This window comes from Cervus elaphus, chromosome 9 (assembly GCF_910594005.1).
Source record: "Cervus elaphus chromosome 9, mCerEla1.1, whole genome shotgun sequence".
NCBI lineage: Eukaryota > Metazoa > Chordata > Mammalia > Artiodactyla > Cervidae > Cervus > Cervus elaphus.
The window spans coordinates 63,815,609-63,959,787 of record NC_057823.1 but is presented as its reverse complement, the minus strand read 5'-3'; the positions used below and the strand labels follow the sequence as shown (position 1 = coordinate 63,959,787).

At 46.5% G+C, this 144,179-nt stretch overlaps 1 protein-coding gene across 1 annotated transcript; it reads left to right on the top strand.

The window, feature by feature from the left end:
- The first annotated feature begins 60,771 nt into the window (after positions 1-60,771).
- FAT2 (FAT atypical cadherin 2) lies at positions 60,772-143,429 on the top strand. Its single transcript, XM_043913348.1, has 24 exons — positions 60,772-60,931; positions 82,831-86,098; positions 87,515-87,829; positions 91,925-91,983; positions 93,477-93,788; positions 94,753-94,963; positions 96,535-96,674; positions 97,320-97,601; positions 98,665-98,875; positions 102,484-106,542; positions 108,084-108,280; positions 111,300-111,453; positions 113,949-114,182; positions 116,656-117,039; positions 119,397-119,611; positions 120,587-120,724; positions 121,319-121,462; positions 123,478-123,675; positions 127,875-128,685; positions 130,212-130,357; positions 135,716-136,157; positions 138,525-138,678; positions 139,724-140,181; positions 141,491-143,429. Exons 2-24 carry the CDS (start codon positions 82,852-82,854, stop codon positions 142,021-142,023), a joined length of 13,044 nt encoding a protein of 4,347 aa, XP_043769283.1. The 5' UTR covers positions 60,772-60,931; positions 82,831-82,851; the 3' UTR covers positions 142,024-143,429.
- The last annotated feature ends 750 nt before the right edge of the window (positions 143,430-144,179 follow it).

Here is a 144,179-nt window from a genome sequence, read left to right as displayed (position 1 = left end):
TCTTCTTGGGCTCTAAAATCACTGTGGATGGTGACATCAGCCATGAAATCAGAAGACGTTTGCTTCTTGGCAGGAAAACTATGACAAACCTGGACAGCGTGTTGAAAAGCAGAGACATTACTCTGCTGACAAACGTCCGTATAGTCAAGACTATGGTCTTCCCAGTGGTCATGTATGGTTGTGAGAGCTGGACTGTAAAGAAGACAGAGTGCCAAAAACCAGTCAATCTTAAGGAAAATCAACCCTGAATACTCTTGGAAGGACTGATGCTGAAGCTGAAACTCCTGTATTTTGGTTACCTGATGCGAACAGCTGACTCATTGGAAAAGTCCCTGATGCTGGGAAAGATGGAGGGCAGAAAGAGAAGACGGCATCAGAAGATGAGATGGCTGGATGGCATCACTGATGCAATGGACATGAACTTGGGCAAACTTTGGGAGATGGTGAGGAACAGAGAGGCCTGGCATGCTGCAGTCCGTGGGGTCACAAAGAGTTGCACATGACTGGGGGACTGAAAAACAGCTAGCCGTGTCTCCTAGCACATCCTAGTCAGTCACTCTACTAGTGCCATGATGGCCTCCTTTGTATTCCCGAAAGAGCCAAGGTCTGCCCTGCCTCAGGGCCTTTGCACTTGCTGTCCCAGTTGTTGAAACTACACTCTTTCCCCAGCTTTCCACATTAAAACACTTTTATTACTACCTTTTCACTAGTAACAAAAACATTGCCTCTTCACCACTATCAGAACTCAGTTCAAATGTCACGTCCTCAGAGAGACCTTTCAGGTCTACCCCCTCTTTCCTCTCTTACCCCTCTTTCTTCTCCTTCAGATATGCAGATGACACCACCTTAAAGGCAGAAAGCAAAGAGGAACCTAAGAGCCTCCTGATGAAGGTGACAGAGGAGAATGGAAAAGCTGGTTGAAAACTCAGCGTTCAAAAAACTAAGATCATAGCCTCCAGTCCCATCACTTCATGGCAAATAGATGAGGAAAAAATGGAAACAATGACAGACCTTATTTTCTTGGGCTCCAAATCACAGAGGATGTGACTGCAGCCATGAAATTAAAAGACGCTTGCTCCTTGGAAGAAAAGCTATGACAAACCTAGATAGCACTTTGAAAAGCAGAGACATCACTGCCGACAAAGGTCTGTATTGTCAAATCTATAGTTTTTCCAGTGGTCATGTGCAGAGTTGGACTATAAAGAAGGCTGAGAGCAGAAGAATGCTCTTTAACTGATGCTTTTTAACTGTGGTGCTAGAAAAGACTCTTAAGAGTCCCTTGGACTGCAAAGAGATCAAACCAGTCTATCCGAAAGGAAATAAACCCTGAATATTCATTGGAAGGACTGATGCTGAAGCTGAAGCTCCAATACCTTGGCCACCTGATGTGAACAGTGGACTCATTGGAAAAGACCCTGATGCTGGGAAAGATTGAGGGCAGGAGAAGGGGGCGACAGAGTATGAGATGGTTGGATGGCATCACTGATTCAGTGAACATGAGTTTGAGCAAACTCCAGGAGATAGAGAAGGACAGGGAAGTCTGGAGTGCTGCAGTTCATGGGATCGCAGAGTCGGACACAACTGAGCAACTGAACACCAACCTGACACTCCTCTCTGCAATGAAAATGTAAGGTCCATGAAAATAGGGACCTGATCTCTTTTTTCACTGCTGTGGCCCTCACCCTGAGCACATTTCTTGGAACATATTAATATTTCATTAATATTTGTTAAGAGAAAATAAGTTAATTAATGAGAGGTGGGACAAAGTCAGCATAGGAAAAGTCTTGGGACCAAGAAAAAGGGCAGGTGGATGTTGGGGTCTGACAGGGAAAAACTCCTTTGACATTGGCCTTGGCAAAGATTTTTTAGCTATGACACTAAAAGTGCAAGCAATCAAAACAAAAATAAAAATTGAGATTACATCAAACACGAAAGATTCCTCACAGCAAAAGAAAATATCAGCAAAATAAAAAGGCAACTACAGAGTGGGAGAACATGTTTACAAGCCGTCTATCTGATAAACAGTTAATATCTAAAATATACTAGGAACTCAAACAGCTCAGCAGCAAAAAAGCCAACAATCTAATTAAAATATGGGCAGACAACTTGAGTAGACATTCCCCCCAAAAGATATTCAAATGACCGACATGTACATGAAAAGATGCTCAACATCACTAATGATCAGGGAAATGCAAGTCAAAGCCACAACGAGATATCACCTCACATCTGCTAGAATGGCTGTCAACAAAATCACGAAGATGGTGAGTATTTGTGAGGGTGTAGGAAAAGGGAATCCTCATACCCTGTTGGTGGGAATGTGAAGTGGTACAGCCACTATGGAAAGCAGTATGCAGGTTCCTCAAAAAACTAAAAATTGAGCTACCATATGATCCAGCATTCCCTCTTCCAGGTATATATCTGAAGGAAATAAACTATTTTAAGGAGGTATCGCCACCTCTGTGCTCATGGCAGCATTATTAACAATAGTCAAGACATGGAAACAACTTAAATGTTCATGAATGCATGAATGGATAAAGAAAATGTACAAATTTTGGTTACCAAAGGGGGTTAGAGGAGGGAGAATTAGAATTAGGAGTATGAGATTAACAGATACAAACTACTATATATAAAAATAGAGAAGCAACTTGGATTTACTACATAGCACAGGGAACTATATTCATTATCTTATAATAATAACCTATAATGGAAAATAATCTGAAAAATATAACTGAATCGCTTTGCTGTACCTGGAACTAACACAAGTATAAGTCAACTATACTTCAACAAAGAGAAAAAAAATGTACACACACACAGGAATGTTATTCAGCCATAAAGGAAGGAAATCCTGCCCTTTGCAACAATATGGATGAACCCGGAGGGCATTAAGCTAAGTGAAATAAATCTGACAGAGATAAACACTGCGTGTTCTCACTTCTATCTGGAATCTAAAGAAGTTGGACGTACAGACAGTAGCCTGGTGACTGCCAGAGGCCAGGGAGGGGGGTGTGGGGAAAATGGGAAAATATTGGTCAAAGGGCACATACTGCCACCTTTAAAATGAATAAATTCTGGGGAGTAATCTACAATCTGGTGACTATAATCCACAAAAATGTGCTATAAACTTGAAAGTTGTTAACAGAGGTCTTAAATGCTATCATCACACACAAAAAAGAGGTAATTTCATGAGGGGATGGAGGTGTTAACTAGGGCTTCCCTGTTGACTCAGTGGTAAAGAATCTCCCTGCCAAGGTAGGAGACGCAGGTTTGATCCCTGAGTTGGGAAGATCCCCTGGAAAAGAAAATGGCAGCCCACTCTAGAATTCTTGCCTGGAAAATCCCATGGACGGAGGAGCCTGACTGGCTACAGTCCATAAGGTCACAAAGGAGTCAGACCTGGCTTAGTGACTAAATAACAACAACAACAGGTGTTGTGGTAAGCATTTTGCAACACACACATGCATCAAATCACATTTCACCTAATATCTCAAAGCTAGAAAAAATTAAACAAAACCTCTGCATTTCATATACAACTGCTAATTTAGTAATATTTAGTTTTCTATCTGTTAAAAGAAGCCTAAGATTTCTTAGGCTACATATTTGCCAAGGGATATAGAATCTGCCTGCAATGCAGGAGATGTGGGTTCAGTCTCTGCATCAGGAAGATACCCCAGAGAAGGGAATAGCTACCCATTCCAGTATTCTTGCCTGGAGAATTTCATGGATAGAAGAGCCTGGTAGGCTCCAGTCCACAGGGTCACAAAGAGTTAGACACAACTGAGCAATTAACACTGACATGGCTACAAATGCAGGTGGACATGAGTGGGCGGAAGTGATGGCATGGTTATATGAGATGGTGAACAACTCTTGATAAAGCTCTAGACAAAGCAAAGCGCGAGCATCCATTGATTTACAGGATAGCTGCAGTTCAGTGGATCCTAAAACAGTGCAAACCAGAACAACAGAGAAACAAAAAACTCGAGTGATTTGGTTAATGCTTGTAAAGGAGAATGAGATTCCAGGCTCAGATAATTATGAACGGGATTTCTTCATTGGCTCATTCAAAAGTCATGCAGGATGTAGGACAGTTCTTCACTCTGTAGCACTGTCTCCTGCATTGGAGGATGTCCAGGCTCTCTCAGCTCCGCCCGTTAAACACCACTGTCCCCAGAGCCCCAGACAATCCCACACATCTCCAAAAGACCGTCACGGAGTGTACAGCCACCCTTGAGAATCTCTCTCTTAGCACCTTCCTGAAGAAACCAGCAGGGGGAAACCTGACGCAAGAAATGAGAACTCCTAGGGGTGTGTGTGTGTGTGTGTGTGTGTGTGTGTGTGTGTGTGTGTGTGTGTGTGTGTGTGTGTGTGTGTGTGTGTGTGTGTGTGTGTGTGTGTGTGTGTGTGTGTGTGTGTGTGTGTGTGTGTGCGCGCGCGCCTGTGCATGCGCGTGCCCCAACTCCAGGGGGGGTTGCCCCCAGAAGGACACTGAGGGACCACCTGTTCTACCACACTTCTACCACACACACACACACACACACACACACACACACACACTGTGTTTTACAGATAGGGAAACTGAGTCTCGGGGAGGAAAAGGGATTTACCATTTGCTCCATATCTTAGGGAAACAACCAGCAAAGGAATTCAAGAAGCAGAAGCCCAAAGCTTTCATTGCTGTGCCCTGTGATGAAGTACCACAAACCTGATAAAAACCTGCCCAACATTAAACTCCAGACTTTGCAGAAGGGAATAAAATGAAATTAAAATGTCTTCTCTTCAGTTCCCATTTCATTTCCTAAACTGTTGATATTCTTTAGGTATCTTTCTGAAAATATGCTAATAATATATAAAAATACAGGTGTGTACATTTATTTTATTTCTAAAAATTTTGTTGGAGGCTAGTTGATTTACAATGTTGTGTTACTTTCTGCTGTATAGTAAAGTTATACATATACATATATCCACTCTTTTTTAGATTTTTTTCCCATATAGGTCATTATAGAGCACTGAGTTGAGTTTCCAGTGCTATACAACAGGTTCTTATTAATTATCCAACTAGGATAATAAGGAGCCATGAGGGAAGCCCGAGAATACTGGAGTGGGTAGCCTAATCCCTTCTCCAGTGGATGTTCCCAACCCAGGAATCAAACTGAAGTCTCTTACATTTCAGGCAGATTCTTTACCAGCTGAGGTACTAGGGACCTCTTATTAATTACCTATTTTATATTCAGTAGTGTGTATATGTCTATCCCAATCTCCCAGTTTATCCCTCCCCTGCTTCCCCCACTGGTAACCATAAGATTGTTTTCTATATCTGTGACTCTATTTCTGTTTTGTAAATAAGTTCATTTGTCTCATGTTTTTAGATTCCACATATAAATGATATCATGCACTATTTGTCCTTCTTGGTCTGACGTGCGTCATTTAAAAGTACATATGATTTTGTTACTATACCATACGATTTACGTGATTTATTTTTCATCACTAGTAATCTTCCCAGAGCGATGATGCGTATTTGCCTCCTTCTTCTTCCCAGTGTCTGTAAAGTATTCCATAAAACAAAGGTCCCACAGTTTAATCTGTGGGAACTGTGGTGCTGGAGAAGACTCCCAAGAGTCCCTTTAATAGCAAGGAGATCAAACCAGTCAATCTTAAGGAAAATCAACCCTGCATACTCTTGGAAGGAGTATGCTGATGCTGAAGCTGAAATTCCTGTATTTTGGTCATCTGATGCGAACAGCTGACTCATTGGAAAAGTCCCTGATGCTGGGAAAGATTGAGGGCAGAAGGAGAAGAGGATGTCAGAGGTTGAGATGGCTGGATGGCATCACCGATGCAATGGACATGAACTTGGGCAAACTTTGGGAGATGGTGAGGGACAGAGAGGCCTGGCATGCTGCAATCCAGGAGTTGCAAAGAGTCGGACACGAATAGGGGACTGACAACAACCACCACCACCATGCCCTGTGCTGTTTCTTGAGGTTTCTTGACAAGATGCATGCTACAGGGCACCTCATACATACAGCTCTGTGCACATGTGCAAGATTTCTGTAGGATGAATTCATAGAAGTGGAATTGCTGGGTCCAAGAACATATGTGTGTTTAAAACATTGACAGATGTTGCCAAAGTGTCCTCCAAAATGCATACATTCCAATTTCTCCTCTGGTATAGAAAGCCACCTCCCCTGCTAGCCAGCAAGGAGAAGCTCTCACCTTTGGGGTCTCGATCTTTTCATCCAAGGAATAAGGTTGGACTGGATGATACCTGGGTTCCCTTGCAGCCCTAACTTTCTAAATCTGTGATTTTTCTTTTTCCTCCAAGATGTCCAGCTTGGGGAGTGGCACTGAGCCTCGCCTTCAGCAGATCTCTGCTCTAATCCACTCCCCTCCTTTCCCCTCCCCTCCCATCCCTCCCTCCGAGTCCCAGGGGAGTGGAAAATGCAGTTCAGTTCAGTTCAGTCAGTCAGCCTAGTAAGCATCTCCCCACCCATCTGTCCATTTCCCCACCTGGTTTAACAACTTCTGCCTTCCCTCCCAGGGCTCCCATGCGGGTCTCTTGAGATAACATCTTACGAAGTCCTTTGCCAAAAGCATGCCTTTTTCTGCCCCTGGAAGGAATTATTTTCACTTGTTCTGAAGAAGAGTCTCTGCATGTACTTGTAACTCCTGCCAAGAAACCGGAGAGGCCCCAAATTCCTTAGCGCCTGGATCCCAGAATCGCTTAATCTGCCGGTTGCTCCCTTCCAAGGGGTGCTGAGATGATGGAGTTACAAGCTGCTTAAAGGCTTAGAGAGTGTCAGTTTGAAGGGAGGAGAGAGTGAGGGAGCGTCTGCCGCCACGCTCAACCTCTCAGATGAAAGGGAGAAGGGAGTGTTTATGGGGATCAGTGCAGACACCCTGGAGGGACCAGAGTTCCCCTTGAGCTTCTCAAAGATGACAGAGGATTGGCATCATCAAAGCCCCGAGGAAGATTTTCTACCCGAAAGTCATTTAGCTTCAGGATCCTCCGATGCTCGTGGGGATGGAGGAGGACAGACAGGGCTGTTTCACTTTGCACAACTCCAGGGGGCTCCGCTACGCTGATCACACCGTGAATGGTGCCCCGGAGAAGTTCACAGTGGTGCTAATGACAACAATACAGCAGCCAGCATGATGCTTTTTTTTTTTTTTTAAATGTTTATTTAGTTATTAATATTTGGCTGCACTGGGTCTTAGTTGCAGTATGTGGAATCTAGTTCCCTAACCAAGGATTGAACCTAGGCCCCCTGTATTGGGAGTGTGGAGTCTTAGCCATTGGACCATCAGGGAAGTCCCAGCATGACTCATTAATTTTGAAAGAACTCTAATGATTTTTTGTTATACTCAAAATGCGTAAGTCTCTCTGCACAATCCAACCCAATTTTCCTGTCCGATTTCATGTCTTGCTATCACCCTGGCTTCCTAAGTTCCAAATACACTTTCTGATCCCCAGTGCCTCAGATGCTTATTTAGGTCCTGCCTCAGGGCCTTTGCACAAGCTGCCTCTAGACCTTCCCAAGGTTGGCTACCTCTAAATGCTCATTTTGCTTTCAGACATGGGCTCTCTCTATTTAGTCCCACCTTACATTCAAAGTTCTCTTCACAAGGAATGATGCCCCTTCTCAAATCCACACTTCCTTTTCCCTACCATATTATTTCCAAACCCCTCACCTCATTCATGCTTGTATCTGTAGAGCTGAGACAATGACTGACACCTTACAGTTGCTCAAAGTTATTTGTTGAACTGTTGACCTAAAACAGACTGCTGGATATTTCTCCAGCAAAAATGAGTTTATTTGGGATCAGCAAAGAATTGCAATTTGGGATCTGTGACTGTGGCAAGCCACATGGAAGTCCCAGCATGGCAAGTGAAGGAGAACTCTTTTATAGAGGGAAAAGGAAGGTGGGAGGGCTGGAGTTAACAAAGAGTCCATGGCTTTTCACTGGCTGAGTCCTTGCCGGGAGTCTTTCTTCTTCCTGTTGGGCTCTGTTATCATTGCGTGGCATGAGAGCTCCTCCTTCAGGTCTCTCAAGTTTATTTAATTGAGGTTTCTAGTTATTAATTTTTTTTTACAGAACAAGCATTGCATTGAGTCCGGACGGTGAGAGCATCATGGAAGCTGTGAAGCCTTATGCTGTTGTTGTTGTTGTTTGGTCGCTCAGTCGCGTCCGACTCTTTTGTGACCCCATGGGTTGTAGCCCACCAGGCTCCTCTGTCCATGGGATTTCCCAGGCAAGAATACTAGAGTGGGTTGTTCATATCCTTCTCCAGGGGATCCTCCCAACCCAGGGACTGAACCTGAGTTTTCTGCACTGCAGGCAGATTCTTTACCACTGAGTCAATAGGGAAGTCTGTAAAGTGCCATGGCTTGGGGAAAACCATCCCGAGTAGCAGAAAAGCCACGTGTGTTAGAATTCCAGAAATTTTACTGTCTCCTACTTTCATGAGAAGTTCTTAAAAAGCAAAGAATTTTTTTTTGGGAGGGGGGTCAACATATCAGTTTCTCCCTCTCACTTACACAGGCTTGTAAATGGTGGGGCTGGGGGTAATCGTTCCATCCAACCCCTTTGCCGTAATGATGGGAAAGCTGAGGCTCTTTCAAAGAGGTAGAAGAGATCGATATTAATGGCTGAGCTGAGGCTAGGAGCTCAGGACCCCTTCTTGCTGGGCCAGCGTACCCTGGTGTCTGTTGCTTAGACAAAGAACAGAGCGGGGACTGTATTTGAGGGACAGCCTGATCTGCCATGAGAAACCTATCACAATGCCTGGGTATTGTGTCTCCTGAAGATTCCCATTAAAACAGAAACACTTCATCAAAATTTCATCCCTTCGAAGAGATTTGTTTCTGAGATAAGCCATATGAAACAGCAAAGAATGAGACCCTGAGGGAGGAGCAATTCCAAAGGTGGTAGTGTTGGTGTTTGTCATTAATATAAAGGGGAGCTGGGGGGTCTAGACTTGGGGGCAGGAGGGTGGAAAAGAGGTGTGGCACCCATGCCCACCTTTGCCAATCTCATTTTGTCTTATGCTGGCCTCAAACTTGAACCACAGAGAACTGTTCAAATGCCAACAAACAAACACAAAGCGTCAAACAAAGAGGTGCTTGTGTTGCGGATAACCAGTCCCACGGGTGGCTTGGGTGTAGTGGAGAGCAAGCTTGGGTTTGGGAACAGATGGCGTTTAGAAAGCTGAGGAGGGGAGAGGGTCACCCCCTGCTGCCCTGTGCCCACCCCCCCCACCCCGCCCAGCACCCTAGTGGTGACGGAACAAGACTGTTCCCTCCCAGTTCCCTCCCATCAGAGGCACCTCCTGGGGGCCTGAACCACACACTCGAAGCCCCTCTTCATTCCTGCCCTCCTGGAGGGTGGGGTGGGGAGGACGCAGGGGGCTGTCTGTGACTGCTTGGACAGCTGGACTGGGCAGAAAACAAGCAAGTTCAGCAAGACTTTGATATTCTAGCTAGAGAGCTCAGAACTGTCCACACCCTGCTCCCTGCAGTCAACAACTAGAAACACCTACAAGAAACCGAATGGAACAAATAATGTCACCAGTAGAAGTGGACCTGAGCATCCCCTGGTTGGTTCCATTCATCCTCGGCTGCTCCAGGGAGGGAAATGAAACCAGGACCTGCTGCCAGAGCTTAGTCTGAGGGCTAAGCGGCTCCTGAAACACATAAAGTTTTCCCTTCTCTCCCTATTCAAAGCCTATCTGTTGTTAAAGGCTCAGCTAAGGTCCTTTCCAGTCCATAGCAGCTCTCTTCCCTCTGAGCACCTGTAGCTGTTTTCTTCACCCGGCATTTTGCACAGGCAGCCCCGTGTTACCACTGCTTACCAATGCCTGACATCTCTCCACAGTTCTTCCTCAAGTTCCTCGCAGGCATGGAGCTGAACACACAGCACGAGACCCTGATAAAAAAATCCTGGAGCTGGACGGAACCTGAATCACCATGATTGTTCACTCTCCCCACCCCCATGTGACAGATGGAGAAACTGAGGCCCAGAGAGGGCAAGGGGCTTGCATGAATGAATACATGCCCTCCCAGCTGGGGAGGGCTGGGGTGTTCGCTGAACTAAGAAACAAGGATAAGGGTCATCCCTGTGGTGTGTCCCCACTGGCAGGCATGGAAGACAGCATTTCAACTGATGAATCTGAGATGTCCTTCAGCTTTAGCATAATTGCATTTTAAGAAATCAAATTCTACTTTAGCTCTCTGGGGCCTTTTTTTTCCCCCAAACTTTAAAATTGTTATTTTGTATTGGGATATAGCTGATTAACAATGTTGTGGTAGTTTCAGGTGAGCAGTGAAGGGATTTAGCCATACACACACATGTATCAGTTCTCCCCCAAGCCCCCTGGGGGGCTTTGTGATTAAAGAAATTATATAAGATACTGTTCCTTAAAAGTCAGTGATCAAGGACTTCCTGGTAGCCCAGTGGCTAAGACTCTGTGCTCCCAATGCAGGGGGCCCGGGTTCAATTCGTGGTCGGGAAACTAGATCCCACATGCTGCATCTAGAGATCCCACGTTCTACAACTAAGACCCAGAACAGACAAATAAATAAATGTTTTTTAAAAAGTCAGTGATCAGTCAAGATTTTCTAGTTGTGAGCAACGGAAACTGATGCCAGCGAATACAGCAGAACGGAAATTTACAAAAGGATGGGGGGATGCTTGCTGAACAGAAGGAAAACTGAGTCACCAGGATAGGAAAGGTTCCTATACCCCTGGTTCCCAGGGGGTTTGGGGAATTCTGGTAGGAGGAACCAGCAACAGTCACCACCACCAGAGACCATAGGTTTGATTAGTTTCGACATCTTGTCTTTGCTTCAAGATGGGTAGGCCAGATAGAAAGGTCCAGTTTGGGCCATGTACCCATCTCTTGACCCCAGTTAGGGTAGGCTACCTTGACGACAATACCAAGATCATACACAGGCAACTGGAAGTTCGGGGTCCGGTGCTACACCGGCTTACTACATTTTAGCATAATGCTTCAGAACAGGAGTCAGCAAACTGTAGGCCACTGCCTGTTTTTGTAAACAAAGCTTTACTGGCATACCACCATGTCTGAATGAGCTGTCTATGGCTGCCTCCCTGACACAACAGCAGCACTGAGTTGAGACAGAGATCATGTGGCCCGGAATCTAAAGTATTTACTATTTGTCTTTTCACAGCAAATGTCTTCTGACCCCTGGTTTAGAATCCTGGGCCACCACACCTTAAGGCGTGACTTGGAGCAAGCCCTTTACCCAGCAGCCTCAGTTTACTCATTTGCTAGTGATGGATTTGAGTTGTCCATTCCTTTGTGTGTCTTTCTAGCTGACCTAATTTAGCACAGTTGTTCTATAATTAAGCTGATACAAGTAGTTTTTAAAAAACAGTCTTTACTTCACACCCATTAGGGTAGCAATTACTGAAAACAAAACAAAACAGGAAATAAGAAGTGTTGGTGAGGATGCAGAGAAATTGGTACCCTTGTGCACTGTTTGTAGAAATGTAGAATAGTGCATACACTGTGGAAATCAATATTGTGGTTCTTCAAAAAATTAGAATTACCGTACAAGCCAGCAATTCCACTTCTGGGTATATACCCCAAAGAATTGAAAGCAAGGTCTTAAAGAGATATTTGTGTTACACTCATATTCATAGTAGCATTATTCATAACAGCCAAAAGATGGAAGCACCCAAAAGCCCATCTGTGGATGAATGGATGAAGGAAATGTATACACTGCAGTGGAATATTCAGCCTTAAAAAGGAAGAGGATTCTGACATACACTACAACATGCATAACCGTGAAGACATTACGCTAAATGAAACAGGCCAGCCACAAAAAGACAAATGCCTGTGATTCCATTTATACAAAGTACTTAGAGAAATTAAATTGAGAGATAAAATAGAACACCAGGGGCCTGGGGTCGGGGTGGACAAAGGGGAGCTGTTGGTTAGTGGGTATACAATGTCAGTTCTGCAAAATGACAAAGTTCTGGAGATTAACTGTACAATAACGTAAATTAGCACTACTGAACTGTACACTCAAATCATTGTAACACTGGTTAAAATGATAAATTTAATGTTTTTTTTCCTTTTTTGGTCACCCCATGCAGCATGTGGGATTGAACCTACACCCCCTGCATCTCTGCACTGGGAGCATGGAGCTCCCAATGGACCAACAGGGAAGTCCCACATTTAATGTTACTTTCGATGTCTGAAAAAGTCTCGAAAGCTCTTAGGTGAGCAAGTCATGGAAGCTCCCCGAGGGCAGGGATTTTGGTCTGTTCTGTGCACTGCTGTAACCCTCACTCCAGGACTGTGCCTGGCATGGAGCAGAGGTTGGGTACACATATTTAGAGAGAGAGGGAACCCCAGCCACTTTGCCATGGTGTTTTATTCACAACCTCTTTAAGTGTGAGGGTGATGTGGCAATTGCTGACTGAAGGTCAAGCCAAACCCCAGAGGGTCCCTGTGGGACTTGTCCTTCTACCTACTTCCTGCCACCAGCTGAACGGGTGAGGTTGGCACCAGGGCAAAGGCAGCAACTGAGCGTGGGCTGTGACAACCCAGAATCTACCCTGTGCCAGCCCTTGCTAGCATTCTCATGGGTAACTTAAATAAACAACTATGTCCCGGAGCGCCCTTCGTTAATTTGCTCTATCACACATAAATGTGTTAAACAGTATCTGAAGCCAGGATGAAACAAAACAAATAACTCAGTCCAAGAGGCACTGCTGCTGCTGCTGCGGCTAAGTTGCTTCAGTCGTGTCTGACTCTGAGCGACCCCATAGACGGCAGCCCGCCAGGCTCCCCCATCCCTGGGATTCTCCAGGCAAGAACACTGGAGTGGGTTGCCATTTCCTTCTGCAATGCGTGAAAGTGAAGTCGCTCAGTTGTGTCCGACTCTTTGCAGCCCCATGGACCGCAGCCTACGAAGCTCCTCCATCCATGGGATTTTCCAGGCAAGAGTACTGGAGTGGGGTGCCGTTGCCTTCTCCGCCCAGAGGCACAGTACACCTCATATCTGTCACAGTAACCCTGTTTTGGCTGTGTCAGGTTAAGGAGGCTTTCTCTTCTCTGAATCTGGAAGGGGGGAAGTTGTGACCTGCCTTTCTTCTTACACAATAGTGGGAGCTCCTCAAATGAAAGCATTTTAGAAAAAGTATAATTCTTATTATAACATCCATTATGGAAGCTTTAAAACATATATAAAAATATACAAGATGTCATAATGAGCCCCCAAAACTCATCCCTTGGCTTCAGCAATGATCAATTCACATTCAATTTTATTTCATCTCTATTCATATCCATTCACTCTATCTTTTCTTTAGTTTATGTAAGCTTCTTTTTAATTTATTTATTTGGCTGCAGCAGGTCTTTGTTGTAGCATGCAGGATCTCTAGTTGTAGCATGTGGGATCTAGTTCCCTGACCAGGTATTGAACGCAGACCCCCTGCATTGAGAGCATGGAGTCTTAGCCACTGGACCACCAGGGAAGTCCCAGTTTATATAAACTTTTATCAAAGCAAAATATACATCCAGAAATAGTGCACACATTATAAATGTATAACTCAATGAATGTTCACAAATTACACACATCCACGTAACCAATGCCTAGTTCAAGAAAAAGAACATCACCAGCTTGCCAGAAGACCTCCTGTGTTTCATGGAAAGACAAGGAAGTCTAGTCCAATGTCTTCATTTCGCAGAGGTGAAAACTAAGCCCCAACAGGGAAAATGGCCACCCCAGAGTGACAAGGTCCAAGGCGCTACTACAGCTTCATAATCTTGGAGGCACGATGCCTCTCACACAGAACCCATTGCTCTGGGCTGCAGGCAAAAGCACGTATGGAGCAGAACACATGGGGTACCTAATGCCCTCTGCCTAAGGATGCTGAAGTCAGGGCACGGTCCACACTTGCCCTTTGCAGGAATGATTTCTATATCCTGGCCGTTCCCAGGGTTTCACATGGACCTCTCCCTTGACCACATACTCCCAAGAAGCTTAACAAGGGACCTTCAAAGATCCAGTCATCATATGGTTTGCTTAGGAAAGAAAAATAAAAAGCTCATTAAACTTTATTTCAAAAAATTCCCTAAATTACTGGGTGGTTATTATTTTAAAAATTCTAAAAATAGAGAAACATAGCATGCCAACATAGAGCATTCCCTTGCCTGAACTGTAAATGGGACAGGAGTACAGGTAGCTACATGACCTATGGGCTTTATATGTGTGTGATTTTTTTAACAGTTAAAGGAGAGAGTTGCCTCTTTCCTTCCCTCTTCCTTGGCTTTCACTCAAAGTCACTGTATTGCTGCCAAAAGTTGGTTGAGGAGGAGAAGGGAAGGGGTAAAGTGGTTGCCCCTGGCTATGAACTATGAAAGCCCAGCTCCTCTTTCACTTCCAATGTGGTGCCTTTGTGTGTGTGATGGAAACGCAGATGCAGGGGATACAGGTTTGATCCCTGGGTTGGGAAGATCCCCTGGAGTAGGGAATGGCAAACCACTTTAGTATTCTTGCCTGGAAAATTCCATGGACAGAGGAGCCTGGCAGGCTACAGTCCATGGGGTCATAAAGAGTCAGACATGACTGAGCAACTGAGCACACACGCATGTCCATTCTTCTACATTGAGAAATATGGTCACAGCATAAAGTTAATTCATTTGTTTGTTCAACAGTTTATTCAGTGTCTAGAAAGTGACAGGCACGAGCTATTCCAGGTGGGCTGGACAAAACCAGAAGCTGTCACTTCCTCTTAGAGTTCACAGCATTGCTCCCCGGCATACACACACATTTATACAGATATGATTATTTACTGACATGGACACAGAGTGAGGGGTTGACACCTCAGGAGCACAGATCAGTGAACTTCTCCACATACAGAAGTTCCACCACTCACATACAGAACATGTCTGGAACCCCAGAAAGTTCCTTTCCCACTCACAGAGCCCTCTTTACTGAAGCCCATTCTGGGGTATATGGATTTTTCACAGGAGTGGGTTTTCTCCCTAGAACTAGACAGAACTTGAGCTTCTCAGTGGAGCCCCTCCTGGGCTGGGCCCCTCTTGCCCTTTGGGACAAGGCAGGCCAGTGGGCACCACTGAACATTGGGGGTGCATCTTCCAAGGACCTCTGGACACCTACCCTCCCTGGGCACGCTAAAGACAGAGGCTCAGGCGTCCCGTGATGACACCTGAGGAGAGGTCAAAGGTGAGGAGAGCCTTCCTGCTCCTCATGGCAGCATTTCCTGTTCTGTCTGGTCTGGGCAGGCCTCAGCAGAGGGGGCAGGGGAAAGGGGCCCAGAGCCAGGAGGTAGTAGGCGGGAAAGAAGGGATTAAAGGCCTGATTCATGTTGCCTGGGTGAAAGGGCAGGGCGCCTGGGCACAGGGGTAATGGATAAAAATAATTGCCAGTTTTGAAGTGGGGGTTGGGGGATGGTGGAGGACATTTGAATATGGACTGTATATTAAATAATGGCATTATAGCAAAGTTAAATTTGCCAATTTTGATCATTTTACTGTGGTTTTGAAAGGGAAATACTAGCACACTGAGGGATGCTGTATTTGACTTAATTTCAAATGGTTCAGATAAAAATCAGTATGAGGACTTCTCTGGTGGTCCAGTGGTTATGACTGTGCTTCTGAAACTTAGCAAAGATCAATAAAACTAAAAGCTGGTTCTTTGAGAAGATAAACAAAATTGACAAACCGTTAGCCAGACTCCTCAAGGAAAAAAGGTAGAAGACTCAAATCAATAAAATTAGAAATGATGAAGGAGAAGTTACAACACAGACAACAAGATAACACAGAAATACAGAGGATCATAAAAGACTACTAGGCATGACTATATGCCAATAAAATGGATAACCTGGAAGAAATGGACAAATTTTTAGAAAAGTATAACCTTGCAAAACTGAACCAGGAAGAAATAGAAAATATAAACAGATCAATCACAAACATGGAAATCGAATCTGTAATAAAAAATCTTTCAGCAAACAAAAGCCTAGGGCCAGATGTCTTAACAGGCAAATTCTACCAAAAGTTTAGAGAACAGCTAACAGTTATGACCTATTCTATTCAAACTCTTCCAGAAAATAGCAGAGGGAGGAAAATTCCCAAACTCATTCTATGATGACACCATCACCCTGATACCAAAACCAGACAAAGACGCCACCAAAAAAAAAAAAGGAAGAAAGAAAATTACAGATCAATATCACTGATGAACATAGGTCCAAAATCCTCGACAGAATTCTACCAAACAGAATCCAACAGCATATTAAAAAGATCACATATAATGATCAAGTGAGATTCATTCCAGGGATGCAAGGATTCTTCAATATATCTGAATCAATCAATGTGATACATCATATTAACAAACTGAAAGATAAAAACCATATGATCATCTCAATAGATACAGAGAAAGCTTTTGACAAAATTTGACACCCATCTATGATAAAAACTCTCCAGAAAGTAGGAATAGCAGGAATATATCTCAACATAATAAAGGCCATATACAACACCCAGGATTTCCCAGGTGGCACCAGTATTAAAGAACCTGCCTGCCAAAGCAGGAGACATAAGAGATTCGGATTGAATTCCTGGGTCAGGAAGATTCCCTGGAGGAGAGCATGGAAATGCACTTCAGTATTCTTGCCTGGAGAATCCCATGGACAGAGGAGCCTGATGGGCTATAGTTCACAGGGTCAAAAAGAGTTGGACATGACTAAAGTGACTTGGCACACACACAAATATAGCAAACACACAGCAAATATTTCAATGGTCAAAAACTGAAAGCATTTCCTCTAAATGCTTAAATGAATAAGACAAGGGTACCAACTCTTGCCACTATTATTCAGTATAGTGTTGGAAGTCCTAGCCACAGCAACCAGAGAAGAAAAAGAAATAAAGGCATCCAGGTTGGAAAAGAAATAAAACTCTCGCTGTTTGCAGATGACATGATTCTTTACAAAGAAAACCCTAAAGATGCCACCAGAAAATTACTACTAGTGCTAATCAATGAATATGAGGACAAGATGGTTGGATGGCATCACTGACTCAATGGACATGAGTTTGGGTAAACTTCAGGAATTGGAGATGGACAGGGAGGCCTGGCATGCTGCAGTCCATGGGGTTGCAGAGTCGGACACGACTGAGTAACTGAACTGAACTGAATCAATGAATATAGTAAAATCACAGGATACAAAATTAGTACACAGAAATTCCTTGCACTCCTATACACTAATAATGAAAAATCAGAAAGAGAAGCTAAAGGGACAAACCCATTCATCACTGCAACAAAAAGAATAAAATACTTAGGAATAAATTAACCTAAAGAGACAAAAGACCTGTAAGCAGAAAATAAGACACTAATGAAAGAAATTAAGGACTACACAAACAAATGAAGATATATACTATGTTCTTGGATTGGAGAATCAATATTGTGAAATTGACAAAGGAATCTATAGATTTAATGCAACCTCTGTCAAACTACCAATGATATTTTTCACAGAACTAGGACAAATAATTTCACAATTGTTATGGAAACACAACAGATCTTGAATAGCCAAAGCAATCTTGAGAAAGAAGAATGGAGCTGGAGGAATCAACCATTCTGACTTCAGACTATACTACAAAGCTACAGTCATCAAGACAGCATGGTACTGGCACAAGAATAGAAACATAGACCAATGGAACAAGACAGAAAGCCCAGAGCTAAATCCACACACTTATGGGTACCCAATCTTTGACAAAGGAGGCAAAAATATACAATGGAGAAAAGACAATCTCTTCAATAAGTGGTGCTGGGAAAATGGGACAGCTATGTCTGTATAAAAGAATGAAATGAGAACACTTCCTAACAGCATACACAAAAGTAAACTCAAAATGGATTAAAGACCTAAATGTAAGACTAGAAACTATAAAATTCGTAAAGGAAAACATAGGCAGAACACTCTTTGACATAAATCACAGCAAGATCCTCTATGACTCATCTCCTAGAGTAACGGAAATAAAAATAAACAAGTGGGACCTAACTAAACTTAAAAGCTTTTCACAAACTATAATCAAGGTAAGATAACCCTCAGAATGGAAGAAAATAACAGCAAACAAAACAACTGACAAAGGATTAATCTCCAAAATATACAAGCAGCTCATTCAGCTCAATACCAGAAAAACAAACAACCCAATCAAAAGATGAGCAGAAGACCTAAACAGACATTTCTCCAAAGAGGACATACAGATGGCTAATAAACACACGAAAAGATGCTGAACATCACTTATCATTCAGTTCAGTTCAGTCTCTCAGTCATGTCCGACTCTTTGCGACCCCATGAATCGCAGCACACCAGGTGTCCCTGTCCATCACCAACTCCCGGAGTCTACTCAAACTCATGTCCATCGAGTCCATGATGCCATCCAGCCATCTCATCCTCTGTCATCCCCTTCTCCTCCTGCCCTCAATCCCTCCCAGAATCAAGGTCTTTTCCAATAAGTCAACTCTTCACATGAGGTGGCCAAAGTATTGGAGTTTCAACTTCAGCATCAGTCCTTCCAATGAACACCCAGGACTGATCTCCTTTATGATGGACTGGTTGGATCTCCTTGCAGTCCAAGGGACTCTCAAGAGAATTGCAAATCAAGACTACAATGAGGTGACATACCACACTGGTCAGAATGGCCATCATCAAAAAGTCTACAAACAATAAATGCTGGAGAGGGTGTGGAGAAAAAGGAATTCTCTTGCTCTGTTGGTGGGAACAAGGATTGATACAGTCACTACGGAGAACAATATGGGGATTTCTTAAAAAACTAGAAATAGGACTTTCCTGGTGGTCCAGTGATTAAGAATCCACCTGCCAATGCAGGGGATAGGATTCAATCCCTGGTCCAGGAAGATCCCACATGCTTCAGGGCAACTAAGCCTGTGTGCCACAACTACTGAGCCCATGCCCCACAAGGAGAGGTCATAGCAATGAGACAGTAGCCGCCGCCCTCCACAACTAGAGAAAGCCCTCAGGCAGCAATGAGTGCAACCAAAAATAAAAATAAATAAACAATTTTTTAAAAACTAGGAATAAAACTACCATTTGACCCAGCAATCCCATTACTGGGCATATATCTTGAGGAAACCATAATTCAAAAAGACACATGTACTCCAGTGTTCATCACATCACTATTTACAATAGCTAGAATGTGGAAGCAACCTAGATATCCATCAACAGATGAATGGATAAAGAAGTTGTGGTACCTAAACACAATGGAACATTACTCAGCTATAAAAAAAGAATGCATTTGAGTCCGTTCTAATACGATGGATGAACCTAGAAGCTATTATACAGAGTGAAGTAAGTCAGAAAAAGAAAGACAAATACCATATATTAACACATATATATATGGAATCTAGAAAGATGGCACTGATGATCCTGTTTGTGGGGCCACGAAGGAGACGCAGACACAAAGGACAGATTTATGGTCACAGTGGAGGAGAGGGTGGGATGATATGAGAGAGCAGTATTGAAATATATACGTTACCATATGTAACATAAATAGCCAGTAGGAATTTGATGTATGATGCAGGGAACCCAGTCAGTGTTCTGTGATAACCTAGGGGGGTGGGATGGGGAGAGAGGTGGGAGGGAGGTTTAAGAGGGAGGAAACATGTGTATACCTATGGCTGAGTCATGTTGATGTATGGCAGAAGCCATCACAATATTATAAAGTCATTATCTCGCAATTAAAAATTAAAATAACTTAGTAAAAAAAAGACTTTGTGCTTCCACCACAGGGGGCATAGATTTGATCCCTGATCAGGGAATAAGATCCTGCAGGCTACAGGATGTTTAAAAAAAAAAAAAGATGGTGTGTGTGTGTGTGTGTGTGTGTGTGTGTGTGTGTTTGAGTTTGTGTATTTGTGGAAGAAGAGAATGGTAAAGAAACTGAGGCAAGATATAAACTAAAAAAAAAAAAAAAGATATAAAACAAAGGTGAATCTGGATAAAAGGTTTTCTGGAATGTTCCTGTACTATTCTTTCAACTTTCATCAAGTAAGTTTAAAATTATAACAAGATACAAAGTCATAGAGAATAATGGTATCTGAGACCTGACTGAATTCGCATATTTCCACTCTGAGGCCAGGGGACAATGTGGTCTTGGGCAGCTTCCTGTCCCTTTTCGGTCCTAAGGCTCTACTGTGTAGGGGTGAAACTGGACACCAGATGTCTTTGTGAGACAGATCAGCTCTGATTTTCTGGTAGCTTTAAGGCTCTGGGTTTGTGGAATCACAGGATTACTCAGGAGACCCACTGGGTGACTGATGGATGTTGGGTCCCTCTATTTTAACCTTCGCAAAGTGCCTGGGGCATGGAGTTTGCTTCCTGCTGGGGAGGCAGAGAGGCGAGGTGGTGATTTTGCAATGGTTGCCGTTCTCCAAAATTTAAAGGAACAGAAAACTTTTAAATATGGAAAACAGGGAAATGAAAAGCAAGTAGCCAGGCCTCTACAATCTCATTCACCTAATGTTGGAAGCTATTTGACAGGTATAGGCTGTCTGAACAGAAGGGAATCCCCACTTTCTGTACTACTGAGGAAATTGAGACTCAGAGATGGGGTGTGACTTACTCAACATTTCATAGATGCCCCCGAGTGGCAGGGTCAGGATTAGAAACTATGTGTTGTGAATTTCAGACTAACCCAATATTGGTGTTTATTTATATTTATTTGGTTTTGGCCTTAGTTCCCCAACTAGGGATTGAACCTGCACCCTTAGCAGTGAAAGAAAGCACAGCATCCTAACCACTGAATCACCAGGGAATTCCCCCAACATTGGTGTATAATATATGTCATTTTTTTCTAATTATGAAATAAATATAAAACAATTGACAATATGGAAATGACTGAGGAGCCATAGCTAATGGACTTGCTTGCTGGCTTTCCTACTCTAAGAATCTCCAGATTCCAGATGGGGCGTTCCTCTCTGCTTTTGGGCCCCACAGCTGGACCTTCCTTCATCCAGTAGCCTGGGCAGGGCAGGGCTGGACTCCGTTCCTCTGCGGGGTGTTAGTGGCTTCCAGCTGACAGTCGGTAAAACAACCAGGCCCCGAACCTTCCCTTATGGTTCCTTCTCATCTCCCCATGCAATGCTGGGCTGGAGCTAGCCCACTGACTGGGTGCTGTGTATGCCACTCACAGAGCCAGGCTTTGGGGGGTTCAGGAAGATAAGCCATCTGTGCAATGTTCTGCCTGAAACTTCACAGTTCATGCTTCATTGCTTTAACTTCAGCTTTGACCAAATTGCTTGGGTAGCCAGGTCTGCCTCCAGAGTTCATCAGAAGAGGGGGGGGGGTCATTCTGTTTGTGGGGAGAGGAGGTATCCTGCTCTTCTTTTTTCTCACTCCCAGAACCCTGTTTATGCACATCTCCAGTGGACCTCTGAGTTCTGTTCTGGAGTCATCCCCGGATGAGGCTCAGTGCGACCTTGATGGTCAAAGTGAGAATGTCTGAGGGCAGATCCTTTTGTTTTACAAAACAAAACAAAGATAGTGATGAACCTAATGTTTATCAAGCTGTTTTGATGGGCTAGGCACATGGGTTAGGTGCTTGAAAGGCACCACTTCTTTTAATCCTCATAAAGGTGCTATGAGGTATACAGTTTCTTTTCTCTGGTTTATTCTTGCGAAAAAAACTGGCTAGAGAGTTTCGATTACACATAACTGGAAAGAGTAGTAGAGATGAGCTCAGAGGTACAATTTCCAGGTCTGGCTCTGGGAGGAGGGGGTCACTGTTCCTTTTGGGCCTGGCTATCTTTCAGTCCCCGGACCATCTCTGTCACCACGCCTGGACTGGGCCAAGGCTCCACCCCTCCTCCATTCCCAGCGCCCCACACTCTGTGCCTGCTGCTGGCAGTGCTGTGAGGCTACCTGAGGCAGCTGAGAGGAGAGGCAGGGCCAGCGGGTTGCACAACTCCAGGGCCATTTCATTGTTTTCCATGTGAACGCTATTTCCTGGAGTTGTGCAACGCAGGGCCTGTGAGAAAGAAGCAGGGACCAGCCCAAGGCACATGGACTAGGAGAACCAGCGCTTGGACCCAGAGCCGAGGCCTTTCCCGGAGGTCAAGGCGGCACTGTGGGTGTGTTCAGGGGAGCAGGCAGGGTTAAGTCTTGTCTGGATGTCTGCCCTGGAGGCAGGCCTCGGAGGCTAGGTGTCCACTCCAGCCATTCCTTGGGGCGGTGGAGGCTTCCCTGCAGGCGGATCCACAGCCTCATCTACCTGGCCCCAGAGCACAGCTGAGAGGCAGAGGTGCCCCTATGCAGCCAGACTGGGAACCTGTCTCACTCCATCCCGGGCAGCTCTTCCAGAAGACCCGGCAGACAGCAGGAAGGAGTCAGGCCTCCTCCCAGAGCCCTGCCCTGGCCTGGTACCCATCCTTTCACTTACTGCCAGTGAGCACAGGGCATAGCAGGTCTCTTCTCTCTCACAAAACCTTCCAGGGTCTCCCACCGCTTGCAGGACGGAGGGGTTTAGACACTTCAGCCTGCTATAACAGGTCTCTACTTATCCAGCTGCAACTTAGGCCACAATTTCCTGTGTGCTCCATCAACCCCAGGCCACTTAAAACCATCACCAAGCACGCTGAACTCTCCTGTCTCCTGCCTTATCTCAGCTTGTCCTCTGCTCCCTAAACGACTTTCTCCTCTCTGATCTCTTATTCTTACCCTGCTGAAATCTTACCCAAGGCCAAACATTTGACTCAGGCCAAATGTTTCTTCTTTAAGAAGTGTTATCTTCACATCAGAATTAATATCTTCATACATCTTAGTGTTTATTACTACATGTGCCCCTTCGCACAGAGAGAAAAGTGACCCAGACACGGGGATGCCGGCAGCCACCCTCAGAGCCCTGATCCAGTCTCGAGGTGTAGGGGTGTGCTGAAGCTTCTCTCTCCAAACCTCCTTTGAGCCCCAAGTTTTTGAATGGCTGGGGAACTCTGCTGAGCTCCCTGGTCATCAGAAATCCTCATTTTTATGGCAGCAAGTGGTGGGGGTAGGGGGGAGATCTGGTGGGTAGAAGCCCTACCTAGGTCCCCAAAACTGACCACAGTGATGGATACGTCTGTGGGTACAGTTCTGCACTAGCTTGTTCCCTGGGGGAGGGAGTTGCACCAGAAGATAGGGAAGGGCCCTGTCCCATCCAATTCCTCACCCTGCAGCCATCCAGTGGCCCATTCCATTCTCAGAGCCCTTGTAATTTGCTCTCATTAACCAAGCTTTGTTCTAGGGGGCAGTGGTAGAGAACCCCAGGCGTCCACTGCAGGCCTGGTCATGTCCCCAACACCCTCCCCTTCCCACCCTGGGAGGGGAAACCTGGAGTGAAGGCCATACCTGGCTCCTTCCCACGCCACCCTCTCTGCAGGGAGTCAGGGACTCAGGAGAGCTGGCCCCACAGCAGGCGGAAGTGGGTAAGTCTGTTATCAGAAGAGGTGTCCGGGCAGAACATCAAAATCCCTGGGCTAGGGGCAGGGATTGAGATAGGCTCTAACTTGCTGTGTGACCTTGGGTAAGGCCTTTTCTGTCTCTGAGCCTTGCTGGTCTCTTCTGGGATATGAGGCATGCTCAGGCTCTGTACCTGAGTCAGTGTCAGGTCCAAGAATCTAGAAGTCAGGAGCCTTTTCCTTTGGTTCATCCATGCCCAGCCCCAGAGACGTTGTACTCCTAGCACCCGAATCTCAGCTGCTTGATGCCGAACCTGCTGCCATCTCCTCCCAGCCTCCATCCATCACCTTCCCTTTACATTCCACTCCCCAGACCTTGCAAGACAGTGTGACCCACCACCACAACACTGTGGGACCTCAGCTGAGCCTCTCAAGGCACTCAGATTCCCTGTGTGTGAGTGCAAATAACATCATTATCTGCTGCCTAGGGTGACTGTGAGCGTTCAAAGAGGTGATTCACACAAAGTGCTCTGCATGGTGCCAGGCACATGCTAAGTTCTCAATAACTAGAAATCATTCTTGCGATTATCGCTCTTAGTATTTTAGAAGCTAAGCTGAGCCAGGGCTCTGGTTAGACAACACCCTCTCTTAGCTTGACTTTCTATTTTAACATATTACCATTCTCTTTTCCTCTCTCCTTTTCCCCTCACATCTAATTATCTAGAGAAACTGTCCAAGTTGTCCTTTTCTTGTCAATGAAAAGACATAATTCCACTTCTTCTTTCCTTTAATAAGCATCCAAATATTTGTAGAACCCCTACCATATCCCAGGTGCTACAGTCATCAAAGCAAAAAAGACCAAGAAGGTCCCTGACCTCGGTGGGGAGGCAGTGAATAATCAAATACGTTCATATGTAACCATAACCTGGATGTGCTCTCTGGATGGCAGGCAGAGGCAGGAGAGAGCTCAGATATCTCACACTGAGGTCCTGTGTAGATGCGGTCTGGCCCATGAGGTAGGGTGCATTTCACAGCAGGACAAAATCAGATACTGCAGGGTCCCCATTCTAAGCACACTCACGTGCCTGTAAGTGTAGAGTGTGGGAGTGGAGGAGGGTGGTGCTCTGTAGACTGCAGCGGTGAACCTGATCTGCTAAGTGACTGTAATGAGTCACCAGGCCTGTCTCATTTGTTTAGCTTGTGTATGCAAGAAAACTGACTTCCTTTGGTCCCAGGAAGGGCTGGAGAGTCCTCTGACATGCGGGGATTATTTCCATGTGCCTTCATTTATTTGGTAGAGATTCCTTGAGTGCCTACTCCATGCTCTGTATGGGAGGAAGATGAACCAACGTGCTCTGCTCTCGAGAGGCTCATCATAACAAGTCAGGATTTATTGAGCTGCTCCTATGTTTCAGGCACGTTAGCCATTTTAAGCCATTTTATTGTCATAAGACTCTGATGACAAAAGTTATTACTGTCCCATATTTTTTTTTCCATTTATTTTTATTAGTTGGAGGCTAATTACTTTACAATATTGTAGTGGTTTTTGCCATACATTGACATGAATCAGCCATGGATTTACATGTGTTCCCCATCCTGATCCCCCCTCCTGCCTCCCTCTCTATCCCACGTCCCATATTTTATAAGCATGGAAATTGAGGCACAGAGAGGTTGATTGACTTGTCCAATGCTCCCAAGAATTGGTGGCAACCTCTCCACCAGCGATTCTCATGGAGGGGCCTAGGGAACTCTGAGGGTTCTAGAGACCTTTGCACATGGTCTGAAAGTTCAATATATATATATATATATATTTTATTACTAAGAATTTGCCTGCCTTTCTCTCATTTTCTCATGAGTGCACAGTGGAATTTTCCAGAAGTTACATGACTTACGGTATCACAGCAAGCAGCAGGAAGAACCCCAGTATCTTCTGCAGAGATTTGCAAGACTGTAGAATGATGCCACTCTCCTCCCTACTTTTTTTTTTTTCCTACTTTTTTATTTGGAAGATATTTTTCATAAGGATACTTTCTGTGAATATGCAATGAATTCACTGTTATTTTTAAAATAGTGAGTGTGAGTGAAATCACTTAGACGTGTTCGACTCTTTGTGACCCCATGGACTATACAGTCCATGGAATTCTCCAGGCCAGAATACTGGAGTGGGTAGCCTTTCCTTTCTCCAGGGGATCTTCCCAACCCAGGATTGAACCCAGGTCTCCTGCATTGCAGGTGGATTCTTTACCAGCTAAGTTACCCCATAAAGTTTTAGAATATTCTTCTCAGTTTGAATTTCTAATAAACTGAGAGGGTAAAGGGGCGCAGAGACCAAAAAAAGCTTGAGAACTGCTGTGTAAGGCTAAGCAGAAATGCTCCCCAAACACTGTAACTCGGGAATAACACTCCAGGAGAGGCCGACTGGAGGTGTGGACCTGGTGCTGTTGCCAATGTCATTAGCATTATTAAGAGACAGATCCCTGGATCACGCTCCATGGAGTGGCCCGTGTGGGAACCAGCTTCATCACAAATCAATGCTGTGATTCAGAGTGTCTGCCCATGTGACTTGCAACATGGGAGTTAGATTTAAATCCCTCTGTGTGTTTCTCTTCCTATAGCTTTCTCAGGACTATGGCTTGTCTCTTTTTTCTGGCTGCACTGGGCCTTCATTGCTGCACATAGGCTTTCTCTAGTTGCAGTGTGCGGGCTTCTCATTGTAGTGGCTTCTCTGGTGGAGGGTGGGCTCTAGAGCATGCTGGCTTCAGTAGTTACAGTGTGTGGGCTCCGAAATGAGGGCTCAGTAGTTGTGGCACACGGGCTTAGCTGTCCTGCAGCATGTGTGATCTTCCCGGACCAGGGATCGAACCTGTGTCCCCTGCACTGGCAGGCAGATTCTTAAGCACTGGACCACCAGGGAAGTCCTGGCTTGTTTCTCTTGGTCAGCCATCCCTCCAGGGTCTAAGTGACCTCCCTACTCTTTGTGATGCCCCCCGCCTGAGCCCTGCAAAATAAATTTTGTTTCCTACACAGCCTATATATTCTATACAAGATGCTCACCAACATTCCCACTGAATTTGGTGACCGTCCACCTGGTTACTTTCACTTGATATGGTGACAAATGAAAACTGAATAATAAAAATGCTGATAACAATAATATCAGGAATTCAGTAGACATTAAGGGCATGGAAACAAATGCCAAACCAAGGCAGATCTGAAGAAAATTCTGTGAAAACTTTCATGAAATCTGTGTCAGTGTCCCTGGCAGGGGAATCTGGTCTTCTGGAGGACAATCTTGATATTATCTTTTAGATTATTCTCTTCATCTGGAACTCTGTAGGAAGCTTCTTGGAAGAGCTCCAAAGGACATATATTTGAGAATTTCATTCCAGGAATAATAAGTTACGATCTGACACAAACATGAGTCTAACTTGCAGTGTTTCTATAAAAGTTTATTCAAAAGATGAGAGCTAAGTTTTTCAGCCACACTGGTTAAATTACTACACTGGAACAGAGTGTGTTAAGTCTCTCTATAGACACACAACAGAGCTTTCTATATCATGCCTGGCAACTTGGCTTCATTTGGTTCTGCTTTGAACTTTGTGACCCATTCAGAGGCTTGCCTGAGAGCCAATCTTAATTGGAAGCTCATGGTGGCATGGCGTCAAAAGGAATGCACTTCAGATCTGACCCGAAAAACAGCATAGACTGTAAGTTTTGGCTCCTGAATCAGGATAGTCCTGTGTGATCCTGGCTGAACTATTAAGACATTCTAGAGCTTCAGCTTCTCAGCTGTTGAATAGAAAAAAAGAAATCTACCCTTCTTAGCCTGACAGCTTTATTCTGGGGATCAAATGAGGTAAAATATTTTAAAAAACAGAAAGCACTTGTCTCTCTCCTGAAGGCTTTGCACATGCTGTTCTTCTTATCTAGAACCAGCTCCAACCCTGTCTGGTGGCTGGTCTGAAGCTATGGCTCTCTCTGCTCCAGCCACACTGATATGCCCTGTCCTGCCCGTCTGTCTCAGGACCTTCGTACCTGCCATGCCCTTTGCATGGAACACTCTTTCCTCAGGTACTACACAGCGGCCTCCCTGACTTCCTTTAGGTCTCTGCTTAAATGTCGCCTTATCAGAAAGACCCTTTCTGGGCACAATATACAAAGTAACCTCCCAATCCCAGGAGCCCTCCATGTTCTTCAGAGCCTGTGTGCAGTTTATCTGTTGATTATCTGACTAAAGGGCCTCCTTGGTGGCTCAGTGGTAAAGAACCTGCATGTCCAATGCAGGTTGGATCCCTGGGTCAGGAAGATGCCCTGGAGGAGGAAATGGCAACCAGGTCCAGTATTCTTGCTGGGACAGTCTCACAGACTGAGGAGACTGGTGGTCTACAAAATGTCAGTTCCATGGGAACAGGGGCTTTGCTTTGTTCTGCTATAATCCTAAAGATTAGAACCTAGCAACCATGCCCTCCTCCACCAAGAAGAAGAAGAAGAAGAAGAAAGTCAGGAGACAGCCATATTAGGAGAGGAGACAGGGTGGGCTGGGTGGAAGAGATTTCAGCTGGGCAGACCTACAGAACAAAGAGGAGGCCCATGTTCCTTCCTGCTCTGACTCCCACCTCTTGGCTTAGATCTATCAGAGCAAATCCTTAGTGTAATTATGGGCATTTGAATTGTTTACTCCTTGTTAACCACCCTCTTTGCTCACTTAATTGATTCAAAGCCTGTGGCATGAGTAACTAACTGTGCAGCCATTTGGCATGTGGTGAGAAGGTAGCGGCGGTGTAACTGCACAACGAGGGCTCGCTTGCAGTAACCAGGCTCTAGGTGCAATCCTCACACAGCAACAGAGCTAGACGGGGCCACAGCACCTCTGATGTCCCGGCAGCACACCCGGTGGGAATTGCTCAACCCCTGCATCTTCATGCCGGGCCTCTCCATGGGTGTCTGATTGGTCGCATGGATTCCATGCTCTCTGGGCATCCTACCCATGTGGGCAGAGTAATTCATACCCCTGATCCAGGAGGAGTAAAATCCAGGCTGGTCTGGCTTCTGCTTGCCTGGCCACCTCACCTCACATGTCTCTCCTCTTCACTCAACTCCTACTTGCTCTCCTGTAGTGGTTCTGCCTCAGGCCCTTTGCACTGGCTGTTTCCCCATATCCTCACATGGCTACCTCTTCTTTCCCGTGGATCAGCTTGCATGGATGATTGGATGGACTGCATTCCATCAGGGAAGTCCTAGTCTTGGTCTGAATCTCCACTTCCCCATCTGATAAATGGGTAGATGGATTCAAGATCTATGTTCCTCTGTAAAACATATGTCTGAGCACTATGTTAGTCATCGAATGAGGCCATAAAATTTTTTGGAGGCATTACAGGGCACTGGATCCTAGGGGCTAGGTAGATAGTGGTGAAAAAAGAAGATAGAAATCCTGCCCTAAAGGGCTATACGTGCTAGTGGGAGGAGATTGACAGACAATCCCTGTGATTCAGCTGGTAAAGAATCAGCCTCCAATATGGGAGACCTAGGTTCAATCCCTGGTATCCACTCCAGTATTCTGGCCCAGAGAATTCTGTGTCCATGGGGTGGCAGAGTTGGACATGACCAAACAATAAATATAGAAACAGATAAATAAGATAATGTCATTTACTATATAATTTCATTTACTAACAATTTAAGTAAGTGCTGTGATGATAAAAATAAATGAATGAGATGGAGAATGAGTGACAGCAGGCAGGTTTTGGTTAAAGCAGTCAAGGAGGGCCTCTTTGAGATAGTGACTTTTGAGTTGAGACCTAGACAATAGTGACCAATCATTCCAAGAAGAAGCAGTAATTGCAGGGACCCAAAGGAAGGAAAGAGGTGTCATCTTCTAGAAACAGAGAGGGAAGATGACCAGTGGGCAAGAGACAGAGAACGAAGGCTTTGTCTAGGGGCCATGGTACCTCTGTATGTTTCATGTTAGGGGCCATGAGATGTCCACAGAGGGTTTTAGGAGAACAGTGATTTACATCTTAGAGCAAATCATTCTGGCTGTTCCTCTGAGAACAGACTACAGTGAGAGAAGAGGGGAGGCAGGGGAGTAGCTATCCAGGGAATAAAAGGCAACGTCAGTATCTGGGTCAAAGGCAGAGAAGCTGGTCAAATTCGGGGCATGTTTTAGAGGTAGAGCTGGGAGCACTCACTGGTGGATTGGACGGGCTCGTGAGAGAGGGAGAGGCATGTGGGAAACAGTTGATACACGTCTGATGAATAATAAACATGGTTCTGTGATCCTTCCAGGAGGCTAGTTTGCCAAACAGCTCAGCATCGGGGCTGAGGCACATCTGCAATGATGACAGAGTGATCTTTGTATTTCCCATCTGTCATTGTCCCAGAGGGGGGCAACCATGTGGGTTTTGTTGCTTTACCCCTGATGCCTAGGACAATGCCAGGCCCAGAATGGCACTTATAATAGTTACAAATGGTCCCTGGAGCTTGTACCTCCCCAGGAACTTCACAGGGAGACTAAGCCAAGAAGGCATTTCTGGGCTCTCCAGCCACACAGAACTTCATGGTCCTACTGGTCCCTAGATGAACCAATCTTGGCAGGTGAGGCAACCCTGCCATGTCCTCACTGCCAAACCCAGATCACCCAGATCCTGCTTCTGGTCCCAGGCTCCCAATTCTGATGCAGTCTGCCTACTCTCCCAGCTCAAAAGCATGCCCATCGCTTAAAATTTACCAGTAGTCTGGACCGCCAACTCCTTCTTCCCCTGTGGGTCACACACACACTCACAGAGGCCTTTGAGAGACTCAGGAGTCTGCTTCATACTAAGGGTGGAATTTCAACTATATGGGGGAAATGTTAGGGGCTGGGGTTCTTTGGAGATGGGGTGGCCTGTATTAATCCATGCTTCTTTTGCCTGAGGAGCACCCCACTTTGTCTACCACTGGGGCTGGTACAGGAAAAAGAGATGCCTTTTTCTGAAGGTCCCCCCAAGCTACCTGTACATGGGGAGAGGGCTGCCCCAGAAACTTCCCAGGGAAGAAACTCCAACCCTACCTTTCTTGGCTCAGCCTGACTCTGCAGGCTTTGCCCTGTTCCAGGGCTAATAAGAAAGACTGCCCCAAGGCACTGGTGCTTTGTATTAAATTTTTAATAGCCACAGTGGGTTTGATCCTACACTCCTGGGAGAATTAGTCACTGCAGGTTCAAGTGAGGAATTTATGGACAGGCCTCAACAATCTGTTTCTAATTTGGGGATAGAAATTCTTTGATTCAAGAATCCCAGGAGGCAATATGGTATAGCCAAGAAGGCCTAGGTTCCTACTGTTCAACAAATTTTTTAAAATCTTTGTGTCTGGCGCTATGCTACTCCAAACTCCTGCTGTCACTCTGAAGCTGTGTGACCTTGGGCAAGTTCCTCCTCATCTCTGGGCCTTAGCCTCCTGACTTGAACATGATAGAGTGGGACTCCTTCCAACTCTAACGCCCTGCATCTGGGTCTGTGAAGGACAAATGACATCTCCAGCTGCAGCTGCTCCCTGGAAGGCCTCCCTTATGGAAAGTTAGCTTTGGAGGCAGAGCAACTGCTGGGCGCCCAAGCATGCCCTGCCCTGAAACCCTGCTTGCCCTCCTGCTGTTTGGAAAGGCACTGAAAGGGTTAAAGTTGGCTCAGTCAGGCAGAGAGAGACTCACTCAATCCCCTCCCTCTTCGGGTCCACTCCCCTTTTTGTTCTCTGGGATTTGCTCAGCTTGCTGAGGTTAGGTAAGCCTGCTTGCTGGGCTGGGAGCCCTGCCCCTCTGCCTCTCCGCTGTGAGAGCGCTGAACCGCTGATCTGTAGCAACTTGCCCTCGCTCTTCCCGCAGGCAAGAAATCTGAAGCTGTGGCAAGGGGTGGAGAAATCTTGGAACCTGAGACAGTGATTCTAGCTGCAGCCACAGTGGCTCTAGAGATTATGGAGTCCAACTAACTCCTGAGATGGGGAAACGGAGGCCCAGAGAGGGGACTTTTCTAGGTTCATCCAGAGAGTCAGTTCAGTTCAGTTGCTCAGTCGTGTCCAACTCTTTGCGACCCCATGGACTGCAGCACGCCAGGTCTCCCTGTCTATCACTCCCGGAGCTTACTCAGACTCATATCCATTAGATCGGTGATGCCATCCAGCTATCTCATCCTCTGTTATCCCTTTCTCCTCCTGCCTTCAATCTTTCCCAGCATTAGGGTCTTTTCAAATGAGTCAGTTCTTCATATCAGATGGCCAAAGTATTGGAGTTTCAGCTTCAGCATCAGTTCCTCCAGTGAATATTCAGGACTGATTTCCTTCAGGATAGACTGGTTTGATCTCCTTGCAGTCCAAGGGACTCTCAAGAGTCTTCTCCAACACCACGGTTCAAGAGCATCAATTCTTTGGTGCTCAGCTTTCTTTATAGTCCAACTCTCACATCCATACATGACTACTGGAAAAACCATACCTTTGACTAGATGGACCTTTGTCAGCAAAGTAATGTCTCTGCTTTTTAATATGCTGTCTAGGTTGGTCGTAACTTTTCTTCCAAGGAGCATAGACTCAAACGCAGGTTTTCAGATTCCCAGGCCAAAACTTTCCTCCTGGGCTGATTTCTGGAGTTTGGTGACAGTCTTTGGGGTTGAAGCTGTCATGAATAGGTCATGTTGGGGTGGGGGACATGCAGAAGGAAACCAAAGGAAGTATGATTTCAGATGTCTTGAAAGCAAGAAAAAGGGCCTCTGTTAATGCTTCTTCAAGTTGCCTTCTTCTTCTTCTTTTTCTTCTTCCCTTTTAAAATTTATTTGGCTGTGCCGGTCTTAGTAGTGGCATATGGGACCTTTAGTTGTAGCCTGTGAGCTTTTAAGGCATGAGGGATCTAGTTCCCTGACCAGGGATTGAACCCGGGCCTCCTGCATTGGGAGTGAGAAGTCTTAACTACTGGGTCACCAGGGAAGTCCTGGAGCTGCCTTCTTGACACCCATCCCTGCCCTTACCAAGAATCCCAAATATCTACCCCTCCAATCCTCAGATTGCAGTAGCCAGGTCTGTTTTTACTGAGAAGCCAGCTTGAATAGAGGTTCGTTTGTTTATGGCCCAGTTTTGTAAATAGACTGCTACCTCAAGCCCCAGCTTCTCTTTTTATTAGTTGTGTGATCCTGAGCATGTTGTTTCACTCTTCTGACCCTGATCTACCTGTCTGGAAAATGGTGGTGCTAATAGTCCTTTCTTCACAGCGCTGATGAGAGAAGAACAAGGGCTGGGCATAAAGTAAGTGGTGGAGAAATCACAGTGTTACCATCACTCCTCAGCTCCCTCTTCTTCCTCTTCAGTAGAATGGACCTATTTCTTCTGGTTCTGCCCTCTCCACAGGAATGTGAAACCCTAATAAGACAACAGAGATAAAGGAGTTTTATAAGAATGATACAAGGGTCTTTCCTGGTGGTCCAGCGGCTAAGACTCTTGCTCCCAATGCAGGGGGCCCAGGTTTGACCCCTGGTCAGAGAATTACATCCCATATGCCACAACTAAAAGATTTTTCATGCCGCAATGAAGACCCAGCACAACCAAATAAATATTTTTTTAAAAAAGAACGATATGGAACCACTGATCTCTCTTGGTTGTTCCACTGGCACGTTTGTTCCATGACTCTGTGCCTCTGGACAATCCCTGATTGACTAGTTGTCTGGTCAGCTCAGGATGTGGTGTAGGGGAAATACCAGGAATTCAGATGCAGTGGGATGCATTCTAACCACCCATGAGCTAAATGGCTCTCCTAGATGGTTATACTTATTGTAAAATGGGGCCAGAATCCTTGCTGTTCCAAATTCATAGGTCTATGGTAAAACTGCAAAGCACTATGCCTGCTTTGTATTCATCCCCCTTTCCTCTGGTTCCACATCTCATTTTCAGGATGGGGTCTAGTCCACCTAACCTTCAGTTTTAACCAGACCTTTGGGGGCAACTGACCAAACCTAACACTCCAGAGTTGGGGCTGAGAATTTGGCCTTGTCAATCAGAGCCCTGAATTCCCTGTGGTCACCATGACTGGTTTGAGGATGGGCCTGCGACCCAGTCACAGCCAACCAATTTTCATCTTGGAACTTTGACTTGTATCAACAGGGAGAAATGACTCATTCTCTTTTCTGCCAGACAAGATTGGGGCGGGGGGGAGGGAGGGGGGGAGAATGAGAGCTTGGAGCTCTCAGACGCTATCAGGTGAGGAGAACTCAACTGATTCTTAAGCAAATGCAAAGGAAAACAGACAAAAAGTGGAGAAGGGCAGTCTTTTGCCAATACTGTTTGTGCATTTGGCCCAGGCTTACCTAAAGTCAAGCTATTCCTGGACTTCTCAGGAATATGAGTCAATTAATTTCTTTTATTATTTGCCTTCTTTCTTCCCATTAATTTTTCTATCCATTTATTTATTTTTCCTTAAGCCAATCTAATTTTGGTTTCTGCCATTTGTAATCAAAGTTTCCCAATTGAGACTAAATAAAGAATGATGTTAGTTATTGGGATAAACAATGCTAGCTGCTGACCTGATATCTATTTTTCCCTCTTTATCACTAACAGAACCCTGGATGGAGGACAGAAATAAGGAGAAATGGCATAGTAAGGCCCAAGAGAGATGTGACATTTGGTCTAAGCTAATCATGACACCCATGTTTCATATTTTTCAGAATGCTTTGTACTGACAACAGTCATGTAACCCAGTTCTAGACCATGAAACAAGGAGAAATCTGGGAAAGCAAACACATGGGAAAACAGACATAGCCAGCATCATTCTGTCTCTCTCTTTCTGCCTTGAAAGAGGATGTAATGAATGGAATTGCAGCATCCACATTGTGGCCATGAAGCAGAGACCAAAAAAAGTTGCAGTGACACCAGTCCTAACATCATTGAGTCACTAAGGGCAACAGCTGTCTACATCTTTCTCATGTAATAAAGACAAACACCCATTTGTTTAGGATAACATTAATTGAACTTTCTGTTATTTGCAGCTCAAAGCATTCTTTAGAAATAAATCATCTTAGTCATGAAGAACTTGAGTAGCTACCTGGCAATATTACTGGCCCAAAATTCAGACAGGAATCCTAGTTAAGAATAAAACAAGGACTTCCCTGGTGGCACAGTGGATAAGAACCTGCCTCCAATGCAGGGGACATGGGTTCAATCCTTGGCCGGGGAAGATCCCACATGCTGCAGAGCGACTAAGCCCATGCATCACAACTACTGAGCCTGAGTGCCACAACTACTGAAGCTCGGGTGCCCTAGAGCCCACACGCTGCAACAAGAGAAGCCCTTGCTCCCTGCAACTGGAGAAAGCCTTCACAAAAGCAATGAAGACCAAAAATAATTTTTTTTTTAAAAAGAGTAAAACAAATAACACTTGTGGAGTAGCAGCTATTGAGAGGAAGGGTGTAAAGTGCCTTCATTGCATACAACTTTATGTTCAGTTGCCATAACCTTACAAAGCAGATACTATTACTCATCCTGTTTTATAGATCAGAGTGATCAAAAGATCTTTTTAGGTTCACATGGCTAATAAGTGCTGGAAAAAAGGCTTCTAAGTAGTCATGATAGTATGAATTCTACCATGTATTTTATTTATAGGAGAGACCCTTGGTTAGTAAATATATGTACTCATTGTCTACACAATGTAGATATGCAATTATCTAACAGATTCACTATTATAAATAGAGCAAACCTAAAATAAGTGATAGTTGACACTCTGCCAGTGAACAAGGAAAAAAATAGGAAAAAAAAAAAAAAAAAAGCCTGGCTCTTGCAGTGCAGGGGCAAATATCCTAACATACCTTCACAGCCCTTAAGGACATTCCTGCATTAACACTCAATTCAATCATTAATGTTTTATAATGGCCCTGAGTCATCAAACAAAGATGAAATCATGCTTAGCCTCTTGTTTGGGAAAGCAGGGAAGCAGTAATATATCTAGGGAAGGTTCCCACCTGAAATGCTTAACAGAAGGTTTTAGCACATTAATCAGCAATACCTTTCCCCTCACCCTTCCCCAGCTCACTCTGGAAAAATCAACTCACAGAAAGCTTCCACCCCCAGGGGCCCAGAGGCCAAGGTAGTAGAGGACTGCATTTTTCATCACCGTTTTCCTGAGATGTTCCCTTCCCAAGCCTATAAATGTCAACTAGCAGGTTTCTAGCAAAGGGGATCTTAATTATTATTCCTGGGGGATACCAATGGGCACTCAGAGCCAAGAACATAGCAACAGTGTGAAGACTTGAAGAGCAGGACTTCGTTGGGACCTCTGCTCATAGCCTGAGTTGAAATCAGGGGAAGTTGTACAAGTGGGAGAAGGATCAGAGAGAGGCAATTAAATCGATTCAATGTCAGGATGGACAGGAGTCACTGAGCAAAGGGCTTGAAGGCAAAAATGACACCATGGTGGACTTCCCTGGTGGTCCAGTGGTCAAGACTCTGCGTTTCCACTGCTGCACGGCCACACACACACACACATGCACGCACGCACCCCAAGAGAATCAAGCAACAAAACCACCACACCATGCCGAGACTAGATGTGGCCTCTGATGTCCGTAAATCCAACATGCTCTTTTAACAGGTAGGAAAACTGAGGCTCAGAGAGGGAAAGGGATTTACTCAAGGTCACAAAGCAAGGTAACAACAGAGCTCAGAGCTTTGTTTCCTGACTTTTGACCAGGGCAGAAGGGGACACTGGACAAAACTTTGAGGGTTGGAGAGGTTAGCTAACACTTGTGTCCTGAGCTATGAAAGAAATATACCTGGCTGAGGTTTCTCTCACATCCTGGGCCCCCTCTTTGGGACTTCTGGAGCTTCTCAGAGAGCAGGGCCAGGTGGGGGCCCCTCTGAGATATTAATTCAACAAATATATATTGAGTATCTATTATATTCTCACAACAATGACAAAAATAGGAAGCAGTGTCAGTACTCAAGAGGCTGTCAAACACAGTGGTTGAGACTACAGGTTCAGGAATCATAAGGCAGGAGCCAAGCTGGGGGTCTCTTCTTTGCTGCCCCAAGACAGGTTACAGAGGGAAAGACAGACAGGTAGACCCACACAACAGAGCCACACAGGCATAGGCAACGTGACTTACATATTCAAACACAGACGTAGACACTGAACACACAGACACACAACCACACAGATGGATGTATAGACAGGTGTGCCCAGAGACACACACAGCTGTCACATGCAGACAGATGCACACATGTACACACACACAGAGCCTTCTCATTTCCCCCATAAGCAAATTGCAGAATCGGCAACTCTGGAGATTGTAACTACATATTTTCCTGGAAAAACAGACTTCTTTAATGCTGCCTGACTCAAGACCAGGGCTGCCGATCCTACCCTTCCACCCCACCCCCCCTTGCTGCTACAGGTGTTTCCGAGTAGAGGCCAGAAACCAGGATGTGAGCCCCTCCTGCCTGATTCACTCCTCTTGGCCCCAGAACTTCCTCTTCCCTACTCAGAGCAGCTGCCCAGGACTCTCAGCTCCTCAGCCTCTACCCCTGACTCATTCTGCCTTAGCACAGTTCACAGGACTGTGGTTCACACAAGTCAGGGCACAAATGAGGTGGGGATGGGATGATTTGGGTGGGAGGTGGGGGTCATTATTAGGTAAGGGCCCAGGAGGAGGTAGGGGTGTGGGCTGTGTGTCTTGAAGGGAGTATAAGGAGTATGTACCAATATCTCCTGGTGGAGAGAGCTGGCTCGTGAGGGTAGAGGGGGGACCTAGTGGTAGCCCTGGGATTGTCTTCAGTTAGGATAGCCCTCATGCTGGAGCTATGGGGCCCCACCCTGCCCCATCCTGCCCCTCCCTTCCCCATCCTGCCCCTCCCCCAGCAGCATTCTCCCCTTGGGGCCAAGAGTCTATGGAATCAAGGGGACAGCTCACCCCAAGCCTATGACCTTCCCCATCGCTTCCTTCTGCATCAGACCTCTGCCAGTTGGCTTTCTCCAAGCACTGGCAGTGCATCCCGAGGGATGTCGAAGAGGGAGCAAGTTGGTGCTGTTTGCTGGGCAGGTGTTAGGACAGTGTGGGTGGAGTTTTGGTTGAGAGGTGTCAGCACCTTCCTTGTGGAAAAGGAACAGATAGAAAGGGAAGGCAGGTGGCCCAGAGCCACAGGGCCTGGCATTTGGACCTTTGCTTGTTGCCTCACACTATTAAGGGTGAACCTGAAATTGGTCACTCTTGGTTCAAGGAGGTCTCCCAGAAGGGGTACACCAGGTTGAATTTCTATTCTAAAGCAAGAAGCATGAAGCTGAATGTCAGAGAACCTGGGTTCTGGCCAAGTTCTGCCTAAGAGTTCTGCTGAATAGGATTATAGTCTCTGGGGTCAGCAACTCTGGGAGTTTCTAGCTGGGTGACCCCAGTCAAGATCCCCTCTATGAGCCTCAGTTTCCTCCTTCGTTGCATGAAACCAGTAATTGTCTCTACCTTGTGATGATTAATTAGCATGATCATCTGTGACTCTCATAAGTCCCCTGCTTTCTCTGAGTCTCAGTTCTCTTTCAGGAAAGAGGGAGGACTTGGTGAAGCTAAATTCAATGGTCTTTTTCAAAATTTTGTTTTATTTTTTATATCTTTTGGGCATGCCACACAGCACGTGGGATTTTAGTTCCCCGACTAGGGTTCGAATCTGCACCCCTTGCACTAAGAGTCTTAACCACTGGACCACCAGGGAAGTCCCTCAATGATCTTTGAAGTTCCTTCAGATGCTTAGTTCAGAATTAGGTCCCGGGGAGATGCCTCTCAGTGGCCTGAATGCCCCACCAACAGAGCGCAGCAAGCACACAGGACATTCTCCAGGCCCAGCTCTCTGCTCTAACTGGTGGTTTGAACCTACAGATCCTTGTCAGAGGGCTTGGGGAGGAAAATGGTTCTCAGAGAATCATACTTCCCACCCCAGGGCCTTTGCACATGCTCATCCCTTGCTGGGAACACTTGTCACCTTTCATCTCTTACCAGTTAACTTCCACTTAGGTTTCAAGTCTTAAATCAAATATCACGTTGTCAGAAAAGTTCAGACCCTCTTTTACAGGTCCTTCTTGTTCCTTGTATCTATTCCTACCTATAGTCATACATCTTTGTAGATGACATTGGATGTCACCTCCTCCAAGAGACCTTCCTTTCAATCCCATCAAGGTTCAGTGCCCTCCTGCTGTACTCCCAAAGCACCCTGCACTTTGCATTTCACCTTTCAGCTTGGAGTTCTTTGTATTTCATCTTTGAGGGGTGGATAAAATGATGGAGGCACCAGATCAAGACAGGCTCCCCTGCTGCATGGGTCCATGGTGCTTCTTACTCTCCTTTCACATAATGCACTCCACCTGTCCAACTTGTCATGACTTATTCAATGTCTGTCTTCCTCACCAGAGCAGGAACTTCCTGCAGCAGGAACCTACTTGCCTTCTGCACAGCTGTATCCCTAGCATATAGGACAGTGCGTAGCACATTGAAAGAATTATGAGCCTACATAGCAACCTTTTCCACTCTGTGTGCACACACACACACTTTTATTCTCCATGTCTATGACAGTGCCCGGCACAAGGTAAAATTCTCAATGAGCACTTGTTGAATGAATGAATATATGATTGATCTTTATAGGAGTTGAAGTTCTGGGAGGCCAGGGATCACACCTTCAGTGATGTTGTTTTCCATCTCCTTGTGAAAATGGGATCAAGCAAGATCCCTGGAGAAATGTCCCTGTTATAGGACCAGATCTCCTGGCTTCCACTCCACACAGGCACAGCAGGGCCTCCATGTCCTCACTTCTCAACTGTTTAAGATCTGCCCCATTCTCCCGTCCAGCCCCAGCCTTTCTTTCCAGTCTTAATTTCCACAATCTCCCGTCAACCTTAGGTCTCAGTCATGGCTTCCCAAGTGGTGCTAGTGTAAAGAACCCACCTACCAATGCAGGAGACATAAGATCCCTTGGAGAAGGAAAAGGCAACCCACTCCAATATTCTTGTCTGGAGTATCACATGGACAGAGGAGCCTGGTGGCTTACTGTTCAGAGGGTCGCAAAGAGTCAGACACAACTGAGACAACTTAGCATGCATGCATATGACTTACTATGTACAGCACAGGGCCCCTCCCAGAGTTTCCTGAAGCCCCCTAGTTTTCCCCATTGTCCCAGAGCTGCTATGGAGAGGCTCACAGAAGAAGACATGCACAAGTTCACTCGCATAGAGGAAGCTTCATCAAAAGAGTGATATTTGACCCTGGCCTTGAAGGGTAACTCTCTAGCCAGGCTGAGACTGTGAGGGGGTGGAGTAGAAAAGAGCAAAGAGAGGAAAGGCATTTCAGGCAGAGAGAATGGTCAGCAAAACACAAGGCAGAACCGGCTGAAATTCTTGGCAATGTGGCCACCCCACTAAGAACACTGGGGTCCAGTATTTTGGGGGTAGCAGAAGGATTGGCAGGGGCTGGAAGAAAATCTGAATCTGGTATCATTTTAGAGAAAATAAGTAGTACTATCATGAGCAATAGAGATACTAAAATGTGATCTTTCCTTTTATTTTTTTTTTGTGATCTTCCCTTTTAAAGAGATCGTTGTGTAACCGAGCGTGGGACCTTGCCTCTCTTGGTCCTCAGTTTCCTGACCTTCCAGATGAATGTTTTGGATGAGATGAACCTTCCATCTCTTTCCAGCTCTGAAGTCCTGTGATTGAAACTGAAGTCTTCTCTTGGCTTCTCATTCCTGTTCTGGGCCAGGACCGGTGACCAGATATGAGATCAGTCTTGCAGATTTCAAGACAAATGAGCTCTGTCTGTGCCGCTGGTGTCCACTTCCCGTGCCCGGGGTTTTGCTCTTATGCTGTGTGCGGCCGGCTTTCACCGCGCCCATGGTGTAAGCAGCTCCTCCCGGCCTTTACTCCTCTGAGCTCTTGGAGTGTTCTCGGAGCCTGGCCAGGGGGAAGGCAGCACAGCAGGTCAGGAAGGGTAGGTGGGCGAGAGGAATCCTACGGAGGGCTGGCAGGGCATTGCGGACCCCCTGACGGTTCCTGGCTCAGTAGTCAGGCTTCTTTTTTTCCTATACCCACATATTTTTTTTTTTTTTTTTGCAGCCAATGACTTTTGGAATGAGTCAGACCTGGCTTTGAAATACCTCCTTGCCACTTACTAACTGTAGGCATTTGGCCTAGTTTAGTTGTATGTTTACTAGTTATTTCATTTGACCGTTAGCTCAATTTGCTTGTTGAAGCATTCATGTATGCATTCTTCAATAAATGCTTATTTTTTTATTTAAAAATTTTTACTGGAGTATAATTGCTCTGTAATGTTGTGTTACATTATACACTAATGTTCTGCTGAGCAATGAACTGACTCAGCTATATGTATATGTATATATATATGTATCCCCCCACCTTGAGCCTCCCTCCCACTACCACCCCCATCCCACCTATCTAGGTCATCACAGAGCACCGATCTCAGCTCCCTGTGTGAAACAGCAGGTTCCCACTAGCTGTCTATGTGACACATGGTAGTATATACATGTCAAACTTAATCTTCCAATTCATCCCACCTCCCCTTCCCCACTGTGTCCACATGTCTGTTCCTGCATCTGTGTCTTTGTTACTGCCCTGAAACTAGGTTCATCTGTACTATTTTTCTAGGTTCCACATGTATGCATTAATATACAATATTTGTTTTTCTGACTTACTTCACTCTCTATGACAAACTCTAGTCCATCCACCTCTCTACAAATGACCCAATTGTATTGAATGCCTACTATGTCACACTCAATGCAAGGAATGCCATGGTCAACAAGCTGACTCTTACTGCCCTCATGACGTAGTACGACAGGAGTGTTCACCTGCATGTCCAACACAATGGCCACTAACCATTCATGACTGTAGAGCACTTGAAATCTGGTTAGACTAGGAAACTGAAGACTGAGGAAATGAATTTTTTTAATTTTATTTACTTTTTATTAACTTAAATTTAAAAGCACATATTTGGTTCACTTTTAAGTATGCTTGATATAACTCAGGAATGTGAAGCTATTTTTTCAAATGTAAACCTTACGAAATCTAAACACAGATCAAATCTTGCTTATGAAAATTTAGCATTTGAATCAAGATGTTCTGGACATGTATAAGAACACATTGGTTTTTAAAGTGTTAGTAAGAAAAAAAAAAGAATAGAAAAATATCTCACTAGTAAATGTTGATTTCAAGTTGGATAGAATACTATTTTTGAAATACTGAGTTAAATAAAATGGTACCAAAATGAATTTCACCTGCTTCTTTTAACTTCTTTTAATGTGACTCCTGGAAATTTTACATCACATGTGTGGATACACGGTATTTCTGTTGGATAGTGCTCTGTCAGCCAATTAAGCAATGCAACGTGAACTTAAAAGATTGTTCAGTCCAATTCAGTTGCCCAGTTGTGTCTGTCTCTTTGCAACCTCATGGACTGCAGATTGTGAGCATTAAATGAGGATTTATCTAAAGTGCTTAGTTCAGGATAAATACTCAGTCAATTTTAGCCAATTCTGAATGTCAGACATTGGGCTGTCCCCCACGTCACCCCTTTCCGTCATCTTGACATTGGTGCCTTCTTGGGGCCAAGACCTTGTTCCCCTGGTTGAGGGTGATGTTTTCCCCCAGGAGGCTCTTTGGCCTTTCCTGCAAATAGGGTCTTCCCCATCCCACCTCTCAGCCTTTCAGACACTCTAAGGTGTAGCTGCTACAACAAGGCTCCACTTGATGCCATCTCTGTTTTCTCCTCCGTAGGAGGGCACACTCTCTGCCCTACCTGAAAATCTGACCGATTCTCCGGAAATTTCTAAGTCACTTTTGGATTTCACAGGTTGATAAAATTTCTCAGAATTCTGTGGGCCCAATACAGGATTTCTTTTCTTTTCTCTCTCTCTCTTTGGCTAAATGAAGTCTTTAAAAATTACTGTCTTCTATCACCTTATTTCACAAAAGAAAGAACACTTCTTAAAAAATGGGACTTTTTTGGGTAGAATTTGGGAAATCCCATGGATAGAGGAGCCTGGTGGGCTAAAGTCCGTAGGGTCCCTAAGAGTCTGACATGACTGAGCATGCACACACATGCACATGACAAGCTAATTCTAGAATTTATATGGAAATGCCAGGAACACAGAAAAGCCAAAACGATCTTGAAAAAGAAGAGCAAAGTTGGAGAACTCATACTTCTCCATTTCAAAACCTAACTTCGAAGTCATAGTAATCAAGACAGTGTGGTACTGGCATAAGGATAGACATATGGGTCAATGGAAAAAAAATCAAAAGCTCAGAGACAAACCCTTACATTTATGGGCAACTGATCTTGATAAGGGCACCAAAACAACTCAACTTGGACATAATAGCCTTTTCAACAAACAGTTCTGTGATAACTAGATACACAAATGCAAAAGAATTAATTTGGACCCCTATATAGTATCATACACAAAACAGCTCAATATGGACCATAGACCTAAAGGGCTGTAAAATCAGAAAATATCAGTAAGAATCTCTGCAACTCTGGATTAGGCAATAATTTTCTAGATATAATACCTGAAGCATAAGCAATACAAGAAAAAAATTTATTAGCTGGAGATGAAAATTAAAACCTTGTGTGTTTTAAATGATGCCATCAAACAAGTGAAAGGACAACCTGCATAACTGGAAAAAATGCTTATACATTGTGTTTATAATAAGGGATTTTATCCAGAATATATAAAGTACTCTTATAAGTCAATAACATAAAGACAAATAATCTAATTCTAAAATGGGTAAAGGATTTGAATACCCAAAAAGATACACAAATGGTCAATAAGCACATAAAAAGATGCTTAACATTAGTCATTAGGGAAATTAGTCCCTTAGTCATTAGGGAAATGCAAATCAAAACCCCAGCACAATACAAATTTCACACCTACTAGGATGGCTGTAATCAAGAAGGCAAATAATAACAAGTGTTGGCAAGGATGTAGAGAAATTGGAAAGCTTATACATTGCTGGCGGGAATGTACAAAGTGGCCACTCTGGGAAACAGTTTGGCAGTTTTTCAAAATGCTAAGGATAGAGTTACCATATGACACAACCTTTCCACCCAGGAGAAATGAAAACATATGTCAAAAAAAAAAAAAAAACCCACCTCAAGCATATATGTTCATATAGGCATTATTGCTAACAGCTAAAAAAGTAGAAAAGTCCAGGTATCCATCAACGGATAAAAGGACAAACAAAGTGGGGTATACCTGTGCATGGAATCCTATTTAGCCACAGAAAGGAATGAAGTACATGCCACCACAGGAAGGAACCTTAAAACCATTATGCTCGGTGAAAAGAAGCAAGGAACAAAAGAACATATCTAGTATGATTTTATTTATTTGAAATGTCTGGATTAGGCAAATCTACAGAGGCCGAAAGTAGATTAGAGGTTAGCAGGGGCTGAAGGGGAGGGAAGGGGATTGGGGAGTGACCACTAATGGGTATGAAATTTGGGGGCAGGGATGATAAAAAAGTTCTAAAATTCTTCTAGGGTGAACATTGCCTAACTCTGTAATAAATCGAAAGACATTGACCTGTATACTTTAAATAGGTGAATTTTATGGCATGTAAATTGTATCTCAATAAGGCCAGAAACCATAAAAGTGGGCCCCAGGACAGACTGCATGTGGGTAAAGAGAGCAGAGCTCTGTGTCCTGAGGGCCTCTGAGTGTCTCAGCTCTGCCACTTCCCGGTTGTGGGATGGGACCTCAAACAAAAGAGTCGACCAGGCTAAGTCTCAGTTGTCTCAGCTCTCTGGGGGGTGGGGTGTGGAGGGTGCGGGGGTGGGGGTTGTGAGGATTAAACTAGAACATCTGTGTAAAGTGTCCAGAACATAGCCAGGGCTCAACAAGCAGCAGGCATTTTTGTTCTTACGTTTCCATCTCATTCAAGCACCGTCCTTTAAATGAAGTAAAGTGACTTTTGTGAAAATCAGTGAGATTGTTCCAGTAAGCCTGTCTGTCCTTCTTTTTCTCACTTTGTAAAAACCACACTGATGACAGCCTCCTTACCTGCCAGTATCACCCCTGCCAACAGGGTACCCCAGGCAGCAGGGTACCGCCCACCCACGCTGCACGCCTCTCTCTGAGAAGGAGACTGCCCGGACTGGAAGAGCTCTAGGGATCACTCACTCCAGTCCTTTCCAAACATATTTTAGAAGTGGGATCAGTCTTCACATGAAACTAAAATAATAATAACCATGATAGCAGCTAACAGTTATTGAACCTTTACCATAAGCCAGTTCCATCTAAAGCATCTCATGTGCGTTATCTCCTTCAATAACCCTTGAGGTCCTCAAGGCCTGTTAGTAAGCAGCAGAGTCCTCAGCTCAAGCCTGTTAGTTTAATACAAAACACCTGTGCTCTGAATCCTGGGACAGCTAAAAAGGGCCTGATCACAAGCATTTGTATCTTAGATCCTAGACAGGTTTCTTAACAGCTCAGAGGCTCAGTTTCCTCATCTCAAGATATATATGTGCTCATGATAAAATACTAAGCAGGGTTATTACACTAAGTGCTTTGTACACATTAGCACATGTAATCCACCCAACATCGTGGGAGGGCTCAGTGTTTATTTTCATTATTACTACACGTCACCTCCTCATGAAGAAACCCAGAGGGTGAAGTGGATTCAAAAAGAGCTATTCTGGTTGAAAAGAGCAGGGACACCACTTCTTTCTGTCTTATCTTCTGTTGCCCCTTCCCCCAAGGCAACCCTAAGAACCCCTCTTTAGGACTCTAGAGCTCCTTGAAGCATAGTTTCAAACTATGCTTCTCAGCACATCCTCACTCACTGCACAGATGAGAATACTGAGGCCCAGAGAGGGTAGGATACCTGTTCAAGGTCACACAGTCACTCAGGGGCAGAGATGGGACTCTAACCCTGGATTCCTGACTCCCAACCGGGTTGTTGCTGAGGCAACTGGGGTCCCAGGTCTCCCTCCTGCCTCAGAGGAGGTTGTGTGGCTGCCAGAACTCCCAGGTTGGGCTTCCTACCCTCCTCCAGTCTGGAAGATAATCCTTTAAAGAATTAAGTGCAGCAATTACGTGGCTGAGAGGGAGGTTTTGTTACTTTTTGGTAACCATTCTTGCAGAATCTCATTTACTGTCAGTTGAGTGCTCAGAGAGAAACCCCCTTGCTTTCCCCATCATCAGAATTTCCTCCCCACCACTTTCCCTTCACTTCACAGCAACACCCTGGATGGGCAACCCTCCACAGCACCTCCTCTCACCGCGCTTCCAGTTAGCACAGCTGACGGGCACCGAACAAGCAAAAAGCAGAGCAAAACCCTGAAAGAGAAACAGTCTGTAGTTACCTTCTAGCGAGCAGTTCTCTTGTTCAGAGTGGAGCAAGGAGTTGAGTCTGGGAGGAAGCACAGCCTGGCTGTTGCTCTTCCTTCTGCCTGGAACGTTCCTCTCTGACCTTGTGACTGGCTTCTTCTCACTCTGGGTCCCTTCCCGGGTCATCTGTTCAGGGTGGCCTTCCCTGACCACCCCACCAGAGCAGGGCCAAGCTACTCTGACCCTTCTGCTTTCTTTAGAACACACAGCTCACTCCAATCATCCAACTGATTGATTTGCTGATGCTTTTATTTTCTGCCTCCTCCCCTCCATGGGAAAGTCCAGCAGGCAGGAAGCGTGTGTCTCGCTCACTTACTGCAGGCCCAGGATATGGAGCAGTGACTGGCGTGTGGTAGGGGCTCCATGTGAGTGTGTGTGTGTTTTCTTAGTCGTGCCACTCTTTGTGACCCCATGGACTGTAGCCCGTCAGGTTCCTGCATCCATGGAATTTTTCAGGCAAGAAGTCTGGAGTGGGTTGCCATTTCGTACTCCAGGGGCTCCATAATATTTGTTAAATGAATAAAAGGAGGAAGGAATGGGAGAGCAAAGTTAGCCTCTTTGGTTCACTATGTTGTCTTCAATTGCAAAATTAAAGAACTGGAGTTAGCACGGGCTACATGTTCACATCTCCCTATAATACTTTTCACACTGAAGTATAATTTTGTTTCTAGACATCCATCTTACCCACTAAGTTCCTGGGGACAGAGACCAAGTTTTAGTCTCCATTCTAACCTTGCACAGGGCGCTGAACATACAGGGGCACTAATAGTGCAGGGGCACTAATAGTGTTGGATGAGTGAATGAATAGACGGATGGATGGATGGATGGGTGGGTGGATGGGTGGGTAGAAGGCTCTAAGAAGTCCCTTCCAGGAGTAGAGACTTAGGATTCCAGGGTTCCTTTAGGCAGGGACAATTAAAACAGAACATAGGTATCCAGGTCTCTGCCTCCTTTGGTGTTTCAGCTTGGTCTCCCCAAATCCTTAGTCTCCCCAAATCCATTTGGAGGGGTTCAGGCTGTTCCAGCTTCCCCAACCCCTAAGGCAGAGAACTATCTGCTCCATCAGAGGTAAGACCATGGAAAAACTGGGACTTCTTGGTGGTCTAATGACTCAGAGTCCAAGATCCCAATTCAGGGGCCCCAGGTTCAATCCCTGGTCAGGGAACCAGATGCCACATGCTGCAACTAAAGATCCTGTGTGTCACAACCAAGACCCAGAGCAGCCAAATAAATAATAAATATATTAAAGAAAAGACCATGGAAGGAGTGGTACAAAGGTGGCATATGACACAATCTCATTAAGGAGTGCAAGACAGCAAATTATCCAAACAGCGCAGTGTGTAAAGTTGATACGGCAACAATCCAGTGGACTGGGGGCACCCAGAGCACAGGCTGGTGTACTTTTTTTCCTGCAAAGAGCCGGATAGTAAGTATTTTAGGTTTTATGAGCCATACTGTCTCTGTTGTAACTTCTCAGCTCTGCCGTTGTATCATGAGAGCAGCCACAGATGATTCCTAAATGAGTGAGCATTGCTGTATTCCAAGAAAACTAGGTATGGACACTGAAATTTGAATTTCATCTAATTTTCATGTAACACAATGTATTATGCTTGATTTGATTTTTTCTAACTATTTGAAAATCTCACACCCATCCTTAGCTTGCAAGCAGTACAAAAACAGGTGATGGGTTGGACTGGCTCCTGACCTAGAAAGGATCAGACAGTGTTGGGGAGCTTATCTGGGAGGCTTTCTGGAGGAGTGACAGGGGGGCGAGGGAAGGATTTGGATAGGACAGCAGTAGAGGTTCGGGTCTGAGGTGAGCAGGCAGGGCACCAGCTCAAATGCCAGCAGAGGTCAGGAAGACGCAGGGCATGAGTGAGGCCGGCCAGGAGGGGCTGGGGGAACTCACACACCCATGTCCCATCTGTCAAGACCTGCAGCATGTATGCTCCAGTCCTTTATTGCCAACAAGCCCATTTTTCAGATATCCAAAGTTTCAAGAGAAGCCTGGATTATTCTAAAGGAAATATGGAAAAACAAACAAACAAACAACATAGAGTGGGTCAAACAGAATCTGATAAGGGGTGATTGTGGTTTATGGACCATTAGCTTGCTACTCTGGGCTTTGGATGTTTATGTTTATATTTATGGAGATCATTCAAAATGGAGTGAGGGGGGAAAACTTCTGAACTTGGGAGCATGCTCCAAGGATAGATGGACACTAGGAAGAGGGGACTGATGCCCACTGGATAAACAAGGCCTATATTCCCAAATAGCCCATTTCCCTGAAATATTTTGGAGGAAATCATTGTTAAAGTCTAAGCATATTTGGCTAGATTGCAGAACTTAAATCTTTTCCTTTTTTTTTAATTAAATTTTTTTCTTAAATTGGCATTACATATAATAAAGTTCACTGATCTTATTAAGTACAGTTCAGTGGATTAATTTGTTGGTTCCTAAACTTCATGTACATAGAGTCATACAGAAAATTCTACCTGGGGTCTGACTTGCTTCCCTCAACCTTGTCTGAGATTCATTCATGTCACTATGGGTAGCAGTGGTCTGCTATTTTCTGTGCTCACATACTATTGCTCCATTTACTGATTTTACTGTTAACGGGCATTTTGTTTGTTTCCAGTTTATGGATTCTATGAATGGCATCACTAGTACCATTCCTGTATGTGTCTTTTTGTGGACATAAGCACTCACTTCCCTGGGCTGTGGACTTGCTGGCAGTCTGGAAGAATGTGCTTGCTGTGAGTGGTTTCAGATTCTGCCTCCAGGTCCTCAGGGGCCCAAGCCCTCTCTCCTTTGCAGTTAGGTGCCCCCATTGGAACATTTGAGAACACTGGTATGGGGGTGGGGGCAAGAACATGACACAAAGAACCAGAAGTCAGTGGTCAACACATGGTACCAGTATCAGCATCATTTTGTACCTTCACTCAGAAAAACAAGCTGAGTTGTCTGAGGTCAAGTAGATATTAAGGGGAGACCCTGGGTTTAAATCCAGATTCATCCAACTCCAGAGTCATGCTGCTAATTGCTCTGCTCTAAAACCTGGGAGTGGGCACCTATATTTTCATCCACCCAGCATCCATTCCTTTCTTTTTGCTAACAGCATCCCGGTTGTGTTTTGGAGAGGCATCCAGGAGCTATCTGACTCAGTCTTAGTGGGCTGTCACTCTGGCGATCCTCAGCCCTGGGCCAAGGTGTAGGCTCAGCACTAGGGTGAGGAGAGTCAGGTGTCAAAGGGCCCCAGGGTGAAAAATTTAAGGATGCACTCACTGTCTATTGTTGTGTTAGTTGCTCAGTCATATCTGATTCTTGGTGACCCCATGGACTGTAGCCCTCCGGGCTCCTCTGTCCATGGAATTCTCCAGGCAAGGATACTGGAGTGGGTTGCCATTTCCATCCTCAGGGGATCCTCCTGGCCCAGGGATAGAACCCGGGTCTCCTGCATTGCAGGTAGGTTCTTTACTGTCTAAGCACTCACTCTCAAGGCATACAAGTGTGGGGTCAGCCTCTCCCTCATCTCAGTTCTACAGGGGACCCTAGCTCAGCCAGCCCAGCCCCCTGGAAGCAATCTGGATCTTGAGATTGCTCACAAAGATGAAGGGCATCCTTCCAGTGGTGATGGTCTGAGTTATCACCCATCCACTCTTGGCTCGTGTCTTTTGGGAGGTCTAGCTGTGAACCCGATACTCTCATTCTGGGTCGCTCATAACTGTGCATTAATTTCCCCTTCTGTGTAAGTTATGCAAAGTTGGTTTCTGTGGCTTTTAGGGAAGACACTGTGTGCTCTAGAGCATATTGCCTGATGCTTCAAAGTCTCATTTACTCCATCTGAAAAATGGGGATTCAATGCTTAGCACTCCAGCTGGAAAACATGGCGAGTCCCTGGATAAGGGATACCTCTAGGCGCTGCTTCCCAGCCTGGGCTCCACGTTGGCACCACGTACTGAGACTTAATAGCCTGATGCCTAGGCTTGCAGACATTCACAGTCTCTGGGGTGGGCTCACATAACAATATTTTGTAAAGTTCCACAGGTGATTCCAGGGAGCTGTGAGGGCGAGAACAATTGCTCTAAACAATGTGGGATTTCTGTGGGTAATTAGCAGCTCCACTGCTCTCACATCGCCCCCCCGTAGCTCCACACCTGGGGCTTCAGGGTTGCATCAGCATGGCCCCCAACTGGGCAGCAGGCAGATGGGAGGAGAAGCAAGAATCTTATCTCTACTACGCCTCTATTATCCCTGGGTTTTCAAGGATCCCAGCAGCAGCCTGGTGAAAGCCAGAGGACTTAGTTTAAAATCCTCAGGCAATTGGAGAAGCTTGTGTCTCAGAGTTGCTGAGGAGTCTGCAATGTTAGAGCCTAAGGCCGTGGAGAGGTCATTGCGGCCATTTCCTTGCAGGAGGCACTGGTAGGGCCCCTGGAATAGGCAGCAGGAGACCTGGGTTCAGGTTTCAATTCTGCCAATGGGACATCAACCAGTGAGCCTGGGCAAACAGCAACAGCTGAAAAATGAACAGATATTTATTGAAGAATCATTGTATGCAAGGCTTCAAGCTGGTATCCTCAACAGGGGCATGTTAAAGGACTCTGAATTAGAAGACAAAACTGGGACCCCAGAATCTGTACTTGTCAGTGGGCACCCAAGTGATTCTGATATTGTGGGCCCTTGGATACTGACTCTGAGGCTGAGTGATCCAGGGGATTCCGAGGAGGGAAGCAGAGTTGAGCATCACAACAGAAGGTGCTGTGTCTGGGAGAAGTAGCATGTTTTGGATGATGAGACAGAGTAAAGTGAGATGCAGACCTTAAGCAGTCTCCTAACATCAGGCCTTCAGTAACTCAACAGCTACTTGATGGAGTAGGACCTACTGCTGTGTAATATACATTCCAGCTCCTATGTCTTTTCCTCCACCAGCCACTCTTGCATTGTCCTCTTTGTATATCTAAGACCGAGAGCTCCTTTAGATTTGCTTATTTCCACAATCCTCCAACACTTACATGTAGCTTTATGCAGTTTCCCCTCTCATCTTCTATTTGAGGCAATTCTTATAATTTCCTGGTTAACACGGCAGACTGGACTGATCATCTCTGTTTCTCAGCACAAAACTCTCATGGTTACAATGGTCAGTAAGAGTCAGTAAGTAAAAGGGCCCAAATCCAAACTTAGGCATCAGACCCTACATCCCTACATCCAATGACCCTAGACTAAGAAGATTATCTGTCTTGTCTCTCTGCTTACTCATCCATTTGTCCCTCATCCATCCAGCCAGCCAACCACATGTCCATCCAACCACGCATTGCTAACTTACTCTCGTCTGCTCATTTCTGCCATCTATTTAATATGCTCATCTATTTCTGTTTGGGCTTTCCCAGTGGCTCAGTGGTAAAGAATCCACTTACCAATGCAGGAGACATGGGTTCGATCCTGCCCTGGGGCAGAAAGATCCTCTAAGGAAAGAAATGGCAGCCCGCTACAGTATTCTTGCCTGGGAAATCTCATGGACAGAGGAGCCTGGCAGGCTACAGTCCATGGGGTCACAAAGAGTCAAACACAACTTCTTACCTACTAAACAACAATTTCTGTTTATCCATTTAACACAGCTGGTGTCTATAACAAGTTGTTTATTGCAAATATTTATTGAGCCTGCCATATATCACACTCCCCCTACTTGCATTTTCTGCTTCCACACTCCACGTACCTCATCTTCCCTCTGAATGCTTTCTCCACTGACCTCTTTGCAGGACCCTCAGTTTGTGTGACCATAGTCTCCACTTGCCTGTCTCCTAACCCACACTCTCCCCTGACCGCTTGTGACCTGACCCCTTGTCCTTCCATGACTGCCCTGACCTGGCTCCATTCCTCCCCAGGCTAGACTCCAGGGAAATATTGATTGACTCGCTGACTGGACCCCCAGCTGGGCTGTTTGCAACTCCAGGGCAAGGACCACATCTCTTTCAGGGTTCCACCCTTCTCAGTTTCCAGTCTAGGGCTAGGCACACGCTGCGCATTTTGTTCATACTGGCTGGCTGGAATTTGCAGTCCTTGAGAGTTGGAAGGGTCTTTTTAACTATTATTCATTTGACAAATCTTGCATGATTTGTCTTGCTAGATGTTCTTGCCAGGTCTAGAGATTAATGAGTACAACCTTATGTGCAGATGGGGAGAGGGAAGCCCTGAGAAGGACAGGGGCTCCGTCAAGGTCCCACAGCTGAGGCAGAACCTTGAGCACAGTGAAAAGAATGTCACTACTCTGGACCATGATGGCTCCTGGGCCGCTCCCCCAGAGCCAGATGGCATGTGCTTGAAGGTGTCCACAGAGGAGGTATTGGAAGACGTGGGCTGCTTCACCAAGTCACACGAATCAGTCCCTAGTGAGAGCCACAGGGAACTGCCTTCCGGATGGCGGGAAAGCCTGAGTCAGCTTCACCCGCACAGATGGCATCAGGGTGGCCGGGGGCTGGCAAGGGAGAGGAGTGGCCCTGAGGGCTCTAAGGGAAGGGAAGTAGGGGACCCTAGCTGGCTCCCAGGGTATCACACCCCTGAGACAGGATATCTGAGCAATGGAGTCCACGGCCAAGTACCGAGAACCCTCTAATTAGGCTGGACTTTCCCTCACTGCTGGAAATATCCACTCTCCCTGCCCCTACCCTATGCTAAAATCAGACTCATAAGACATGATGTCAGAGTTTATCTAGCTCTGAGGTTCTCAAACTTGAGAGAGCCCCCGAATGAGCTCCAAGCCTAGGTAGCTCCATGAAAAGACCCCAAGACACAGCAATAAGTGATTAAGCTATGGAAGGACACACAGTACACTGCTTTAACAGCCCACCCCACCCCTCAGAGCAAGCAAAAACCCCAAATGTTATATATCTCCTACTGGTACATTTACATGTGAATGTAAGAAGGGTTACACACCTAAATATATTATTTGCCTCCGAAGAAGGTATTGCTGGTGGTGGCAAAGAGGACTTTAGCCTTAAATGTAATGTTTTATTATTTGAGAAGAAAAATATACCATGTAAATGCAACACTTAAAGATTTCTCCGATTTTTTTTTCACCCATCTAATCTGGTTGGAAGTCTGAGAATCTGCGTTTTAGCAAAGTTTCTGTGTTTCTGTAGAGTTGATCCATGAATTGCACTTTGAGAAAAGCTGGTCTAATCCCATCATTGTACGATAAGTTGAGAGTCAGAGAGTCAGGAAACTACCTAAGACCAAACAGCATGATAGTGACTGAGCTGGGACTTGAGCCCAGGAGGTTTTACTCCACGGTGCTCTCTTCTACGTGATGACATGAGAAGGAAACTCAGGAGAAGAGTGGAGATTGGGGATAGGGCGTGGATGTCCACAGGCAGAGTGTGAGCAAGCGGGGCTAAGTGTACACTGGGAACTGGGCCCATTGGTGGCCTCTGTGCTGGAGAGGGATACGGGGATGATGGGTAGGGGAGGAGGAGGCAAGAGGGGGAATTATTACTCATCTTTATAATTTTTCCTCGAACCAGCCTGGTCTCAGGTCCCTCTTCCTTTCTGGATTTCCCTGCCTCCTGCAGCTCACTGCTGAGGCCCTCCTATTTCCAGCAGGTGCAATGGCTCCCATTTTGGACAGCCTTGTGGCTAGGTAACCTTGGGCACTTCTTTTCTCTTTCTTGACTGCATCATCTTCATCTCTCATCTATGCAGTGGACTGGGCTTCCCTGGTGGCTCAGTGCTAAAGAATCCACCTGCAATGCAGGAGACTCAGGTTCAACCGCTGGGTCAGGAAGATCCCCTGAAGAAGGAAATGACAACCCACCCCAGTATTCCTGCCTGGAAAAATTCCATGGACAAAGGAGCCTGGCAGAGTACAGTCCATGCAGTCAGAAAGAGTTGGACATGACTGAGGGACTAAACAACAACAAAAATACAGAGGCTCCCAAACCTGACTTGGTGTCCTCTCAGAGATTCATTTAAAAATCCGGGAAGCTGGGCTTCCCTGGTGACTCAGTGGTGGAGAGTCCGCCTGCCAGTACAGGAGACGTAGGTTCCATCCCTGATCCAGGAGGATCCACAAGCTGCGGAGCAACTGAGCCATGGGCATCAACTGTTGAACCTGTGCTCTAGAGCCCAGGAACTGCAGCTACTGACACCCACAAGCGCTAGAGCCTATGCTCAACAACAAGAGAAGCCACCGCGCCGAAATGAGAAGCCCACACACCCCTACTAGAGAGCAGCCCCCGTTTGCCAGAACTAGACAAAACCTTCTAGCATTGAAGACCCAGCAAAGCCAAAAATAAATGAATAAATTAATTTTTTAAAAAGTACAGACTGCTGGGCCCCTCTGTAATGGAGCGGGGGCTGAAATGTGTTTTTGTTTTTTTTTTGTCTTTTTTCTTTTAAAACTTTTTATTTTATATTGGGGTATAACTGATTAATAATGCTGTGATAGTTTCAGGCGCACAGCAGAGTATCTCAGCCATACATATGCATGTATCCATTCTCCCCCAAACTCCCCTCCCATCCAGGCTGTCACATAACGTTGAGCAGAGTTCCCTGTGCTATACAGTAGGTCCCTGTTGGTTATCCATTTTAAATACGACAGTGGGTACTTATCGATCTCAATGGAACTTGCATGTTTTAACAACCTCCTCCCTCTGTCCCTCCAGGATCCCTACAAAGTCCTCACTCAGAAAACCGCTGTGCTACTAGTCATTTTCCCGGAGCAGCACCTCCAGCCTTGGGCCTCGGGCAGTCTGAGGTCTGGCCCGTGAGGAGAGCTGTGGGCACTGAGGAATCCAGAGCGGCAGGCAGGCCAGGAGACCTCTCCCCTAGCCACCCTTGTCTAGTGGTTCCGGATTTCCTCCCTCAGGGCCGGCCCCTTCCTCGCCTGGGCAGAATGTCTGGAATGTGGGGCTGGTCGGGCTGCCAGAGCTGCCTCTGGAATCCAGGCATTGGAGAGCAGACTCCTGCCTCTGAAGGTCTCTGCCCTGCCAGCCTGGAGGTGACTCTGCAGGACCCAGGCGTCTGAGAAAGCGAGGAAGGGGCGGGCAGTAGGGCCCTGAGCACATCAGGAAACCTCTCCGGGCCTCAGTTCTTTTGTCTGTGTGCTAGATGAAGATGTATAACACAGTTAATGTGTGTTCAGTCACTTCAGTTGTGTCCAATTCCTTGTGACCTCCACGGACTATAGCCTGCCAGGCTCCTCTGTCCATGGAATTCTCCAGGCAAGAATACTGAAGTGGGTTGCCATTTCCTCCTCCAGGGGATCTTCCCGAGCCAGGGACTGAACCCACGTCTCCTGTGTCTCCTGCATTGCAGGCAGATTCTTTACCGCAGAGCCCCCAGGGAAGCTCCTTTATTTGTAACAATATCCTACCCTCTACACGTGTGGCGTTTTGGCACTTGCCATCTATCTGTTGTAGGAAGGGGGAGGCTCCCCTTCAGGGCTCCAAGAGTGGGCTCTTGTCTAACACTCAGAAAAGAATTGTCTGAGGAGACATGTGCTGGCAAAGCAAGAGGTTTTATTGGGAAGGGCACCCGGGTGGAGAGCCGTAGGGTGAGGGAACCCAGGAGAGGTGCTCTGCCGCATGGCTCAGTCTCAGGTTTTATGGTGATGGGATTAGTTTCTGGGTGGTCTTTGGCCAATCATTCTAATTCAGAGTCTTTCCTGGTGGCGCATGCATCCCTCAGCCAAGATGGATGCTAGCGAGAGGGATTCTGGGAAGTGGACGGACACGCGATGTCTCCTTTCGACCTTTCCTGAACTCTTCCAGTTGGTGGTGGCTTGTTAGTTCCATATTCCTTATCAGAATCTCCTGTCATAAAACAACTCATGCGAATGGTTACTAAAGGGCCTGGACAGGGTGGGCGGTTTCAGTCAGTGTGCTTCCCCTAACATATCCATTCTCTGCACCCATCACATTTCATTAGCACCATATGAAGAGCTATTGGAACTTCATAGATGAATTAGACATCACTGATCTGGAAAACCACCACTTTTTGCCCCAGGCACACTCCTTGGAGATTTTTTTTTTTTTTTGATGTGGACAATTTTTTATAAGTCTATATTGAATTGTTACACTATTGCTTCTGTTTTAAGTTTTGGTTTTTTGGCCTCAAGGCATGTGGGATCTTAGTTCCCCAACGAGGGATCAAATTGGCAACCCCAAGGCTGGAAGACAAAGTCCTAACCACTGGACCACCAGGGAAGTCCCTTGGAGGTTTGCTGATCCACTCTTATTTAATCCTGACAACCCCTGCAAGATAAGAACCCCATTCAGCACTTCTATTTTCACCACCATTTGGCAGATGAGGAAACTACTTCCCAGAGAGATTAAGTAACTTGTCCAATGCCACACAGCTGCAAGACGGCAGAGCTGGTTTTGAATCCAAACGTCTAACCTTAAGTCCAAACCTCCCCTTGTGCTCCAACTCCTTGATAAATGCAGCAAGGGGGAGAGGGACCACACAGTGTATCCTGCCCAGACCTCACTGTCAGACCAGAACAGAGCAATCTGCACTCGGCAAGGGCACAGAAGCCCTGGCAGTTCATAGGGAGGTACAGAGGGAGAGGCCAAGAGACCTTCCTGAGTGGGCAACCGTGTGATGGACCTGGTAGGTGTGGGCAGGATGGCAATCTCTCAGAAGGAGCCAGTGGAGGGTGATGTGCTAAAGCTGGCTGATCTGCAGTCCATCTGCACATCATCTATGAGGCCCAGTGTAAAAGGATAATGTGGAGGGGGGAGCTTATTCAAAAGTTACTGGGATGTGTAAGACAGAGAGAGCAGAGCATTGGCTCGAGAGTGTGGCCTTGCTAGATACAGGTGGCGTGGCCATGGATCCAAATCCTATGATTAGACTGGAGCGTAACCAAGGACCAAGGCTAAGAGCACAGGTTTTAGATCCAGATAAACTCGGTTCAAATCCTATCTCTGCCATTTAAGACCTTGGACAAGTCACTTAAAACTAAATCCCAGTTCCTTCCTCTGCAAAATGAAAATGGTAATAGTAGTACCTTATCAGGAGGATCTCTTTCAGGATCAAATGAGATGATGCTTAGCCTAGTACTTCATAAATTGGAACAAATATCAGTTATTCATAGATTCATCATAATTGTTGTTGTTACTATACAAAAGGCAGAAAAGTGGTTGGTGGTTGTGGAGAAGGGGACATGGGAGGGATACTGATTCTGGGGGGTGGGGGCAGAGCCAATCAGATCCCCTGGTCTGGGGGCAGGTAAGGGTGGGTATGACGTCAGAGGTTCTGTTTCATGTCCGTTTCGGAGCGACTCACCACCTCCCAGCTTCCTGTTGGGGTGACCTAACCAAAGTCTTGGACCAGCCAGCCGGGCTCCAGGAGCTCTGTGCCAGCCCCACCCACCAGCACCAGCCTGGGGCAGGCTGACAGAGGGCTGGATTGGGCAGGTGAGCTCATTCTGTCCAGCCTCACCAACCAAGCCGGACACTGCTCCTGGCAGGAGCTGTCAGAACTGCCAGCTGGGGGTCAGGATGAGCTGGAGGGCCTGGTGGTGCCCAGATGCCCATGGCCAGCAGGTCTGCTGAGTGTTTGATTACATTCCCGGGCACCCCAGGCAATGCCAGGGCTAGTGGTTCCCACTCCTGCTGGGTCCCGTCTGTCAGCCGCGGAGCTGACATCCCCCAGCTCGGCCCCCACAGCCCACCTGCCTTCCACCTTCTGCTTCTTCCCCTGGGCTGCAGCCCTCATGGAGCCAGGTGGCCTCATCTCCCGATGACTTCATCCTCCTTAAAGGCACCGTGTCCCTTCCTTTGACAGTCAAGCCTCTGGAGCCCTTCCTGTCCATAGGTACACAAACTGGACCCCAGGGTTCCCGCTCTGTACCCACTCCCATCCCACTCTATGTGACCCTCCCCAGGAAGAACACAGTACGACAGAAGAGAGGCCAGACCCAGAGATGACAGCTTGCATCTCATGTTTATTGACCGTGTTATCCCAGTGTAACCAGGCCATCAGCCAACTGTCCCCATGAGCTGAATCTTTTCTCCAGACCAGTCCTCCAAGGTGGACTACACTCATCCCATACACTCTGGGTATGCAGTTCACATGGGGCAGTAATGCAGCAGTTCCCTCCATTAGGGTGACAGACCAGTACCATTTCCCTGAAAGCCCCGCATCCCCGGAAGCCCCTCAGTCCCACACCAAGCAAGATGCTTGTCAGCCAATCCTGCACTTGCATCTGTGATGTCCTGGCTCTCATGACTTGTTCCCCTGCTCTGATTAACCTAAGATTTCAGCCTGCCCCAGAAGGAATTAGAGGGGTTCAGCCTGTTAAAAATGAAAATACAATTATCTGTGCTTCTAGACTCTATGGACACCCTGAAATTTGCCATCTGGTTAGAATTTTCATCACTGCTCAAGCCCTTCATTTATACCCCCTACCCCACGGGGAATGTGGACAGATTGCTCTAGAAAGGAAAACCTAGGAGGGAGAGGGGAAGCACTCACCCAGACCACAGTGGGGAGTCCAGCTTTCTCCAGGCAAACAGGAGGGTGGGCAGCGATAGTGTGCTAGGTCTTTCTTTAGAAGCCTACAACATCCTATGTCAAGAATATTAGAGCTTTAGAATCTCAGAGCTGGATCTTAAAGATCAGAGTTCAACACCTGCTTTAATGAAATAGGGAAACTGAGGTCCAGGCAGGGGATTGAGAATCAGATGTAATTCTTTTAATGTTTATGACATGACTGACACTGCTGGGAAACACCGATGGCGGGGCGTATTCTCAGGGAGTCTGAGGCAACAAATCAGTGGGTGGGCAGCGGTTGGACGCTAGAATTTGTAGCTCCCCAAGTGATGCCAGTGTGCAGCAGCCCCAGTTGAGAACTCCTGGGTTAGACAGAGATCCCTGGGGCTTCCCAGGTGGTTCTGTGGGTACCCTGTTAGGACCTGGGGCCAGCAGGGAGGAGGATCAGGGCCTGGGGCAGGAGTGGAAGGGGAACTGGAGAGGAGGGGACGGATGTCAGTAGCAATCTGCGGTTCTCTGTTCATCCCATTCCTCATCTCCTCTTACCCCCAGGTTGCAGACATCCCTTCGCTGGACAGGCTGGAGGCCAGTCTTGGCCAGGATGGGGAGCCCAAAAACAGATAGTCACACATGACTAGTCAAAGCGTTCGTGGGGCTGCCCAGCCACCTTCCTCGGGTTAATGCCTAATCGGCCCAGACTCGGAGACTTGGGCGGCAATCAGCCAAGTGGATAATTGCCCAGGTTAGCCTTTCCATTGGTGTTGATCACAGGAGTCCTCTCATGCTGTAAACCCCTAAGGCTTTCAGGCAGCCTGTAGGAGGGACGCCTGAGAGACTCCTCCCTGGATGTCTCAGGCAACATGTGGCAGCCACTTGCTTGACACCTGTGGTCATCCCCAGTGCTGGTGACAGATCCCTGAGGGCATGGTCCACAGGGACTGCAGTCATTCCATGAATGGATATCTCCCAAGAGCTGGGATACAGCCAAGAGTCTCTTTACTCCTCCATAAACAAGATCAGAACCTGGGGACTTCCCTGGTGGTCCAGTGGTTAAGAATCCACCTGCCAATTCAGGGGACACAGGTTCGATCCCTGGTCAGGGAACTAGATCCCACATGCCCATGTACAGCTAAGCCCGTGCAACACAATTACTGAAGCCTGTGCATCCTAGAGCCCATGCTCCATGGCCTGAGAAGCCCCTGCTGGCCGCAACTAGAGAAAGCCCACTAACAGCAATGAAGATCCAGTGCAGCCAAAAATAAATAAATAAGTATATTTTCAAAAGACCAGAACCTTAATAGTTCCACTTAAACACAGGGTCTCCTAAACCAGAGCCTGAATATCTAGAAAACTTAGTCCTAGCCAGAGAATCAGGCGTTAGCATTTGTCATGTGGCAGAGGAAATATATCTTTTCTGAGTGGCCTCAGCAGTTTTGAGTCCATTTAATAAATGAGGAAACAGAGGAAATTGATGTCATCTGCCTTATGTCACATGGTTTTCATAATAGTAAGAATAAGGATAAACAGAATGCTTATTTATTAACCAGGTTCAAGGGCTACTGCTCAGCTGGACATCAGGTAGAACTGCTAAGAATCAGAACTGTCTGCTGGGAAAGGTTGTGAGTCCCCCATAATTAGAGGTATGCAAGCAAAGACTTATTTATTTGTCAGGGAAGCTGCAGAAGGGTTGCAAGTCCAGGGAGAGAGGAGGATAGGGGTACTGAACAGGATGGTCTCGGAACCATTTCATCCCCAGTGCCTGGTACAGTGCCTGGAAAAGAGATCCCGGCACTGTGCTGTGCATTTTACACACATCTCTGTCCCATGATTCTGCACAACCTTACAAAGCAGGGATCCCTGTTACCCCCATTTCACGGCTGAGGAAGCCAGAGATCAGAGAGGTTAAGTCAGTCATGGAGAAAGTTACAGCTAATAACCGTAAGAAGAATTTCCTTTTATGGGGGACTTAGTCTGCTAAGGGCCTTCCCTCAACCTTTATATCATTTAATCCTCATAACAATCTTGTGAGGTAGGAGTTATTAGCCACCCAAAAGGAAACTGAGGCTCAGACTAGTAACCCCCCCCCCAAGGTTACTGAGCTAGTAGGAGGCAGTGCCAGGGTTCTGAACCAGACCTCGAGGGGAGGGGTGCTTGTGCTTGTTCTTCTCAGATCTGCAGAGTGGGGAGGAGAAAGGAGAGAATTCTGGCTGGAGAACTGAGCAACCTGGGGCCTTTCCCAGGGCCTCGTGGTCCCTGACCGGGGCCTCAGTTTATCCCCTGTAAAGCTGAGAAGGCAGGTGGAGATGGGCCGGACTTCTCAGCAACTCTCCAGCCGTCGTTTTCCATGACTTGATTCCCCACCGTGAGTTCTGGGCCACAACCCAGTTGGCTCCCTCCCTCCCTCCTGCTCCGTGAGACAGAGAGCTGGCAGGAGGGGATGATCCGCCTCAATTCTCCCACCTCCTTTTCCCTCCTCCTCCTCCTGGGCTGGGACACACCTACTCCAACTTTCTCAGCAGCCTCTTTGAGTGTGCGCCTTCCTGCTCTGAGACTCCGCGCCTCCCTCCGGAGCTTGTCAGCCCGGTGCTTGTGAAAGGGGCTCCTGCCCAGCGGCCCACTCCGGGGCACCCTCCCCCACCCAAAGGGCCCAGGTAAGAACTGCTGGAGGGTGGGAAGTCAGGGGGCGGGGGTTGCGAAGCTTATCCATTTTGTTCCTGAGTAGGGGCTCCTGGAAGGTGCAACAGAACCTGGAAGACGCTGGGGCAGGCACAGCAAGGGTGGGACACCTGGGCCCTGCCTGAAGCCAGGTACACCTAGGTATACTGAATGAAGCCAGCCTGAGCTTAGCGCTGGGGATCGGGGCCCAGAATGGACAAGGTTAGGGCTTTGATCTCCTGGAGCAGCAAGGTCATATTTGTATGTGTGGAAAGTTGGACTCCTTTTCTTGGAAGAATGAAATTCCCTGCTCGGGCTTTCTGGGGATGCACCTTCAAGGGGATGGGGAGACAAGCTTCTCCTTGATTTGAGGAGGAAAGGCTGGGGCCAGGGAACCGAGAGATGCTAACTCCTCATGTGTGTCCAAGGCGGGGGGGCACAGGGTCCCTACACAGACAGAGTCACCTGGTGAGGGGGCGGGAGGCAGGCCTAAGGGAGAGTTAGACATCTGGCTGGCCCTGACTCTTGCGGGACTCTTTAGAGGCACCCAGGTTAGAACCTCAACTCTCCTGGCTTGGGGAGGGCTGTGAAAGGCAGCGAGCCTCAGAGGCCAAGGGCAGCACTGGGCTGGGTTGGGGGAGCAGGAATCCGATGTGTATCTGTGGAGGTAGGACAGATGGAGTGGAACACTAAACAGGGCCGCCAGGGCCGCAGTTCAGCCCTCCTCTTGGGCGGGGATGGGAGTAGGCCTCTGCTTGGGGGGGAAGCAGCCGCTGTGCTGAGGTGTGCTGAGGGCTCAGAGAGGCTAGGCCGTCTGTCCCCAGGTACACAGCACTCAGGAGCAAGGCTGGGGTTTAGGGCACCAGGGAGGTAGAGAAGCAGACTCAGGATGCAGTCTTTTCAATCCTTCAACTTCTTCTATGGATGGGTGGGTGAGGGGCGCTGAGCCTGGGCAGGTGGGCAGTGCCCTCCACGCAGAAATGACCAACAGTGACTACTATGGCTGACACCTTCTGGATGCTTCCTGTGTTAGGGGATGGGGCTGACCACGCACCGTCATTTGAAAATGTCACGTTTTCAAAGCAGGCAGGGGAAAGGAGAATTTTATTATCTGTGTGCTTGTAAGTCACGGATGGTGTGGCTTGAAATAGTTCCATACAGCTCTGGGCTGATTTCCCTACATTTTCAATAAGGGGGCAGTTGGGCTATTGTTAAGATCCATTCCTTTTTAATTAATTAAAAAAAAATTAGAGCATAGTTGCTTTATAATGCTGTGTTAGTTTCCGCTGTAGAGCAAAGTAAATCAGCCATATGTACACATAGATCCATTCTCCTCCAGACTCAATTCCCACGTAGGTCATTGCAGAGCATCCCTGTAAGATACACCCTTAATCTCACTCCCACAAGGCTGCTGGGTAGGCAGAGCAAGAATGATTGCATTTTGCAGGTGAGGAAGCTTTGGAACTCAGCATCCCCCAGGGCAGGAAGAGGCAAGCTCGGGTTCCCCCCAGGGCTCTCCACAGAGCACAAGTTACACCTCTGGCAGGAAAGGACTGAGCCAAAGAGTTGGCTAGGGTGGTGGAGCAAAGCAGCGAGGCCCTGTCTGCTACAAGCTCCCTGGGCCTCAGTTTCCTCATCTGTAAAATGGGGAGGACCTGGAGGGAGTCAAGGTCTCCCTAGAACTTGTTTCCGTGCTCACTGGCCTCTTAAGGATGCAGGGAACCAGACCGAGAAGGACACTGGCATGCTCCACATCACACATGTCAGCTGCCTCTGTGTTTTCCACTGGGAGGGGTGGCCAGGGCCCCTGCACCAGGCCTCTGTGAGCTGGGCCGCCACGGTCCGCTGCTCGTACACTCTTCCCCAGGTGCCACTGAACTCACCTCAGCCTGAGTTTCCCTTCCCCAGGACAGGCTGAGGTGCTGGCACTGCTGCTGGCCAGGCGGGGCCAGGGAGGAGAGGACAGAACGTGGGGCAGCCTCAGAGGACACCAGCGTGTGTCGGGGGTGATGGGGTTGGCATAGTCAGGGACATTCCTGTGCCCGCTGGGTGGACTTTGCCTTTTTGGTTCCTTCAGTAACGTGTGGACCAAGCTTCTGAAAGCTCCTGTGCTTCCTGGGCCCCAGCACAGGCTGAGCTAACTCAGAAACTCCATGCTACTGTTTCCATGACTAACGGTACTGATGCTTACATTCACAATAGGGGTTTTCAGACAGGTCTATAAAGGAGGGTGTGGGTCCAAGACTTATAAGATGAACTTATGGTTGCCGGGGAGGGGGAAGGGTGGGGGGGAAGGAATAGTTAGGGAGTTTGGATGGACATGTACACATGGCTATATTTGAAATGGATAACCAGCAAGGACCTACTGTATTGGACAAGGAACTCTGCTCAGTGTTACGTGGCAGCCTGGATGGGAGGGAAGTTTGGTGGAAAATGAATACATGTATATGTATGGCTGCGTCCCTTTGCTGTCAACCTGAACTTATCACATTGTTAATCTATCAGCCATACATATACATATACAAATAAAAAGTTTAAATTTAAAAAAAAAAGGAAGATGAGTGTTGGTCCAAATCCTAGATATTATTGGTTGTATGACCTGGGCCTCAACTTCTTCAAACCGTAGTTTCCTCATCTGAAAAAATGGGGCAAATAACAATCCTTTTCTCAGAGACTGATGTGAACATTAAATGAGATAATGCGTGTGGTGCCCAGGGCATGATCATTAAATTAATTAATTGGCTCCTCTCCACTTCCCCTGGGGTACAGATCATCTCAGGGCACCCTGAAGTGTCGCTTCCTAAGACAGATCACAATTGTAATTATTAGTTATTTGTGTATATTTTATATGATACAGTCTCTCCTACTAAGTGTTGCTCACAGCTCCAGAATCCGTGTCTAGCACAGCACCTGGCACACAAAAGAAGCTCAGTGCATATCTATTAAGAGAATGAATGAATCTTCACTTCTAGATGAGAACTGACACTCAGAGGGACTAAGCATTAGTCCAACCCCACCATAGATAAGAGTGAAATGGTCCTTTAGAGATCACTGAATCAGACATGGAGGCCTCCCTAGAGAGGATTGATAACTTGGCTGGGGTCACACAGCAAGTGAGTGGGGAAGGCAGGGCCATGTCCCAGATCTTCTCACCTTCCTCTGCTTCTTTCTGCCTAGCCCAAATCAGGAGAGTCATGCTTGCTATGTGAGTGGTCAGCCTCAGAGGCCAGGGGATTGCCCCCATACCCCAGGAAGCAATTTGGGATGAAGAACAAGGTTGATCGCTAAACTGTAAGATGCCTTTCAGGGGACAAGGGACATAAATATCATCAATCAGACCCCTCCTCCAACCCCCACCAACATATATACACACACATGTACACACCTGCACATCATCCCCTCACTATTGCCAGAGAGTCGGCAAGAATCTGCAACTGTACAAGTGGAAGGTGCTCAGGAGTTCCCTCAAGTCTCCTTTAAGAATTATTGGGTCCATTTTAAGGAAATCCCCAAAAGAGGGGATATATGAGTACATAGAGCTGATTTAGTTTGCTGTACAGTGGAAACTAACACAACATTGTAAATCAACTATACTCCAATAAAAATTTCAAAAAATAATTATTGGTTCCATTTTACAAATGGAAATTTGTAAACTGGTTCCATTTTACTTGCCTAAAATCAGTAGCCAGCTTTTAATGGGTCCTGGGCCTGAGCGCAGCCATGAACATTGAACACTGAAGAGAGAACTCTTGATGTACTGAGCCCCTTGAACCACCAGGTTAGACCTTGCCACCTATACCTTCTCTTTTACTCTGCACGACCTCCCTGCACGCCTGCAATCATGATCCTCCACCACTTCTTTTGCTGTTGCTATTAGTTTCCAGCGTGGACACGAATAGAGACTCAGAAAAGCTAAGCCACTTCCTTTCAGTCGCACAGCTTCTGTTTTCTCAACAGATCCTTAGTTCAATAGACACTTAGCGCTTACGATGTGTCAGGCCTCCAAAGACTCACAGCTAGCGGAGGCAGGTCTGTAAGTCGATGGTTTAATACTTTGAGGTAGGTGGTAAAATAGAGGCAAACTCAAGCAGGCAGGGGGGCCCAAGAAGCCGTACATAGTTAGCCTAGTATGGAGTTAGTGGAGGAAGGCTTCTAGGAGCAGCTGGGACTGAATATCAGTTTTGGAGACTAAATAAGGCTTAAATAAAGAAAAAAAGTGGGAAAGGCAATTCAGAAAGAGAAAATAGCACATGCAAAAGCATAGCTGTTAAAGAAAACATCATGTATGTGCAGGCAACTGTCAGCTGGGTAGGGAATATTTGGAGGTGTGCTCCGAAAGGCAAGATGGGGCCACGTCACTGAAGGCCATGGGTGTCAGGCCAAGGAGTGTGACTTTATATGTATATATATAAATATGATGATGGGCCACCATTACCCACTGACTGACAAAACACCCCTGAAAGAGGTGATGCCTCAAGCAGTTTCCAGTTTGGAGCCTGCAGAAGGGAGAAATGTCTCCTCTGCCCGCCCACCCCACTCCTGAGTCCTTCTCCATCCCTGAGGCTGGTGAGGGCCCCTGCAAGGTGACCTGGAGTGGCAGGTAAACGACAACTGCTCATCCCCTGGCCGGGGGGCAGGGGACAGCGACGGAGAACTCTCCTGTTCCCAGTTCCCGTTCAGCTCCAGTGCCCACAGCAGTTGGCCTCGGTGCCAGTTGAGCAGGACTGCACATGTCAGCTGTGAGGTAACATCAGCATGTATGTGCGTGTTGGCCCATGTGTGCTCACGTGTCCCAGGCGAGAGCTGCTGCTTGTGCCTGCAGCTCCCCCTTCTCTCTGGGTCCTCCCAGCAAGTGCAAGGCTAGACGGCACAAAACGCATCACTGGGATACTTAAACACTCAGCCTTGGGAAGTAGCGGAGCTTGATGCCAGTATGGCGTCATGGTTGGCACACCAGCTCTGGAGCCAGGGCACTCGAGTTCTGGTCCTGGCTTTGCTGCTTTCCAGCTCTGTCTGTGACCTTGAACCCATCATTTCATGTTTCTGAGGGGTTTGGGGTGGATAAGGCCATCCACCTCACAGAGCTGCTGTGAGTTGATCCATACAAAGCTCTTAAGCTCTTAGCATAGCAGTCAGCACATACTAAGAGCTCACTAAACATTAGCTACTATTACAGATTTGGGGGCTCCTGCAGTCCTGGAACTGATTTAGAGAATCAGAGCATTGTGGAACATTCAAATCCTAGAATCTCAAACTCTTGGAAGCATATAATTAGAAGAACTCTATTGGATTTTTTATACAAATCTCTACTCTATGTAAAGATTGCTTCTACAGTGTCTCTGATGGATGGTCAGCCTGATTTTTTTTTTTTTCCCTTTTCGCAAACATTCAAAAAGATGCATCAATTCTAAGTTATAGCTTGATGAATTTTTACCAACTGAGTGCAAACAGTGGCTAACCAGGAGCCGAGCAAAAAGCAGACACCACCCTGTCCCCGCTAGAGCCCTCCGGATACTCCTTGGCGGTCACCGCCCCCCACCCTAAGCACAGCTATCATCCAGTCAGGTGGGCTGTTATCAAATATATTCTTGAGGGCTTGTGTACCATTGTTAGGAGGACTCTAATTATTAGAGAGGTTCCATGAGCTATTTGAAAGTTGGTAAATGAAGTTTCACTTTTGTTTTTACTGTCATATTTCAGTGGCAGCCTTGTTTAGAGCTGAGCATCCCAAATGCCCAGGGATGTTTTTAAAAAATATGGATTTCTCAGATGCATCCTGAGTCCACATCATTGGAATGTGTGGTCTGGGGGTGAAGCCAGGGAATCTGTATTTTTACAAGCTCCAAGGGAACTCCAGCTGGGTTTGGGAACCACTGGACTAGAGGTTCAGAGCTTGGTCTCAACTCAGACCATTTCTTCCAAACCATGCCCCACACTCAATGGACACTGGTCTTGGATAAGGCACTTGGACTTTTTGATCTTTGAGCTTTTTCATTTGTCAAATATGGATGAAATTATAGTACCTACTTCCTTGGGTTGTTGTAGGACTCTGAGGGACAGTGCTCACTAACTGATTGCTCACTAGTTCTGACAGATACTCAGCATTGCTCTTACTGGGAAGAATCCATCTGTGGTGTAGCCAAGGGAGTGTTGGATTTTTCATCTAAAGCCTCGTGTTTAAGTCCTGGCCGGGTTGCTTGCTAGCTCTTGCTAGCTTTGGACAAGTCTTTTGACCCCTATCTTAGGGCCTCAACTTCCCCATCTATAAAATGGAAATATTTCTTGCTCTACATGTAGGGTCTTTGAGAGGATACAAAAAGAACATGGTCCAGAAACCTGCTCTGAGGACAGAAAAATGCTGCATGAAGCAAGCCCTAATGAACTGTGAACTCAGTTGAACCTGGGAACCCAGTACAAAATGGGCTGTCATTGTCCTTGCGGTTCTGGGGAGGGCGGGCCATGTGGAGGTGGAGACAGAGAATTGCTGAGGCGTTGGTTTTCCACAGCCCTGGTGTGCCCTGGCATGGTGCCCACGCTCTCAGGTTCTGAGAATTGTCTCCTTCCTGGTTCCTGGGTAAGGAAGAGTCCACAATCCCACAGTCATGAAATCCCATGTAATCTGCCATAGTCAGAAGTCACCTGGAGTTCCCTTTTATTAGTTAAATTATTTTTCTTTTATTAAAAGTCTTCTTTGAGCTCCTTTACTAGTACTTTTAGAAAGCCTTTAAATTAAGCATAATAAGAAAACAGAAAAAGGCACGGATCACAAGTGTGCAGCTCAGTGAACTTTCCAGAAACTAACCAGCTTCCAGATAAAGAAACAGAACATTACTACCAATTCCAGAAACCTTCTTTGTGCCCTGTCCAGTTGTTAACTACCCCTCTTCTCCTGCCCAAGGTAACTTTATCCCAACGTAATCCATAGACAAGTTTTGACTGTTTGAAAGATTTATACAGTTGGAATAGCACAATATGTACTCTATTGTATGTGGCTGTTTTCACCCCACATTACGTGAGGGGGATTCATCCGTGTTGTTACCTAGAACAATACTTTCATTTTCTTTGCTGTATAGTGTTCTTCTGTATGACTAAGCCACAACTTATTTATCCATCTGCTCTTGGTGGTCATTCAGGCTGTTTCCAGCAGAGGGTTATTATAAATAATGCTGCTCTGAACATTCTCGTGTGAATCTTTTGTGGACATACGTACACAAAACTGCTGTGCAAATGCCGAAGATAGAAATTGTTGGGCCATGAGTATGCCTGTGTGGATGGAATCCACTGATTTTAAGTTCAGTTTTATTCACTGCAAGGAGAACATGGTTCATGGGACTGTGTCTCTATCTGGCAGATAGACCTGTTCCCAAGAATTAAAAACAGTTGTCTCTGGGGTTTGAGATGCTAATGAGTGGAGAGATTTGCACTCAGAGACTTCCAGGTGAAAGGCATAGGAAACAGATCTGTTGTTTCACTCTCCTGTTTGCTCTTGTTCACGCTTCTATTTGATTTTAGAGATAATCTTGTGCCTGCTTTGCCTGGGAGCCAGTGGTCCCCACAGACGGGGGAAGCCCTCTGAGTTCCACAGCTCTGAGTTTTATTACACTGACATTTGAGAAGCACTCGTCTAGCCTAAAAGTCACCGAAACTTTGGTCTTTTCCTAACTCCCCTACCCACCTCTTCACTGGGGCTAGAGGAGGCCCACAGATGGGATACTAACAACACAGGATCTTAAAGAACGCAATTACCATGGTGAGTGGACCCCAAACACCAGTCACACAAAAATCACCCCAGAAACTTGTTAAACATCTATTCCCGAGCCCCATCCATAAGGATTTTGATTCAGTAGATCTGGGGTGGGGCTTGAAATATGTATTTGTAACCCCTACGCCCCTCCCCTTAGGGAATTCCCAAAATGTAATCCCTGGTTTAATTCAATGGCCAGCCCTGTCTGGTGAGAACACAGCTGACCCAGTGGTCCTGTTGAGTTTCGGGTCCACAGATAGCTGGGTGGAGAACATTTACCAGGGAGTCGGTGTGGACAGAGCCCGGGGACTTGAGCTGGAGTCCCTGGCAGAGGTTCATTTGCATCTCATTAGTAAGCACCTTGATGCTCCCACATCATCCCTAACCCCTCTGTTGTCCCTAGCTCTACAGTCAGGTTCAGCCAGCTCCCCGCAGGACTGCAAACAGCGGAGGGAGCTGCCTGCCTTGCTCTACTGCTAGAGCGCGGCTCCTCACCTCCTGAGGCCTGCCTACATTCTCATCTGTCCTGAGTTGCTCTGCTCAGAGGGGATTGGACTTGGACAGACAAACAGCTGGGCTGGGCACAGCCAGAAGGAAAGTGATCCAACTGGAGATGAAGCTTTTGCTGAGAATCTGTGTGCTGGTGGGAGAGAACCCATGGATACAAGATCCTTGATGTGGGGGAGGGATCATATAACTTTCCCTCTCAACCACTCTGTCCAGTCCACAGGCCCCGGGAGGCAGGCCAGGGAACTGTTAGATGCACCAGAGATCTGAGTTTTAATCCTCCTTGGCTAGCTGTGTGAACTTGGAGCTTAGGTAACCTCCCTGAGTCTCATTTATCCCTTCTGTAAAATGCGCATAATTACAGGGTTGCTGTAAGCCAGCTTAAAAGTGATAACACGTGCCAAGGGCTGGCCTCCAGTGAAGTCAGTGAGCGTCATCTGTGATCAGGGCTTGTGCATCTCCTAGTCCCTAAACCTCACCTTCTTTATAGCATCATTTGCCAACAGCTCAGGGGAGGGTTCCCTCATAGCTCAGTTGGTAAAGAATCTGCCTGCAATGCAGGAGACCCTGGTTCGATTAGGCTACCCACTCCAGTATTCTTGGGCTTCCCTTGTGGCTCAGCTGGTAAAGAATCTGCCCGCAATGCAGGAGACCTGGGTTTGATCCCTGGGTTGGGAAGATCCCCTAGAGAAGGCAAAGGCTACCCACTCCAGTGTTCTGGCCTGGAGAATTCCATATAGTTCATGGGGTCACAAAGGTCACAAAGAGTCAGACACGACTGAGTGACTTTCACTTTCACAGGGGAGGGTTACCCAGGAAGGTAGGAGAGCAGGCACTAGTCCCAATTCCCAGACGGATAAGTGGAGACCCCATGAAATGAGGCGGTTTGCTCAGGGGGTCTCTAGTTAGATCCCCTCCCAGGCCCTCTGATACATTACCAAGCTCCCTCAGCACCAAAGGAGTGGAGCTCCCATCCCTAAATCATTTCATCACTGCCATTTCATCAGTGCCCCTGCAAGGCACTGGGACCGTGTGAGGCACTTCCTCTTAACTGCAGTCTCACTGCAGCAGGATTATTTCTCCAGTTTATATGAAGGGACTGAGGCTCTGTCAGGGTTAAAGATTTGCTCAAGGTCATACAGCCAGCAATGGGCTGAGCACAACTCAAGCAGTGGGTTGCCTCACATCAGAGCCTGAGCAGGTGACCTCCACACGCTGTGGCCCTGACGGGAGCCTCCCCACCCCCAAGCAGACCCGGCAGGCGGGGGCCACGGGCAGTGGATGGCCTTTGGTACAAGAAACAAAGAAGCTTGGGGACTTCTCTGGTGGTCCTGTGGTTAAGAATCAGCCTGCCAATGCAGGGAACATGGGTTCGATCTCTGGTCCAGGAAGACCCCACCTGTCTCAGGGCAACTAAGCTCTCAAGCTACAACTACTAAAGCCTGTGCATTCTAGAGCCCAAGCTCTGCAATAAGAAGCCAGAAACTACAGAGTAGCCCCAATTTGCTGCAACTAGAGAAAGCCTGCTCGCAGCAATGAAGACCCAGTGCAGCCAAAACTAAACAAACAAATAAACTAAAAAAAAGAGACAGAGAGAGAGAGAAAGAGAAGCTTCAGTCCCATCAGTTTCAAAGAGCCAGTATGAGGAACAGAATTCACTTCACCGGGGGCCACAAGGCCTGCTAACTCTGGAGAAGGCAGTTTGTTGTATTTGGATAGACAGGGGAACCATGCTGGATGGCTTCATTTGACAAATCACATGGGATGGGGCCCAGAGAGTCACCCCAACACACCAGAAAGATCAGGTAGGTTGTGAAGTGTCCACCACATTCTCTGCCTTGTGTTTCCACAGCCCATCTTCTTCTGCCCGCCTCACACCCCGTCTTCTGCCCCCTCACACTCTAAATAAGATCACATCTCTGACCTCTCTGTACCCACTATGGGGAAAAGGGTGACAAGAACAGAAATTATTTTTATTATTCAAATGCTGCTCAAGCTGCTGTGTGAGCTTTCCTACAAATTGTTGCAAGGAGACAGGGGATGCCACAGAGACTCATGGTGAGTGTACATGTATGTGTGTATCTGTTTGTGCTTGACAGTACTCCTGCAAGGGGCTCCTGGGGCATGGACAGGTATCTGTATACATACAGAGAATATTCCACATATATTTTTGAACACCAAACATAACAGTAATAATATTACTATAACCATTCCAATAACTATAGTAATAATAATGAATAATAGTAATAGATAACATTATTTTCTATGTGCTAAATGCTTTGCCTGCATAAACTCATTAAATCCTCCATGGAGGTAACTGTTGCTAGCCCCATTTCACAAATGGGGAAACTGAGGCTGGGATAGAGGAGGTCAGGCTTCCAGACAAGCAGAGGCAGGAGGGACTTCCTTGATGGTCCAATGGATAAGACTCTGCGCTTCCATTGCATGGGCAAGGGTTCAACCTCTGGTTAGGGAACTAAGATCTTGCATGCCCTGCAGTGCAGCTAAAATTTAAAAAAAAAATTTTTTTTAATAAAAAAAAAAGGAAACAGAAAACAGAGGCAGTACAGGGGGCAGGTGTGACCCAGGAGGCTGGCTCCTTCCTCCGCACTCTCCTGAGTGGGAGGAGTGCTTTGTGGGTTCCTGAGGAGCCCCAGGTTGGGAGAGGAGCTGGGGTGTGGGGAGCAACTTGGCCAGTGCAAAGTGCCCAAGATGAGGAGACTGGGTTTGGGTTCCAGGTGTGCCACCAAAGTCCAATGCGACTTAGTACAGCACACTATGGACTTCCCTTCTCCAGGCAGAGTTCTCCCACCTCTACAAAACAGAGAGGAGACGCCTAGCAGCTCTCACACTGTGCCCTAGGCGGGCTTGGGAACCTCACAGAGACGCCTGAGAAGGTGAAGGTGGGAACCAGTGGGTGTGGGCTCAGGGCAACAGGCGGGTCTCAGTCCACTTTCCATAATGATAATGACAGTTTTAAAAAATAGCAGCTAATATTCTTTCAGCCGTTGCTAGGTGTAACATCGTGTTAACTGTTTAATATGAAATCACCTAGTCAAGCCTTCAGAACAACTATCTGAGGTGCATTCAGTTAGTATCTCTCCTTTAAAGATGAGAACAGAGGCTCAGAGGTTCAGTTAGTGATCCAAGGTCCCCCCTGCTGGAACTTGAGGCCTATATGTTTGAAAATTCATCCATAGCTTCTGGAAAGACGAAGGGTTTCACTAGACCCAAGAGTTGCAAGACGCACAGAAGAGTAAAGACCCCCCTGCCCCAGGTGGGGCCCATGTGGTGGGGACACTCTGGCCTCTACAATCTGTTCTACCCTCTGGAGTTTTGCAGTCCTCCAGGGATGTCTGTCTCCTGACCTCAGGACACAATCTTCCAGCCTCACAGAGAGCCACCCCAAACTAACCTTTCTTTCCACACAGGGGCCTCCTGGTCCCTGCCTGGCCGGAGGCTGACCCATCAAGAAAAGAGACTCCACTGGCCTTCCCATGGAGCTGAGTTTGTGCCTGATGGATCCCAAGGCGTAAACACAGAACTTAGAGGAGGTGTTCTAGTCCTCCTGCTTTGTCTCCAGAACGTCTAACTGATTAACAGGTTCAACGTCATTCTGAGCTGAACCTGGTTTTGGTAACTGACGAATCCCTCTGGACAGAGAGTCCAGAAAAAGTGGGACAGGATTTGCCCTCCCCTCAAGTCCTCTGATTCTGGGATGCCCTCTGGTTTAGGGAGTTTTCAGCTCCAAATGCAAAGCTCATGCACCTATATAGGCAGTCCCAAGAGGAAGAGATCCTTTGTTCTCTCTGGGGCTCAGTGAGTGTTGGGGGCTCTGAACTCTCCAGCCAGGGTAGGGGGAGCTTCAGGGGTCAAGTAGGCCCAGTGTGTGGACAGGAGGCCATCCTGGAGTCTATTTTCCTTACAGTTTGGAAAGAGACCTGGGTACAGGTATGTGTCTCTTCTGATAGAAAACTACCTTGGAGATAAACAGTAGCTGATGCAGCCTCCAAATCTGGGAGAGCTTGGGGAAGGGGTCTGGAGAACACAGGCCCCTCTAAAGGTGGCAGCCACCACTCAGCTCCAGCCAGCCGTTCTATGGACCAACACAGACAGTGCCCTCCACTTTGTTAAACGGAAGCTGGAGTCTAGATTTTTGGGTGAAGCTTTCCAATGTTTATATGTTAACAACTAATTAGGTAAAAAGCCATCAAACAACAAAACAATATACTATGGCCCAACAAAACTAACTGAAGCAGGACAGCCTGTGTACTACCCATTGGCCACATGGGATGGCCTTGAAGGGCTCTAAGACTTTATGTCCAGCAGCACCTCCCTCTTTCCTTTGGCTCCTCATAGACCATCGTGTCAATCTCATGATGGGGTCCTGCTCACTACAGGTCTTTCCTTTGGCCTGAATTGCCCTGGGCCACCTCCCTGGCCTGCAGGAACCCCTCTCTCCTTTCCCCCTCTAGTCTGTCTGCAATCTCGTTGTTCCTGCCCCAGGGCCTTTGCACTGCCTATTTCTCCTGCCTGGAATTCTTTCTCAAGATGACGTTGTAGCCTTCCCTCTGCTCAAATGTCACCTTGCTGTGTAGGCTTTCCCTGACCACTCTTTCAAAAATAGCACCTCCTCCGTCAGTCTCTAATCTTGCTTTCTATGAATTTCCTTCACATAACTTTTCATCACCTGATGTTTTTTTTTTTTGGTGATGCCACCAGCTTGTGGGATCTTAGTTCCCCAACCAGGGATCAAACCTATGCCTCCTGCACTGGAAGCATAGAGTCCTAACCACTGGACTGCCAGGGAAGTCCCTTATAAAGTACTTTTACTTATTTATTTAGGCCACATTGGGATCTTAGTTCCCCAATCAGGGATCAAACCCATGCCTCTTGCATTGGAAGTACAGAGTCTTAACAACCAGACTTTCTCTTAACCTCTCTCTCTGCCATTAGAATCCAACCCCCACAAGAGCAAGGTCTTTATCCATCATGTTCTCTGCTCTAGAATGCCTTCATAGGGTAGGCCCTCAATAAATAAGTACTGAATGAATGCATAAATGAATGACTTTGGCAGAGGAGGTCCAATAACAAAACACTTTCTCATTATCCCCCATTTTGTCCCTTTTCTTTTTTAAAATCCAGTTGCCTAGAAGCCCTTTGTTTCCTTCAAATGTCTGACTCTCCAGGGTCACATTATGCCTTTTGAGGGCCCCTTCCTTCATGAAAAAAATATCAGAAAGTATATTTAAGGACAACACTGACATACAGATGGGCTAGTGGCTCCCATGCTGGACAGCTCAGACGTAGAACACTTCCATCACTGTAGGAAATTCTTTTGGAGAATGCTGCTCCAGAAAGTCAGCTGCAGCCCCCTCTGAGTCTCTCTTTTTGGAATATGGGTTCCTATTCTGGGCCAGTACTTGAATCCATCACCTACTAGATGGGTGAACCATGCAGAGCCCTCCAATTATCTGAGCCTCCGTTTCTCATTTACAGAATGAGAGTGATAATAAGTGTCACAATAGGGATGAGGTTGGTACAGTAACTAGCTCACACTGAGTGTATCCTGTGCTGGGAATTGCCATGTATTGACTCATGCAGCCTTCTCAACAGCTCCGTGAGCTAGGTGCTACTCTCATTTCCCTTTTTCCAGGAACAGAGAGGTTAAATAACTGCCCAAGGTCACACAGCTGGTGAATGATAGAGCTGGGATTTGAAAGCAGGTTGATCTGACTTCAGAGACCACTTTCTTGCTATCAGTTCTACCCAATATTATACCCTTTCCCCAAAGACCAAGTGAGAAAATGCATGCAGATGTGTTTTGAAAATGTATAGATTGCCATCCAGATATCAAACAGTATAATGTCATCAATAATGATAATCAGAATACTAATAAAGAAGGGGACCTCAAGTCTCAGCTCTATTTCACCTGTGCCCTAGATGAGAACTTCCTTTTCAGCCATTTCTCTTCCCCTTAATTCCAGGCTTGGGTTTCTCAGTCTGCTGGTGGTTCCTGCTGCCATTTAGCAAGCCATTATTGGTCCTAATAAGGTGTTACTCTGCGTCTTTCTTCCTCCCCCCTGTGCTTTCACCTGTCATATTATCTGTCTTTCCTCCAGCCCTGGGAAGTGGGTAGGAGTAGCTATTATTATTTCCATTTTACAGACAGGTAAATTGAGGCTCAGAAGAAATCCTGTGGCCTTCCTAAGGTCACACGGCCCATCCAGGGCTCAAGTCACTGGTCCTTTTCCTGTTTGTATCCAATTCTTTGACTTGTTTTTGTTACATAAGGACCCAGCAGTGGCTGCCTATAAACTAGCACATGACTCAAGTGTTCGAGTTTCTTAGAAATGAATTGAGCCTCCCTACCAATTCCTGAATTTCAGTTGACCTAAACTGAATAAAGCTGGTGTGCAAGACCAGTCCACACTAGAGTCGGAATCTTTTTTTTAAAAAAAAAAAACTTTTTATTTTCTATTGGGGCATAGCTGATTAACAGTGTTGTGATAGTTTTAGGTGAACAGCAAAGGGACTCAGCCATACATACACATATATCCCTTCTCCCCAAAACTCCTCCCACCCAGGCTGCCACATAACACTGAGCAGTGTTCCCTGTGCTATACAGTAGGACCTTGTTGGTTATCCATTTTAAATACAGCAATGTATACATGCCGATCACAAACTCCCAAACTATCCTTTCCCCCTACCCTTCCTCCCACCCCCAGCAGCCATAAGTTCCTTCTCTGTGAGTCTCTTCTTAATTTGTAAGTTCATTTGTATGTTTCCTTTCAGATTCTACATATAAGGGATGAGATATGACATTTTTTCCTTCTCTGTCTGAATTACTTCATAGACTGGGAATATTGAGTGGGAAAATTCCCCTTTTGATTTAATGTTAGATTACTCTTCCTCGCACATAGTTCTGCTCTGGGCCTGCCTCTTCTCTAAAACCTTCAGTAGCTCCATACAACTAAGCAGAAAAATTATTTCAGTAGCTAAAGACTTCCTGACAAGCAAGTACCTGGAATGTCAACATTCTTTCACTTACAGTTTTAATCTGGCTCAAAGGCAAAAGGCCTCCTAATTCTCACTCCCTGGTTCTACCCTCCCCCACTTCCCACTTTGTCATAAACAGAATATATTCAGGATTCTTTCTTGAGAGACATGGAGCCAGCCTAACACTGGATACCACAGGCGGGGGATAGGGGTGGGCCATCAAAAAATAAATGCTGAGAGCGCCCAAATGCTGAGAGAATGTCATTTTCTGATCTGTGCCTGGGTGATGGGGAGGAATTTAATCATCAGAAACAAGCCTGGCATTTTGAAAAATCTGCTGGACTTTTAGTAGAAGCTTGATTTGGCTTTGAATTCTTTTAAGTACATCTGCTTCCCCATGGAAGAGACAGAATTACAGAGTCACAAACTCCTAGAACTAGATGCCTGAGTCCCTGCACATGGACCATTATGGATACAGGTCACAGAGCATCAGATTCACAGCACATCCAACCACGCGGTTCAGAACATGCAGGCGGGACACAGAATGTTAGGATGGCAGAGCCCCCACTTGTCAGATCTGGAGGGGCTCCCAGTCCAGTTTTTCAAACCTGTGCTTCCCAAGAGAATGAGGGACAAGCCTGGAGGCAGAGTCCGAGGCCCTGAGCCCTGCTTCAATAGCGCAGTTCTGCTTTTATCTGTTTATGGGCTGTGTTTCCAAGTACAACTTGATTAGGAAAAAAAGAAAGCAACAGAAGGGTCTGAAATCACAGATCCATTCCTGCCCCTCCCCCTAAGACACACACATCATTTAGAGACGAAGAAGGAGGTCCAGAAGGCTTAGGTGACTGACTTGACCAACACTCCCAGGGAATAAGTGACTTTAGATCTAGGTCTTCCAAGAGCCAGGTCAGCTAACTATACTGACCACTGAACAGGCATCGGTGAATGTGCAACCCTGATCCACAGCCAGAGGAAGTCCCAAGTTCCACAAACCAAAGAATCTGCCCATGTAAGTTGGAAAGGACTTTAGAGCTCTCTTTGTCATCCCCAAGGGCAACCATTCCCCTGGAGTAGCACATCCTTTCCGGGTGGCCACCCAGAATCTGCTTGGATTCATCCAGAGACGGGGAGCTCTCTATACTGTGAGACGACTCATTCCAGAATTGCACTTGAGATCACTAACCAAGAAAACGGGGCTAGATCTCAGAGCACTGTTCCTGCCAGTTGTGTTCAGACTTTTATCACTGACTTGGATAAAGACACAGATGTTACAATCACCAAGTCTCTAAACATTAGAATTAAGATTCTGAGAAGCTGGAGCAGTGAGTGAAACACACAGAGAAATGAATCCTGGTCTCATTAAAGCCCTATGTCATTTAGTTGCAGAAGATCAGCCTGCATAGGAACAGATTGGGGGTGGTGTGAAAAGACATCTAGGAGTTTTCATTATCTACAAACTCAAAAATCAATAATCTGAGCCGGTTGCTAAAAAGTAATAGTACTTGGTAATATTTGTTGAAAATTGTGTCTTATACCATAGCAATTATGTACTTTAATTCATTTCATTCTCAAAATGATATTATGAAGTCAGAAACTAAGGATCAGAGAAGGTAAGCCACTTGCCCAAAGTCACACAGCCAGAAGCTGTGTGCTGCGAACCACTTTCTGCATGAAATGGGATTGGGAGTTACACAGAGTTTGATTCACACATATATCCTAAAAGAGTCCATTCATGAAGCCGCATACCTGCACTTGCTCGCATCTGTGCACACACACAAGCCCCATGGCTACTAGTTTATTTACTCCCATTCCGTTCATTCTGTCAAGCAGGCACACACTAAGAGTGCACTCACACAATTATTCAAAATTGCCTCCTAGTGTGTGTGTATGTGATTTCTCGCAAATGTGCACATTCAGCCACATGCAGATTTCTCTCTGAGCCTGGGGAGCCAAAAGCTTGAGGCCCCACCCCGGACAAGAGCCTGCTCGCAGCTTCCCAGCACAGCCTGTGGCTCGGCTAGCAAGCTTAGACTTGACCAGGGACCAGCGGCTTCCTGCTCTGCCGGGGAGTAGACTGGGCCTTCTCCAGGGGGTTCAGTGGACCCCACCTTCACCCCAATCTCAGTCTTTGATTCTACCTTGGCTTTGAAACAACAGTAACTAATATTTATTGAGAGCTTTTCTTTGGGCCAGGCACCATACTAAGCACATTAACATGCATAATCCTGTTTAATCTTCATAAAACCTCAGGAAAGCATTGTTCTTAAAAGCCCCATCTTACAGATGAGGAAACTGAGGTTCAAAGAGGTTAACTTCCCCAAGGTTATCCAGTCAGCAAGTGGTAGAGTTGGACTTGAACCCAAACAGTTGGATTTATAAGTGAGCACATTTTCTCTTTCTGGCAATGTGACTAGGAGGAAAGAACCTGGCTCTGGTTCTCACCCTCTGACCTTGGGCAAGCCCCTTTCTTTTTGAGGGACTTTATATTCCAGCTTCAAAAAGAAAGGGATGCTCACTAAAAGTTCTCTCAGTTTTCCCTCTGTCTTTGCTTTTCCTAAGTCCAGATCTCTCCATTTTTTTCGACTAGTATTTATTGAGCTTGCTAATGTACCAGGCACTGATCAAAGCACTGGGAGTTCATGCATGAATAAGATACACAAAGCTCCTGTCTTCATGGAGCCCAGGAGATAGTAAACAAATAAATAAGAACAATACTGGGAGGTGACAAGTGCCATGGAGAAAATGAGGGTGAAGAGATAAAAAAAGGGTGTTAGACAGCAGGCTACATCAACCTGGGGGTTAGAAGGTGACACTGTGTTCAGTCGCTCAGTTGTGTCTGACTCTTTGCGACCCCATGGACTGTAACCCGCCTGACTCCTCTGTCCATGGGATTCTCCAGGCAAGAATACTGGAGTGGGTTGCCATTTCCTTCTCCAGAAGGTGACATTAGAGTTGAGAAATGGATAACAAGAAGGAGCTAGCCATGGGTGAATCTTAAACAGAGGAAAATAGAAAGTGCAATTTGGTGTGTTTGCAGACGAGAAAGAGACCTTTGTTGCTGCAGCTTGGTGAACAATAAGAGGGGTGCTGGGAGGTATCATCAGAGATGCAGGCAGGGCCCAGGTGGTGGGGAGCCTTCCAGGCCATGATACAAGTTCAGATTTCATCTAAATGCTATAGGAAGTTGCTGGAAAATTTTAAGCATGGAAGTGATAAGAATTGATTTATGCTTTCACAAGATGTTTCAAAATAGTGGTCCTGGGTGCTGTGGGTGGGGAAGGTAGCCCAGGGAGCTGAACATGTCCCTGCCCCCTGCAAGCCTGTTCACTTGCCTGGGCACAGTGCCAGAAACAAGTCTCAGACACAGGCAGGCCCTTCCCCCAGCAAACCACTCGCCAGGTCTGTGGGCCCTACAACTTGAACGCAGCCATGGGCACCAAACCCCCACCCAAGGGTTCATTCCCTTTGACATTATTCCCTTTGACCACCACCACCACCACTACCCCCTGCCCTGGCGAGACCCCATCCCTGCTCCCTTCTCTGAAGCTCAGTTTAAGAACTCTAGCTCTGCAAGGCACCCCTGCAGCTGCTGAGCGGAGTGTCTTGTTGGGACCTGCCCTCCATGGGAGCTGACCTGGTGAACAGGAAGTGTTCCCCACAGCGGGGCGGGCGGAGCTGGGAGGCTGCCTGCATCCTGAACTTGCTGGGCCACCGAATTGAGTGTGGACCCGGGACCAGGTAAGCACTCATTTCCTCCCTCCAGCTTCAACTTCAAAAGCAATGCCATCCTGGGGGAAGGAGTGGGCTCTGAATGATTGGTGGGGGGTCCCCTTCCTGCTTGCAAGGAACTGTGGCAGGGATGGGCAAGTGTGGCTTCTCCCTGTGGCCAGGACCCTTGTGGGCTGCAGAGGCAAGCAAGGGGTGACAGCGAGGGGTGGAAAGGGTGGGGAATAGACAACATCTTTTTCCATCACTGGCTTTAGGACTCCAGGTGTTAAGTCTGCCTCCATCCTGGCCCCTCTCTTCTGAGGTGCTGGGCTTAGGGCGCCACCAACAGGATGTCAAGTGAGGAATGGCAGGAGGGAGCCTGGAAGGGGGAGGCATAATCAAATTCTTTTCTGGATTTCAGATCCCAAGTTAGGCTGACTTTCCCATTTCTGTCTTCACTCTCCTTCCCATGTTGGGATGCAACCCACAAGGTCTTAAAGAACCTGCCTTTGGTTCTCTCGACTCTAGAGAGACAAGGATCTAAGCCTCTCTTTTTTCCCCTTGCCCTGGACGTTTAACTCTTCCTTGCCTTTGAAGACCAAGGCAACTGGAAAAACAAGTCTTGCCTGCTTCCTCTAGGAATGCTTGGCACATCTGGCTGATAGCCATGAACTCCCCAGAGTCAAGACTCCCATGGTCAGGCCAGGCACCAGCCTGGAACACACAACCTCACACGTGCTTCTAGAAGACTCGGTTTGGCAACCAAACTCAGCCCACCCCCATCACCCTCCCCATCCTTGGCCCTGATGAGTCTCATATTTTGACCCAGGATGGAGTTCAGGGATGAGCCATTGAGGAAGCCATAAGGGAGAGGATGGGGAACAGTGGGTCTTAGAGGTGAAGCACTCATTCACGATTAGTTCAACAATTGCCAGGGGCTGCTTCTTACCTGGTCGGCCACTATGTGACTTGGGGCAAGATCCCTCCCCCATCTGGCTCTCTTTCCATCTCTGCAGGAGAAGTGGTCGGAGCTCCATTATCTCTCCGGACCACTTCAGCTCTGGCATTCCAGAGGAGGGAGGGAAGGTTTTTCTCTCTTCAGGATTACAAGACAAGTCAGAATCAGGCCCTGTCCAAAGGGACTTATGGTGGAGGAGATGTAGCTAAGCCAGGGACTTTTGCCCATGAAATATTTATTTACTTATTTGGCAGTATCAGGTCTTAGCTGCATCATGCAGGATCTTTGGTTACAATACTTGGGCTCTCTAGCTGTGATGTGTGGGCTCAGTAGTTGTGGCACTCGGGCTGAGTCGCCCTGCAACATGTGGGATCTTATTTCCCTGAACAGGAATTTGAACCCATGTCCCCTGCATTGCAAGGCAGATTCTTAACCACTGGACCACAAAGGATGTCTCACCAGGATTAATTTGTGCTTTATTTCTATTTAGCTGTCAGACCATGGGCAGGCCCCTTCCATTTATGAAACTTAGATTCCTATGACTAATAATAACTAATATTATGTTAAAACTTACGGTCTTCCCTGGTGGCTCAGATGGTAAAGAATCTGCCTGAAATGCAGGAGACCTGGGTTTGATCCCTGGATTGGGAAGATTCCCTGGAGAAGGAAATGGCAACCCACTCTAGTATTCTTCCCTGGGGAATCCCATGGACAGAGGACCCTGGCTGGCTACAGTTCATGGGGTCTCAAGAGTCAGACATGACTGAGTGCCTTTCACTTCACTTCACTTATGTTAAAACTAACTATGTGCCAGGCACTCTATTAGCTCATTTACCTTTGGTATTTCACTTAATTTTCAAACAATCCAGTGAGGTAGATATTATCCTTATTCCTACTTTTCAGAAGAGGGGATCGAGGCTCATAGAGGTGAAACAACCTGCCCAGAAAGTCACCCAGCTAGTAAGTAGTGGAGCCAGGCCTGATGGCCCAGCAGCCTGATGCCAGGCCTGTGATCCTGGTCCCTTTGCTTTTTCGCAGCCCCTACATGTACAGATGCAGCTCAGTTCAACTGGAATTCAGCCCTGATGGAAGTGTCTTGTGGGAAGTATTTAGTGCCAGACTGCTAAGCTTGGGTACCTGTTCAGAATGATTTCAGCATCGCTGAGGAAGATTTCCCAGGTGGTATTAGTGGTAAAGAACCCACTTGCCAATGCAGGAGACATAAGAGATGCACATTTGATCCCTGGGTTGGGAAGATCCCCTGGAGGAGGAAATGGCAACCCACTCCAGTATTCTTGCCTGGAGAACCCCATGGACAGAGGAGACTGGTGGGCTACAGTCCATGGGGGTCCCAAAGAGTCGGACACGGCTGAAGCGACTTTGCACGCATGCACAGGGAACCACTGAAGGTTTGGAAAAGGGAGGGAAGCAGTTAAGGACTGTGCTGTATCTTCTGGATGCCCTTGAGGAAGCACTTAAACTAGTCTGTTATTCTTCAAACACAAGGCTTTGCGGTCTCAGCACTACTGACTTGCTGTGGGTGTCTGTCCCGTGGACCACAGGCTGTTTGCCAGCATCCTCATCCTCTATCTGCTAAATGCCGACAGCACCTCCTGCACAAGCTGGAATAGCCAAAGACACGTTCGTGCGTGCTACATTGCTCTGGTCGTGTCCGACTCTTTGTGACCCTATGGTCTGTAGCCCACCAGGCTCCTCTGTCAATGGGATTCTCCAGGCAAGAACAAGACTGGGTTGCCAGGCCCTTCTCCAGGGGATCTTCCATACCCAGGGATCAAACCTGCGTCTCTTAAGTCTCTTGCATTGGCAGGTGCGTTCTTTACCATGAGCGCCACCTGGGAAGGAAAAAATAACTTCAGATGTTGCCAAATGTCCTCTGAGGGGCAAAACCACCCCAGTTAAGAGCCACAGCAGTAGGAACCATTTCTTTCCTAACTTATACCCTTTCTTTTTCTACCCAGGCTTTCGGGAGGTTTTCCATCATGATTATTGCCTCGCTGGGGTTGGCCATTCTCTTGCTCCACTGTACAACATGTGAGAACCCCCTCATCTCCTCAGCCTGGCACTTCACATACCCCCTATATAATGGGACCATCTATGAAAACTCTGCTCCCAAGACCTATGTGGAAAGCTCTGAGAAAATGGGCATCTACCTCACAGACCCCCAGTGGGCAGTGAGGTACCGGATTATCTCTGGAGACGTGGCCAATGTGTTTAAAACAGAGGAGTACGTGGTGGGCAACTTCTGCTTTCTGAGAATAAGGACAAAGAGCAGCAACACAGCCCTTCTGAACAGGGAGGTGCGAGACAGCTACACCCTCATCATCCAAGCCACGGAGAAGACCCTGGAGTTAGAAGCACTGGCCCGCGTGGTGGTCCGCATCCTGGACCAGAATGACCTGAAACCCCTCTTCTCCCCGCCTTCATACCGAGTCACCATCTCTGAAGACATGCCCCTCAAGAGCCCCATCTGCAAGGTGAGCGCCACCGATGCAGACCTGGGCCAGAACGCCGAGTTCTATTATGCTTTTAACACAAGGTCGGAGATGTTCGCCATCCACCCCACCAGCGGGGTGGTCACCTTGGCTGGGAAGCTCAACGTCACCTGGAGAGGGAAGCATGAGCTCCAGGTACTGGCTGTGGACCGCATGAGGAAGATCTCGGAGGGCAATGGATTTGGCAACTTGGCTGCTCTCATCATCCACGTAGAACCTGCCCTCAGGAAGCCCCCAGCCATTTCCTCGGTGGTCTTGGCTGCACCAGACCGCCGTGAGGATGCCACCTACGCCACTGTCATGGTAGATGCAAACAGCTCAGGGGTGGACGTGGACTCACTGGAAATTGTTGGTGGTGACCCTGGAAAGAACTTTAAAGCCATCAAGTCTTATGCCCGGAGCAGTGAATTCAGCGTGGTTTCCGTCAAAGACATCAACTGGATGGAACACCCTCATGGATTCAACCTCAGCCTGCAGGCCAGGGCTGGGAGCAGACCTTCCTTTTATTCCCAGATCAGGGGCTTTCACCTACCCGCTTCCAAACTGACTTCCCTCAAATTTGAGAAGGCCACATACAGAGTGCAGCTTAGTGAGTTTTCCCCCACTGGCAGCCGCGTGGTGATGGTGAAAGTAACCCCAGCCTTCCCCAACCTGAAGTATGTTCTAAAGCCATCCTCAGAGAGTGCAGCATTTAAATTGAATGCCCGCACGGGGCTGATCACCACCACGAAGCTCATGGACTTCCATGACCAAGCCCAGTACCAGCTACACATCAGAACCTCACCGGGCCTGGCCTCCACCACTGTGGTCATTGACATTATGGACTGTAACAATCATGCCCCAGTATTCAACAGGTCCTCCTACGATGGCACTTTTGATGAGAACATCCCTCCAGGCACCAGTGTTCTGACTGTTACTGCCACAGACCAGGATCATGGAGAGAATGGATATATCACCTACTCCATCACCCATCCAAATGCTGTCCCCTTTTCTATTGACCCTTACCTGGGGATCATCTCCACCTCCAAACCCATGGACTATGAGCTCATGAATAGAATTTACACGTTCCGGGTACGGGCATCAGATTGGGGATCCCCATTTCGCCAGGAAAAAGAAGTGTCTGTTTCTCTTAGGCTCAAGAACCTGAATGACAACAAGCCTATGTTTGAGGAAGTTAATTGCACTGGGTCTATCCACGAAAACTGGCCAGTAGGAAAATCCATAATGACTGTGTCAGCTATAGATGTGGATGAGCTTCTGAACTTAAAATACGAGTTTGTATCAGGCAATGAACTCGAGTATTTTGATCTAAATCATTTCTCTGGTGTGATATCCCTCAAACGCTCTTTTAGGAACCATACTACTGGTCAACCCATCAACTATTCCCTGAAAATTACAGCTTCAGATGGGAAAAATTATGCCTCCCCCATGACTTTGAATGTTACTGTAGTGAAGGACCCTCATTTTGAGGTCCCTGTAAAGTGTGAGAAGACAGGGGTACTGACACATTTCACAAAGACCATCTTGCACTCTGTTGGGCTTCAGAATCAGGAGTCCGAAGATGAGGATTTCACTTCCTTAAGTGCATATCAGATCAATCATCATACCCCTCAGTTTGAGGACCACTTTCCACAGTCCATTGACATCCTTGAGAGTGCTCCTCTCAACACACCTCTAGCCCATCTGGCAGCCACTGACCCTGATGCTGGCTTTAATGGAAAACTGGTCTATGTGATTGCAGATGGCAATGAAGACGGTTGCTTTGACATTGAGCTAGAAACAGGGCTTCTCACTGTAGCTTCCCCCTTAGACTATGAAGCCATCAGTTTCTACATCCTCAATGTAACAGTATATGACCTGGGCACTCCCCAGAAGTCCTCCTGGAAGCTGCTGACAGTGAATGTGGAAGACTGGAATGACAATGCGCCCAGATTTCCTCCTGGTGGGTACCAGGTAACAATCTCAGAAGACACAGAAGTTGGAACCACTGTTGCAGAGCTGAAAGCAAGAGATGTTGACTCAGAGGACAATGGGAGGGTTCGATATGTGCTGTTAAGCCCCACAGAGAAGTTCTCCCTCCATCCTCTCACCGGAGAAATGGTTGTCACAGGACACCTGGATCGGGAATCAGAACCTCAGTATATACTCAAGGTGGAGGCCAGGGACCAGCCCAGAAAGGGTCACCAGCTTTTCTCTGTCACTGACCTGATAATCACACTGGAAGATGTCAATGACAACGCCCCTCAGTGCATCACAGAACACCGCAGGCTTAAGGTCCCAGAGGACCTACCCCCAGGGACTATTCTAACTTTTCTGGATGCCTCTGATCCTGACCTGGGCCCTGCGGGAGAAGTACAGTATGTCCTGTTGGATGATGCCCACAGGACCTTTCATGTGAACCCGATGACCGGGGCCCTCAGTCTGGAGAAAGAGCTGGACTTTGAGAGGAGGGCTGGGTATAACTTGAGCCTGTGGGTCAGCGATAGTGGGAAGCCCCTGGCCCGCAGGACCCTCTGCCACGTGGAGGTGATCGTCCTGGATGTGAATGAGAATCTCCACCCTCCCCACTTTGCCTCCTTTGTGCACCAGGGCCAGGTGCAGGAGAACAGCCCCTCAGGAACCTCGGTGATGGTAGTGGCCGCTCACGACGATGACACTGGCTTGGACGGGGAGATTCAGTACTTCCTGAGAGCTGGCACCAGCCTTGCCACCTTCAGCATCAACCAAGACACAGGTACTGGGAGTGGGGAGGGACGGGAGGGCCAGGTGCTGGGAGAGGATGGGGCTGAGGGATATCAGGGGCTGTTTTGAGAGAAGTCAGGCTGTAAGCTAAAAGGAGCAATAAATAGGGCCACTCCTTCCTGTCCCTCTTATTTTATTTTCATTTTTTATTTTTTTAATTATTTTGGCTACACCACATGACTTTTTGGATCTCAGTCCCCTGACTAGGGATGAGACTCGTGTGCTTGGCAGTGAAACTACATAGCCCTAACCACTGGACCACCTGGAAATTTCCTCGCTCTTTTTTAATGGCTGCATTTGTTCATATGCTTTTACTCGTATGCATGAGTCTCTATAGGAAAAACTCTTAAAAAATGCAGTTCTTGGGTCAAAGGATAATACACATTTTCAATGTTAATGTATCTTTCCAAGTTGTCCTCCAAAAGGTGGCATCAATGTATTTATTCCTTTGAAGCTCCATAGAAAATAAGTGCAATTCAGCAAACACTGGGCACCCTCCACTTGTGAGGCTCTGAAATAGGTAACTTAGGGAAGATCCCAGGTGAATAAAAGTAGGTTATTCACCTTGAGAAGTTTACAACCTGATGGATGATTTCTCTCCAGGGTAAAGGGGAGGGTGATGAAAGAGAGTTAGATTGAGAGTCAGTTCTAGACTCAGCTCTGCTGCTTACTTGCTACATGATCTTGGTCAAGTCATGCTCTTTTTATGGGCCTTAGTTTCCCCATCTGTCAAAGGAGTAAGGTTCCTTCGGCTCTGAGATGCTATGGCTGTGAACCTGGGCCTTGCCCTCTCACCCAGGTCTTATGAGTTGAGTATGCCCCATGAGGACTTAGGGCACAAACCTCTTTTGCTCACTCTTGGACTCTTGACTTCTGGAACAGTGTTGGCCCACAATAAGTAATCTGTAGAATGAGTGAACTAATGAATGAAGCTAAGTCTCTAAAATCGTGAAGACGATGGAGAGAGGAACAGCAATTTATTCGTCAAATCCCTCACCCTTGAATTAGTATCTATAAGGACTTGAAGTTTGAAGGAACCACTGTAAGGACCAAAGTATGGAAATCCCACCTAGAGAATGTGAAATAAATAAATTGAACTTGGGTTGAAGTAGTCAGAAGAAAGTAGGTCAACTACCATGGCCTTCTGGAAACCCTGCGTGTGCCTATATGCCCGAGTTATGGACCTGTCTTAGCAGAGAAAAGCTCTAAGAGGTTCTTCAATAAGGATACGAGCTCTCCTGTGTTTAACTCAGCAGCTCCCATGCTGTATAGGCCACAGTTTCCCTTTCTCGTGAAACACTTGTTAATATCTTTTCCATGGTATGGTTTCAGGACTGTTAGGTAAAGTGATCTCTAGAGCTACTTTGAGCTCTGAAATACTTTGGGTTTGGTGATCACCTCTCCCCAGGAATGATTCAGACTCTGGCACCCCTGGACCGAGAATTTACATCCTGTTACTGGCTGACGGTACTGGCAGTAGACAGGGGTTCTGTCCCCCTCTCGTCTGTAACTGAAGTCTACATCGAGGTTTTGGATGTCAATGACAACCCACCCCAGATGTCCAGACCTGTGTTCTACCCCTCCGTCCCAGAGGATGCACCCCTGCACACTTCTGTGCTTCAGTTGGATGCCTGGGACCCGGACTCCAGCTCCAAAGGGAAACTGACCTTCAATATCACCAGTGGGAACCATATGGGATTCTTTGTTCTTCATCCTCTCACAGGTAAGGACCTCCGAAACCTGGGTGAGTAGGATTCTCTACAGCAATGCTTCTCAAAGTATGATCTGAAGATCGGCATCATGAGTGCCGCATATGAACCTGCTAGTAGGTCAAGTTCTCAGATTCTACCTTAGACCTACTGAATCAGAAATCTGTTTTTTAGTAAGACATCCAGAGGATTTTGATGTGTGCTGTGTCTGAGAATTGCATTTCATCAAAGTCCATCTCTATGGGAGAATAAGAAGATGTCAGTTTTCTTTCCTTAGGGCCTAGGGAAGCTAAGCAGGTTCCCCATGTTGTCAAGTTGGGACTATTTCAACCCTGCAAGTGTTCCCAACATGACCATTCCCCAGAATCACAAGCCACAGGCTGAGTCTCTTAACTCTAGTTTCAAACTGATCTCAAGCCTGCACATGGAGTGGTGGTGATAGAGATCCACTTCAGAGGAGTCAACAATCTCACAAAGATCTATCCTCAGTCCAAGGCCATCTAAGATGGTTCAGAGGAATCTAGAGGTCAACAATTTGCAGCATGAACCAGATATAGTCCACAACAGTGTTCTCTTTGGCCTGCACAAGCTTTAAACAGCAATTTTCAAGTTGTTGCCAACATTTAAAAATGAACAAAGCTCAAAAATAGTCCCAGACTTCTGTAACTAGAAGACCTAGCCATATGCCAACTGCACATCCCGCAGGGTCACAGCTGCCTGAGCCAACAGCAGCTCCCCGTGTAGGGCAGGCGTGCCCTCTCTCCTCACAGTCCCCTCACTCCCGCCTCTTCCTGAATTTATGCTGCCTGCCTGGCTCCCAGAAGAATGACAGTCAGTTCCCATGGCTGCAGGTACAGCTCCAAGGCCATGTGTCCCTCTGGATCACGAACGACAATGCTATTGCAGAGAATGAGGACATTTTTGCCTTCCAATCCAACTTCCCATTTTCCAGCCCCAACTACTGACTCTTGTCCTTGAAGGACAGAAGTCTAGCAAGATTGGAAAAAGGGGAGGGGAGAGAGCCAGCAGCATCTTCCTTCATGATCCTTAAGGCAAAAGGGAGTCAGGAAGAGCGATGGGCCTGGGGGTCCTGAGGCAGACAGTGGGTGGGGGACACAGTGCCTCTTTGCCCTGTGACATCTGTTTGGCACCTTTGACCTCAGGGAGTGGATTAGTCTTCCTGGAAGGAGGATGCTTTTTCCAAGCTGGCTCTCTGCCTGGGCCCACTCAGTCCCTCCCTTTTTGGAAGAGGGAAGACATCTCTCACCTAAGGTAATAGGTTCCCTACTTTTCCCAAATCCCTGCTGTGTTTACTGTCAACAGTTCCCTGACACCAGGTCTGGCAAAATGCCTCAAAGGGCAGAGATGCTTAGTCTTCCTTCAGTCGAGAAGAAATTCTTATCAGCACGAACATTTAAAAATGAAATAATAAATCCAGCAATGACCGCTCCTCCCCACCCCCGCCTACCTTTCTTATCCCTGAGATTGCCCTACTTCCATACATGGATCCCTTGGCTGGTTTCCCTATGCCCTTAAGATAAAGCCAAGCCCTGCCATGTCCCATGAACTTGCCTCTCTCACCCCATCACTCCCTGATTCCAACTACGTGGCCTGCCTCAGTCCACGCACGCCCTCTCCTGGCACAGGGCCTTTGCACATACTTTTCCTTCTGCCAGGGGTCTCCTCTCCTTTTTCAAGCTAACTCCTGCTTTTCTTTCATATCTTAGCCCTGCTGTTCTTTTCTTAAAGAAGTTTTCTTGACACTATAATACATCTCCTAGCAGTGTCTACTTTTAAAAACTATGCTATCACATAGAACATTATATTCATCTGTGTGATTATTCCATTAATTATCCATGTACTTCACTAGACTTCAACAAGCTTTCCTTAAAAGGAACTTTGGTTGTTTTTTGAAAACTATAATATCGAGGCCTGGCACAGAGTAGAACCTCAACAAATAATGAGGAAATGAATGAACGAATCTCTGCCAGCATCCACAATCATTGGTTAAGCCCAAGATTCATTTATTCTGCAAATGTTTGAAGGTGTCTGTCCTTATAAGGCATTTAAGTTAAGTGCTGTGGAGAGGGGAAGAAGAATAAGACACAGTTTCAGCCCTTGAGGAACCCAATCCATGAGGAGTATAAAAATTTGGATATAAAAAGAGCTGTAGGAACGGTGTAAAGAGTACAACATTGTAGAAGATGAGTAGATGCGAGGCTGTGACTTTAGAGGAGAGAGGAAGCTGCTCAGTGTAGTGGACCAGCAATGACTTCATGGGACAGCAGGCAGCTGTGCTGAGCTGAAGGACGGGGAAGATTCTGACAGGCAGCAGGCTGGGTGGGCACTTGGCTAAAAATGGTGACAGAAGCAACAGCCAGGAGAAGACCCAGGACTTGCTGAAGACAGAGCAAGTAGGTCCATTTTCTCTTTCTGTTTTTAAAAACTCTTTTCTTCTTTTTTTACATTTTTTAATGGTGAAATAATCATAGACTTACAGGAGAGCTGCAAAGAGAGTTCTCAGACACCGGTCACTCAGCTTCCCCTAATGTTAGCACAGTGTATGCATCAACACTAAGAATTAATACTGGTGCAAGGGAATTCAGGAGATTATAGACTTCATTCAGATTTCCCCAGTTTTCTCTGCTAACAGCCTTACTTCCATCCAGGACTTCATACCAACCTCAGAGAGGGGGATGTGGAAGAACACAGGGGCAATGGTCCAGGGGGTCCGGCAACAATTCCAGGGACACCGGCCCTGAGAAGGTGGGGGAGAAGGTCACGGGAGAGGCAGTGGTGAGAGAAAGGAAAGAGAGAAAAGAAAAACTAGAGACAGAAAAACAGTGACTGAGTTTCCCAGACACACAGATGGGGGGGTGGGGGGGAGAGGAATCCCTGGGAAGGCAAGAGAGGAGGAGGATGGACAGGGATAAATAGAGAGGGGAGAGGGGCTGAAGAGGGAGCAGGAGCAGGAGGAGGGCAGGACCGAGCTGGAAGGAAGGCTCTCCGCCAAGCCCTCTCATCCCGCATTCTTCCTGGGGGTCCCCCGGATGCCGGGCCATCCCCGGCAGGTTCCTCAGCTTGGGGACAAGCTGGCTGGGGCAACCTGAAACAATATTCACTCTGTCCCAGAGGAACGTCTTCCTTCCTGGTTGTGGGGCTTTCCAACAACCTTCTAGGACCTCTCCCATGGCTGCCTTCAGTGAGGGAAGAAAGAGCCAGAATGACACAAAGCAGAGACGTGCCCCCAACAGAGGTCACTCCTCACATCCGTACTGGAGACCCCACCCCAACACCAGATCCCCCTTTCCCCTCAGGAAGCCCCCATCCCCACACTTCATTCCATTACTCTATCATTTAATTGCCTGAACAAGATCAAGAAACTTACAGAAAGCTTTTAGAACACCCACAACCCCCTACCAATAGCTCTGCCTTCATTGAAAAGGGACCCGCCTACCCAGCTAGGACCTCTCAAGTCTATGGGCTCAGGTGCCCCTCTGGTCTCCCGACAATCTTGAGCTTGACTTGTCTGATGCAGGCAGAGAACTGGCTCCTTTACACCATTATGGCCTCAATTTATAGCCACAGTGCCTAGAAAATGAAAACGAGAATTACAGATCACTAAGTTCACCTTCCGAAATTTACAGAAGTGCTGGGAGGAGCCCAGAGCAGCCCTCCTCTGGCTCATCTGTGCCAGCTGGGCATGGGAAGAGCCCATTCTAGGTGCCAGGTGAGCGAGAGAATTAGAACAAAGGAGTAAAATGGCACCCCTTTGTGATTTCTCGAGAACTAAAGGCAGTGACTGTGATCCCCATTATAACTCCTGATGAGTTGCCCTTTCACTCAACAGTATCCTGGGCTCAGCACCCTCCTCATGGTGAAAGCAGGAAGTAGGTGGGAACCCCTGCTGATACTATCACCTCTGCTGTCCTCTCTCTACCTCTCCTCCCCTTCTCTCTCTCCAGATTTCCATTTCCTCTTTATGTTCTTGCTCTCCCAAGACCAAAAGAATTCTGATCTAGGCTTTGAATATAGGCGTTGAATTTATCCCAGTAAAATGGCCCTGGGAGCCCTTTGCTCCAGTCTCCCCCCAACCATCTCTCCTCCAGGTCTCCTGGCCACTGCCCGGCAGCTGGACCGAGAAAACAAGGATGAACACATCCTGGAGGTGAGTGATGCTGCTGAACCCATTCACCACATTAGAAAACCTCCTGCAGGAGGCCAGGCTGGAGCCAAGCCAGGCCTTGGGGCCACATGCACGTCTCCAGGCAGTAGCTGAGGAGGGTTCTGACTCGGGGAGATGTTGCTACTTAAGCTGAGCAGGAAGCACTGATCAATTAGTAATGCCTGCAGGGAGTGCAGGAAAACGGAGCAGTACACACGGGTTATGTATTTGTCCAGTATGCTTTCTGGCCCATCCCCATGCTCTAGAGTCACCCAAGGTCAAACACTAGGTCAGTAGCAGAGCCAGGATGAAAACCCAGACCTTTGTCCTCTAGGCCCAGGCTTTTTCTGTGCATGTGTGCTCAGTCACTCAGTTGGGTCTGACTCTTTGTGACCCCCATGGACTCTAGTCCACCAGGCTCCTCTGTCCCTAGGATTTTCCAGGCAAGAATACTGGAGTGGGTTGCCACTCTCTTCTTCAGGGGATCTTCTCCACCAAGAATCAAACATGCATCTTCTGCACTGCAGTTGTATTTTCTACCACTCAGCCACCTGGGCAGTTGTGCTCTTTCTAGGATGTCTCTAAAATAAGCATCCCTGGTGACCATTCCAATGAGAGGCGTCAGTCTTGACCCAGAGGGGCTTAAATCAGAAGTACTCTAGCAATCTTGTCCTGTGTTATCCACAACTGATGAACAGGCATCTCCGCTAGTCTTAAAGGCATCAGCTGGGAGGGACACATATTCCTCAGCAGAACTGAAATCAGTGTTGCCTTCTATGATCCCAGGCTCTGAACATTCCCTTTGCATAAAACAGGCATCACTAGTAAGCAGCAGCTCAATGGCCTTCTAGGCACTGAGGCATTACAGTTCAGTAGAGACATTTGTCTTTAAATAGCAAAAATCTTTTTAAAATTCAGAAGCATTTTGAGTTGAAATGTCCTATCTATACTGATGCATGCAATAATTTGCTGGCACATGGAACAGTGCCTGGTCCTGAAATTGTTTTCGTGCCTTTATTCTGTCTCCGGATCTCATCTCATACACTGGGCCACATGCCTGACTCCAAAGGTACCACCCACGCCTCCATAAACGCCTCCTCGTTTGTTTTTTTCTAATCTCCCGTAGCTTAAGGAAAGTGAGAACAAAGCTTACGAAAATTACGAGCAAATAGAATGTCAAAAGTCTCAGAGAAATGGCCCATGGGCCTCCCGAGTAAAGAGCCCCAGCTTTTGTTACAGCCTTTGTGGCTTTGTCTTCTTCCAGTTCTTTCTGGTTTCTTTCTCTGTTCTTGCTGGCTTTTCTGTGGGTGTGGTTGCCAGAGAGCTGGGTTCCAAGAAGATGAGGTTACGATAATAAAAATCACGAGCATATACCAAAGAACAGACGGATTGGTATTTCCAGGCTTTTGAAAGCAGGGGCAGAGGAAGAGCTGTGGTGGGTGGCGATACTAGTCATGGCCTTGCGCCTGTCAACTCACGCTGGATCCTCTCCCCAGGTGACTGTGCTGGACAACGGGGAGCCCTCCCTCCGGTCCACCTCCAGGGTGGTGGTACGCATCGTGGACGTCAATGACAACCCCCCTGTCTTCTCCCACAAGCTCTTCAATGTCCGCCTTCCAGAGAGGCTGAACCCAGGGACCTCCGGGCCTGTGTACAGGCTGGTGGCTTCAGATCTGGATGAGGGTCTCAATGGCAGGGTCACCTACAGTATCGAGGAGAGTGATGAGGCAGGCTTCAGTATCGACCCGGTCACAGGCGTGGTATCAGCAAGCAGCACCTTCACAGCTGGAGAGTATAACATTCTCACGGTGAGGGGCTGGTGGGAATGGGGTGCACACCTGCTCAGGGATGGATCTTCTCTGAGGATACAAAACTGGGGAGACAGCCTTCAGGTGTGATGGAGGAAGTCCTCCCCTCCGTGGCTTTCTCCCAAAAAGAAGCCAAAAGATCAAAATTCTGGGCCTTTCTCTTTGAAGGCAATAAGGTCCTTGCCTGAGAAATGTACTCTCTTCTTAAAGATTTTTGTTGAGAGGGGCAGAGGCATTGAAATCAAGATAAACCTGGGTTCCATTCTTAGCACTGACATTTTTACACCTGTGTGGGCTTGGACAAGTCATTATACCTGGGAGCCTTTGTTCCATCATCTGCAAAATGGAGATGAGAACATTCTCCTTCTGGAAGCCAATATGGTAAGTGGCTTGGGCCTGGGCTCTCATGTTGGTAGCCTAAATCCCAGCCTCAATGCTGGCCAGGCAGACAAGACACCCCTGGCAGAAGAATTCCCAATGCAGAGCCCTGGGTTCCTCCTGCAAAAAGTAGCTGATGATGGTTCCTCTCTGTGGGCAGTCATGAGGAGTGAATTAGATATTGCACATATTGCTCTTACAGCAGGACCTAATGATAGGGAGAGCTCAATAAATTCTAGTTTATTGGGTTGATTGTTGTGGGGAAGGGTAAAGAGCCCATGTATGGAAAGTCTTAGGAATGAGCATGCAAAGCCTTCAGTTAACAGTGGCTTTGATTCATCTTTCACTACCCCTAAGGTTCTGGAGCATAGTCCTATGTTCTATTCACTACTGTGCTTGCTGAAGCTGACTTGCTGCCTGTTTACAGTAAGCTCCTAACTGGGTTGAATGGATGAACTAGCGGATGAAAGACAAGCTCAGTCCATCACAGGAAACCCTGTCTCTTGGCCTGGCCACCTGGGTCTTCTTGCTTCTTGGCTCCAACTCTACAGGCAAAGCCTCAACTTGAATTCTGGCCTCTTTTCAGGTCAAGGCAACAGATGGCGGGCAGCCACCGCTCTCAGCCAGCGTCCGGCTACACATCGAGTGGATCCCCAAGCCCCGGCCCTCCTCCATCCCGCTGGCCTTTGACGAATCCCACTACAGCTTTACCGTCATGGAGACAGACCCCGTGAATCACATGGTGGGGGTCATCAGTGTTGAGGGCCGACCTGGTCTCTTCTGGTTCAGCATCTCAGGTAAGGGCCCCAGGAGGGCCAGTCCCTCCCATCCTGAGCCCTAGTCCTCGGGGCACAATCCTTCTGAGCCCTCTCAAGGTCATGTTCCCTGGCATCCTCTGTCTTGGCTGTGAGTGGTAATTGCCTCTTCCCTGTTTCTCTGGGGCAGTGGGTTGTCAGGACACTGCTTCTTCCAAGCTTTCCTTTATACCATCTATGATCTCAGGAATTCACTGGTAACCCCAGCCAGAACTGGATGGGGTCTCAGTTATCCCAAGTTCCTGGGAGACCTAAGACAGGTCCAGAGAGTGGCCAGAGAGACCCAGAGGAGAAAACACAAGTTTTATTCTTCCTCTTCTGCCTCACTATGAACATCATTGCAGAGCTGACTTCACTGACCACAAACTCGAGACCAGCTGCACCCTGGGGCTATGCTTAACGTTCTGGTCCCAGGTTCCATCCTCAAGATCAGAGAAAGGGTGCATTCTTGTGGTAGGAGACACTTGGGTCCAAGCTCTCACAGCCTCCTCTGAAATTTCTTTCTGTTTCTAAACCAACATTTTGTCAGAACATATCCGGTTTGGGAGTGGTTCACAGATCCCTTTGGGAATCTGATGAATGTTTAGGCTGTCTTTTTAGAAGGATACTTGTGACCTGTGTGCATGTGCGTGCACACACACACACACACAAATTTGCATACAAATTGGGAGGGGGGGATTTATAGATTCTCTGAAACCCAGCCAGGGACTCCAGGTCAAGAATGTCTAATCTAAGAGCTTCAGTACCACCTGAAGTCTTGTCACAGAGACTCCCACAGAGACTTCAGAGGTTGGATACCAAACCTATCTCAAGCTTTTTAATCTCCTAGGTTTACTTCCACTGCTAATTCACTGTTCTTTATAAGCATTTGACATTTTTTCTTTTGTACAGAATTAACATATGCACTCTATAGAACATTTGGAAAGTACAAATAAGTACAGAGAGGAGAATAAAAATCACCTAATCAGCGGGAGGATAAACTCCCACTAAATAGAAGTTAATCTGCTGTTTTCATTTTGATGTTTCCCTTTGGTCATTCTGCTTTACACACCCACACACTTAGGGTTACAGGAAAATACTGTTTTATAAACTTTTAAAATATATCCTGAACATGTTTCTGTGTCACTAAACAGATTTCTACTAGCAGACATTTAAACAGCTGCATGCTACTTCTATGTTTTGGGTTCTCATAGTTTATTAATAAACAATTCCCTCTTGTCAAAGTTATTTCCATTTTTCCCCATGTCTAGGCTTCTCTAGACCATGCAAACTACCTGAAAGCCATAACACAGAGCTCCATTACTCCTGCATGTTTTAATTCTAGTAACAGACTACATCGTAGGGCAAATTCTGGTCTTCCTCTGCGACTCCCCAGTCCTTATAAGTTTACCTTTTCCTGAATCATCACTTGGATCTTGATAATAATTTGATAATAACCCGACAGGATCAACTACCACCTTCTCTAGATCTGCCAAATCCCATAGTATTAATACTTGTGCTATTACTGCCTACCTCACTAAGGCTGTGCACGCTTTCCCCCACCCCCCTCCCAGGTGGGGACAAGGACATGGACTTTGACATTGAGAAGACGACAGGCAGCATCGTCATTGCCAGGCCTCTCGATACAAGGAGGAGGTCGAGCTATAACTTGACTGTGGAGGTGACCGATGGGTCCCAAACCATTGCCACCCAGGTGAGAAGCCTCACTGGGAGCCCTGAGTGGAGAAGAGATAGGAGGTTTCCTTGGTTGGAAGTAGCTGTGCTCACCACTATGTCACCAGCACACACTGGGGCCTCCTTGGTAGGGATGAGGACGCAGAGGGCTCTCTGTGCATGCGTGCACCTCAAAGAACACTGAATCTGGAATCAAGGTTCTGCATTCCAGTCTTATCTGATCACTCTCTACGTCTGTGATCTTGGGAGAATTCTTGTTCCCACTGTGGATCTCTGTATAATAAGGAGTTTTATCTAAATGAGCAGTTTTCAATTAAAGATAGAGCACCTAAGGGCTTCCATAGGTGTGAGGAATGGTGGGAAGTGGGGCTCTGGATTTCTATTCTGGTTTCAGCCCATTTTATTTGCTTCATGTACTGGAATTTCATCCCCAAATTTTCATCTGAAGAAAAGGCCCTTTAAGAAGAATTTTGTTTTTGAAAACCACTAAACTGCCTACCACCTTAAAGTCTTGTGATTCTGAAATATGGTCATTCATTCGACAAAATTTTTATCAAGTGACTGCTGTATGCCAGGCTGAGTTGTTACGGTGGAGAAGCAGACAGACAAGGTCCCTGGCCCCCTGGAGCTTACAGTCCATCTTCTCTTTCACCCTCCTCCCTAGGTTTACATCATCATGATTGCCAATGTTAACCACCATCGGCCCCAGTTTTTGGAGGCTCATTATGAGGTCAGAGTTCCTCAGGACACAATGCCTGGCGTGGAGCTCCTCCGAGTCCAGGCCACAGACCAAGACAAGGGCAAGGGCCTCATCTACACCATACTCGGCAGCCAAGACCCAGGAAGTGCCAGTCTCTTCCAGCTGGACCCCAGTAGTGGTGCCCTGGTAACTGTGGGGAAATTGGACCTGGGCTCGGGGCCTTCCCAGCACACACTGACAGTCATGGTGAGTTAACTGAAGACTTGGGTAAGGATGTGCTTGCATGCGGATGTGTGGGGGTGTACATGCCTGGAGGCATGCTGAGGGTTCCCTTTCCCCTACTGAGCCAGGCGTACTGATGTTTATAGTGATAATCCATGAGATGAGTTGTGACATTTCACTGCCTGCCAGAGACACCTTCCATAATGGATGCCTGAGAGCGAGGAAAGAGATGGGATGGCTGCCAAAGAAGTTCCTGCAACTTTGGCTTTTCCTAAGCTCACTCCAAATATCCCCAACAATTCCCTCCTTGCTCCATGACTGCATTATCACATGAACTCATATAGCATCAGAGCTGGGAGGGGCCCAGAGACCATCCTACCCAGAGCAAACAGATATGTAAGGGCCTAAATGGAGGGCTTACTCTGAGGGTCATGTGCCTGCATTTTCATAACCCTGAGAGTGAGAGCCTCCTGAATTTATGCCCTCCATCCCTCATTTGTCTCACTTGAGTACCAGTCCTGGTCCTACCTATTTGTCTTATCTTATACCTGAGGCTCACAGAGGAAGTGACTTGCTCACCATCATACAGTTTTTTAGATAGAACCAGAATCACAGTCCAGCCTTTCCGACTCAAGGCTCAAGGTTCTTATATGCTACTTTATCATCCTCTGGGCACTTAAATATATATTAAAGGCCCTGAGAAGTCCTGCAGCAAAGAAAACATCAACTTGGCTTAGTTCAGTGCTCCCTAAATTTACTTGACTATAGAATTTTTTTTCCTGAATAATACACTAACATCTTGAAGAACTAATATTCTCTGAGAACAAATTTGTAAAATACTGCTCCTCTGGTTATTTCTGCCTTTCTCCTAAAGTGGAATTATCCATGAAAATAGCTCAGTCTAATAATCATGAGTTGATAAACTTATTTAAAAAGAGAAAAGAACGTAACAGAGCCAAGCTTAAAGGAATACAGAGAGTAACGACTGGGTGTATTTTTCACTGGCATTCTATTTCATTTACCTTTATCTAATTCTGCATCCTCCATTCCACTTGCTGCTCATCCCATTGCCTGCTTGGGCCCATAGGTTCGCGACCAGGAGATGCCCATCAAGAGGAACTTTGTGTGGGTGTCCATTCACGTGGAGGATGGAAACCTCCACCCTCCCCGCTTCACCCAGCTCCACTATGAGACACGTGTTTCTGACACCACAGTCCCCGGATCAGAGCTGCTCCAGGTCCGAGCCATGGATGGTGACCGGGGAGCCAATGCTGAGGTCCACTACTCCTTCCTCAAAGGTGAGAGGTCTGACCCTGAGTGCAGGATACGAGGAGAGGGGCTTTGGCAATAAGGAAAAGCACCAGGAACATGGATTTGCAAGTTATTCAAGTGTCAATTACTTGCCAAACTTTGGCAAATTATCATTCTAGAGCATTCCCTGGAACTATAATGACCTAAATTAATGTGCTTTCAAAGATGGTGAGAATGATAACAAAGGATTACTCAAGTTATGGGAGAATTTACATTGAGAATATACACACACACACACACACACACACACACACACACACACACACATATATAAATATGTCTCCACCAATGATCATACATGTAAAGGGTGCTTATGAAGTCCACGAAATAATTTTTTTTTTTGGCCACACCATGTGGCATGCAGGATCTTAGTTCCCCAGCCAAGGATTGAACCAATGCCCACTAAATTGAGAGCACAGAGTCTTAACCACCGGACTGTCAGGGAAGTCCCCCATGCAACACTTTAAAAGATAGTATCTTTGTGCATGTACAATAAAAGGGACCTATAAATATTTGATAAGATATATGGCATAGTTTCAGGAGTATTTTCTTCTAAGGCCACATCATGATTTCATATCTATTTTTTTTAATCTAAAAAATGGGAATATTATCTGTGCCAGAAACTCTTTGTGAAGACTAAAAGAGAAAATGTATGTTAACACTTTGTAAATTGTAAAATATTATACAAGTGCCAGGGGTTATTACTAAGTGTTAATTATAAGTAGTTAATATGACAAAAATGATAATATCCAGTATCCAACTAATTATTAATTATAATTTGTAATGTTTGATAATTCATAATCAATAGTTAATTCATAATTAATACTTAATAACTTATTGTTATCTTTAATATGAATTAATACCTATAGGGCAAGATGCTATGGATGTTTAAAGGTGAGCATGACTTGCTCTTTGCCTTCATGGAGCATAATAATGTTCATTTACTGCTTGTCAGTGTCTTATATACTTTCAAGAACTCAGAATGTTTCACATTTCCTTTTTTTGAAGAGACAGTTGTTATACCTTGTCACATGGCAGAAGTCTATTCATCCCTGAAGAATAATAATGCAAATAATAGCCCATTAATTGCTTATTTTTGTGACTTATGAAGTATAATATATCTTTTTTCTCACTGACAGTCCCACTGATGTTGTACTAATTTTTTTAATAAATCTAAAACATTTTTTAAATCCATGCCTCACAGCATATGGGATCTTAGTTCCCTGACCAGGGATCAAACCCAGGCGTCCTGTAGAGGAAGCTTGGAGTCTTAACAACTTGACCACCAGGGAATTCCCCCTGGTACTAATTTTATTTTACTGAGTTAGTTTTAAAATAATCTTCTGATTAAAGAAGTAACACATGGTTATTCTTTAAAACCTGAAAAAAACAAGAATCTAAGAAGAAGAAAATAACACTCAGAGGACTTCCCTAGTGGTCCAGTGGTTAAGACTCTGCACTGACTTCCATTGCAAGGGGCACAGGTTCAAATTTAAGATCCTGCATGCAGCAGTATGGTCAAAAAATAATAAAAATAACACTCGGCCATGGCTTTCATAACCCAGAGAAAATAATTTCATGTACTTCTCTCTTATATCTTTCTAGGCATCTTTCTGCAGTGCTAAGATCAAAATGAATATACAATTTTCTTCCCTATTTTTCTCTCAACAGTATAATAAGAAATTATGATTATGCTTACTTGGCTACTTTTAAATTTCTGGTTACTCATTAATAATAACTACATTCTTTGATCAACCTCAGGATTTGTATCACAAAGGCAAGTTGGGAAATCACCTCAATAGTCAGCTGCAGAGTGACTTTCCTTAGTGGAAGAATCAGATGGAAGGTTTTGTGGTGAAGCCTGGGTATTTATTTTGCCATTGAAATAATAAATGAACTAAGCATAGTAATAAGTAGTACTCCCCTGAGTGAAGGACTTGTACTCCTGGGCAGTGAGCAGAATTATTCAGGTGTTAGTCATGGTATTAAATAGGTAATGGTCTCATCGCAGGAAAAAAAAAAAACGTATTTGAAAAACTATATTAGGTGATGGATGTTAACTAAACATTGTGGTAGCCATTTTGCAATATATACTTAAACATAGATCAAATTATGTTATACACATTTAATGCCATGTTATATGTCAATTATTTCTTAATAAAGCTGAAAAGAAGTGCCAGTTATGCAAGCTGAATAAGTTCTGGTGATCTCTATACAGCACTGTGCTTATAGTTAACAACACTGTACTACAACCTCTAAAAATTCAAGAATGTAGACCTCATGTTACCTGTTATTACCATAGTATAAAAAAAGATAAAGGGAAAAAAAAAGAATAGTTGCAGCCCAAGTAAGGTCAGACTCTAAAAACTGTGACAACTTTGAGAACTTTTTTTAGGAAAATATGATTAGTTTTCAACATTACCTTTTGTGAACTATGTAACGTTGCATAATCACAAATTTCCTCAACTTAAATTTGAAATGATATTCTGTATTTATCCAAATAAATATCCAATTTTAAAAGGACTATAAAAATAACAATCAGACATGGAGAAAGGAGTCCATTTTTTATTCTCATTTGGGGTTCCTGATTAGTCAAGGAAGATTCCTTTGAGTACTAGGATCTCTTTAATTTTCTAATACTTGCTGCAGAAAGACTGTAGGTCTTGGGCCAGACCCTCTTAGCAAGCAATAGATGTTACCCAGATTTTTAAGAAAATATTTTCCATTGACTGGTTTTTATCGTAAGCTCTGATTTATAACAAGCAATACTGTGCTTCTTTTTAAAGAACCAATATATAAAGTTGCCTGTTAAAAATACTTTAAATTTTAAAAAGAAATCAATTTAAAGGAAAGTATCCATTAAATAATGGTATAAACTGTATACTATACTGTCGAACAGGTAGTGGCTGAATATTTAAAAAAAAAAAAAAACCTATAAAGGTGGTGTGAGAATGCCTAACCGTTAGGAAATCCAGGTGTGGCGGAAAGGGCATTTGACCAAGAGCCACAAGAGCTGGGTGTGCTACCCAGTCCCTCCCAACTCAACCCCTGCCAGTCACTCCCAACCCAGACAAAGGATCTTCCCACAGTAGACTATATGGGGAATAGACAAGGCAGTTTTCCCAGTCTGTTTCAGTTTAGACAGTTTATGATTCCATATTTACTATTTTCAACTATTGAGTGTGTAACCAAAGCTATTCAAAGTTATATAAAGAATGGTTTAAAATTCTATATAATGTAACTGAAGCTTTTCCTATAAAAGTCACCACTGAAATACAGAGAGGAGTATGCTTTTCCTACAAAGTTTAAATCTCCTTTCTTTCCTCCAAAACCCTACTATGGCTTTGGTTTGTAGCTTTTAGTTATGGCCCCCAAACCTTCCATTTATAGAGCACCTACTAGGTGCACCAATTAAGAGATTTCATAAAGTACAGACCTACCCTACATCTTGTAGCATAACTAAATCCATGGTGGCACAGGATGTGGGTTTTGCCCTGCCTAACTTTTGTGTGATTGTCTTATACTGATCTAGAAAGCCTAGTTGGTACCTCTTGAGGATGTGGTAAACTTCAATTTCTCTTGTCTTTTGTTTTAGGGAACAGTGAAGGTTTCTTCAACATCAACGCCCTGCTAGGCATCATCACTCTAGCACAGAAACTTAATCAGGCAAATCATGCCCAGTATACTCTAACAGTGAAGGCAGAAGATCAAGGCTCCCCACAAGGGCATGACCTGGCTACAGTGATCATTCACGTCTACCCCTCTGACAGCAGTGCCCCCGTCTTTTCAAACTCTGAGTACTTTGTAGAGATCCCTGAATCAATCCCTGTGGGTTCCCCAATCCTCCTCATCTCAGCTACAAGCTTCTCCGAAGTTACCTATGAGTTAAGAGAGGGAAACAAGAATGGCGTATTCTCCATGAACTCATATTCTGGACTCATTTCCACTCAGAAGAAACTGGATCATGAGAAAATTTCATCTTACCAGCTGAAAATCCGAGGCAGCAATATGGCGGGTGCATTTACTGATGTCATGGTTCTTGTTTACATCATTGACGAAAATGACAATGCTCCTGTGTTCTCAAAATCAACTTTTGTGGGCCAAATTAGTGAAGCAGCTCCACTGAATAGCATGATCATGGATGAAAACAACAACCCCCTCGTGATCCAAGCCTCTGACAGTGACAAGGAAGCAAATTCCTTGTTGGTCTATAAAATTTTGGAACCAGAGACTCTGACGTTTTTAAAAATCGATCCCAGCATGGGAACTCTAACCACCGTATTAGAGATGGATTACGAAAGCATGCCCTCTTTCCGATTCAACATCTATGTCCATGACCAAGGAAGCCCCATCTTATTTGCACCCAGGGCTGCCCAGGTCATAATCAATGTCAGAAATGTTAATGACTGTCCTCCCAGGTTCTTGGACCAGATATATGAAGTAGCAATAATGAAGCCAATCCACCGGGGTATGGAGCTCCTTAAGGTTCAGGCCAGTGACGATGACTCAGAAGTCAATTATAGCATCAAAACTGGCAATGCTGACGAAGCTATTGCCATGCATCCCATTACTGGTCACATATCTGTGTTGGATCCTGCTCTCCTGGGAGTCTCTCGGGAGCTTATTGTCAGAGCTTCTGATGGCCTGTATCAAGATACTGCACTAGTAAAACTTTCTTGGACACAAGCTCCTAACACAACCTTGCAGTTTGACCGGGATGTCTATAGGGCAACAGTGAAGGAGAATTTACTAGACAGAAAGGCATTGGTGATTCTTGGTGCCCAAGGCAATCATTTGAATGACACCTTGTTCTACTTCCTTTTGAATGGCACAGATATGTTTCATATGATCAAATCAGCAGGTGTGTTGCAGACGAGAGGTGTGGGGTTTGACAGAGAACAGCAGGACACTCATGAGGTGGCAGTGGAACTGAGGGACAATCGGTCACCTCAGAGGGTGGCTCAGGCTCTGGTCCGAGTCTCTGTTGAGGATGTCAATGACAATAGACCTGAATTTAAACATCTGCCCTACCACACAATCATCCAAGATGGCACAGAACCAGGAGATGTCCTCTTTCAGGTATCTGCCACTGACCAGGACTTGGGGGTGAATGGTGCTGTCACCTATGCATTTGCAGAAGATTACACATATTTTCGAATTGACCCCTATCTTGGGGACATATCATTAAGGAAACCCTTTGATTATCAGGCTCTGAATAAGTATCACCTCAAAGTCATTGCTCAAGATGGAGGAACTCCATCCCTCCAGGCTGAGGAAGAGGTACTTGTCATTGTGAGAAATAAATCCAACCCACTGTTTCAGACACCTTACTACAAAGTCAGAGTGCCTGAAAATATCACACTCTATACCCCTATTCTGCACACCCAGGCCCGGAGTCCAGAGGGACTCCGGCTCATCTACAATATTGTAGAAGAAGAACCCTTGATGCTGTTCACCACTGACTTTAAGACTGGTGTCCTAACCGTGACAGGCCCTTTGGACTATGAGTCTAAGACCAAACACGTGTTCACAGTCAGAGCCACAGACACTGCTCTGGGATCATTTTCTGAAGCCACCGTGGAAGTCCTGGTGGAGGATGTGAATGATAATCCTCCCACTTTCTCTCAGTTGGTCTACACCACTTCAGTCTCAGAAGGTTTGCCTGCTCAGACTCCTGTGATCCAACTGTTGGCTTCTGACCAGGATTCAGGGAAGAACCGTGATGTCTCTTACCAGATCATAGAGGATGGCTCAGATGTTTCCAAATTCTTCCAGATCAATGGGAGCACAGGGGAAATGTCCACAGTTCAAGAGTTGGACTATGAAGCCCAACAACATTTTCATGTGAAAGTCAGGGCCATGGATAGAGGAGATCCCCCACTCACTGGTGAAACCCTTGTGGTTGTCAATGTGTCTGACATCAATGACAACCCCCCAGAGTTCAGGCAACCTCAGTACGAAGCCAATGTCAGTGAGCTGGCAACCTGCGGACACCTGGTTCTCAAAGTTCAAGCTCTTGACCCTGACAGCAGGGACACCTCCCGCCTGGAGTACCTGATTCTTTCTGGCAATCAGGACAGGCACTTCTCCATTAACAGCTCATCGGGAATAATTTCTATGTACAACCTTTGCAAAAAGCACTTGGACTCTTCTTACAATTTGAGGGTAGGTGCTTCTGATGGGGTCTTCCGAGCAACTGTACCTGTGTATATCAACACTACAAATGCCAACAAGTACAGCCCAGAGTTCCAGCAGCATATTTATGAGGCAGAATTGGCCGAGAATGCAAAGGTGGGGACCAAGGTAATTGAGTTGTTAGCCATAGACAAAGACAGTGGTCCCTATGGCACTGTAGATTACACCATCATCAATAAACTAGCAAGCGAGAAGTTCTCCATAAACCCAAGTGGCCAGATCACCACACTGCAGAAACTAGACCGGGAAAATTCCACAGAAAGGGTCATTGCTATTAAGGTCATGGCTCAGGATGGGGGAGGACGCGTGGCCTTCTGCACTGTGAAGATCATCCTCACAGATGAAAATGACAACCCTCCACAGTTCAAGGCGTCTGAGTACACTGTATCCATTCAGTCCAATGTCAGTAAGGACTCCCCGGTCATCCAGGTGCTGGCCTATGATGCAGATGAAGGCCGGAATGCAGATGTCACCTACTCAGTGGACTCAGTGGAGGACTTGGAAGAAGAGGTCGTTGAAGTCAACCCAATTACTGGTGTTGTCAAGGTGAAAGAGAGCCTGGTGGGATTGGAAAATCGGGCCTTTGACTTAAAAATTAAAGCTCAGGATGGGGGCCCTCCTCATTGGAACTCTCTCATGCTGTTACGACTTCAGGTTGTTCCTAATGAAGTATCCTTGCCCCAATTTTCTGAACCTCTATATACCTTTTCTGCATCAGAAGATCTTCCAGAGGGGTCTGAAATTGGTTCTGTTAAAGCAGTGGCAGCTCAAGATCCAGTCATCTATAGTCTGGTGCAGGGCACCACGCCAGAGAGCAACAAGGATGGCATCTTCTCCTTGGACCAAAACACAGGGGTTCTAAAGGTGAGGAAGGCCATGGATTATGAGTCCACCAAATGGTACCAGATTGACTTGATGGCTCATTGCCCCCATAATGACACTTACTTGGGTTCCTTGGTCTCTGTCAACATCCAAGTGAAGGATGTCAATGACAATAGGCCTATATTTGAGGCTGATCCATATAAGGCTGTTCTCACTGAGAATATGCCGGTGGGGACCTCGGTCATTCAAGTGACTGCCAATGATCAGGACACTGGGGATGATGGGCAGGTGAGCTACAGGCTGCCAGTGGACCCTGGTAGCAACATCCATGAACTCTTTGCCATTGACAGTGAAACTGGCTGGATCACCACACTCCAGGAACTTGACTGTGAGACCAACCAGATCTACCACTTTTACGTAGTGGCCTATGACCATGGCCATACCATCCAGCTATCTTCTCAGGTCCTGGTTGAAGTCTCCATTACAGATGAAAATGACAATGCCCCCCGATTTGCTTCAGAAGACTATAGAGGATCTGTGGTTGAGAATAGTGAGCCTGGTGAGCCTGTGGCCACTCTTAAAACCTTGGATGCTGATATCTCTGAGCAGAATAGACAGGTCACCTGCTATATCACAGGTAAGGATACCTATCTTAGAGTGGGATGCATTGAAAAAAATTCCAGTAAGATGTTTCTTAAGACACGGGTTTAAGTCCTTGCTCTGCCACTTAACAGTGTGATTTTGAGCAAATCACTTAACTTTCCAGGACCTCAATTGCTCCAGTTATAGACTTGACACGGCTGTTTTAATTCATCTCAAGGGATGCTGACAGGATGTAACTTGAAAAACCTTTGATAGCTCCCTATAAATTAGAAAGTGCTTTGTAAAGAGGATTTCTTATTACCTTAGCTGAAGTAGATAAAATAGAAGGGAGATACTGTAACTGTTCTCAGTTAGCTTCTGGAAGATGGAGAGGGGATCAACAGTTGTGTGGTCTATAGAAACTCTGTGAGGTGACTATCCTTGCAGAGTAGTATTCTGCCAAGGGCAAGTTGTGGATAGTAGAAAATGCTTCCTAGTCAATCATAGGACCTGAGTGTTAAGTGGGTTGGATATGATTCCCACCCAATCCTCTTCTTTCACACACACATGGGAGAACCAAAGCCCAGATAGGAGGAGAAACTCAACCAAGGTCACACTCCAAGCTTGCATCAGGACTGGGATTAAAACCAGACCCTACAAACTGCTTTCCCCAGTAGATAACTACTGCAAACCTAAACGACTCCAATCTCTGTCCAGGGGTGAAACCAGCCAACTGGTAGCCAAAGAGAGTCTCCTTACTTCTCAGTGTCCCTGTCCCTGTGTCCCAGGTGCCTTGTCATCCCATTCCCATAGTCGTGGATTCTTCTGCTCTCGTAGCTGGCTGGTGGAGAGTTAACAAGCATGACATTCCAACCAAGAGTTATAGACTCCTGGAGACAGAGCCTGGATCAAAGTTGTTTGAAACATGGAGTCTTAGTGAAATAGAATCTTATCATCTTATAATATCAGACTCTTAAAAACACAAAAATCTTAAAATCTCTGAATAATAACATACTAAGTGTCACTGTATCATCACCTCTGGGAATAGCTGAATCTTGGAGCTCTGCAATCTTAGAATCACAAAAATCCATCTTCCCTCTCAATGATGGAGGTCAAGAAAAGATGACTCAGAAGCAAACCTAATGACCCATCTGAACCTCCGGTTAGCCTGTGTACTCAGTTGTAAACTAAAACCTCAGAGAGTTTAATGTTATTGATCACTTTCCAGCCCTCCACTGTTGAACAGATACTGGATACTAGAAGGTTCTTGTCTAGAATTGTTATCTGCTTCCCTTTAATTTCCTCCAAAGTCTTCCAATGCACACAAAATAAGAAATGTGCCCCTTAGCTACATATTTTGGAGCAGTGTTTCTTGCAGTGATAATTCCATTTAACAGGAGACCTTTGAAGTTGAAAGAGGTTTCATAACACCAAATAACTGACTCATTGAAGAACTGTGGGTCCCTAGTTAAAGGAGGAAATTTTTGCTTTTCCCTGCAATCCTAAAAAAAAGTGTCAGGTGGGCAGTCACCTACAGTACAAAGCCTGGTTTGTTCCTATGGCTTGGCTTCAGGAAACTCTGTCCCGTATTTCTAGAGGGAGACCCCCTGGGCCAGTTTGGCATCAGTCAAGTTGGTGATGAGTGGAGAATTTTCTCGAGGAAGACCCTGGACCGTGAGCACACAGCCAAGTACTTGCTCCGAATCACAGCTTCCGATGGCAAGTTCCAGGCTTCAGTCCCTGTGGAGATCTTTGTCCTGGACATCAATGATAATAGCCCACAGTGCTCACAGGTGAGAGCCAGGTGAGGGTAGGGGAGGAGTGGAGATAAGGAAGCTGGAGCAAAGGGTAAGAGGAAGGAGAAGGACTCAGAGTACCATCTCTGAGGCGGGCCATCGCTGACCAAACCTTCCCTTGCTTCTCCCTGGCTGGCCTCAGACTAGTGCCTGGGGCAGGGCCCGTTCCAGGTAATTCCTTGCCCTTCCCAAAAGGATGTCATCAAGCTCTTTAGGCTTCATGGTCCATAGCTCTCCCTGCCCCCCACCCCCTACTCCCTACAAAGATCCTTTTTTCTGCAAAACATATCCAGAAGTAAGTAACTTCATTCTCCAAACAGACTGCTATGCTCAATGGAAAAGTCACTCTATCACTCAACTTGTTAGCATGGCTCATTGTTATCAAATATATCCAAAGAGACCTGCCCCCAGAGACGCCCTGCACCACTCACCATGTCTTTATGTGCATATCCCTACATCTGCATGCATTTTACAGACCAACGGAAACCCTCCTCCAGGATACATGTATACACAAACATACAGACAGGGTAGCTACATTTTTGATAAGGGAGACTTTCCTAAGGACCTCATGTGCGTGCACACACACAGATATATCAGGAGAAAAACTGCATTCTTAGAGGACATAAATCAACAGCCATTGTCATGTAGCTTTGCTTTTAAACATATTTTTTAAAACACAAGAAATAATTTTTAATTTGGGGGAGTTGCATTACTTCAAGGTTTGCAAATAAAGTTAAACTATTAATATTAAATTTTTATGACATCAAGTTAGCATAATTCAAGTGTATAAAAAATCCAGTTCTTCAGTATATATACATATAAGTGCACACTTATATGTAGGTACTCACACACATACACATAGTTGAAAGATCATCTATAACTCTATAAATATACGAATACATATATACATACACACAAAGATACACATAAGCATGCATGCATGAAGCATGCATGAAGTCGCTCTGTCGTGTCCAACTCTTTGCAATGCCATGGACTGTAGCCTACCAGGCTCCTCTGTCCACGGAATTTTCCAGGCAAGAGAATTCGAGTGGGTTGCCATTTCCTTCTCCAGGGGGTCTTCCCAACCCAGGGATCAAACTCAGGTCTCCCACATTGCAGGCAGATGCTTTACCAACTGAGCCACCAAATAACATTCATCCATAACACACCCATTCATACAGGTAAATGTACATCTCTAACTCACACAAATATACTTATATAAGCATGTGCATATATGTATACTTCAATTCTTCATACTTTATTTGTATACATATGTATGAACACATACCTTGGGATACACAAAAATCATATATCCTATCACCTTTCCTTCCTCTATTTTCTATGCTCCAATCTCACAGAAGCGTAGTAGAAAAAGAGAACCTGGATTATCAAGTGGGATGCATGGAAAATGTCTCTGCAGGATCCAAGATGACCACCTTTTTTTTTTTTGCAAATTAAGTCATTTTTAAGTAAAATTACACCTACACATTTTAAATGAGCAAATAGATCTATAAACCTTTCTTTGAAACAGTAAGACCCACTCTGTCTTCTGTATCACCCTTCCCCAGAGACCACCAGGCTCAAGGTTTTTAGCCGATTTACTTTGTATTTGTCTCCAAATCACATGTTCCTTAATAGTGTTTCAGTTTTAGGTATTTTCTTTTGAATTTCCATCATAGAAGGGCTTTCTTTCACCTCCCTTTCCTCTGCACACACTACCATCTCTCCATCCTCTCAATATTCTTTCAATTTGGTTGCATCAGTATTCATTGTTTGGTATTATAACTGTAAGTGCTACTCACAGCTTTATCACGTTGTGTACTGTGATGACTTTATGTATAAAATGTATTTTCATGCATTTCAAATTTGTCTTTTCTGTGCAGGGCTGTGGGGACATTGATTTTGTATATTTTATTGCTAACCTGTAACCAAACCCTTCTCCCAGCTGTGTAACCTTCTCTCGGTATTCAAGCACATTGCTGCTGCTGCTGCTAAGTCGCTTCAGTCGTGTCCGACTCTGCGATCCCCATAGACAGCAGCCTACCAGACTCCGCCATCCCTTGGATTCTCCAGGCAAGAACACTGGAGTGGGTTGCCATTTCCTTCTCCACCAAGATGACCACCTTTCGGATGGTCTCAGAAGGGCAACCTTTTGGGGAGAACAGTGGCCATACATTCTTTCTCTTTTGTCTCAGCATCCTTCTAATCAGCCTGTATCCTCCTCATACTGGGGGAGTCTGGGGCCAAGCTCACCTTAGCCTTCTCAGAGATGATCAAGAGCATAACGAGAGCCAGGGGAAAGAGTCTGGGGGGCCATCTCCACACAGCCTGCCAGGCACAAAACCTCCATCCAGAGCATATATGGGGGTCCTTGCTAACCCACACTTGGTAATGGGGGGACAAGTTTGCTTGGAAACTGTGTCCAGCTCCAGCAGCTGGAGAAACATTGGGTTCTCAGGGAGCTCCAGCCTCTCTCCTGTGCCACACACTTCGAAATGTGGCCCTTACGGAGTAAGAGATTGTGGCAGGTCCTGGTGGCTCAGATGGTCAAGAATCTGTCTGCAATGTGGGAGACCTGGGTTCAATCCCTGGGTTGGGAAGATCCACTGGAGAAGATCCCCTGGAGATCCTCCAGTACTCTTGCCTGGAGAATCCCATGGACAGAGGAGCCTGGTGGGCCTACAGTCCATGGGGTTGCAAAGAGTCAGACATGACTGAGCGACTTTCACTTTCACTTCTAGCCCTGAGTGTGAGCTTTCAGACGGTGGAAATTCTCTCTCATTCTCTGCTTTTCTGACTAGGTCTCCCGTCATCTTACTCCTTTTCATCTCCATTTTCCCTGCATGTTCCACCTTATTCTATTCTCCTCCCTCCCTCTCTCCACTTCTCTCCCCTCCCCCACTTTCATCTCTGCTCTCTAATCTCTCTCTCTGCTTCTGTCTTGTCCTGTTACTCTGTCTCTCTGGATCGTAGCACATCTCCCACAATCTCCCTCTTCTTCGTCTTTCATCTTCAGCTTCTCTACACTGGCAAAGTCAGCGAAGATGTACCTCCAGGACACTTCATTTTGAAAGTTTCTGCAACAGACTTGGACTCCGACACCAATGCTCAGATCACATATTCTCTGCATGGCCCTGGGGCGGATGAATTTAAGCTGGATCCTCACACAGGTAGGTTTCCTGAGTTGCAGGATCAAGCCAAGAACTGATACACTGTGCCCAGTACCCAGGGTCCTTAGAGAAGAAACAAGAATTCACTTATCCATCCATCCATCCACTCAGCAAACATATCGGCACTATGTGCCAAGCATTCACTAAATGCTGGGGACAAAAATTGGTAAGACAAGATCGAGGTCTTCACAGTCAGTGGTTTGACATGTGCTGAGTTAAGAAAAATTCAGGATATTAGGTGAGGTTTGACAGCAGAGCTTAAGTTTGGAAGTGCGGTTAAGTAAAATTTGAGGAAATAGCCAGGGGGTAAGGGAGTGGTAAGGTTGGACATTCAAGGCAGAAAGAGATTTCATACAAGACTTTGTTTTGGGAAAGAAAATGCACAGGTAAGGACCTAGAAGGCAGAAACTGGTGCACAGAAGGGCAGGAGAGAGAGAGGGCAAAGGATGAGGCCTCCTGGGGCACAGGGACCAAGTCCTTACCTACAGAGCCATTAAAGTAAAGCAAGTAAAGTAAAGTAAGTAAAGTCGCTCAGTCGTGTCCGACTCTTTGTGACCCCATGGACTGTAGCCTACCAGGCTCCTCAGTCCATGGAATTTTCCAGGCAAGAGTACTGGAGTGGGTTGCCATTTCCTTCTCCAGGGGATCTTCCCAACCCACGGGTCGAACCTGGGTCTCCCACATTCCAGATAGACACTTTACCATCTGAGCCACCAGGGAAGCCGCATTAAAGGGTTTAAGTAGGTAAAAAGTCATGATCAAAGACATGATCTCAAGGTTGTATGCTGCAGATTGAGATAAAACCCCAGGGCACTGTTTTTTGTTTGTTTGTTTGTTTGTTTTTAGTTCTACCAGTTTATTGCTACCAACCCATCTCCCTCCACCCTCGTGCACACATGCTCGGTCAGGTAACCCCATGGACTGCAGCCCGCCAGGCTCCTCTGTCCATGGACTTTTCCAGGCAAGAATATTGGAGTGGGTTGCCATTTCCTTCTCCAAGGGCACTGTTGTAAGGATCCCAATAAAGCATATAGAAATCTAAGCCCAAGTCTGGCACATAATAATAATTCAGTAGATATGGTTTCCATTGTCATTATCAGTTAGGGGACAAAGCAGAGAGTGGGAAACAGAGAGTCCAGCAGAGTAGACCGGAATACTTGGGAGAGGTTTGGCTGTGAGCATCTGGTGGAGAAGGCAGGGTAGAGACTGGTTCCTTCAGAGAACGGGAAGTCCTTGTCCTGCTGCGGTAATGGAGGGTGTGGGGACATGCAACGTAGAGGGCTCAAGTCACAGACAGCCAGCTGCTGACACTTGGAACCAGTAGTTCAAAGGGTACTATGGAGGTTGCTGAGCAGGGAGGTGGCAGCTGAGAGTGAGTATTTCAAGAAGCTGCACTGCCCTGTCTGATTCCAGCACAGGCATGCTGAGTCACCCAAGTAGGTGACCTGACCTCTCTCTACTGCTCTTTGTCCAGATGAAGGATGATTAGCAGGGTCTTAAAAAAAATTCAATTTTTATTGAATTGGTTTATCTGAGTAAGGAAATAATACGTGCTCATTATTCAAAATGGGGTTCCCTTGTGGCTCAGTTGGTAAAGAATCTGCCTGCAATGTGGGAGACCTGGGTTCGATCCCTAGGTTGGGAAGATCCCTTGAAGAAGGGAAAGGCTACCCACTCCAGTATTCTGGCCTGGAGAATTCCATGGACTGTATAGTCCATGGGGTCGCAAAGAGTTGGACACGACTGAGCAGCTTTCACTTACTCATTGTTCAAAAATTCAAACCATGTAGGTGTATATTAGGCAGACATTGGAAAATCTTCATGATAACCAGCCTGTTAATGAAAGATGAGTACTCTTGGCATATAGTCTATCAGACTGGTTATATATCTCTATATAGCATACTATTTTGTGCCTTCCTGTTTCTTAGAGCAATATCTTGGAGCTATCAACAAGGCAGTACATAAAGTTCTGCCATTATCACTTTTCCCATTGCAGAATATTTTACTGTATGGCTAAATGATAACGTATTTAACCAGTACCTTTTTGAAAGACACAGGATATTTTCAGTATGTTGCTATTTATAAAGAATGCTGCAGATAATATCTCTACATGTATATTTTCTCCTTGGGTTGATTATTCTATGGGATACAGTCCTAGAAGTGAAACTGCAGGCCAAAGCATAAACACATTTTATGTGGTGTTAGAAACTAACTGGCATTTTAAAATGTTGTGCCTCTTTGTAGCTTGTTGGTGTGGATTTTAAATTGGGGATGCGGTGGTGGAATGTGACTAGGAAAGCAAGCATGTGTGGAAAGATACAGACTGAGCCTCTTTCCTAACCATCTGTACACAGGACCCCTTTTATCTGGGACAGCACACAGAGCCGGCAGGGGTGGGGGCTGGTGTTGAGGTTATCTCATATAGATATCAGGAATGTACATGCTAGGATCATGGCCTCCAGAGAAAGCTCACTTTCTGTCCTTTCTCCTGCCAGGGGAGCTGACCACACTCACAGCCTTAGACCGAGAGAAGAGGGATGCGTACAGCCTTGTTGCCAAGGCAACAGATGGAGGCGGCCAATCGTGCCAGGCAGATGTGACCCTCCATGTGGAGGATGTGAATGACAACGCCCCCCGGTTCTTCCCCAGCCACTCTGCTGTGGCAGTCTTCGACAACACCACGGTGAAGACCCCTGTGGCGGTAGTATTGGCCCGGGATCCTGACCAAGGTGAGAAAGAAGGACTAGAGGCCATTTGTTTACAGGGTCACCCTAGGCGAGGGTTTGGCTCTCTCTCTGTGGTTCTGGAACTGCAAGAACTGTCACTCCTGAGCCTACAGACAGTTACAAGTAGAAAATGTTCATAAACTACATACCTAAGTGCTAGGGGACCAAAGATTTTGGCCATTTCAAGACTGATATGAGGCATTTCAGCCTCATTGCTTCTCCCTGCCTCTTAGACCTGGAGCACTTTCAATCCTATCATTTAAGCTCCAGGATATGTTTGAATACAATACACTAATCAGAATTATTCAACTCTGATTAATTGGCCACAAGAAAGAAACCTAGGGCACAAACTCTATTTAGTCTACTAAATTCTTGGATCAATTTTCTAGGCAATGAAGTGGAATAGTTTACATTTTACTTTTACATTTTAATATTTTATATTTTAATTTTAATGACATGGTTTTCATTAGGATTCTTTTCCTTTTACTATTTACAAGGCAAATTGGATTCATCCAGTATTCATTTCATATTCTACCATTTAAAGATACTGACATTATGAAGTTTTCACTGTGGCGCTCTCTATGTCTATATATATATGTGTGTATATATACATGTTTATACCTATATATGTACATATACAATTATAAAATTTAATTCAAGAAAATTTGACAATTTTGCTATAGGTAAAAAATACCCTCAGGATCAAAATAGCCAGAGGAACATAGAATATGACAATGATGAAGATGATGGTAGTGATAAGACAGATCAAAATACCCTGCTTCATGTGACACCAACAGAGAAAATTTATGACTTCTTAGAGGAAGGGAGTTTTAGCTTGGCATTGAGGGAGGTAAGAGATTTCGGAGGAATGCAGGTGTTCCAGGGAGGGCAAATAGTTAGTGCAAAGCCATCTAACATCTAAGGCCCTGCAAATGCTCAACTAGCCAGGGCTTGTACACCTCCAGGGACAGGAAGCTCCCAACTTCCCAGGCAGCCCCTTCCTTCCTTGGATAATTAGCAAGTGTTAGCATTTTGGAGCAGATACCTGTCAATCATGGTCCTGCCATTGGCAGCCACACAGGTGTCCTAGACCTTCCAAGACTGGGAAGTGCTAACTATCAGCTCCAGCCTCAAGGTTCCCTTTCTGGATGAAAGAGCCATAGCTTCCTCACTCTTGTGTTTCCAACCCTACCTCCCTTCTAGGATTCATCCTCTGGCCTTGTAACAGTTAACAATTAACCCTTCAAAACTGTTATTATTCTAACCCAAGAACTCAATATTCCACCTCAATATTTCAAATGTATCCTGACCAGTACTTCTCTCTCGAGAAAAAAATACACATATGGAAGAATGCGCATGGTATGCACATTTAGTTCATAAATTCAACAAAAGGGTTGTGCGTCCCCATGTGAGTGTGAGATTCAGTCTCTATAGGCTCAGGGCCTGTGCTCCTCCCATTGGGTGAGGCTCTCATGGCTGAGCACTAAATGTTGGTCTTCTTCAGACCCTATGGGCCCTACCTGAGCCAACTGCTTCATCTGGTCCACAACCAAAGGAAATAACGGCCTCTGAGACAAAGTTGGAAAAACACTATGTGCTTTGATTTACTATGAACTTTCTATGGGTGTACGTTTTGTTTTCTGTTTTTTCTTTTTATTTTGACATAATTACAGACACACAGGAAGTTGCAAAAATAGTACTGAGAGGCCCGTGCATCCTTCACCCAGCTTCCCCCAAAGGCAACAATCTGTAGTATGACATTAAAACCAGGAAACTGGTCATGGGACATTACTGATAGAAAATAAAAAAAAGAAAGTGAAGTTGCTAGTCGTGTCCAACTCTCCGCAACTCCATGTAGTCTGCCAGGCTCCTCCATCCATGGGATTTTCCAGGCAAGAATACTGGAGTAGGTTGCCTTCTCCAGGGGATCTTCCTGACCCAGGGGTCAAACTTGGGTCTCCTGCACTGCAGGCAGATTCTTTACCATCTGAGCCACCAGGGACATTACTGATAATTAGACTCCAACCTTATTCAAATTACACAGTTTCCATAGACACTTATTTGAATATGTACATGTGTGCATTTCTATTCAATATTATCCCATGTATAGACTCATGCAACCACCTCCACAATCAAGAACTGTTCTATCACAACCAAAGAACTCGCTATGGGTGGTTTCGAGCTTGTAAAATTTTCATTTTATGAGCTGATATTGGACCCTACCCTCTACATAAACAGCTTCAGATATCCTTAAGGGTTTGCAGAATAACCCTCCCCTTCACAAGAACCTTCTATGAGGTCTTGAACCCCACCCTCGTCAAGAACCCCCACATGAGAGGGTCTCACTGCTAACAGCCTAAGCATTTTAGCCTTTGTAGGGACGCTGCCTTCCAGACCCTCCTCTGAAAGCTTTGCAGCAAGCAGGGCCCAGGGGAGGTCCCTCTGTATGAATAATGCACTCTGTCTCCCTCCCCAGGCACCAATGCCCAGGTGGTTTATTCTCTCACGGACTCTGCTGAAGGCCACTTTTCCATCGAGGCCACCACGGGTGTGATCCGGCTGGAGAAGCCGCTGCGGGTCAGGCCACAGGCAGCGCTGGAGCTCACCGTCCGTGCCTCTGACCTGGGCAGCCCAATACCGCTGTCCACGCTGGGCACCGTCACAGTCTCTGTGGTGGGCCTGGAGGACTACCTGCCCGTGTTTCTGAACACCGAGCACAGTGTGCAGGTGCCAGAGGATGCCCAGCGTGGCACAGAGGTGCTGCGGCTGGCCACCCTCACTCGCCCGGGTGCCGAGAAGACCGGTTACCGCGTGGTCAGTGGGAATGAGCAGGGGCGGTTCCGCCTGGATGCCCGCACAGGTGAGACAGCGCCAGCAGGCAGCCCCACCCCTACCCTAAACACATACACACACACACACACACACTGACTCACAGTCCTGGGGAACACTGGATTCTTCACATACCACAGCCCCTCCCTGGCATCCTTCAGCCCCTTTTTCACTCTGGATCCCTCTAGATACCAAGTCCCTTCTTGCACCCTGGGCCCAGCTCACATGGAAACACCTCTCCTTCCATTATGCCCCCACAAAGGACTCTGTGTTGAGGATCCCTTCCTCCCACTTTGCAGCTTCACAGTCCCAGCTCACATCCAGCCCCAGGATGCTGAGGCCACCCTCCATCCTTGGCTGCCAAGGCATAAAACACCTGCTAGAATTTGGGGCTTGAGCAGCCCAAGGCAAGGCTGCCTGCTTTCCTCCTAAAGCCATCCACAAACATCGTGGCTCCCTTGAATTTTCCCTTAGTCTCATAAAGATAGACATCTAGGAAAACTGCTCTCTTTTATCCTCCTATCCATGAAGGAATCTAAGTCAGACTCACAGAATCCCATGGAAGGGCCTCAGAAGCTGCTCAGGTCAGACCAGGCCCCACGTGGATCCCTCCCCACAGTACCTCTGCAATGGTGTGCTCTACCTCCTAAAGCAGCAGCCTTACTGTTGAGCAGTAATTTTTTTCAGTTTTTATTATGGAGACTTTAAACATATTTTTTAAAATAGAGGAAACAGTGTATGGACCCCATGTTCCCATCACCCAGCTTCAGTAATTATCAGCATTCGTCTTGTCTAGTTTCATCCTTAACCCTCACATCCACCCATTGCTGAGTTATTTTAAAGCAAATTCCAGGGACTTCCCTGGTGGTCCAGTGGCTAATGCTTTGCACTCCCAATGCAGGGGGCTGGGGTTCATTCCCTGGTCAGGGAACAAGACCCCACATGCTTCAACTAAGAGCCTGCACATCTCAACAAAGACTGAAGATCCCGCGTACCACAACTAAGACCCAATGCAGCCAAATAAATAAGTAACAGGATTAAGATTCCGTTAAAAAAAAAAAAAAAAGCAAATCCCAGACATGATATCATGTGGTTTATAAAACTTCGGTGTGTATCTCTAAATGATAAGGATTTCTTGTATAGGCACAGCCATATCATTATCACAACCAAAAGATAATAATTCCTTAATATAGTTTCCAGACAATTTTTCAGACTATATCTCAAATGACTTTTTGAAGTTGGTTTGTCTGTCAACAGCCTCAAAAGTCCACATATTGCATTTCATTGATAGGAACTATATAATGTCCCTTTGAATCTCTAACATTTTCCTCTCCCTCTTTATTTCCTGCTGCCATTTATTTAATGAAAAATTGGGGTCATGTGTGAGGCAAGATTTTCTAATATTTTGGATTGGCTAGTTGTACCTTTATGATGTTATATAATATATCCCCCTAGCCCCTAAGCTTATTATAAATGACATTTGGATCAAAGACCTTGATCATGTTCAAGCTCAATATTTTGCCAACAGTGCTTCATAGATGATGCTGGGCTCTCCTTTGCACCACATTAGGAGGCATATAATGGTTTATTGGTTCTTTTTCTTGAGGTTAAGATTGATGGTGGGCTCAGAGGCTGTCAGTGTGATCTATCTATTATAGAGTTCCTCATTAACTATTCTTTCAACAGAGGCTTTAACAGCCTTGAATGATTATTTCCTAGGTATATTATTTCTTTAGGGGCTGCAAAATGATGGCTTTTTCTAGCCCTGTCATTCTTCATTCATTTACTAACTGGAATCATTTTATAAAGAAGAGTTTTCTACCATTAACTATTCAGTTATCAAGGAATGGCAGGATAAATCCTTATTCTTTTATTTTCCAGTTTTCACAATAATAACACTCTGCCCTAACAATTTGTTGAACAATGCTGGGTAGTATAAAACTCTATAATGTAAGTTCTGTCATTTACTAGGTGACTGAGCTTGGGCAGGTCACTTAGCTTTTGGGCGCATCAGCTGACTTACCTAGAAAAAGGAAATCACACCTTGTTCTTGTTCTAAGGGTTATTATAGATCCATATGACACAGAGTTAATATTATAGATTTAAACAAAATCTCAATGAAATAGTACATAAATAAATGAGGGAAAAGCTGCTGCTGAGATGGTAATAAGGAAAATGAGAGGAGATGGAGGAGGAGAAGGGAGACTATGGGGGAGGGAAAATAAACAGAGAGATGATGGAGGAGATGACAGAGAAGATGAGGCAGGAGATCAATCTCTCCCAACACAGCTGAGCTGCCTCTCCTGGCATTTGGCTCAAGACCCCCTCGGTACTCTGCCTTTGTGGTCCCAAGTGCCTCAATGCTCCCATCACCTCTTGTTTCTTCAGGGATCCTGTACGTCAACAAGAGCCTGGACTTTGAGACCAGCCCCAAGTACTTCCTGTCCATCGAGTGCAGTCGGAAGGGCTCTTCCTCCCTCAGTGACATGACTACTATCGTAGTCAATATCACCGATATCAATGAACATCGGCCCAGATTCCCCCAGCATCTGTACAGCACAAGGGTCTTAGAGAATGCCATCGTGGGGGATGTTGTGCTGACAGTAAGAATCTGTGATTTTGCCCTGTGGGGGTGGGGGTGGGTGGGGATGGACTCTGGGGGTGGGTTCTTATCTCCCCCTCCTCTAGTCAATCTATGAGAATAATTATTTTATCAATTAATACACTATAGACTTGACTGACGTGTAGCCACTCAACCAAGCTCTCTCATGACAAAATATCTCAGAGCCATGTCTGATAAGATCTAGATCAGGTAATGAAATAATGGGAATGGGAGAGGCCCCAGAGGACACAGGGGGCACAGAGGGTCAGCCTGGGAAGGGAGGAATGGGGGGCCATCAAATAACACCTCTTTGCATTTAAATATGTAATTGCTCCCCATTTCATGCAGTAAAAGTGAACTCTGCATGCCTGTATTCGAGGTTTTTATCTCCTTTAACATGCACCCTACACTCCAACCACACAGAAGGAGATGCCTTTCCCCAAACATCCTCTGTACTTTCATATCCCTGGACTCATATTGTTTCCTCTGCCTGGAATGCTGACTCCACTCCCAGAAGCCTTCCTTATCCTACAAGGCTTTGCAAATCCTTGTCTAACCTCTCCAGGCGAAATTTATAGCCATAAAACTGATCATTCTTTGCTCCAAATTAGACTTGACCATAAAATTAGACATTAAGCTTCCTGAGGGCTTACTCATTTTGGCATATTCCTCAACTCCTAGCACAGGACCTTAGTACCCCGTCAGTTATGAATGAATGAGTAAATGAAGGAATGAATGAATGGATAGATAAATGAATGGATAGATAAATGAATGAATCATGACATGCTGACATCCTTACCAGGATGTAAATGAAGATATTCCCTTGGAAAGGATGACTGTGGTCTAGGGACTGCCAGCCCAAGGACAATCTGTGGGGCAGGAACATATTTGTGTCCCCTACACTCCTAAGGGCCAAGATTTCCTCTCTAGTCTCTCTTACCCCTCCATTCACAACCATCACCTGCCTTCACTGCAGGTGTCAGCAACGGATGAAGATGGACCTGTAAATAGTGCCATCACTTACAGCCTCATAGGAGGGAACCAGCTTGGGCACTTTGCCATCCATCCCAAGAAAGGAGAGCTACAGGTGGCCAAGGCCCTGGACTGGGAACAGGTGAGCCACATGGGACGGACCCATTCTGAGACCATCAGAGCAGAATATAGCCCTTCTGAAGGTCAAGAGGGTGAACTGTGGTCAACACCCCAGCCTGATGCTTCTCCAGACCTGCCCGCAGTGTCCCCCATTCTTTCTCTGTGGAGACTCTGGGGCGTGTAAAGCCAGAGGCAGGAGAGGGGCGGAGTGACTTTTAACTCAGGCCAACTTCTCACTATTAACCAAGGATTATTAGATCATTATAACAAGTTATAATTTACTGAGCACCTGCTCTGTGACAGGGATTTTGCTATGTGATGTACATACATTATGCCATTTGGTCCTTAAAGTAATCCTAGGATGTGGGTCCTGATATCACCCTCACACAAGTTCAGTCACTCTGCCAAGGTCTCATAGCTAGTAAATAGTTAAACTGGAAGTGAAATTTACTTCTGCCTGACACCAGAACCTGAGCCCTAAAATGCTATGGGAGAGCAATGGGGGCAGGCATAAGGGAGTGTCTCCATCTTATTTTTCCAAAAACATTAGTCATGAATCAGGGGGTGCAGAACTGCGGGTCCTGTTGCTAATTCTCCCCTGGGCCTCTTGCTGTAGACTTCTAGCTATTCCCTGAAGCTCCGAGCCACAGACAGTGGGCAGCCCCCACTCTATGAGGACACAGACGTTGCTATCCAAGTGGTTGATGTCAATGACAACCCACCAAGATTCTTCCAGCTCAACTATAGCACCTCTGTCCAGGTATGCTCAACTTCCAAAATCATCCTAAATCCATCATCTTCCCCCCATTTCCCTCCTAGTGGAGGGTGCTCACCACTGGTACCAGTCCACCCAAACAGTGACTGTGACCTTGCACTGATATCCCAAATGGCAACACAGCCTGCTGAAGGGGATTATGGATTATACAATTAAAAATTATCAAGCATTCTGCTAGGTTCCTCTGCATCCATTATCTCATAGGGGGCTCACACAGCCATATAAATAGTACTCGTTTTACAGATTTTTTAAATGGAGGTACAGAAACATGCCATAGTCAAAATGTGGCAAATTTGGGATTTGAACTCAGAGGTTTTCCAGATCCCAAGCTCTTTCCACTATACTAATGGTTTATAAACAGGATTTGGAGAAGGCCTTGGGATTCTGTGGGGAATTGTGATCACATAAAGAGAGGTAAGGAAGTGGGTAGGAGCACAGAATTCTGAGTCCCATATCTATCAACCAGGGTCACCTGTTTTGGAAATTGTGAGTATGAGTTAGGATGCTTTGGCTGCTAATAACAGATCACTTGACTAAAAGTTCATTAAACAATAAGGCCTTATTAATCCTATAGCAAAAGCTCTGATAGTGAGAAAACCTATTCCAGAATTGGTTATTTCAGCAGAAAAAAATGATATCACAATTTTGGATTACTTTCTTCCAAATTCACTCACCTTCTTCCTTATGGTTATAAAATGGCTGCTGCAGCTCCAGCATCACATCCTTGCCTAACCTTCTTCAAAGGTGAACAGGAGGAGACTTCTTTTGCCGAATCTGTTTCTATCAAAAGAAGAACCCTCACCTGTCAGACTCCTCCAATGGTCAGAACTGGATTACACGATCACCCTTAAATAAAAAAACTGGCACAGGAAATCAGATTATTACAACTGACTTAAACCAATCATAGTCTGTCTCCTCTTAGGAGGAGCATATCTTTGCTGAGGGTATTGTTCTACCTGAATAAAAGTAGGGTTTTATAAGAAAGGGCAGAATACCTGTTGAATATGAAACTGTGACTTTCTGCTCATAAGACTGTGTTTTTAGATAAAGTTTTTGTTGTTAAAAAGACAGTTAACAATCATTGGAAATATTATAGCATGCTGAATTCCTGTGTTACAGGACAAAGACTGGAACAGGGACTTCCCTGGTGGTCCAGTGGCTAAGACTCTGTGCTTATAATGCAGGGAGCCCAGGTTTGAGCCCTGGTCTAGGAACTAGATCCTGCATTGCTGCAACTAAAGATCCTGTGTGCTGCAATGAAGACTGAAGATCCCACACGCCGCCAAGACCTGGCGCAGCCAAATTATGGCGACCCCATGGACTGTAGCCTACCAGGCTCCTCTGTTCATGGGATTTTCCAGGCAAAAGTACTAGAGTGGGTTGCCATTTCTTTCTCCAGGGGATCTTCCTGACCCAGGGATCGAACCCTGGTCACCAGCATTGCAAACAGACGCTTTACCGTCTGAGCCACCAGGGAAGCCCAAATAAATATTAAAACAAAAAACAAAAAAAACCTGGAACAATACCCAGGGAATCCATTCTTCTCAGTTGAATTACTAATTGTCTTTGAATTTTTCTCATTGGATGTGTGTTCCATTAGTCACCTAATCATGAAACCATGTCTAGGTTTTCAACTGATCCTATGAATCACAAAATTCCCACGTGGATCTCAGGCACAAATTTATATACATAAATTATCAGTTATGTGACTTAGACAAGTCACCTCTCTGTAGGATAAAGGGATTCTAAAGACCCTTCCAGCCCCAATGGCCTTTGTTTCTAAAACCTAGGACTGCCCTCAGGAATCTCTGGTCTAGACTAACAAAGTCAAACACTAATTCACTGACAGGCAGAATGAATGAATGATAGTTCAAGATGTAGGCATGACCTGGGAGTAGCCAGAGTGCCGAGGACTCATCCTAGAGAAGGGAATCCAGAAAGATGTGACAGGAAGGACTGGGACTCACTTTGCTCTTTGATTTTGTCACTCTTGTTCTCAGGAAAATGCCCCCATTGGCAGCAAAGTCTTGCAACTGATCCTGAGTGACCCAGACTCCCCAGAGAATGGTCCCCCCTTCTCATTCCGAATCACCAAGGGGAATGATGGCTTTGCCTTCCGAGTGACGGCAGATGGATGGTTGGTGACTACTGCAGGCCTGAGCAAGAGAGTCCAGGAATGGTATCAGCTTCAGATCGAGGTGAGAGCTGTGGGGGCCACTGGTGGTGACCACGGGGACAAAAAATGTGCTGGCAGTGCTAATAGATAGCTAGCAGGAAGCTGTTGTGTAGCGCAGGGAGCTCAGCTTGGTGCTCTGTGATGATGTAGACTGGTAGCAAGGGGGGCGGGGGTGGGATGGGAGGTTTAAGAGAGAACCATATACCCCTGGCCAATTCATATTGATATATGGCAGAAACAAACACAATCATGTAAAGCAATTGTCCTCCAATTAAAAATTAATAAACTCAAATTAAAATAAACAGGGAGGGGGTATGTGTATATATATAGTCATTTATACATGTTGATCTATATACACATATATACATATACATATAGCTGGTTCACTTCACTATACAGCAGAAACTAACACAACATTGTAAAGCAATTATACTCCAATAAAAAATAATAAATAAACAAAAGCACCATCAGTGCTTCTCTTATTAGGAAAAAAAAATGTACATATGTGCCAGGCACTGGACTAAGTGCTTCACGTGCATCATTGCACTAAATCTCCACACCATGCTTTAGGGTGAGTGCAGTTATCACCCCCACTTTCCTGATGTGGTAACTGAGGCACACAGAGATTAAATGACTGGCTTGAAGTGATACTATTAATAAGTGGTAGAGCTGGGCTGCTCCAAACTCCAGCACTCTGACTCCAAGCTCTTCATCCCTGCCCTGCTCTCAGAACAGAAATTCCCTCACCCTGGATCTAATTCCTCAAGTCTGGCCAGAATAGCTCTTTGAACCTCAAGTCTTGTTAAAGACCTACCTCTGAGCATTGGTGTTAAGTTTATCCAGCGTCACAGCAAGCCAAAATGCTGAGATGACGAAGTCTACAGTGAAGAGAGGGTTTATTAGCAAGGCAGCCAGGCAAGGCGATAGGATAACAAGTCTCAGAACCACCTCCTGGAAGGCAAGGGGCTCTGGGTGTTTGTGGATAAAGAACAAAGGGCCAGGCCTGGGGAGTGAGGCGGGCACGGGGAAAGGTGATTAGAAAAAGGTGCAGTAATCATTGTTCTGTCACAGGTGTTCCTAAGCTACAGGCCTCTGCATGTCCAGAAATGGAGGCAGTTTGCACTACCTGAGGCTGGAGTTTTCTGCCCTCTGACATCAAGGTCACTAAGCAGAACTTGGGCAAGCCCTGTTGAAGGGCTGGTGGTCCTATCCAGTCTGAACCAGTTCTATTCCCACTAGACACAGTTGACTCCCCAAGTATTGGAAAATAACTCAGACAACTATCTTATTGTTTAGGTTATATGCAGATGCAAGTCTTAAAGTGACTTGACTAGTGAAGGCAGGTGAAGTAGATTTGACTAATGATTATTCGTGGTTTCAGTGCCGGGGTTCAATGAGAGAACATATATACATGTGCAGAGGATTACAGTGATGATATCATGGGTTTTAGGAAAACTGCCCAAGAGAAAGTGGCCAAGATGCTGATGAAACATGCTGATGCTCATTGCATCCCCCCAAATCTTTTTTTTAAATCTTAAGTCTAGTGGATACTACTATCCTGTGAACTTCTCTGGGCTCAGAATGTTGTAGTCATCCATTCAGACAGACAGCCAGTCAGGCATTCATTCATTCAGCATCCATTGAGTACCTATCATATGCTGGGTCCCATGCTAGCAACGGAAAGAAGAGGGTGATCCCTGTCCCCATGGGCTTTTGATTCTAATTATGGAGATAAACAATAAACAGATGAAAGAAAGGGATGGGAAGCTCAAAAGGCACTGCAGAGACATATTCAGAGGGTGGCTGCCCTTGAGTTGAGGCCTGAGGAGCTGGCCACATGAAAAGTGGGCTGGAGAGTGTCCCAGGCAAGAAGAACAAGACAAGACCAATCCCACTTTGGGAAAGAGCTTGAAGTGACCCGAGACATGGTCATTCGGTCATCACATGGTAAGCAATGGTGGGAATGAAGCTGCAGGGATGGGCTGGATGGCTCATGGGGGCCTCATAGCTTGGATGACCATGTTATTTGAGGTCCAAACTGTGATGCTCCTGAGAGTTAGAGAGGCAGTAAAAACAGTTAATTGGCTATAACTGTTGATTTTCACAACAAATGAAAATCAAGACTGTCCTGGGCTAACCAGGAAGTACGGTCACGCATGATAAGCCTTGGTAATACTTGTAGATTCTAATCAAGGTGCAGTGAGAAGTGATGGAAGGGTTTCTAACAGGGAAGTGACCCTTCTTGTGTCTCAGGAAGTTCATTTTTTAAGTTCCAGAGAGAACTTGAAGGGGGCAAGAGTGGTTGAAGGAAACCAATGAGAAGTCATCTAAGCTGGAGGCAGGTGGTGCTGAGACCTTGATGTGATGATGAAGATGAACAAGTGGACAGATTTGCAACACGTTTTGCTTGGAAATTAGTGGGAGTTGGTGGTGGATTGGTTATGGGGAGAGAAAGAAAAGAGAAGAATCAGGACCACTCCCAGGTTCATGACTCCAGTGAAGTCTGGTTGGTAGGGCCATTTATGAGACTGGAGAGACTTAGATGGAGAGAGAACAGGTTTATGGGGTAAAATGAGGGCTCTGTTTAGGTGTTCAGGTGTCCATGATATATCTAAGTGAAGGTGTCCAATAAGTAGCTGGAAATGGGAGTCTTCAGCTCAGAGAACAGATGTGGGCTAATGTAGAGAGTCTTCAAACCCAAAAGCATAGGTCAAGAGATCAGCTTCCTCTGATCTCTGTAGCCTGGCTCAGATTATCACTTAGTAACTCAGTCACTTTCTTGCATTTGTCCTGTATTTCCACTTTTGTTCACTGGGGGGCAGTATAGGCCAGCGGATTCTGCTCCGGCTCTACCTGCTGTACAGCCTTGAGCATGTTAACTGACCTCTTTGAGACTCAGTTATATCTTTTGTAAAGTAGGACACTTCAGCATACCTGCCTCATCAGACAGGTCAACTACGATCACACATTTAAAGCATGTAAAAGTGACTGGCACACAGTTTGTACTCAGTTAATGTCAGTTACATGTTATAATGCAGTGCTTAGTCACTCAGTTATGTCTGATTCTTTGTGAACTGTAGCCCACCAGGCTCCTCTGTCCATGTGATTCTCCAGGCAAGAATTTTGGAGTGGGTTACCATGCCCTCCTCCAGGGGATCGTCCCAACCCAGGGATCGAACCCAGGTCTCCCGCACTGCAGGAGGATTCTTTACCATTTGAGCCACCAGGAAAGCCCATATATTATAATACTTAGCAGTAATATTAATTATTACCATTGTTATTGATATCTCATCAGTTACCCATAATTCCCAGAAGCAGGTATATTATTACACCTTTCTTGCCCACTCAAAGCAAATCCACATGAACAAGATATTACTGTAGGGAAAACCATGAAGACCCTTGCTGACAGCTGAGAAAGTGGTAATGCTACTGAGGAGAGGAAGGAAAGCTTCGCCCTTGTCTGCCTAAGTCTGGGCAGAAAGTTGTAGAGATGCTTGGTGAAAAGTGAAAGGGAAAGGCATTTCTAATTTATTCTAATAATCACCTTGCTTAAAACCTTTGGTGGCTTTTCATGTGTCTGACTTAAATCCAACCTCGTGTTCCTCAGCCCATCAGTAACCACCTGGGTTACCTCTCTGCTCACCTCTGGCCCTCCGCCCTGGCCACTATGGTCCCTTTCTGCTTTTTCAGCATTCTTTCCCACCTGAGGGCCTGACAGTTGCTGTTCCCTGTCTGTCACCTCTCCTCCTCACCTCTCTTTTCTCCTGATCACGGCGGAGGGCCTGGCCCATACAAGGCACTCAGTACATATTTGTTGACTGAACTGAAGAAGACATGCCCATCCCCAGCCTGACCCCAGTCACATAGGAAAGAGGAGTAAGAGAACCTGTTGGGCTGACAGTGGCCACAAAGGATGTGCTCTGAAATCACTAGGAGACATGTGATGACCCTCCTAAGGAAAGAGACAGAATGAGAGAAGTTCAAGAGGAAGGAAGCGTGTGGCTGGCGAGGCTTAGGAGGGACTCAGAGAGGTGTCAGATAAGAAGGTGGTAGAGTTAAGTTTTACCGCTTGGTGTGGGCTGTAAATCCCTCCACAAAGCCCTCGGTTCTTCTGGAGTGATGATTTTCCTTTTCAAATGCAACAGCACGCTGAGCCCACCCTGGAGCAGCAGGGAGGCCCCGAGAGCCACAGTCCTAATTCGTAGCCTGCTTCACCCACAGGTGTCAGACAGCGGCACCCCGCCCCTCTCATCTTCCACGTCTGTCAAGGTCCACGTCAGGGAGCAGAGCCACTACCCACCCTCTGCCCTCCCCCTGGAGATCTTCATCACCACTGGGGAGGAGGAGTTCCAGGGCGGCATGGTGGGCAAAATCCACGCCACAGACCGAGACCCGCAGGACACACTGACCTACAGCCTGGCAGGAGAGGAGAGCGTGGGCCGGCGCTTCTCAGTGGGGGCGGCCGACGGCAAGATCATTGCCTCCCACGCGCTGCCTCGGGGCCGATACACATTCAACGTCACAGTCAGCGATGGAACCTTCTCCACCATGGCTGGTGTCCACGTCCACGTGTGGCACATGGGGCCGGAGGCTCTACAGCAGACCATGTGGATGGGATTCCACCAGCTCACCCCGGAAGAGCTGGTGAGTGACCACTGGAGGAACCTGCAGAGATTCCTTAGCAACTGGCTGGACATCAAACGAGCCAACATCCACCTGGCCAGCCTTCAGCCAGCAGAGACCACGGCTGGTGTGGATGTGCTCCTGGTCTTCGAGGGGCACTCGGGGGCCTTCTCCAAGCTCCAGGAGCTGGCATCCACCATTGCTCGCTCAGCCAAGGAGATGGAGCACTCGGTGGGAATTCAGATGAGGTCAGCCATGCCTGTGGTACCCTGCCAGGGGGCAAGCTGCCAGGGACAAATCTGCCAAGAGACCGTGCGCCTGGACCCCAGGGTTGGGCCCACGTACAGCACAGCCCGGCTCAGCATCCTGACCCCGAGGCACCGCCTGGAGAAGAACTGCTCCTGTAAAGGTGAGAGATGGGCCTTTCCCAGGACCCCCAGTGCTGCTGGGCCTGGCCAGCCCAACTCCAGGGCTGGAGATTCCAACACAGGGCTCTCGGTTTAGTTAGAGGGACGTTTTCACAGGATTAAGGGCCATGGACCACCACGAGACAGGTATGGCCTCACAAAATCTCATCATGGAATAGCGCCCTAGTTCTGGTCACTTTTTTAAATTTTGAAAATAATGGTAAGAATACAAGAGACAGTTCAGACCACAGCTAAAAGCATAGACTCTAGCATCAAGTTGCCTGGGTTCCAATCCTAGCTATGCCGCTTGTGAGCCACGTGACCCAAGGAAAATTAATTAACTTCTCTGTGCCTTTGTGCTATACTGTAGGGATTAAGCAAGAATTAAATATTAAGTGCTTGCTTAGAAAAGTGCCTGACATATAAAGGTGGTCAATTAACCTGAGTCAGTAACACTACTACTACTATCACTACAGTCCGATGGGTTTAACCTTAGTATTCAGAGTAGGCAGCTCAGGTTCAAATCTGAGCTTCTATCATTTACTAGCTGTGTACCCTGGAGTGGATTATTAAAACTCTCTTTCTGCTCCTTTTGACCTGTGTTCCCTCTCTTCAACAGTTCTCTTCCCCTCCTCTCAACCCCCCTCCCCCCAAACCAATCCTCTTCCCTAGGAATCTGGAGCCCTGACAACTGATAATCTTATCCACACTGAGGTTTTAAGGATTTAATAAGTGAACCCACTTCTGGGGAGGGTGGATTTAAAAAAAAAAATCTGGGGAGGGCATTGCTTAATATAACACAGCATTTCTCAAAGGGGTTTCCACAGAATGCTATATCCAAGGGCCAATGGTAGGTGGTCCACATTAAAGGGTCCCATGGTCAAATAAGCTTGAAAAACTCGTTTAAGTGAAGTTTCAGACCCCTCACTATGCAACAGTGCCTTAGCAATTGCTATTGGGGATGGGGCATGCAGGACCTTATGGAAGTTTTAAACACATTATTTATCACTATTTTCTTTCTTCTTGACTTAGCAGCCTATCATGTGGGATGTGCTTATTCAAATGATTACACTCCTAATGATGAAGGAGATATCTTGAGGCAAAAAGCCCTTGTGGTGTTCCTGAAATCACATATATATTCAAGATCCTCTCCAGCCTGGCCTCCTTCTTCCCCAAGTGACGTCAGAAACAACATGGAAACTATGGAGGATTTTGATATCAACCAACATACTTGGTTGATAATATTTCTGGCTCGATTCTTGTTTCCTTCATGGTTTGAGCTCATAGTTTCTGATACAGGCTGGGACCCAAGGCAAGGGTCCCTGGGGCCAAAGAAAGGTGTGCAGGGTGATGGACCCTGTCTAACAGTGTGACCCTGGACAAGTTACCCCACACCCTCGTTTCTTCACCTGTAAAATGTGAGCAATAACTTTGCTTGCCACCCAAGGGTTGAGTGAGACAAAGTCGGTTCCAGTGCTCCGTGGTGACCACTTGGATGTGGAGGTGACACCTTCGGTTGCTTTCACAGGTACTGCCGTGAGGTTCAGCGGTCAGAGTTTTGGGCGGTACCATCTCCCGGAGGCTCAGAACGGGCACATCCACTTCCGCCTGAAGACTCTCCAGTCACAGGCAATTCTCCTGTTCAGCAATAAGGCAGTGCGTCTCTCCCTGAAGGTAAGGCATCGCCACCCCGAGAGATTTCCTGGGGGCGTGCCAGGCTGGGGAGGTGGGGCAGATGGGCGTGGCCAAGAAGGCAAACTTCCTCAAAGAAATCCTTGCGTGGTTTATTGTGATCCTGGGTGCAACTCTCGAAGGTCAGAGCATGAGACTTTCTAGTTACAATGGCCAAAACCACCCCACTTGGGGACGCATCATGCCCTAGTACAACAGAGGTTGGGCTGTTCTGAGGGATGACAGAGAGCCTCTGAAGATACAAAGAGAGATGCATGAGGCCACCTAGCTGGCTGATGCTTTTATCACCTTGGCCGAGTAAGAGACCAATGTTCCCCAAGATGGGTTGGACCAAGGGGGCGCTCAAGATGCCAAACTCAGCATTAAGGTACATGGAATCATATGGAGGAAAATGAATTTCCTTTCTCAGGGTCTTTCAGTTTTTCTGATTATATCTTGTAGAAAGTCTCAGAGTACCTGCCTGATTTTAACACCTCCATCACACATGTCCATCTCCCAGACAGAAAGGAGACTTTGGCAGCTGGTTCATGCTAAGTTGCTTCAGTTGTGTCTGACTCTTTGCAACCCTATAGACTGGAGCCCAGCAGCCTCTGCTGTCCATGGGACTCTCCAGGCAGGAATACTGGAGTGGGTTGCCATGTCCTCTTCCAGGGAGTCTTCCCTGCCAAGGGATCGAACCCACATCTTATGTCTCATGCATTGGCAGGCGGGATCTTTACCTCTAGCACCACCTGGGAAGCCCCATTTAGAATTTTTTAAATATTTATTTATTTTTACTGCACTCGGTCATCATTGATGGGCACAGGCTTCCTCTAGTTGTAGCAAGTGGAGGCTACTATTTGGTTGTGGTGCCTGGGCTTCTCATTATGGTGGCTTCTTACGTTGCAGAACGTGGGCTCTAAGAACAGGGGCTCAGTAATTGTGATGCTCTGCGGTGTGTGGGATCTTCCCACAGCAGGGATCTGTGTCCCTTGAGTTGCAAGGTGGATTATTCACCACTAGACCACCATGGAAGCCCTAGTTAGAATTGAATTCATTTAGCAAATATTTATCAAGCATTACTATGCAACAGGTACTCTTCCAGGTACTTAGGTCTTATCAGTGAAAAAGATTTTAAAAAACCCTCTTAGAGTTTTCATCCTATGGTGAGAGACTGACAGTAAACCTAATAAATCAGAAAATTACAGAATTTGTCTAAATATGATAAGTGTTTGGGGTTAAAAGAAAAAAAAGGTTAAGGGGGATCAGGAATGTGGGAAGTTACAATTTTAAATAAGGTGGTTAGGGAAGGTTTCATTGAGGGTCTAGTTATGTAGCCCTCTGGAGGAACAGCATTCTAGGTAGAGGGAACAGTCATTGGTAGGAGATTGCTTGGCATGTTTAAAAACAGCTCAGATGTCAATATGGCTTGAGTGAAGTGAGTCGGAGAACAGTATTAGCATGAGTTGAGGTCTGATACGTAATAAGATGAGATGAGATCATATCTATAAAAAGTTCCCAGGCTATTTAAGGACACTGGGTTTTATTCTAAGTAATGTAGGGGATGTTAAAGGTTTTGAGCAAAGAATTAACATGGTTTGACATATGTGAAAAGGGTCCTCATGGCTACTGTGCTGAGAATAGACTTTAGAGGAACAAGGATGGAAGTGGAAAGACCCAGCCCAAAGGAAGTAATTCTGGTAAGAGATGATGGCAGTTTAGATTAGGGGAATGACAATGGAACTGGGGAAAAAAAGAGTTCAGATGCTAGAGGTATTTTGAAGGCAAAGACAACAGGACTCCTGATGAGCTGAATGAGGGCTAGGAGGGAAAGCAAGGAGTAAGATATTGACTTGGAGCAACCAGAAGGAATGGAGTTGCTGCCAACAGACCTAGCCAAGGATATGGATAGAGTAGACTGGGGAAGCGGGGGTGACCAGGAGTTCCATTTGGACACATGAGCTTGAGACAACTATTAGACCTACTACTGGAGCTGGACAAACAAAATCTAGTTAGAAAGTTCTGGGCTGGAGGTGAAGATCCGAGATTCTTCAACATATATGTAGTATTCACAACCATGAGACTGGGGAGATCACCAAGGAGTGCAGGTTAAAAAGAGGGTACATCAAGGATTTATCCTTGAGATACTCCAACACTGAGAAGTCAAGAGAAGAGGAGAATCCAATAAAGGAGAATGAAAAGATGCAACCAGTGATGCTGAAAGAAAATGAACAGAGTATTGTATCTGGGAAGCCAAATGAAGGGCTTGTATTAAGAAGGAAGCAGTGGGACTTCCCTGGTGGCTTGGTGGTAAAGAATCCATGCATGAAACATGGATTCAATCCCTGGTCTGGGGAGATCCTACATGCCTCAGAGCAACGAAGCCCATGCACCACAACTGTTGAACAAGTGTAGAACCTGGGAGCCTCAACTACTGAACCCATGTGTCACAACTACTGAAGCTCACATGCCCTAGAGCCCAGTGCTACGCAACAAGAAAAGTCACTGCAATGAGAAGCCCATGCACCGCAACTAGATAGTAGTCCTCACTCTCTGCAACTAGAGAACAACTGCGTACAGCAACGAAGATTCGGCACAGCCATAAAAAAATAAATAAATAAAATTATATATAAAAAGAGAAGGAAGCATTAAGTGATCAGCTCAGTCATGTTCTGCTAAGAGGTCAAATAAGATATGAAGTGATATCAATCATTGGATTTGGCAACAAAGAGGATGCTGCATAATCTGACATCAGTGGTTTCTATGTCATGGTGTCATGGTGGGTAGGAGCAGAATTTTATTACAAAGGGAAAGCAAATAAAGAAAGTGCAATCTGACAGGAGATTTGGGTTCAATAAAACTTTTTTTTTTAAGATTAGAGCAATAGGGACTTCTGTGGTGGTCCATGCTCCCAAAACAGGGGACCCAGGTTTGATCACTGGTCAGGGAACTAGATCCCACATGCCAGAGCTAAGACGTTCTTATGCCTCAACTCCTCAACTAAAGATCCCACATGCTGCAACAAAGATCAAAGACCCTGCATGTCACAAGTAAGACCTGGCAAATAAATAAATACATAAATATATATATATTTTTAAAAGATTAGAGCAATAACAGCATGTCTATATGATGACTGAAATGACCCAGTGGATAATGAACAAAGACATAGGAAGGAGAAAGGATAGTCAGTGGTCTCTTGTCCAATATATACGAGGTTAAGAAGCGTGGGGTGGGATCTAGTGCATGAATAGAGAGATAGGCTTTGGACAACATGGACAGATGTGATGGTGACCGTGCCTATAAGTTCCCATCTGGTTGCTGAGAGCAAGGATGGGGAGAGAGGCATTAAGGTCTAAGGAGAGAGAAGTGAAAATAGTCATCTGGGAGGGTGAGGGGACTAAACAAGACAGTGAAAGTGAAAGTGTTAGTCACTCAGTCTTGTCTGACTCTTTGCAACACCATGGACTGTAGCCCATCTGGCTCCTCTGTCCATGGAATTCTCCAGGCAAGAATACTGGAGTGGTTCACTAAGAAAAAAAAAAAAAGAATACTGGAGTGGGTGGCCATTCTCTTCTCCGGGAGATCTTCCCAACCCAGGGATCGAACCTGGGTCTCCTGCATTACAGGCAGATTCTTTACTGTCTGAGCCAATAGGGAAGCCCAGCCAAGACAGTACAATCGTACAGTTGTTGGGTAGTACAAAGGACACATTTGAGACTCATGGCCATGAAATTAAAGGGAGACAGATAAACAAAGACTGTGTGTTACTCCCTAGCCACGTTCAGCTCCATGGTACCTATACAAAGTAGAGGGAAAGTTGAGTTTTACCTGATGTGTGTATTTGCCATGTGAGATCTACCAAGTTAGAAAGGGAAAAGAATTTATCTATGGACTTTGAGCTTGATAAGGTGAGGAATGAGGACATGACAGATGGGAGAGACAGTGAAGAAATGGAGGGATCAATGGAGTCATGGTCTTTGGTAGCTGAAAGCAGCAATTTAATAACAATGTTTTGCGTAAGATGTACTTATTTTTTTAAAAATTTTTAATTGAACAATAATTGCTTTACAGAATTTTGTGGTTTTGTCATACATCAACAAGAATCACCCATAGGTACACCCATGTCCCCCTCTCCCATCTCCTTCCGCATCCCAGACTTCAGCCTGTCACAGTGCCCCGTTTGAATTCCCTGAGTCACACAGCCAATTCTCATTGACTATCTATTTTACATATGGTATGGTAATTTTCTATGTTACTCTCTCCATACATAAGATGTACTTATTTTTGACATTCTCTTTCCTCAATGGCAAGTTATATTGGTTTTCTATTTGCTGTAATAATACTAAGCATTCTTTTTAATAAAGGTATATGTAGCACTCAACCAGGGCAAAAATCGGCAAGACTGTGTACAAATGGCCAGTCTCTAGAAAACACTGGGTTAGATCTTCACATTTCCCCCAGAGGAAGCTCTACTTAATCCAGCTCTACTTAATAGTTTCACTTTGTTGTTGCTCGATTGCTAAGTTGTGTCCAACTCTCGGTGACCCCATGAACTGCAGCACACCACCATTCCCTGTCCTTCACTATCTCCCAGAGTTTGCTCAAACTCATGTCCATTGAGTTGATAATGCCATCCAACCATCTCATCCTCTGTCATCCCCTTCTCCTCCTGCCTTCAATCTTTCCCAGCATCAGGGTCTTTTCCAGTGAGTTGGCTCTTCGCATCATGTGGCCAAAGAATTGGAGCTTCAGCTTCAGCATCAGTCCTTCCAGTGAATATTCAGGGTTGATTTCCTTTAGGAAATCCGAAAGCATCAATCCTTCAGTGCTCAGCATTCTTTATGGTCCAATTCTCACATCCATACACGACTACTGGAAAAACTACAGCTTTGACTATATGCACCTTTGTCAGCTTGTGGATCCCCTGAAATCATCTTTGAGATCCACTTCAAGAACTGCTGAACTGTTGAATAAGGCGTGGGGGTGAGGGGGAGGTTTTTGGTTTCCCTGAAGGCTTAGGAGAGTAGAACACTAGAGAGGCCTGTGAAGAAGAATCCAAAAGACAGGGTCCAGCGAGATGTCTCTGGGCCTCAGTTTCCTCATCTGTGAAATGGAGATGTCACCTCTGCCCAGGACATTCCATGGAGAACAGCAAAGGCCAAATGAGACCATAAATGGAAGTGCACTTTGAGGGTTTTTATGCTCTACAAATACAATGTCTAAAAAAATACAGCCTTGAAAAATCACTACCCCTTCTACCTGTAAAAATACACTAACATTCTTTGCACTAGCAGCTTCTGAGCAAGGGTTTTTCTAAGCACTTCCTGGTTTTGCTGACGGTCATCTGGGTTTTCTTTACAGCTGGTCAACGGAGTGCTCCAGCTGGAATACCACTGCCCCGGTGGCTTCTATGGAAATCTCTCCTCCCGGTCGCACGTGAATGACCACGAGTGGCACTCTGTTCTGGTGGAGGAGATGGACACTTCCGTCCGCCTGTTGGTTGACAGTGCAAGCAGCACCTCCCTCGGGCTCCCAGAGAACTGCCGGGGTCTGAAGCCTGAAAGGGACCTCTTTCTGGGTGGCCTCGTCCACTCGCATTCTTCCCCAAATGTCTCCCAGGGCTTTGAAGGCTGCCTGGATGCTGTTGTGATCAACGGAGAGGCACTGGAGCTGCTGGTCCATGGCAAGAAGGTGGCCGGCTTGCTGGAGAGGCGGGCCCTCACGGAGTGCTGCTTCCCCAGTGACCAGTGCGGCCAGAACCCATGTCTCAACGGTGGGAAGTGCTCGCAGACCGGAGGGGCAGGTAAGGCTGTGGCTGACCCTGAGGCTTATCCCAGGAGACTCTGCAGAGGACCCTGACACGCTGGACTAGCAATCATGGATCACTGTAGAGTTGACTTAGCATATTTCTCCACACCGCCCCATGAGGGAGAGAGGGGGAGGAAAGAGAGCCACTAAAGCTCTGTTTTACTACTCAGGAAACCACTGTGCTATGGAAGGAATACCTGGAAAGGTAAGGGAACTCAGCCAAGGTCACGGGGCTGAAGTTAGAGCCAGGTTCAGGGTTTAGATCTCAGTGGAAATAATTCCTCCCTTCCCGTTACTGTCTGGTGAGTTGGGATTGGCTAGGTTTACACCAGGAGAGGCCAAGAGTCTTCTTTCTCCTTCAACAAGAACTATCTTTCTACTTGTTTTTCTGGATGGGGGAAGGGCATGAATGGGGACCTCCATGTAGAAGGCTGAGGTCAACACAACTGTGTCATCATTGGCCCATGCTAAGTTTCTCTTCCTTACTGCCCTTGATACCCCACTGCCTTTTCCCTTCCCCAAACTCACAGGCAAACATTTAAAGCTGGTTTTTGTTTTTGCTTTGTTTTTTTGGCCACACTGCACAGCATATGGGATCTTAGTTTCCTGACCAGGGATCAAACCCTCACCCCTCAGTGGAAGCATGGAATCTTAACCACTGGACTGCCAGGGAGGTCCCTAAAGTTTTTAAAAGAGTCCTTTCAACATGCATGAACTATGTTTCACTTGCTTGAATGTTTATACTCTTCCATCCACACTGCCACAAGTAATTATTTTTTCTAATTTATTTTTTTTAATTGGAGGATAATTGCTTTACAACATTGTATTGGTTTCTGCCATACATCAACATGAATCAGCCATAGGCATATATATGTCTCCTCCCTCTTGAACCTCCCTCCTACTGCTTTTAATTTTGGCTCAATTTGCTGAGGTGTGCATGTGCTTACCTTTCCCCTCTCCACTTTTCTAGCAATGGACATCCCGCTTCCATCAACAGTGCTGTACTGAACATCCTTCCATGTCATCTTACGAACCTACATGAGAACTTTTACACACACACACACACATGAAATTCACAAACCCAGAGTATACCAATACTTTGACTAAGTCAGGCCAGATTGCTGTCCAGCATGGCTGCAGCAGTCTGTATTTCCACCAGCAAGTGCGTGGGGTTCCTAAGCACCTATATCCCTGTCAACACTTGGCCCTCTCCCATTTTCTAATGTTTGCCTGGCTGATAATACTGTCATTTCTACCTGAGATATCCAAGGAGTCCATCACTTGTGTGTCCCTACTGCCATCAGTCTGACCCCAGCCCTCATCACCTCTCGTCTTCTCTTCTGCACCAGCCACCTCTCTGCTCTCCTGCTTCTGTCCCTCCATTAGCATCTTCCAGCAGGACACCAGAGCCATCCTTACACGGTGCAGATCTGAGCACATCGCTTTCCTGCTTGGAACCTAGCGGTGGCTTCCCCTTGCTGTTCAGATGGAGTCCCGATATCTTACTCCTGCCTGTGGCTCCTATGCACTGGACGCTTCACCTGCTCCCACTCTCCCCTCTGCTCCCTAGGCTCACGCCCGCCCTGACCCCTGGTGATATGTCATGCCCTCTTCTCTGAGTCTCTGTACACGTTCTCCTTTGCTTAAAGCATCTTCCTCTTTGCCTTTCTATCTTTTTGCCTGGCTAATTTTTACTCATCCTTCAGGTCTGAACTAAAATACCACCTCCTCCAGGAAACTTGCCCTGGTCCCTAGTTTAGGCTAGTTCCCTCCCCTAACACTTTCTTTCAATAAAATGAATTTTTATAATAACTACTAATATACTGATATGATCTATAACTGTCTCAGCTTGATCCCTCAAGTTGCCATTTGCTTGTGGTGTGACTTTGAGCCAATGTCATACATTCCCATGCTCTGCTTCCTGGCCAGCCATCAACTTCCACCTGTCCCCAGGTGCAAGGACAATAATAGTAACTAATGATGAGGACCATAACAGCAACCAATCTCAGAGCCGACAGGTGGATCAGATGAGCTAATACATGAAGATGCTTTGAACAGTGAGTACACTGAATAGCATTGTCTAGGATGACAATGATGATACCCATTAGCACCTGTGAGGTGACTAACAGATGTTCCCTGTAGGCTGTAAGTTGTTTGAGGGCAGGGATCAAGTCTTCTTGCTCAGCTGAGCACCACTGCCCAACACAGTGCAGGTGGCAGAGGGAAGCACTCATTAACTAAGTGCGGACACTGGGATCTGCAAACATTCGGGGTCCCCCTCCATCCTGGAGGACCAGTCCACCCGCAGTCACCTGACGACTAAACAAGTGCATCCTCTCACCTCCCTGCCCTTTCCTCCCAGGATATGTCTGCACATGCCGCCCACAGTTCTCCGGGAAGCACTGCGAACAAAGAAAGGAGAACTGCACCTCAACTCCCTGCCTGGAAGGTGGAACTTGCATCTCCTCCCCCGAGGGAGCCCCCTGTATCTGCCCTCACCCCTACACAGGAGACAGGTAAGCACAGGAGAAGCCCCCGGCTGTGGGCTCCTCTGCCTGAGGTTTGCAGCACCTCTGCCCTCTGAGCCCTAGAGAGGCCAGTGGGCAGCCAGGGGCTGAGTAATCCAGCGACCTGGCCTCTTGGCCTCTCCCAGGGGTCAGGCCTTCTTCCTCCCACCACCTGCATCAGAACACCCTGGGAGGGGACATGCTCACTATAAAGACAGACCACCCAGGCCCTCTGCTGCAACTGGTGGACTGGACTCACCAGGCTGGGGCCCAGGAATCTACTTCCTACCAGCTCCTCAGGCACTTCTGGTCTATGCTGAAGTCTGAAAATGCTCAAGTTATTCTCTTGCTCTGGCCCCTGACTTTTCAGAAAGTGGCCTGGGGGCAATGATTCCCCTTGGGACAGGCTCCACTGTGGACTCAAACCCCACCACTAGCTACCTGTGCCTCACATAAGGCTGCCCTGCGGTTGCCAGGGAAGGAGAATCATCCCCTAGAATCCTAGACACAAAGAGGCTTCTGGCAATTCACTGGCTTTATGGTTTCCCAACTTGGAAAACTTTAAAAATCATGAGGGAGACTTATGAAAAATACAGATTCCCGGAGCAATTAAATTGGAATCTCCAAGGAAGGAGGCCTGGGATTCTATTTATAACACGCTCCCAAGGGACCCCCCACCCCTGCTGTCAGTGTGTGTGTAAGAGATCCAATGATGTGGTCCACCCACCCATTTTACAGGTGGGGAAACTGAGGCCCAGAGAAGGAAAGGGCTTCTCCAAGATTCCCCCATATGTTTATCTTAAAGTCCTTTCTCTCAGCACCTGGTCAGGGAACTAAGATCCCACATGCCACAGGGCAACTAAGCTCGCAGCCTGCAACTACTAAGCCCAAGTGCTTCAGAGCCCTCCTGCTACAACTAGAGAATCTGTGAACCACAAAGAAAGATCCTGCATGCTGCAACTAAGACTCAATAAAGCCAAATAAATAATAAATAAAGAGGGGACATGGAAAGGCCTATATAGTGACTGGGTCCTTTATTTCTCTGTACCTATAGGTGTGAAATGGAGGCCAGGGGCTGCTCAGAAGGACACTGCCTCGTCACCCCTGAGATCACAAGGGGGGACTGGGGACAGCAGGAGATTCTGATCATCATAGTGGCCCTGCTGGTCATCGTCGTCATCTCCACGGTGCTTCTCTTCTACTGCCGCCGTTGCAAGTCGCACAAGCCCGTGGCCATGGAGGACCCAGATCTCCTGGCCAGGAGTGTGGGTGTTGACACCCAAGCCACGCCTGCCATTGAGCTCAACCCCCTGAGCACCAGCTCCTGCAATAACCTGAACCAAATGGAGCCAGGCAAGACCTCGGCTCCGAATGAACTCGTCACCTTTGGACCCAGCTCTAAGCAACGGCCCATGGTCTGCAGCGTTCCTCCCAGACTCCCGCCAGCTGCGGTTTCTTCCCACCCTGACAACGAGGCCATCATTAAGAGGAGATGGTCAGGAGAGGAGATGGGTCAGTATAGCCACAGGCTGTTAGCCTCTGGGATTGATGGAACAGGGCAGTAGATGGAAACACTCCATTATCTGAGACATGATGGTTTTCAGCCACCATCCAGTCCACGAAGGGATGTGGTCAAGGTCAGGGTGTACTAGTGGGCTGGACCAGACTTCAGGCCTCTGGACTCAAGAGTCTATGCCTCGTTCCACTGAACTGTGATGCACTCTAAATTCCAAGTCACTCCACAGGATTAGCTCTTTCTAATATTAGTTTTCTAAGACGTCCATGGCAGAAACCCACAGACCCTGGATGGGGGTGGGGAGGATCCGTGGGGTTAAAAGGGAGCTTCTGTATATATTTACTTGGGTTTCCCTGACGGTTCAGCTGGTAAAGAATCCACCTGCAATGCAGGAGACCTGGGTTTGATCCCTGGGTTGGGAAGATTGTCTGGAGAAGGGAAAGGCTACCCACTTCAGTATTCTGGCCTGGAGAATTCCATAGACTGTATAGTTCATGGGGTTGCAAAGAGTCGGACATGACTGAGTGACTTTAACTCACTTACATATATATTTACACTTTTCTGGAAAGGGAGAGAGAGAGGCAGTTGTCCAGTTGGCTGGCCACCCAGTCTAGAGGTAGAGCAGCCTTGGGCCAGACCTGGCTCATCCCAAGGAGGGATCTTCACCCTCCTTTCACCTTCAGCTCAAAAGGGGGTGAATTTGTAAAGTACTTTATGTTTCCAGGCTACTAATAGTTCAACAGTTATTGGCATTAACTGTCTGCCGATAGGGTAACTGGGACCCATATAGACACAGTGACTTGTTGTAACTCTCCCAACTCTTCAGGACCTGGGATAGAGGTAGGACCAAGGATGCCTGACCACCAAGCTTCCAAGCCACATCTCATGTAATCACCCCCCGTGATAGACACCATCAGGTCTCCTAGTCCAAAAGACATGTTTGTTTCCCTCAACTAAGGAGACAAAACTCACCAGTAGGATTTTGATGGAGCTGCTGTCTCCAGGAATGGGAGTTGGCTGCATGGAGCCATTCAGATTCTTCCCTTATTCACTCACCCTTGAAGCAGTGGCACAGATTTGCAAAATGGGCTGGCTTTGAGTTAAACCTCTGGCTTTCAACTTGGCCCCACTGAATTCTAGATATTAATTTAAGCTGCCAGAGACAACACACACAGATGGGCCACATACCCACTGACTCCTGGGCTCCTCTCTGCCACATGCTAAGTCATGTACATTAGCTCTAAGGCCAGCTAGAACCTTCACCAGGGAAACTCAGGGCTCACCCTATCATGTGTTCCCTTTCAGTGTACCCAGGCGGAGCCACAGTCTGGCCCCCAACTTACTCCAGGAAGGAACGCTGGGAATACCCCCACTCCGAAGTCACCCCTGGCCCTCTGCCACCATCGCCTCACTGCCACCAGAACCCAGCCGTGATGCCGGACCCCAGTGGCCTCTATGGGGGCTTCCCCTTCCCACTGGAGCTGGAAAACAAGCGAGCACCCCTCCCACCCCGTTACAGCAACCAGAACCTGGAAGATCTGATCCCCCCACGGCCCCCCAGTCCCCGGGAGCACCTGCCGGCTCCCTGTCTCAATGAGTACACGGCCATCAGCTACTACCACTCGCAGTTCCGGCAGGGAGGGGGAGGGCCCTGCCTGGCAGAAGGGGGCTACAAAGGGGTGAGCATGCGCCTCAGCCGGGCCGGGCCCTCTTACGCTGACTGCGAGGTTGGGGGTGGGCACCCCATGGGCCGGGGCCAGCCCCAGGCCCCCCCCAACTATGAGGGCTCTGACATGGTGGAGAGTGATTATGGGAGCTGTGAGGAGGTCATGTTCTAGCTGTCCTCAGAGGGAGGCAGGCGGGAGGCTGAGGACTCGACACCTCCCCCCCGTCTGGTGGGGAGTGAATTGAGCATGGCTGGGAAAGAGGGAGGGAAGCCCCCATACCCAGTCCAAGCTGCCAAATCTTGAAATGTGCTCTTGCAGACCCCCAGCTGGTCCCTGAGGATGGAGGGAAGCTGAAGGTAGAGCTCCAGACACAGCACCAGGGCCCCCAGCAGAAAGGGGGTGCCCAGAGCCGTTACCCTGGAAACCCAGGAAAAACTGGCTCCTGGGATAGGCAAGAGGCAGTGGGTCCCCCTGATGGTCCCCAGGGATCCAGAGCCTGAACTAGTGGGCCGACCCTGACGGGCACACTCTTAGACCTGCCCACAGCTGCGCTCTGCCGGCCACGGCGGGCCCGTGCCTCACAGGCAAGCACCACACCTGCAGTAGAGACAAGGTCCAAGGTCACACACCCTGCGGGGCCACAGGGCTCTCCAAGGGGCTGAGAGGTGAGCAGCTACCACATGTCACCTGTGCACCCTGCCTGCCAGGCGTCGGGGGTAAGGTGATGAACCTCGGTGACGAGGCTTCTCCACCGGCATCGCTTGGCCTCAGCCTCCTGATGGTCCCACTCCTCTAATCTAACTCCAAGCACCTTGTCCCTCCTTTTCTAAGCCATGTGACTTTCTACCAGCCAGGGCCGGCCAGGATCTGTGCAGCCCTGAACTGTCTTTGTTAAAGAATTCAGACCTCATGAAACTCTGGGCTCTTCAGCCCAAGTTTCGCAAGCACTTTGGGCCAAAGGCAAGAAGGGCACGATTCTTCATGTTTGAAATAATTCTTAGGCACTTTTCAACCTTGCTGTCTGGATGAGCTGCCCCATAGGGACTTTTCTTCCCTAGACACAAGGAAGTCAACTCCTGCGCAGGGAAGGGAGGCAGCAGGGAGTCAGACACCAGGAGGGTCCTCTCCTGCCCCCTCTGTCTCAGAGGCCTGCCAGTCCAAGTATTACCTGCAGTGACTCAACCCTATGCATGGAGGGTCAGTGTGGGCGCATGTCTGCACATATGGGCGCCCATGTATAGTACGTGTGCACACATGTGCAGAATGTATGTAGCCAGGAGTGGGAGGGACCAGAGGCTTCTGGTGGCCTGGCCACTCCTTCCCCTGCCACTCTGGTCCACTGCTTTTTCATGTGTGTTGTTTAGGGACACAAAAGTAAAAAGGAAGAGAGATGGTGACTCTTACCCACGAGGCTGCTGCTTATAGCTAGAGGGAGCTGTGTGGGTGAGAGGGTGTCTGTGTGTGTGGTTCGCGGCTGAGCGGGCGACTGTGAGCGTGAATGATAGGGTGCCTGGTTTCATTGCTCATCTGTTGTTGTTATTTTTTTTTTTAACAATAAAATATCTTTTTTACTGTTATTTTCTTTGTTCCCTAGGCTGTTTGGGGTTGGTTCAGGGGAAGGTCACAAAGGTCTACCAGCCATTCCAAGCTAAGTTTCATGGAGTCAGGGGGTCGGAAGGGACCCCAGAGGTCACTAAGCACCATGATTCCCTTGAAAAATGGCTAAACTGCAGATCCCTGAGTTCCACCCACACATACAAAATCAGAACCTCTGGGGGTAGGGCCTAGGACACTGTTTGGAAAACCACCTCTAGTTCTGACACAGTGGGGCACAGTGAGTGGACAAGTCTGCTAAAGAACAAGTGAATGAAAGGCCCAGGACAAGACTTCAGGACTGCTGACCTCTGGCCAGCACCCTTGGCACCACATCGCAGTGGCCAGGCTGAGGAGACTTAATATCACAGGTCTTGGGAGGCCAGTTCCCTGATGCCCAGAGTCACCTGTGGCCACAGCTCCACAGCTCCACAGCTCACCTCGAGGCCCAGCTGGATGTGAATGTCACCAGGCAACCTGGTCCTTGCAGGCCTTGCTGGTCCATCACTGAGACTGGAGGGTCCAGTCCCTGCTGTTGGGCTCCCAGCATAGGTGAGCAAAGAAGGCATGCCCATGGGTGGTACCACAGAAGACAGTGGCTTGGGCGCCCAATGGGCTCAGTTCCAAACTAGCTCTGCCACACCGTAACGTGGCCTCAGGCAGGTACAACCAGGCCTCTCACTGGTCAGTAAAATGAAGAGTAAATAATACCCCTATTCTGAGAGAGAAGATCA

Coding starts and splice junctions, on each gene's coding strand:
- FAT2 (XM_043913348.1), top strand. CDS start 82,852: ATGATTATTGCCTCGCTGGGGTTGGCCATTCTCTTGCTCCACTGTACA. Junction 87,830..91,924: donor TGTTCTTCATCCTCTCACAG/GTAAGGACCTCC, acceptor TCTCTCCTCCAG/GTCTCCTGGCCACTGCCCGG. Junction 121,463..123,477: donor ACTATAGCACCTCTGTCCAG/GTATGCTCAACT, acceptor TCTTGTTCTCAG/GAAAATGCCCCCATTGGCAG.